This window comes from Pecten maximus, chromosome 5 (genome assembly GCF_902652985.1).
Source record: "Pecten maximus chromosome 5, xPecMax1.1, whole genome shotgun sequence".
Classification (NCBI taxonomy): Eukaryota; Metazoa; Mollusca; class Bivalvia; order Pectinida; family Pectinidae; genus Pecten; species Pecten maximus.
This window is the reverse complement of record NC_047019.1, coordinates 41286140-41430318: the sequence shown is the minus strand read 5'-3', so window position 1 is coordinate 41430318 and position 144179 is coordinate 41286140. Positions and strand designations below refer to the sequence as shown.

At 35.6% G+C, this 144179-nt stretch overlaps 6 protein-coding genes and 1 long non-coding RNA gene across 12 annotated transcripts; 2 read left to right on the top strand and 5 right to left on the bottom strand.

Annotated features, from left to right (window-relative positions):
- Window positions 1-14998: 14998 nt before the first annotated feature.
- Window positions 14999-20197, bottom strand: LOC117326677 (gamma-butyrobetaine dioxygenase-like). The gene is made up of 6 exons (XM_033883402.1): window positions 20063-20197; window positions 19773-19833; window positions 19107-19160; window positions 17069-17137; window positions 16350-16451; window positions 14999-15462 (listed from the first exon to the last, which is right to left on the bottom strand). The coding sequence occupies exons 2-6, from the start codon at window positions 19815-19817 to the stop codon at window positions 15355-15357; spliced, it is 378 nt and encodes a 125-aa protein (XP_033739293.1). The 5' UTR covers window positions 19818-19833; window positions 20063-20197; the 3' UTR covers window positions 14999-15354.
- Window positions 20198-21371: 1174 nt separating this feature from the next.
- On the bottom strand, window positions 21372-24086 carry LOC117326679. Its single transcript, XR_004532494.1, has 3 exons — window positions 24005-24086; window positions 21775-21819; window positions 21372-21490 (listed from the first exon to the last, which is right to left on the bottom strand). It is a non-coding gene; the product is annotated as an uncharacterized LOC117326679 (long non-coding RNA).
- Window positions 24087-59334: 35248 nt separating this feature from the next.
- Window positions 59335-74840, bottom strand: LOC117328462 (gamma-butyrobetaine dioxygenase-like). Its single transcript, XM_033885995.1, has 10 exons — window positions 74758-74840; window positions 70416-70530; window positions 69963-70007; window positions 67815-67954; window positions 63844-63984; window positions 62937-62997; window positions 62139-62192; window positions 61099-61167; window positions 60192-60293; window positions 59335-59980 (listed from the first exon to the last, which is right to left on the bottom strand). Exons 1-10 carry the CDS (start codon window positions 74838-74840, stop codon window positions 59873-59875), a joined length of 918 nt encoding a protein of 305 aa, XP_033741886.1. The 3' UTR covers window positions 59335-59872.
- An 8732-nt stretch (window positions 74841-83572) lies between these two features.
- Window positions 83573-100342, bottom strand: LOC117328058 (baculoviral IAP repeat-containing protein 7-B-like). Of its 2 annotated transcripts, XM_033885394.1 has the most exons (7): window positions 100271-100342; window positions 99118-99565; window positions 98739-98873; window positions 98065-98103; window positions 97485-97591; window positions 85241-85280; window positions 83573-84772 (listed from the first exon to the last, which is right to left on the bottom strand). In XM_033885394.1, the coding sequence occupies exons 2-7, from the start codon at window positions 99548-99550 to the stop codon at window positions 84549-84551; spliced, it is 978 nt and encodes a 325-aa protein (XP_033741285.1). In that variant the 5' UTR covers window positions 99551-99565; window positions 100271-100342; the 3' UTR covers window positions 83573-84548. The 2 variants fall into 2 exon arrangements, with proteins under 2 accessions (XP_033741285.1, XP_033741284.1); XM_033885393.1 differs by lacking the exon at window positions 100271-100342 and having other exon boundaries at window positions 99118-100260.
- A 109-nt stretch (window positions 100343-100451) lies between these two features.
- On the top strand, window positions 100452-120670 carry LOC117328055 (E3 ubiquitin-protein ligase XIAP-like). Of its 3 annotated transcripts, XM_033885387.1 has the most exons (7): window positions 100452-102637; window positions 102726-102901; window positions 102991-103024; window positions 103580-103696; window positions 104067-104222; window positions 104964-105025; window positions 120564-120670. In XM_033885387.1, exons 1-7 carry the CDS (start codon window positions 100699-100701, stop codon window positions 120573-120575), a joined length of 2496 nt encoding a protein of 831 aa, XP_033741278.1. In that variant the 5' UTR covers window positions 100452-100698; the 3' UTR covers window positions 120576-120670. The 3 variants fall into 3 exon arrangements, with proteins under 3 accessions (XP_033741278.1, XP_033741277.1, XP_033741279.1); XM_033885386.1 differs by lacking the exon at window positions 120564-120670 and having other exon boundaries at window positions 104964-105542; XM_033885388.1 differs by lacking the exons at window positions 104964-105025; window positions 120564-120670 and having other exon boundaries at window positions 104051-104205.
- LOC117328057 lies at window positions 120573-126877 on the top strand. Of its 2 annotated transcripts, none has more exons than XM_033885391.1 (5): window positions 120573-120683; window positions 121336-122168; window positions 123066-123322; window positions 123586-123759; window positions 124883-126877. In XM_033885391.1, the coding sequence occupies exons 2-5, from the start codon at window positions 121337-121339 to the stop codon at window positions 125024-125026; spliced, it is 1407 nt and encodes a 468-aa protein (XP_033741282.1). In that variant the 5' UTR covers window positions 120573-120683; window position 121336; the 3' UTR covers window positions 125027-126877. The 2 variants fall into 2 exon arrangements, with proteins under 2 accessions (XP_033741282.1, XP_033741283.1); XM_033885392.1 differs by lacking the exon at window positions 120573-120683 and adding an exon at window positions 120723-120841.
- Window positions 126878-128688: 1811 nt separating this feature from the next.
- Window positions 128689-141094, bottom strand: LOC117328056 (sperm motility kinase Y-like). 2 transcript variants are annotated; one of them, XM_033885389.1, is made up of 9 exons: window positions 139427-141094; window positions 136891-137093; window positions 135999-136088; window positions 135765-135820; window positions 133986-134112; window positions 133419-133543; window positions 131632-132813; window positions 131478-131495; window positions 128689-129193 (listed from the first exon to the last, which is right to left on the bottom strand). In XM_033885389.1, exons 1-9 carry the CDS (start codon window positions 139583-139585, stop codon window positions 128883-128885), a joined length of 2271 nt encoding a protein of 756 aa, XP_033741280.1. In that variant the 5' UTR covers window positions 139586-141094; the 3' UTR covers window positions 128689-128882. The 2 variants fall into 2 exon arrangements, with proteins under 2 accessions (XP_033741280.1, XP_033741281.1); XM_033885390.1 differs by lacking the exon at window positions 131478-131495 and having other exon boundaries at window positions 139427-141091.
- Window positions 141095-144179: the final 3085 nt, after the last annotated feature.

Sequence of the window (144179 nt, the reverse complement as noted above, 5' to 3'; positions counted from 1 at the left end):
ACAAAAGACAAACATTATACTGCATATTTTTTAAAGAAGCAATGGACTTTTGATGGCTCGTCCATTGTTTGATAAGACATTTCTTCATTCTCTAGATTCAGAGCTCATATAGATTATAAACCAATGGAAACTCAGTAAGAACTTGTAAATATCAGGGACGTGCAGAATGTGCAGGACTTGGACGGATTTTAAACATGCTCAAAAAAGCGCAATGAGTATGTAAATACCTAATGGGGACGAAATAGAAACGCAGCATAGACGGAAAAGACTTAATGTGTAAAAAAAAATCAACATCCTTTATATAGAGAATATTGTTAAATCATTATTGCAGTATGATGTTTTCTCACTGTTTACACCGCTTGGTAATTTTATGCCCGTTATTCTATCCAATCGACTGATGACAACTTTTTCAATGAAATTCAAATGAAATGAAAAGAATATTATTGAATACTTGGACTGTCTCAGTGTTTTTGTAGACAAAACAGAAAAATAAAAATGTTCATCACCAGGAAGACAACTATCTGATATTAGTATTCGATTTTTGTTTAATGAATGATATATTTAATATTTTAAATCCTTTCTCACACGCTATATGTCATATATCAATATTTTATCAGCAGGAAGTTATCGGGCTGTGATTACTCCTGTTATCTGACGTAATTAGATTTCACACTGATGGTTTCTATGTGTCCAATGATATTGTATTTGTCTTATTTATGATGCACGCTATCAGTGCCCTAAATCACATACAGATGATTAAAATATGATCGCTGATTAACAGTCCTTCTGTTGTTCACTAATTGCTATTTCTGTACAGGCATGGTGTCACGACAGAGGTTTTCATTTCTTGAGAACTGACAATGGAGGGTTATGAGTCGTGTTCACTAACGACGGACTACTTGCTTTGATCTGAGTTCTTCGTAGTGTTTGATAAGAGCGTTTTTGAAGATTGAAATTAACAGGTAGCTTAACAAATGAAATGTGAAAATCAAGAGTCAAGTTACTTCTGTTTAATTGCATCAGAATAGTGATTTCTTTCTGGTAAAATATCACTCGATTTAATATTTGCATGAACCTTAATACGTTAGTTACACTTCAATATGGCGGACACGGGTTTCTAAAGCAAGAACGTCTCTGCTGTGAATCCAGCCACTAACTTTAAAATGGTGATGTAGATTTTAGTTACCTCAAATGAACATACCCGAGTCTTGGTAATGGATAACAGGGCACTCTCTTCAGTAACGTTGGTGCCACGCCCAGCGTCTGGTTCACCTTGATTGTATTTGTGACTTTGTATGAGATCAATACTTTAACAGTGCCCTGAACTTTTTTTGCCGCAGAATAGTTGTAAAAATATGATCACATGATTTGACAAATTATATCAACATCGCAGACACCATCAACAACATATAAAGGCTAAGACGAATTAATAAAACTTCTGTGACACAATTTATATGAGGAATTAAAACCTCACAAGTCTCTCAAAAATGTCCCAGTAAACCCTATGGTTTACAACGGAAGAAGTGGGGGATGAATACAGATTAAGTACAAGAACTGCCTCACAGTGTATATAGGAAAAGACATGTTAACCCAAGAAGGCCGGAAACAAATTAAATCGGAACGGAAACAATCGAGTCAAAACCAATCACTTCACAATCACAGATCAAATTGTTCAACATTAGATATGCTAAAATGAGATATAGTAATCATCCACTGTGATTTTACTCCATTAAAAAATATAAAAATGGAAAAAATAAATGAATGATGATAAATAATACACGCATTAAAAATGACAACATTTGCAGTAATATAATGACTGTAGGAATAATATAATCCAATGTACTGAAATATTTACTGGAACTGAGACACTAGGGGTCTATATAACGTATTGAGATATTAACTGGGGCTTGGGGTTTATATAATGTACTGCCTAATGTCTCCCTTGACAGTGCCTCACTTTTGGCCTTTAGTTGAGCGTTCGCTGCTGTGAGGAAGGCTTTGGGTTCTGTCTCCTAGCCGAGACATACCAGAGTCTTTAAAAATTGTAGTTGCTACTCCTGCTTAGCGTTCATCATATTTGGAGTGGGACGACTGGTCCGCCGTTGTCAGTATAATGTGACCGGGTGGGGTGTGATGCTGGGTGTCTTCGGCAGTATGCTTCAGGGAGGTAGCAATATAAATCGGCAAAAGTTCCGGCCTATCACAAGAAGACTTAACACGAACATACCGCAGCCTCCCAAAACACACATACGCACTCACCACACGCATGCATGTCGCACGCACGGGAGGCCGTCCTTAAATGACCTTAGGACGTTAAACAAAACAAACCAAACCAAACCAAACCAAATACTGGGACTGAGGTACTATGTAAGGTAGTGAGATATTTACGAGGATTTTGCTACTATTAGTTTGCATAATGACATTATTTTCAAGCTGTAGTATCTACCTAACAGACAAAGTGAGAAATGTGCCCAGTAGGAATTGTCCCCGGAGATTATACATTATAACCTTCCGAACGTCTGCAAGGCGAAAGCTATCTAAAATAATAATACGTTTTCTATATTTTCTCTGTAGAACTGAAAGTATTTTGTTTCCTTCAGAGAAATAATGAAATTAGTCAATAACACGGAAACGCAGTAGGCTGTTACTGTTAATACAACAGAATGTAAAAAACTGTATACGTTCTTCTTTATTTTGTGATTTGTAAATGTATTGTTTACGCGGCAGTTATCCTTGAAACACATTTCATGGTCCCTGAAGTCATGTTCATATATATATGTACTTGTCTGATTAAACATCTAAATCCTATGTACGTGTCTGAATACATATATAAATCCTATGGACTTGTCTGATTACATATATAAATCCTATGGACTTGTCTGATTACATATATAAATCCTATGGACTTGTCTGATTACATATATAAATCCTATGTACTTGTCTGAATACATATATAAATCCTATGGACTTGTCTGATTACATATATAAATCCTATGGACTTGTCTGATTACATATATAAATCCTATGTACTTGTCTGAATACATATATAAATCCTATGGACTTGTCTGATTACATATATAAATCCTATGTACTTGTCTGAATACATATATAAATCCTATGGACTTGTCTGATTACATATATAAATCCTATGGACTTGTCTGATTACATATATAAATCCTATGTACTTGTCTGAATACATATATAGATCCTATGTACTTGTCTGATTACATATATAAATCCTATGTACTTTTCTGAGTATACATATCTATATATACATGTATTACTAAACATAAAGCTTTTGTACTTGTCTGACTACATATAGTTATAAATATTATTCTATGTAATAAAGAACTCATTTTTTAGCAAATATTTTTATGCGTAAATAATATTATGAAATGATTCAAATGGTGTTTAATAAATCTTATAGCATTTTAAAAAATTCCACTAAAATGCTATAAGTCATTGTAGATGGAGTGCTAGGATATTCCTTACGCTGTTGTCCTTAGGACAATGCCAGTTTATTTCAGAAATCAGATAGGAGTGAATCACTGCGCTCTCATTGCATGTTTAAATGTCATACCGTGGATTTTGTAATTTAAAAAAACCCCAGAAAAAGTAATTAACAAACTGCCAGATACATCTGTTCTTTCCAGTGTCAAAATATGCCAGATAAACATGTGTAAGTCCTAATTAGACAAAGTTACTAAGACTATGTAGGTAAACAAGGATTAACAGGCCGATACACATTTGTTAGCGAATAACACGACTTATACAATTACAGATACACAGGAAATAGTTAAAAATAATAATGGAATTATATTTATGTACAAAAAATGTACATGAATTTTCCCCTCGTAATCCTTTAAAATCATTACGTGACACAAATTATAGTGATAAGTAATTTAGTTACAGCATTGATAGATAGTAGTATTAAACAAAACAAAGCTGTGAATTGACAAATAAAAACAATAAAAAAAAATAAAAAGGAATCATACGTCTTGGAAAGCACAGTTGATATAGCAAATATATTCTTGATACATTGAAATATTCTTATATAATTATACCTCACACTAAGTTAAACATTTTATAGTTCATACAAATGAATTTCTAACTGATATTATAACATATTAGCATAGCTAATCATTTAACCGACTCATTTATTCTTTATTTACAGTTCACTTCCAACATTCCGCTGTCTGGCCTTAGCACAAGAAGCGCGATCTTTCCATGCCGGTCATATCATTAACCACGGCACAGCCCGTACAGCCACGTATTATTGATCTTAACCTCGTTGGAATGGACGCAAACTGGACTCTAGAAGAGCAGGCCGACTACGGCAATTCGTTGGATAACCTGTTTGATCTAGCTCATAAGCTGTACCAATATTATGTTCCGGTTGTCGCCTGCGGAGGAATCGTATGCAGCCTTTTCGTGGTCATTGTGCTTTTGAAATCCAGACTCCGGAAGAGATTTTTCTCCCACATTTTTGCCGCCATTTCAATTTGTGATATAGGGTTCCTTTTAACGATTCTGTGTATATGGATAAGGGACCAAGGCCTTGATGTGTACATGGCGCCTGGTCTTTGTCAGATGATAATTTTTGCCAGCCATTTCTTCCCGTTCCTCTCCTTTTGGTACAGTATTTGTGGGTGTATAGTGCTGGTTTTGAAAGGGCGGTGTTATGAAATGAACATTACCATGTTCAACGGCCCAGGGAAAGCGCGACTGCTAGTGATATCACTGTGTATATTTGCTATAACAATATTTGTGTATAAGACGTGGACGAACGGCGTCCTGATTGTTATGGGGACACGTATATGTACAGTACTACCGGAAAACGAAAACATTATGAGGATATTGAATGTTTTTGATATGGTGTTATTATTGGTTTTGCCATTTACTCTGTTTCTTGTGTTTGACTTATGGATACTGACACATGTGATCTTAAGATGCTTCCAAGGTGCTAACAGTATGTCTCATAGACCTGTGATTGACAGGTCTTTTAAGATCCTTTTTATCCATTCAATTTTGTTCCTCCTATTTGTTGGACCAGGCTGTGTGTCCAAACTCATAATAATCGTCAAAGTGCTAAGCAACATTCATTTTTACACATTCCAAGCCATTATAATTGAAAATGTTCTTCAATATTTTTTTTATTCATATTTTTCATTTAAATCAATTTTACACATAATTGTATCAAAGTCATTTCGTTGTCATGCATGGAAACTTGTTTCTAAATTAAGAAAATCTGCACGAATGACTAGTGTGCTTTCTCAGACGTCCAGGGACCATACGTTCGTGTGAGAAGTATGGTAAATACGTTTGTATGAGAGATATGATGATACGTTCGTGTGAGAAGTACGATAATACATTTCTGATAATAGATGGTGAGAAACATTGTCAGTGATGATAGTTTGAATGTTAAATATGCTACAGTGCCGACGGTCTTTGCTGCGTATCGCTAAAATGTACAGAATGACACCAAAGGTATAGATAATATATAATCAACACCACTATCGAAAGGCACCCACGGTATGGATAATATGTAATACACACCATCAGATAGCAACAACGGTATACAGATATCCGATAACTACAAACAAATAGCACCCACGGTATAGAAAGAATCTTATTAAGACTTTCAAATAGCACCCACAGTATAGAAAATATCAAATCAACACCATCAAATGGCAACCAAGGTAAACTTAATATCTCATCAACACCACCATCAAATGGCATCCACTCGTGGTATAGAAAATATCTAATAAAACCAACAAATGACAACCACGGTATGAAAAATATCGAATCAACACCACCATCAAATGGCAACCATGGTATAGAAAATATCTAATTTACACCATCAAATGGCAACACGGTATAGAAAATATCTAATTTACACCATCAAATGGCAACATGGTATAGAAAATATCTAATTTACACCATCAAATGGCAACCATGGTATAGAAAATATCTAATTTACACCATCAAATGGCAACCATGGTAAAGAAAATATCTAATTTACACCATCAAATGGCAACCTCGGTATAGAAAATATCTAATTTACACCATCAAATGGTAACACGGTATAGAAAATATCTAATTTACACCATCAAATGGCAACCATGGTATAGAAAATATCTAATTTACACCATCAAATGGCAACCATGGTATAGAAAATATCTAATTTACACCATCAAATGGCAACACGGTATAAACGATATCTAATTAACACCATCAAATGGCAACCATGGTATAGAAAATATCTAATTTACACCATCAAATGGCAACCATGGTATAGAAAATATCTAATTTACACCATCAAATGGCACCCACGGTATTAACGATATCTAATTAACACCATCAAATGGCAACACGGTATAAACGACATCTAATTAACACCATCAAATGGCAACACAGTATAGAAAATATCTAATTTACACCATCAAAATGGCAACATGGTATAGAAAATATCTTATTTACACCATCAAATGGCAACACGGTATAGAAAATATCTTATTTACACCATCAAATGGCGACACGGTATAGAAAATATCTTATTAACACCATCTAATGGCACCCACGGTATAAACGATATCTAATTAATACCATTGATGTGTGCATTTTTAGTAGGCCTTTGCCATATCTGTTCTTCTTCCTGTTGATTTCACCTCTTCTCTCTTTCTGCTATGCCGATTCTACATTCAATCCTTGCCGTCCTCCTCCGTGACGCTGGCAACGGGAATTACTCGACTATTGATGTGTCAGACAATGTCAAACGAGATAATCCAACGACCATTCAATTTTCTTAATATTCAAAATATGTCACTATTTTTGATAAACTTAACTAGATAATGTTTTACAAATAAGGTTATACGTTATGCTTGTTTACATTTTAACAACTGGATATATTTTTCCATGTTTCGTATTTAGGCACATTGAGTGTGTGACACATTACGATTTTGTCAATGTTTTCTCCCCAAATCACTGGTATTTTGTGAATAATTTGTAAGTATCTCGCAATATCGCAGTCACTTACTCTACAACGGATACGCGTACAATATAAACATATATAAAAAAATATAAGGGAGGATCCCGATAGAGTTTCTTCGAGTGTAAAGTGTGTAACTTTTGTTATTGTAGAAAAAATAAAGGCCAGTCTATCAGTGTTCTCTATCGATAAAAATCACCCTTTGTCGACGCTGTAGCATTTTTAATGAGACGAATTTGCGTCGTATAAAGGGCTATGTTGCTGTACAAATGGGTAAGTATTTCAGGTTGGGTTAGGACGAATTTCTGGCTTAGTTCGTCTTAAAAGTCCAGGCTGTATTTTGTTCAGAATTATACTCATTTGTTGTTAAATTCATTATTGGTAGCATTTATCTTTTATTACATGAGAACTTTTGTTTAATATAGTTGCATCATGTGAAATAGTCACGTTGTATTTGCTTTCTCTTCTTATAAGACAAAGTACAGCGACTATGAAAATCTGAGTTCTACATAAAGCACCATGGGAAATGTACCCGTGTTATTTACCACCGACTGGGAAATACGTTTTCCTTACTACAAGTTCTGACCAGGAAGCATGCCTGTGATGGGATTGATTTAGTAGCACAGCAATAATTTAAAGTATAAAAGGTGGGGTCAACGCCAGTGGAATTTAACTTGAGCGCCTGCCCTACTCCAATTTCTTTTATTTCTTCACTATATGTAGATACATGAAAATAAACCATAATCGCATAAATCAGACAAAACATGAAGATACATTACATCAGTAGATATATATAAGTAGAAACATATACGTAGATATATGTATCTATGTATATATTGCTAACTTGAAACATTTAAGTATAGCATGAAATGATAGCCTTGTCGGACATCCAATGAAAGTCTTAAATGAATGTTCCAAAGTGTGTGCCAAGATGCCATTAGTCCTTCACTTTTAAACATTCAACAAGGGGAAATTGTTAATTGGACATGTTTGACATACTAAAAAAGTAATTTACCAGTTTTAATTTTCTTTTTAAATTCTAAAGAAAGTATATATATGTGGACAGTTTGTAAAGAAGTATAAAATACAGACTGCGATTACAACTATAATAATTTAAGTTGACAAGATTGTATATATTTTGTGAAAATTGTGCATGTTATTTTAATTAAATGTATCATTTCACTTAATTCATGCATGCCAATATGACATATTTGGTATTAAAACAACAGTGAGTTTATACACTGTAAACTATTATAATTGATTTTCAAATTCCGTCAGCTTGTGAAAATTATTTACCATTGTGTAAGGGTACCCCCTTCACTCATCTTGATGTTATGCAAGGAGGTCCACCACGACTTTTAGAAGTTATAATTACTAATCATTATGTGGTAATGGTTCATTTCCATGCCTCTACAAATTGTAAAAAAAAAAAAAAAAAAAAAAAAAAAATGTTGACCCCACCTTTTCTAAATTTCAAAACGGAATGGGCAAGGCTACTCCTAACTATGCGGACACCATTGGCAACTGTTATAAAGAGCTTTAAAGCATACTGCATATAGTTGCGTTGTATATATATTGTTGTTGAGGTTAGAACCTCCGCTTGTACATTACATAACGATGATATTGTTGCTTATACAATGTATATAATATACACTACATATCCGTGTTTTATCTTTTGTATCTTTAATTGATACTTTGTATCATATTGTTTCAGAATTGTAATATAGTTTTGTACTCTTAATGTTTTCTTCAAATTGTAATAAATACCTAATTTGATAATCAGAATTATTTTCATTGGGCAGATATTTTTAGTTTTTTTATACTCTTAAAAAAAACTATTTTGTAAAACAAGATAATATCAACGTATACTACATCTACTTAATCTATGTTACGATACATTGGCTAGGTGCTCCGGAAAAAAAGTGCTTTCTTTCATGACAAAACTACCTTGTAAATATAATTTAAGTTAGGGTAATGTAACATTCCTTAGATGAGATATGTGGTTGCTAAAATACTAATGAACATCTAAGATGTCTACCTCCATAACGCCAAAGGAGAATGACTATTCTTAATTAAGATAATATCAATGACATCTATAAAAGGTAGGTAAAGCTTCCGTCAGCCAAATCTCTCTCGACCAGGTGCATCAACGCCTATCAGGGAAATGGATACCGAACCATTATCTATCAAATCATAAGCGATATTTCTTTTAGTAATTGAAATAATCATATCGGCCCATACAGGTACATCACTTAGATAGAATGTACTTGTAGGTCATGTTAGTAACTATTGAGGTTCGTTGAAGGTGTAAAAGAATCTGTATTGGTTAGCATGGTATATTATCGATCCACTTGGTACAAAATGTTGTTGTTTAAAGGCATTATCTGTAATTGAAAGGACAGCAACGTGTTTATAACATTTCGGTTTAAAGATTACAGAGGCATAAGAATGCCAGAAGAATGTCAAAATTGGCAGCTTTGGTACATGCAAATATCATACATGCCGGCAGACGCAACTACGTGGGTATTAAATAAATAATTTAGTGTAGCTTTGACATCAGGGTCAAGGAATATATATTCATTTTGGCTGGTATTCTGTATATCAAGCTGTTAATACTCTACAGAAAGATGGATCTATTAGACACGGGGAGGAGGAACAACGCCAATGTATCATGGTGTCGTTTCGATTTCGTTCACTCATCCAAAGATTCAGTAAGAATCTTATTTTTCATTTATCAGTAGTGATTGGTCGATATTATGAAACCTTCACGTGCCATTGAATTGTGGGTTACATTTATGTCACCAAGTACTAACTGTCTAGCTAGTTATATAGATATACATGTAGATTTGTATATGACAAGGGCATTCTGAAGGAGGTGATGTGCTCCGGTAATCTATTATCAACTTCTGCAGTGTTTGTCTGTAATTGACATATTATATTTAGAGCAGTTGCAGGGAATGACAAGAACATGTTTTTCTATTCGGAATTACACATGTAATTCATCAAAAGCCTTTTGTGCAATCCTTTGAGATCGCTAGACGTAGACTTTTCAGTTCCTGTGGTTTACCCTTATCTGCTCGTCACGTTTTAATTGATATGAATAGTTACATGGTTCAGAATAGACACATGTAATTAATATTCTTTTGAAATAAGATTTTGAAATTATAAAATTCATTGACTTTTTGGTCTTTGTATGGTGCAGTTTAATTCATTTGGCTCTACTGTATCCAAATCTTGATTTGTTTTGAAAGGTGCCAGCAGGTATAATCCTTTCATTTAATATCTTGTGATTACGGAAGCCATGAAGACGCTTGCTTTTGCCCCATTATCAATGGGTTTATGTCTTCAAGCTAGCTTTTAATGATCGAGGTGAAATGTAAGCCTAAACACCATGTGACGTTAGTAACATGGACAGATCGAACGAATACATGATTAACAATCAGCTAATTCTCTAGATATAGACTTACTATAACGTGCAATGACCTATTTTTGAACTTAAGGGATGCCCTTCTTCTACAAATAGGATTTGATAATCCACAATATTCTAATATTACAGAACAATGCGAGGAACTCTTTTAAAATGTCCTTCTGCTGCCGACGGGTATTAAACCGGGTTCATTGGTGCATTGGAAAAAAGAAAATAAATGATGGGGTGAATGGGGATGCTCATATTGATTCTGTCAATCGTTCACCACCGCAAAACATGTCAGTTTCGGCATTCCTAATCAACACCGTGCGATTTTGATGATAAATTACACGTCGCTTAACGATCTGGCGAAACATCAAACCTCCGATGGAATGTGAATGATATCAATGGTCAACAGATTGGAAAAACTTAAATATTCACATGATGACTGTACTAAACATTATTCGTTCTATTTCATTTTATTGACAAATTCTAATGTCTTGTTTTACGTGAGGCAGAAGTTGTGATCGATGTTTTGTTATCGATTTCGAGTGCAAGAAATTGCTTTTTAAATCTAACAATGTTCAAATGTCCACGAAAACAAAAGAAAATACAACAAAACCAGTGCAAAATACGAACAAAAAACATTGGTTTGTATGGAAACCAATAAAACTGACAATGATAATAAGAACTGGTGTTCCAGTAGAGTGAGCGTCTTCTGTTTCATTGACGGTCTGAATCTCATTTATATGAAAGTAAGGGGACAATAGGCCCAAATTATCTGTCTATAAAGACATAGTACTAATGTAGTACACACATTTAGTAGCAGTTATGTTGAACTGAGAACAATTGTTGTCCCGAAAAATAGCAACATATGGCCAGGACTATCTTGGGATAACATCTAAATTGAATTGATAGAATTAAGCAAGTTTAAAATAAATTTTTATCAACAACCATGAGTGAGCAATATTGTTATAAAATGGCAGCTGTAGCTTCCATATTAGAACTTGGACAAGTTTAAAAATTAACAATACTTGACCAGGATCATCTCAGGATCATTCCTTGTTTCTGCTTAATCCACATGTTGGAACCTGGAGAAGTTTTCAAAGGTTTTGTCCAATAAAATCACAATTGCATAATCTTATTACGGAAGGAGATCCGCAGTAGCTGTCATAGCAAAGTTTTAACGAGGCTGCAAATGTGTTTTTCAAAACGACGTTCTCGCCGGTCCCCTCGGATTTTTAAGCGACCAGAAACAAAACAACCCATTGTAAGGACCATCTTCGGATCATTCCTGGCAAGTTTCAACCACATCCCCCTTAATTACCTTTGGAAGAAAATTAATATAAAAAAGGAATTATATAACACGGTTGCGTAATCATGTTACAAAATGACCACCGTAACTGCCTTGTCAAAGTATTAACAAGGCCGAAATATAATAAAACGTTGGCGGCTTCCTTTCCTTAACATCTCCGCCAATTTTTAGCCAAAAGACACAACTAAAACTGGAGAAGATTAAAATGTGAGTCCCGAAATGGCAACCCTAGCGGCCAATTTGGATGTCGAATAATTCCGGAAACTAACAACACATTGTCATAGCCATCCCAAGGTCATTCCCGATTTGTGTCAACTAAATCCACTGGAGTAATTATAACTGGAGAGGAAATTAAAATTGTACCTTTATCAGTCATGGGGTGGCAATGTAGGAATTCTTAGTCAGGACATCCTTCGGGGAAAGTGCGAGTTAAATTAGACAGATGGAGCAAGAAAGGTTTAAAATTCCCTTTTCAAGATGAAGGTTATGGAGTCAATCTTGGATTTCGGACCTATACAAAGTAAAATACCATTTTGTCAGTACTACTTAAGGATCATTCAAGACAGGTTTAACGAGACCAGATAGCCTTAAACAAGTATACATGCTGCTTGTACGCCGTTTCCACAGTATACGGATTTTCTCACTCAGTATCCCGTTCATTTTTTATACAATGCAGGTATTAGTATTTAACAACTAAATCCCAAATTATTAGGCCACAACTTGCAGCGAATGTTTAGTATTGGTAGTAACCCATCACGTTTTTGAGTCTTGCATTGATGACAAAAAACACGGTGCAGGATAATGATAATGACAGGTTCATGAAGAATGTGTGAAAATTCAATGATTGATATCATGATATCACTAGGAAGTATGATAGTTTCCTTTGCAATTTTAGCAATGGCTGCCGAGTCCTCGTTGAAAGTTTAGGCCGACCCCCTTTCTATTTCAATGCCTCAACACCGATTTCGGTAGAATAAGTTGAAATCGTATCTGAGGTATTATACAAAACGATACCAAAAGTTAGTACAAATAGAACAGCGGTTGGAATTCATTCTATGTAAACACGACATTGAACTTGATATTGTTACAGAACTGAAGGTGGGAAATTGTAGACTTTTCCGTAAGATGCTGGAATTCAATTAATAAATTGTTTACACGGTTTACGAGACGACTACATATACAGGTAAACTGGAAAAAAAAGGTAAAAGACAAAATATTAACGAACAAAAGGTGCATTCATTGAATTACACGGCGAGAATAAATGACTATTCAAGGGGAAAGAAAACCCTTCGGGATTGGAACCCGTCAGATCATCCCATGTACCTCGGTAAAGTAGCCTTCACGACTGTTTCTTCATGTGTAAACAATCATGTACATCATTAGCAATATACTCGTCTGCATTCAATATGCTAATCTAAGTTCAACAAAACAGATCATTCTGGTCAGACTATTTCATAACTGACTTACACTTTTATCATTTTTGTTTCCGATTCCAACATGAGTTTCGCTTTTATCATCATCTACCTCTCTGCCGTTTTCACTATTCAAATTCTAGACTACCCAGAGAGTGTTTCTATTTCCATCCTTTTTTAAAAACCGGTCTCAGGAACATTCTGAATCACGAAAATCTGCGAAAGGATGTTTATATTGAAGCTTTTAACTCGTATAACGTCCAGGAATTATAGTAAATTACCAGTACCAAATCGCCAATAGATCCAACTTTCATCTCTATACTCAATTCATATACACTTTCCCAAAACGATATATACCAATATTAGAACAATATTGTAATTTTAATTTAATGACGACAAAGCGAGTGAAAAACTTGACTGAAGGAATCAGAAAAAAGTACAATGATAATACGGCAAGGTGGGAGAGTAAGACACCTCATATTAATATCGGTTTAAAGTACAAAGGGAATAAGACAAGGTGGGAGAGTAAGACACCCACATGCAAATTTAGGTAAACAGTACAATGATAATACGACAAGGTGGGAGAGTAAGACACCTCATAACAATATAGGTCAAAAGTACGAGGACAAGACAAGGTGGGAGAGTAAGACACCCTCATACAAATATAGGTCAAAAGTACAATGATAATACGACAAGGTGGGGGAGTAAGGCACCCCAATACAAATATAGGTCAAAAGTACAATGATGATAGGCCAAGGTGGGAGAGTAAGACACCTCATATAAATGAAGGTCAAAAATACAATGATAATACGACAAGGTGGGAGAGTAAGACACCCTCATACAAATATAGGTAAAAAATACGAGGAAAAGACAAGTAGGGATAGTAAGACAACCAATACAAATCTAGGTTAAATCTGGGTCACTTTCTTTTACGGTGGGGACAACGAAACCACGAGACATTCAAACACACCCCGAACACGTCTTCATACCGCAAAAGGAAATACAATTGTCCAAATGAGATCATGGTGCCTGCCTCAGCCGAAACTCTCAACACACGGCGTCGTAAGATTATCCGTAGTAAGTCAACATCTGGAATGGATATCCTGATAATGTCCACAGGACATTGGATATCGAATCGACTGGAACCTGTAACCACTGTAGGAAGCGGATCCACTATAGCATATATTGCTCTGCGTCACTTCGTAATGAATGGAAAACTGAATGACAAATGTCTGGAAAAATCGCGAAAAAATTCAAATGTTTGAAATATAAGGAAACTTTGGCTTTTCATATAGTCAACCTCGTTGATAACGAATTTCTGGGGACCGTGAAAAACACTTGGCTATATCCATATTTCATAAATCCCGAAACATATTCACTCTATTTAATTGCATTTGTCACACAGAACAAGATTTCGTTAACGTCGTCATTTTTAGAACCAAAAAGATCGCTTTGATTTCGTTTCAGATGTGTTTTACCCTCATCAAAATTTTCCAAGGTATGAGTACAGAAATGAAGGTGATCAACTCACACAGATTTATAAGCCTTGTGAAGTTTCGAAAAGTAAACGTCATCACAGGTAGTCTTGTTCTCGTCATGGGGCGAATTCGCAACGAAAACTGCTTTCCTAATACAATTTTCTATTGTTTTCGGTCGTGGTAATGTCTCCCAACTTTCACAGCTTTCAAAGATTAATATTTTTTGTCGAGAAACAGAAACAAAACCTGCACCTTTCTGTGGAAGCCATAACCTAACATAAAATGAACTCAAAACAGGTAGACCCAAAACCTTGTTGTTTTTATTGGAAAGTGTCGATGCAGAAAACCACGTTAGCAGTAAAAAATATAAATTAGAAAATGTCAGTTATTGCATTAATTTAGTGATATAATGATGAAAATCAAGACTTGAAATATTTCTTTGTTGTCGTCATACCTTCATTATTTTTGCAGTTGACTAAAAAATACACACGTATAATATATATGTGTTTGGAAACTAAAGAGAAATATATATGATATCCTCTGTATATAAAAAGTCTTACGTATGGTATCGTAAATAAAGTTAAAACATATCTCCTACAGTTGATATATGTCGATTTGTTGTGTCAATTTCACGAATCTTGACAGTGTGAGTTGCCGGGACTTTTTCCTTCAATGTTACGAAATACTTAGCAACAAGTTTGAATGAAACTATGAGTGTCATCCTTACTTCTCCGAATGTAAGTTGTTCCTCTGTTTTAAGTCCAGTCTGTATTTCCCACGTGACACACAGGTTTACCGTCATCAAGCTTCTGTGACAGATACATCAGTTTGCTCTTAAAGTCATCGGAGTTGATATAGCCTCCCTGTAACATTTTAACAGAATCGTGTTAATCAGATAGTTCAATGTTAGCATTTTCCAATCAGCACAATCTGTCAAAATCAACTGGAACTGTCGCCAGGATGGCTGACTAATACCCCGCAGTCTGCACGAGTCAATGGTAAATTGGAACTGTTAATAAGAGGCTAAATAAGTGCATGCCGATATTTTTGAAATTCAGAATGTCTGAAACATGTGTTCTTCACAATAAAGATAATTCAACGACCAGTTGCCATATCAATCATAATTTTGAAAAAAAGAAAGTAGCATGCACACACACACACACACACACACACACACACACACACACACACACACACACACACACACACACACACACACATATATTCTCTATATTTGTGTGAAGTTTCATTGAAATCGGTCCTTTGGTTTAGGAGGAGTTGTCGACCGGACAAACTTAAAGTTATGGTTCTTATAGGAAAACCCGTTTATAGTGACTAGTTGTCATATCAACCATAATTTTGTGGAAAAGAAAGTGGCACGCACATTTACACATAGTTCTCTATATTTGTGTGAAGTTTCATTGAAATCGGCCAATCGGTTTAGGAGGAGTTGTCCGGACAAAATGTATCTACAGACAGACGGACGGACAAACGGACGGAAAACGTGATTCCAGTATACCCCCCCCCCCCCCCCCCCCCCCTAATTTCGTTGCGGGGGTATAATTAGCGAAGCATTAACTTTATTTTGATTGTTCTATTGAAATAAAAATACTTGTCAAGACGCTGTTTTTCGGAATATTTGTGAAAATAAACGTGTGACGTGTGTTCAATAAATGTCAACAAAACGATCCATTAATATATTTTTGTTTCACGTTGCTGACATAAATTATCAAGGGAAACATTGTCTAACCTGCAAATGTCTTTCACCTTTTCCAGTAAATGCATTTCGGGCATGAGCAAGTCTCCTATTATTGAAGCAGATCATATCACTCTTCCGGAGACGTACGACTCTCTGGCGGATACAATAAGACATGTTTTATGTACACTAGCTGAATGTTGCAACAGCATGGTAATGATAATTCACTGTTGCCATAGAATTTAAATTCAATATAAAATCAAGGTCAAATAAGACAGTAAAAAGTTCATTGATTATTTATTTTTTTTATATCATAAATGTTTGAGTATTCTGAATAAGATATATCAGTATCTAAGATGTTTCGGTGTCATTGCCTTTGTTGTAGGAGAGTATGTTAATGTAGATGCATGGAAAGCCTTTCATTTATGGCACAAAGTCCATCGATTATTTGATAGATTTACAGGGGCTATCGTATATACCAAATGATGCAGGATATAGTGCATTTTATTTAAACCAGAGACCTATATACTAGTATATAGGTCTCTGTTTAAACAATATATCAATATAACTCCATCAAATGCTAGCATCGCTCGAAGAATAAGTGATTATTTTCATTTCCATGATCAAGACTTCAATCCACATAGATAAACAGTAAAGGTATGATTATAGAGAACTTGCACATATACCATACAAAAAGAGTCTATATGAATTACAAAAGTCCAGATTTATCCAGAACCAGACAGACGTCGGGCTATCATAACCCTGATTCCTACCCTATAGGGGAAGTCATTGATCGCCCTGGCGAAAAGCTGGTAGGCCAGATAGAACTCCTCCACGTTGTTCTGTGTATGAAAAATAACGTTATTAACAGGATTACCTCTTACCTCCAATTTGATTAGCCTGCACATCTTTTAATACTACTTAGTCAATCGTTAGCAAATAAATCTTGAATTGCCGTGGTTATCAAAGTCAAAAATGCGGAATATGTGATGCCAGATAGCATCTTTGCAATAGACATAAATTAAAGAGAACGAAATTAACTAACGTTTTATTATGCTACTCCTGGTAAATATATTCCAAGTTTTTTTCACGATGTATTCCTGAATATTAATTTCTGAAAACTCTTTAACAGAAAAAAAAAACAACAAAACAACTGAAAGTGACATTAAAGCAAATGTTTTGTTTATAAAGGGATGCCAAAGTGCGAGATGTCAAATGTTTTATATATAAAGGGATGCCAAGGTGCGAGATGTCAAATGTTTTGTTTATAAAGGGATGCCAAGGTGCGAGATGTCAAATGTTTTTTTGTATAAAGGGATGCCAAGGTGCGAGATGTCAAATGTTTTATATATAAAGGGATACCAAGGTGCGAGATGTCAAATGTTTTGTTTATAAAGGGATGCCAAGGTGCGAGATGTCAAATGTTTTTTTTATATAAAGGGATGCCAAGGTGCGAGATGTCAAATGTTTTTATATAAAGGGATGCCAAGGTGCGAGATGTCAAATGTTTTTTTATATATAGGGATGCCAAGGTGCGAGATGTCAAATGTTTTTTATATAAAGGGATGCCAAGGTGCGAGACGTCAAATGTTTGTTTATATAAAAGGATGCCAAGGTGCGAGATGTCAAATGTTTTTTTTATATAAAGGGATACCAAGGTGTGAGATGTCAAATGTTTTTTTATAAAGGGATGCCAAGGTGCGAAATGTTAAACGTTTTTTTTATAAAGGGATGCCAAGGTGCGAGATGTCAAAGCTAGAATAAGAACCATAACACCTTAAAAGAAGGCTGTCATTTTTTAAGAATCAATTATGTTTTATTTTCCCCAACACTTGATAGATGGCACGGGTTTAGGAGCCCTGGAGGAAGCTGTCAAAAACAATGGTATCAAAGTGTATAATTGATCTTTCAATGGAGTGTGTTAGTGGCCTGATTTCCCTGTGCTCTTTCAAATGTTTCCTCAGCACTCTAGAATAAGGTTAATCCTGGTGCTCAAATGCTACCCGAAAGTTTAAGCATTTGATATAAATTCTTGCGTGAATATCATTTGACTGCAAGTTTCGTTCGTAATACAATGATTATTTTATAATTAAGTATGCAGGGCATTTCAATAATCGAAATGTAGCGAATATTTAGTACAGAAAGTCTACGTCTGTGTTGACGGCACTGACTCACTAACATACCACACATGCTAAACAACCTTTCTGTCTAGAACACTGTCTCTAGACTGATTATTTTCATATTAAAGTATCCAGATTCCACGTCCGAATCCGGCATTGACTTCCGCGTCGGTTAATTATATTCACGTTACGTATCACATAGTGACATTCGTGTATGTAATAGACTTTTGATTATTTTTAAAATAAATTGACTTAAACATTTTTTTTTCTCAAAAAATGTTGTGTTCAAATGTATTAGGTTTCAGATAGAAAAGGTTCTGAATCATTGCGAATCCAATTTCATTTGATTGTACAGTGCTTTAACCAGTTTATTTACTCCACAATTTCGTCGAAAAAAAAATTAAATGGAAACATTTAAGAACACCAGGAAGATAATGTTTTGAAAGTCTTAACTTGTATTGCGTGAATAACAACACCCACACTTTATAGATAGGTAACAGACTGTGTCGAAATAAGATCCACACTAATGACAAACAAATTATCAGGCCTCACGTCTATATGACTATAGAAACTGGCATACGTTCTACATTACAAAGATTTGACAACGTGTGTGGTTTGGAACCAGTAAAATATCTATGGTTATATTTCAATCAGTTTATAGTTACACTGGTATTATCATTTTTAACCTTACCTGCTGCACCAAAGGTGGTCCAAATTGATGTTCATGCCAAGTGATATTGATTACCTGAAAGTTTCCAAATTATGATGTCAACTGCTGTTTTGACATAAACAATTATCAACATCAAACAAAAGTTTACACCAAAATAAGAACATTGTGCAATTCAAGTAATTTCTTGAAAACCACGGGATATACAAACAGTAGATATTACATAAATTTTATAGGATACAAAAAAAAAGAATTAAACCAAACATTCCCAAATAATACACGGCTTCTGCTTTCAAGGCCAATAACAAGAATCCATGGTAGTGAGAAGATCCCCATATGGTACAAAAATAGAAATAATAACATTCATACTCTCATTTCGGGCTAGAAAAACACATTTCCTAAATATGATAATTAAACTGGTAATTATACTGAAGTATAGATCGTTTGTAAAGGTAGATTGTGTCAAGGCCTAGCAGAAATGTGCCAAATGTATCAAATTTGCCGATGAAACGCATATTGATTAATATCCACAATGCCCTGCTTCCCAATATATGTTTGATTACCTGTTCCGCGACCAAACATCATGCGTATAAACGTTACAACATATGACGAAGAAAAAGGTTACATAATGGTTTATTTGTTTTATCATTCATCTCATTGTCATTGTTGTAAGACAATGGCAACATTTACCCGTTTCTCGTCGTTGAGGGATATCAGAGGTCTCCTGTAAACCATGTGGACAGGGTTGGCACTGTTTGATAAAGAATTAACCGATGAAATAAATGTAAACAATGGAGAGGACAATATAATCAAAAGTGTCACTGATAACATGCCCTTAAATACAACAACTTACTATAAATAATTGAATAAATAAATGAATCAAAGTTATCCCCCAGTATCGGTAGTTTGTGGAGGCAGTGTATTCGATGAAAGCAAACATCCACAATGATGAAAGTAAACATTCAAAATGACAATATTACCGCTCATATTGAATCCTCCTGAAAGTTACTGGAATTTTTGTCAAAATTCGAAACGCCTCTGGAAATTCAGCCCGGAAAATCTCAGCAACGTGATATAGATCGACGAACAGGGTTTCCCCACCCTCCAATGAGTCATCAAATCTTGTGAAAAAAAGAAGATAACCAATCGAAATTATCTTGTCTTTCAAAGAATGCATGTAATGCGAATCTTGAAGTGGGAAGGACACGGTACAGTAGTTGTTGGTGAGTGATTTGGTCAACACAGCTTGTTTTTTTTCTTTTTGTTTTATGATAAAATATGTAGTAATGCCAGAGAGATTGTTAGAAGGGGCTGCCCAATCGCCTGCTCTCTGGTCCTGTATCTTGTTATGATGTTGAAGTATGTTGTTGTGCATTGAATATACAGTACACATAATTATGTCTTTATTTGACCAGACTGTAAGCTAGACGAATGTCTAAATATGTAACCCTGTCGAAATTAAGTAATTTATTATTGTGATGGTATGGTAGGGTTGATAATTTATCAACTTAACTATTCGTCTCAATATTTGTTCCTTTGCAAGTTTTTAATCAGTAACCATCAAATGCATACCAATGCTAAAGAAAGTTTTCAGTCATTATGGTTAAAGTAGAGATGATCACTTCTGTCCCTGCGCTAACATCCTAAGGGATATTCATATACCAACATGCAATTGGGGACACTGAGCGACCGATCCTTCATTAAAGTCATCAGTAATACATTAAGTGACTGACTTTGATGTTGTTTTTTTTTAGTTCTTTCAAGAAGTCATCGGAACACTTCTACTGCGAGCCTCGAACAGGATTAACAAAAATAGTGCTGGTATGTGTCTTACCTACTTCCTCGACTATGCGTATGGAGTTTCTGGAGATCTGAGAATCACAATCTTAGTTAAAAGACAGGAAACATTATGTCACTGTACGGTCTGTCATATCCGACGTTTATCGTCTTAAGTTTGGCTTACGGTGGAGCTCTTCTGTCGTTATTTATCCATAGTAAAGATCGGGCACTATCCCGACATAAGGTAAAACTATCATTCAGATAACACTTCATCTATGTTGCTCCATCGACAGAAGGTCTTTGGATAAAACTATTAGATTCTATTCGATTGTTTAGAGGAACAAAGACGCATCTTCGACAATTTTCACTGCAATGAAGCAATCATGCTTACCCTGACGATACTACCCCCGATTTGCCTCGACATTGTTTAATTGGTAATATGAATTTTTGATTTCAGATCATTTTATTTCTTTTGTACTTGTATGTTCATATCGTCACGCTTACTTCAAACAATGAAGAAACTGTATACCGGGCTGTGCCTCATATATGGCTTGGTCCATGTGGAACAAAAGCGCCTGTCGTCCGTCTGTAGAATTGACCATCTTTTTCTCAACTTTGACGTCCCACAGCTGGGAATAAATTACATTATTTTGATGATAAGCTAACATACATATAAATCCTACTTCTGCTCCTACTACATGTTGACCGGCTGTATTTACCTTAAGTAAATATTTTCAACAATTAAAAAATATCTTCTTATTATGAATGGATGGTCACTCTTTACTCTTTATTCCTACGACCTTTATGTTCTTGCTGAGCGCGATATACGTATTTATACAAAATGACCGTGGAAAGACAATTTCAAATGACGTCACACGGAAGATTCTAAATATTTGAAAGCTAAATAACTGACCTCTCCGTAAAAGGTTGCCATCAGACACCCAATCTTGCTCAAGACCTGTGATGAAGAGAATACCATACATTAGACACACAAGTAGAACAAAAATTATCCGGGTTACCGTTATAAAATGTTATTTTGCCACTAACCATACTTTTTCATTCTACATCCTTGAAAATTGAACAGCGATACCGTCGAAAAACGTGATTTATTTGTTTAAAGAGTTAAGATTAATTTAGTTTGTTCTAATTTCTCAATAAAGTAGTACTGCACAGCAAATAGTCTTATTATGTAGCATGATGGTGTCCCTTCTTGAACACCTGGTTCCACATCCATTATTATATATAGACCTCCCTATCTTATCATAGATACATTTTCTGAATAAATTTGTTCTATTACGTGTAAACATGACAGGCAATGTCGAATTTTATAGATGTTGGACTAATGGTACTTGTATACACAATGTCTATGTGCCATACACTACAAACTGTCATTTATTATGGAATCACGACTCTGGAATGTTAACATGTGTTTTATTTGTAAAATTATTATTTATATATCAGTATGTACTATATGCGGGATACTTGACCTCATTGTATTGTTTAGAAATGGCTGCATTGTTAATTTGATACTGTGAGTTCACTTACGTATTAATATTTGTTAGATTAATATGTATTGTTAGATTGATATGTATTGTTAGATTGATATATAGTTAGATTGACATATATTGTTAGATTGATATGTATTGTTAAATTGATATGTATTGTTAGATTGATGTGTATTGTTAGATTGATATGTATTGTTAGATTGATATGTATTGTTAGATTGATATGTATTGTAAGATTGATATGTATTGTTTTATTGATATGTATTGTTAGATTGATATGTATATTGTTAGATTGATATGTGTTGTTAGATTGATATGTATTGTTAGATTGATATGCATTGTTAAATTGCTATATATTGTTAGATTGATATGTATTGTTATATTGATATGTATTGTTAGATTGTCATTTATTGTTAGATTGATATATATTATTAGATTGATATGTATTGTTATATTGATATGTATAGTTAGATCGATACTGTGTGATGACTTACGTATTGACCCGTATTGTTAAATTGAAATGCATTGTTAGATTGATATGTATTGTTAGATTGATATATATATATATATATATTTAATTATAACTTCCTCAATAAAATATCTTTACACGAGCACACTCCCATAGTGTGACTCGGCTTTTTCACCTGCGAAGACGCGCACATGTGTCGGTTTACTGTTGACATGTTGTCAGTGGATTGATTGTAAGGAATGAAGTATTCCTTTGTGAATTTAGAAATGGAATATTCGTTGTTAGTTTTAAATGTCACATAGAAGTGAGTGTCAAAATAATTCCACACCCTACGTTATTTAGTAATATTCAAATAGTTTTAGAAAAAATAATCAAGCCGTTGATTGTGTAAGTGATTCACCTTAAGACAGTTTTTAGTATCGCACAAATGATTACTCTATCTGGCCTTTCGGCGTAAACATGAGAACTACAGTAACTGTATCTCATCTCTGACTCGAAATCTGAAAGAATTGTGTATATTGTGCATTTGTACATCTTCATGGAAGTATATCTAATCGTTTTATAGTTCATTTCCTTTTGGGAATTTATTAGAAAATGCAAAAAAACACATGACTTTCCATATTTTTCTATCCTTTTTGTTGTTTTATAGCTCTTTTTCCCTCTGTTCTCTTGACATGTATTTTTTGGAGCATAAATTCACCGGTCATTTTTTATTTTTTTTTTTTAAATTTTTACTTATTTGGTTACATTTGATGAATTCTCATCACTCGTCTCAATAATTGCTAAAACCTACTTTACATTATAGTGTTTAAGCACTGCTGTATATACAACATTTACTTTCAGTTTTGTTCTATTGTATGTGAGATGTGTGTAAGTACTCTGATGCGTGACTGTAAACTATATTATAGCTATTTACTACCCATATTGAATTACATATAAAAGTGTGTAATTGGGTGTGCGTGTGTGTGAAAGCTGAATTAGGTTATAGTTAGAAATGTACATATCTACCGGAATAGAAGAAGACTGATATAGGCATAGCCTGTTGTCTGATTCTTTTGTAAATACTCATTTAATGACTGTAGTTAATGTACTTTGTTAAAATGTATTTACAATAAAATATTTTTGAAATTGAAAATAAAATTGATATGTATAGTTTGATCGATACTTACGTTCCTGGCGTAATGATGTTCGGCTGGTACATCTGTCAAAAGACAAATTCCCTGGTCGCTGATATTTCTGAGCCACCTTTCCAATACAGATAGATATAATGACGATTCTGATATAACATAGAAGTCAAAACGTAGGAACCTTATGAATTATACCACAATTATCGAGGTGTTGTCCACTACATCTGCGGAAATAGAAAGTTAAATATCAATAGGTATAGAAAAATAATGAAATATCAAAATTGGTTTGAAATTATTTTATTATGTCGTGTATTGAATTAAATTGAATTTCAGCATATTGTATATATCTTTGTTGATGGATGTTGGAATACAAAATTACAAATGACAGAATCAGTTAGGTTGGTATAGCCTATTTTAAAAGAAACAAGTTTCCATATCACCATCACATCTGAAGCAATTTAAGGAAATGAAGTTCATTTCTAATAACCATACCTATATAATGAATCCTCTGACGACTGCACATCTCGCCAGGAAATCCTTGGTACTGTCGTCTTAACCAAAATAGATATTACTTACGCACACAGTTTAGAAAACAATGGGTAAATAAAACTGAATTTTTAATGCTATTAAGCTACATAGTGTGTTTCAGTTTCTGTTAACACAATTAATGTGATCATGGTAAACATATTCAACGATTAGAGTTATATTGACGAAATCAATTACAAATTGTATCTGTGTGTCCACCTAGCTACGAACAACCAGCTGACGTATATTTATTAATACTATCACGTCATCTTTTCCTTTTATTATTGTGAGTTTGATAGTCATTATGATTATACTTATTGTTAAATATATTTCTTGTTTAATGCATCAATATTTTTGTAATGTGCATGCATATACTATTTATGACTGAGAGGAGAGGGCTTTTAAAGGTTATGCCTGTTGCCCTATTTTTATCTGTCTTGGATCCGTTTAAGAAAAACATACGAATTTCATAACTTTTAAGTAAGTCACGTCTTCGTAACTTATGAAAGTTCGTAACTTATTTGAAAATTTTGTGTAACTTTACTCCAAATAAACCTTTTTTTATTATGTTTTGTTAGTTTATGTAACTCTGAACTTAAACTTAAATATTAGTATAAGTATTAGTATGCAATGGCAGACTTCAGAAAAAAACAAAGATTACAACTTATCATAAGAGAATGACCTTCTAGTTGTTAGAGATTGTTTAGAGACAGAAGCCAAATTTCGGAGGTCACAGAGTGATACCGACAAAACACTCGTGATCAGGCGACTGCTTATACGTATATTGGTAGACTGCGCCAGAGAAAACTACATTGTTACTGTTTGGTTAATCGCATTGTTAAAGATTTTTTTCTTTCATTGATACAGTTGGTTAGATGACACAAACTAAAGTTTCATTGTCTGAGTACAGGAAACGGTCCAGGATCAACGTACACTTTTCAACCAAACAGGGTCGCGTTGTTTTACTTCCACGTTTATCTTTTTTACCAGGAGAACGTACGTGGTCGTAGAATAATAATGAATAATTAATACAAAAAAATAAATAAATAAAAAATTAAAAAATGACGAATACTTCTGTGAAATTTTTGTGTAACATTTTCTTAAAATTAACGAAAATTCGAATGTTAGGAAACTTTCAAATATGATTCCCTAATAAGCAATAAAATCATTTTAAGGTTGACCTTGACTTTTTATTATCTTTACTTACTTCAGAATGGAGCTGTAGTTTTGCCTCATCCCGCAAACGTCTCCGGTTTTCCTTTGAGTAAGAATGCTGTCGAAGATATTCCCTGGTGAGGATTCCTTCATGATTCTCCTCATTCCACTGGACGTGGATATCACCACCTTCTAAAACATCAATAGACAGAACAACATTCTCAAAGTTATCATGGTGAAATTACCACTCCTCTAGAATACACATGGAAAATCATAAAACTTACCCAATAAAATACGCCTAAGACAACAGTACCCTTACCTGTAGTGGTGGCGGCTTTTATGGTCAGGGTCAATGGTATTCTATGGGCAGGCCAGGTCCGATAATTCGTGTTATAATCATGGCATCCATTGCATCGGCAATTAAATCGGAGCCACTTACTATGGTAACTACAGAAAGAAACAACTTTCATGTCAGCAAGTTTTGGTAGCCTTGCATTCACAGTTCATAAAAAAAAACATTTCAGTGCGATCATTTTTTAAGCTCATTAAGCTCATTTTTTAAGAAAGTGTGATTGTGATATCAACTCAAAATCGGTAAAAACGATGTCAAAATAAGAACAAACAATCTGTATTATCATGGAGTAATAGTAAACAGAGAACAGGACTGGGTGTTCCGGTCCAGTAAGCATCTTCTTCAAACACACCCAAACGGGTTTTTCGTACTTATTACTAAATTTGTATCTCCATTTTAATTTCCAATCTCACCTAGACAAGTCTCCATCTGCCCATTTAAGAGAGAGGGTTTTTCTGTTTTCGGCGATGTTAACCCTTTCAATACCGCTCGGGTCTTGGTGAGAGTTTCGCTAAAAGACGAACATGAATCGGTTTTTGCTGTTTTTCAGCTGCTCTTACTATAAGTTGCTTTTACAATTGAAATGTAATTATGTTATCATTTGATGTTAAGGAACTGTCACTACTTGAAGTCATCTAAAGTTGAAATATATAGTAAACTAGCGAAAGACTTAACGTCGCTACATAACAAGGAAGAACTATTTTCCCACAAGAAAACCCTTAAAACCAAAAAGAGAAATTATACCTTTGAAATATAAAGTATTACCTGATTATGATATGTAGCTTGACAGGCAATAATAAAACAGGGCCACAATCATTATAAAGGAGATATTGGCAATTGTGTCCGCCAACTCATTAGTATCGTACTGATATAATTACTGACCCGTTTTCAACATACAAAAATCAGATTTCTCTTTCAATTTAGAAAGACAGTGTAGGTTAATGGAACAGATTAATTCCTAATTTTTTCAATGGCATATAGTTCTTATATAGATCTCTCTTAATGTTATCTTTCGCGAAAAAAAGGCTTGGTATGAAGTAAAGTGGCCAAACCATAATAGCCATTATTAATATTTTGTATCTTATTTTCGTGTGGTCATAAAATAGTTTAAGATAAAACCGTATTAGACTGCTCACCACAAAGATATCACTTTGGAATCGCCATCCATACTTGAAATTCAATTGCGTGTAGCATTTTAAATGGTCTACAAGTGAAAAACAAACTTTATAGTATAGATATAATAACAATGTGTAACACCATCTAATGTGATATATCATATCAAAGTAAACACTACCTTATGTTTTGATTCCTTAAATAACCTTTTCACGTTGTAAAAAGGCTACAATTGCAGAATTAGAGAAAAATGAAATGGTAATATAATAAAATCTTTACGTCATGCAATTTTTCTGTATTTTCATAATAATTTGACTATGGATACTCTTGCATACTATTTAAAAGGAAACCGGTATGGGTTTCTCAACTATGTACTTGCCTACTGAGGTATTGGGGTAGAGATCTGTAAATGATCAGTACACTGTTGATTTTAGATGTAAATATAGGAAATATAAACTGATTTTATGCGATATTTGTTATTTAGATTTAGCAATCAAATCTATATTTATATTTTGGATTTGTATACACCGCTATATGATAACAATACGCAGTCTCAAATCGGTTCACAAATTATTATCCTTGGTATTTGGGCCTTTTTCAATCAACGCCCTTTGGAACATCCTGCCGGAGCTGCCATTTCGGGGCTTACACACGATATTTTTTAATAACCCTACCACGTACTCAGCTCAGTTGACTGGACAACAATGGAGTAAGGTATCTTGTTTAAGGGTACAGCCCAGCACTTCTGCCGGGACTCGGTGTGACATATTTTCAGATATTTAATAAAGTTATATTTATGTCAATTGGCTGTCCATAGTTACAGATGTTCATGCAGGAAGCTTTATGAAGCCATGATCTGGGTGCTTGTCGAATCTGAGTAAGTTACAGAATGGCTCTTTGTGGAAATCCTTCTGTTACTTTTTCCATTGTGTAAGATCAGTCAACTATCTACCTATACGTGCTTGTTCCTGATATTATTATCATGTTTGTCTCAGATTCGTTATCCGCCAGTAATATTAACATAATGTTTGACTCTGAGTGTATGAAAAATTAGCAATCAGCTAATAATGGCATGCTGTATTTTATCCTTGGTGATGCTGAAGGATGAACATCATAGGTTTTCTGATAGGAGGGGATACCTCTGATACCGAGAGTGAAACACATTAGCCAGTTGTAAGCATTACTCCGAGTAGATTTGCCACACACTATCTGCCCGCTACTAAAGTTGTCTGCGATACTCCAGTTTTATATATTTTTATGTGAAAATTAGAGAAAAGAAAAACACACACAAAAAAAAAAAGAAAAAAAGTAAAACACAACAGTAACCAGACAACTAGTATCACCATATCCCGAATACTGATTGTGTGTCACCCCATACATGTTTGTCAATGTTTTTCATGGTTTATGCATCACTGGTATACCGTGTGGACTGTTAACGATTTTGCTGAGCAACGGATGTGTTAATGTAGGTATTATTCTGTCTATGTTATTAAAACCCAGCAACCTATCTTTATTCATTGTCACGCTACAGGACTTCAAATAGATATGGTTTACATGATCTACAAAAAGGCCTATCCAACATATGTAAAGTTACCAGTCTAAAATATAAATACATTTGTAGATGGTACATGTCATTGTGAAACAAATTGCGTCATGCTTAATGGATCGGAATCTTTGGAGGCTTGTTTATTTTCAAGGCGGTTTAAGGTGATAAATCTATTCTACTTTCCAGTTGAAAGCCATCAAGCCCCAATAAATCAACCTTAATGCAAAAGTACATTTATTCTATTTCACAACAATTCAGATATCAATTTCGTGAATTTAGACTTTTGGACCCGGATACTTGTAAATTGTCCTGCCAACTAGTCCTATGGCTGGTTAGGACGTAACGGATCATCTTTAAGACCGTCTTATTCTTTTTTTCTTCAAGATATATCTCTCTGCAAAGAATCTATGACTCATCTTAAAGAATTTTGTCATAATTACTTGCACAACACCGACAGACAGAGTTTTGAGATGACCTTTCAACTATAGCCCACATTCACAGCTCACTGTCTATCCGAAAGAAAGTGTGTCTAAAAGAGCATTCGTTTGTGACACCTACAGTTATCATATTGAATGCTTAAAGTTGACACCTCCTGGATATCTGACACAAATAACAAGGTATGGCACCCCAACTATCTTTAACTTCAGTTTAACAACTGATATATGTCAAACTACAGTGTATACTACTTACTTGCTCGGCAGCTGTAAAGTGTCCTGTCCAGAAATAGCCTTACAACACTGGGAGGTCGTAACATTTTACCTGTTCGGGCTGTGTTTTTCTTGGAGAATATTTTTTATCTAAAATAAAAAGCTTTATCGTTCATACGTAAAGTGATGTGGCTGAATTGGAAACGTTGTTACGTGACATGCTACCGCATTACGTCCCTTTGCGACGGATAGCGCTACGTGTGAGAAAAACAACAAAACCGATGACTGAATGTGTGAACTCCGTATTTTCCGTATTCGAAAAAAAATTATTTCATTACATTTTCCCAGTAAAAATTTAGGTTCTATGTTGGAAATATGAATGATATTTTCATTCGAGTAAAATAACATTGTTCGATTTTTTTCGTTTTATACCAATCAGAGCTTTTGGATTGAAAATATCGGACTTTGTTGAACAAATTATTTAAAGATTTATCTCCCTTCATTCAGCATTCTTAACATTTACATGATAACAAAAAAATCTTCCTTCTGCTATCTTTATTTTTCTTTCAAAACTGGCATATATTTATTTACTGTCACTGTCAGGAAACAACAACGAAAGCCGTTTAAATAACTAGATCTATGGCAAAACTAACATAAATTTGAATCGCGATATATCCCAAATTATGTCATCAACAAATCGTGGTCAACCATCAAGATAATCTTCACTCGCCCTACCTGTTAAAGAATCACACACAACTGCAAATAAAATTCCAGTATCTACAGCATAAGGTTTCTTCTACTTGTCACAGAATGTAATCCGATTTGTTATTGGGCAGTGGCATTCAACTTGCATGAGCAACAAGCCAGACTACAGAGCCCACCTCAAACGAGCATGTTTGTCTCTTCAGATTAATGTCCGTCTCCAGTTAGGAAGCAAAGCAAGAGCCTGCTATTTCTGGCAGTAATTAGATATAACAGAACTTGATCTTTGCAGCTAAAATATGTTAGTGCTCATCTTTAATCCACAAACGACTTCATTCGGTCGACCTACAATATCCACAGCTACAAACATGTCACTTCCGCAGATGTTGACAACTGTGTTGCCGGTGATATTTTTTATAATTCTTCGGTGAATTTTTTTCTATAAAATATTGATTCTGAAATATTTGCATACAATTGCTGGAGTATTACATGACTTGTGTACCATATGTGGACCTACGTATGTATATTAAGCAAATAGACAGAACAGCAGTTTTAAACTGACATTGGTAAAGGTGATAAAAACGAATAAAAATAATTTCGCACCCTTGGCAGCCTTCCAATTTGTTGACATGTTTTGGGGCATTAAATGTTTGTGTAAAAAAAAAAAAAATCGCACCCGTGAAAAATATCAAAACTTGTACCCAACTCGATAGAGTATGATTGTACACACCTTACGTCGTATGGCTACTTACGTTGTTTTCCTGACACGCCCTATAGTCACCGTCACTAATCTATGCAGTCATGCGCAGAGAGCGCATTTAGTGGGTATCCCATATTTCTGCTTCGCGTCTTCCGCATTCAATCGTAACTAGTATGAACAATATGGCGACCCGCGAAAGTTTAAAAGACTACCCGTGGCACATCTCAGAAGCATAGCAACGGAGAACAGCATTGATATCGATAAAAAGACTCTGTCCTTCAATTATAAATAATTCTAAAGATCCTTAATGACATGCTTCCCTTATTTCACATTTAGTCTATCTTCTAATAAAACAATTATATGTGCATGTAGTCTATATTTGTAAACAAATATAAGATGGAACCTCTATATTGCATTCACAACACCATCTATTGTTACATAAAGTTTTAAACGATTTTTTTGCACTATGAAAATATAACAGAGAATCAATTACAACATATGGACTAGATTATTACCTTATTTACATATTAGAAGCATGGTCATATTAAGAAATCATGTACCATCATTAATAAATTCTCGACATACAACCTTTTAATGAAATATTTCCAACTTAATTATGATGATACATTGTACAAATTCATATATTAAAGGTCCATTATGGAAGATTATAATCTCTTTATATTAACACATCTGGAATCATTCATATATGTACTTGACTCAAACTGACACAATCTAACATTTATAGATTTAATTCAACTTCATTCCAGGTACTGAAAAGCTCCTAAATAAATATTGTGTGCTAACTGAAGTTGATGAGTTCCAGATTCAGATTCATTTTATTCCGTATCAAAGGCCTCCAGCCCACAGTACATGTTATTACAAATATAAGTGATTGTTCCAAATGGAAAATAGCAATCATTGTTTAACAAATTATAATTTACAAATTCATAATATAAACATGAAAGAAAGTAACATAATATAATAATGATACATGTAAACACAAATCATTACTGAGATGTTTTGATCTCTCTTAATATATTGCAGAGAGTTAATTACATCCACACTACATACATGTTAATCAAATTCATACATTTTGGAGATATACACCACGAGTTTTAAATGCTCGTTTCAAAAATGTACAAAAAGGTCTACAAGACCTATATCACACATTAGAAAAGAGAACCTCTCCAACACATTTAAGTGATTCTATCTACAGGTAAATTCAGATACAACTCATTTCTGAGCTCATCATACAAAGAACAAAGACATACAAGATGTATTTCAAAATCTTCAAGTACTGGTCTGCTACAAACATTTAGACAGTAAATACAAAGTCTGTCATTTCTAGTGGTACCACTCCATCTCCCTGTTTCAATAGCAAGATGATGGTTACCACTTCTCAAACGTGCAAGTACAGTACGCATATACCTACTCATATTTTGAATAAGATAATCTTCTTGACAAAAGATAGTTTTAAACTGCCTATAAGTACATAACTTATCACTGCCATACAATGCGCCGTACCATGATTGTAAAAAGTATCTACCAATCTGGTTTTAACGTTTTGAAGAAATACAGAAATATCTCCAACACCCTGAATTAACCAAGCTTCATTGAAGCCAAGACTACCCAGTATTTGTCTCACATGAGTGGCCCAAGTGATTCTACCTGCAAGGTCTAGACTGTACAATATTTCATAACAGGCTTTTGGATACCTTAAAGCTGGCATAGCCATTATTCTCAACCAGTATTTTAATAACTTTAATGTATATGTTACATGCAGGGAATATCTCCCAAGTTCACCGTACACAACGTTTCTGCTGGTATTCGAGTTGACACCTAATACTCGTTTACAAAATTTCAAGTGTATAGATTCTATTGTATCACTCCGGGTAAAACCCCATACCTCCGCACAATAACAGAGTATTGGCGTTACCATATGGTCAAAAAGGTAAAATACTGTGTTTACATCAATGTTACTCTTATACATAAATTTCTGTATAACAAATGAAGCTTTCTCAGCTTGCTGTACAAGAGTTTTACAGCAAAGGCCCCAGTTGATGAGTTCCATTCCACAATAATGAAATGGAAAGTAATTTGAACTTTTTTTTTGTTCCAACAGGTGAATGAAGATATGCTTTATGCGAAAGTCACCTGTTTCTCCGGTATGAAAGGTGTTCATTATAAAGTATATGCATTCGTACAAGTGGTTAATGATGTTGACACTGTGGAATATGCCTACTGTCAGTGTGCTGTTGGATAATTATTTTCATTTTCTATTTTCTTTAATGATGATCCTTTTCTCCTTTGTGATATCAATTGATAACAATTTAAAGTATTTCATGACATATCCTGGAAGTGTTCATAAAGAATCTCACAGAAATCAAAACAAATATTGAATGAAATCAATTAAGTTTTTTTTACAAACGAAAGTGATAAAATAAGTTAAAATTTGATCAAAATTAGCATTATGGACCTGTACATGTATATATTTTACATTTTTGACACCTTGCTTGAGGTAAAACGACTCACATCGGATAATGATGGCTAATGATTTCTTGAATATTTTTTCAGACTTTTCCAGTCCTGTAGTCATGTGGGTGGTCTGCTCTTTGTATCAGCAAATCGCAAGAGTGAGACTTCCGCCTCCAACCTTTTATTCAGAGGTATGACTCAGCTATGGGATGTTCCTAATCCTGAACCAGATTTCCTTCATGATGATATAGATGTGCAAACTGACATACATGTTGACCAATTACAAAGGAAAATGGAGCTGACGGTTTTTGCCAAAAACAACTGTAAGTAAAATTTGACACATTTTCATATTATATTTATTTGCTAATTTGTTGCCCAACAAACACCTTATACAGTATAAGGTATGATACCTACATGATTCAGATCTGAAATAAATTGTATGTATTCGATTCAAATCCTGTTCCAATATCTACACATTTATGAAAAAATAACACTATTCTGAGAAAAATGTAATGAGTCATGATATCCTTAATCAAACTTACATGTATATGGATTTATTTTAGTACAACATCCAGTGATTGACAAACACCTGTCAAGCAATATAGAGGAGCAGAATATACAGCGGAGAGATTGTCTTCTGTGGAAGGAGCTGCACAAGGGCAGGTTGACAAGCTCCATCTTTGGAGATGTCTTGTCTGCTGGCCCACAGTCCAATAGTCTCATCAATCATGTCGTGGAAGGATCAAACCTTGACAGGTAAATGTGAAATCTTCTCAACTGTTTTGAATTAGTTCAATCATTAAATATTGTATATAATTTCATAACTAAAAGTTGAAATGATACTGGGTTTTAGCATCACAAACATAAATGTTGCCTCAAATTTTCAGATAAAGGGCAATAGCCCAAGCTGAAATCAGCTGAAACCCAAAATATCCCAAATACTGTTACAAGAATTAAAAAATGATGATAATGTATCATACTTCCTTAATAGAAGTGGTTAGCAAGTTGGGTGTACTGAACTATATTTTAGATGTCTAGGTTTGACTCCTGGTTACATTAATTTGACAAAAATACCTATGTCCAATATGCTAAGAAAAAATTAATATGGTAAATACTCACAAGTGTTACCAATGGTATGAATATCTATATTCCAGATACAACCGATTACCGGAAGCAGTACAGTGGGGAGTGGATCACGAGAATCCAGCCAGGGTCCAGTATGCAGAAATGAAGAGGGCCATCCCAATCTTTCAATGATTCCAACAGGTCGGACCTTGCTGCCAACCCACTCATTTTGAGAGCTTCAAGCGATTGACGAGTTTTTGATGGAGAGGAGGAAGGGCTGTTGGAGATTAAGTGCCCATTTTCCCCGGAGGGAACACCAGTCCATTCCTTAGAAATCCTCACTATTGTCGGGATTGACATACAATCCTTTTGTTTAGTAATGACTGGTAAAGGTGTAACATTGAAGAAAGGACAGAAGCACTTTGCACAAGTTCAGGGGGAGATGGCCATAATGGGTCTGCCATGGTGTGACTTTGTGGTATGGACAGCAGCAACAAGCAACAATGTTTTCATTGAAACGGTTATGTTTGATGAAGTATACGTGAAGGTAATGATGCCAAAGTTAATTCAGTTTTACAGGATCATGTGTACTCAAGATTTTATTGATGAATTCTTAAAAAACTTAAGTACCTTTGGTAATTTGTAGAGCTGAAAGCAAATTCATAAAATAAGTTGAGAAATGTAATCTCACATGGCAATGTCTTTACAGTTATAGTGCAATAGCATAGCTGTTGATAGATATATATACTAGAGTTTCACAAAAGTGAATGTGTTGCCTGTCCCCTCTTCATTGAAATGCGTTATTTTTTTGACATTTCATGGTCACCATAGTAAAGACATTATGATTTCTGTTACTGGATCTTAATGTATATGATTGTAGCAAAAATACTGACACTGGATTCCAACTCAAACTGCATTTATTTATAATAAAGTAGTTGTTAAAAAGATATGGAACAGTTGATTATGAGAATTTCGAATGTGCAAAGACCTTTAATTCACACTAATTTGTACTTGATTGGAAATCTTTTACGAAAACCAAACTAAACATAAGAAGACATGTCTGATAACAATCATACTCTTATTATCCACAGGAGGAGCATCCCAGTTTGTTAGCTTACAACAAGTTTGAAATATTCTGGAGGACAAAGGTGCTAAGGTTATTGGTAGAACTCCATTAAGTATATGATAGTTTTTTTTTTTATTTATTTTTTATTTTACTCTAGTAAGGTTACAATAAAGCTTTCATGAAATATATGAACATGGTTTGTCTGGTCATGCGGACTTAATAAAACATTCTTTGTTTTACCAATTTTAACTGAGCTTACACTTTCATATTTTCCTTTTCTGTGTGTTAATGAAAAAAATCCCATCCATACTTATATAGCCACAAAAATACAGCAACAGTTGGAAGGCCTGTGTAAAAGTGGGTAAGTCCATCATTGCCCTTGATCTGGTTAACTCCCCATCTGCTTCTCTCTAATTCTTTCTGCAGACTATTCACCTGTTCCCTCAACCGACGGTTGTATAATATGTTTATTACGACTTCAATTTCAATGAATTATTCACTTAAGTAGGTAAAATTCAGAGTCCATTGCCTTTATCATAAGAACTGTATCCTTCAATAGACCATTCGCTAATAATGAATAAGCTTACCAACTTTTGGGTTTATTTGGTTATGTTGGCTTATTATCACTTTTGACCACTGTCTACTTAATGAGTAACCTATGAAAAATGAGCGTTCTGTGAGGTTTTCTCACATCCCATTATTTGTTAAGTGATATCGGTCAATTATTTTTTTAAGCATTGATGTCAATTCGTTTTGCAAACAAAATTTTTTGTCATACCCCTATGAAACTAAAAAATAATTGACATCAACGCTTATAATTAATTTTTGAAAATAAATTTCTAATTCAAAACATGTTTTATGTACAATTTTACTGGTTTTATATGGGATTCTTTTTCTCAAATCAATACGCAACGTCAATATTCGTATTGTGACGTCACATTTTTCGCGCCATTCTTGGAATTTTTTTCATAGTGGTATGATAAAAAACCTCAATCAATCAGAAAGCCGCATTCTGCGTACAAATAATGGAAAATCAATTATAATTAAATGAATGCAGATTATGCAAATAAACTTGAGAAGTTACATTGCAGTCAGGTTAGTGTCCCGTGAGTTACATTTTAATGGACCAAAGGATTTCTTGTCATATCAATGATATAATCATAATAAAATGAAATATGTAGGCCCTTCCCATATTTTACTATGGATTATGATCATAGTTAATTTTGCAATTAAATCGTTTGGTAAGGCCTTGTGTAAAGTAATTTAGATGCATTTCATGTAGCTTCTGGAATTACCTGATGAAATAGCAATGGTGTGCTCTTAGGGGATTTCCCTTAGACAGTGAGCTGTTCTATTTTGAGATTTCACTGAATTATTGCACTGTAGTGATATATCTTTAACAACGTGAATACGAAGGGCTCATGAAAACCTTTGATTGCTGTCTTGCATTCCACCTCTCAAGTCTGGATAAACCTATCTGGCTGGGCGTCGGCTCCCTATAACGAAAAATAGTCGGCGCATAATTTTCGTTGTTTGGGTCGTATCTGTGCCAGCCGCCAATAAAATGTTCTGACCATATCCAGCTATGATCGGTTGGCGCCCAATTTACGCGATTCACTGCTTTTACCCACGCCCTACTCTGTCGTTTATATATCTTTGAGAAAACGGGAAAAAAAACTCACTTCGCCTCTTTTCCTGAACTCGTTGGAACACTTAAATGAAGATCAAGGTCAATGAAAAGGGATATCATTTGTAGCCATTCTTACATGCTACTGTTGTGCCAAATATCAAGTATGTATGTGTATAGGTGAAGGAGTTGAAACATTTTAAATGCATTTTTGCCCTATTTTTGAATGTTGGCGGGAAAAACTTTTTTCAAGTGCCATATCTCCGTTATTTTGTATTCGATGATCGAAAAAATTCACATTTCGTCTCAGTGGATCATGTTCTTTAATCTGCAATGTTCATGTTACTAAGTTTGAGACTTAAATCTCCACAAGCCTCCCGAAGTCGAGTGAGATTCCCTCCCACATCCGATTTCTTCATTAATTAGTTCCAGTATTGATGTTATCTATTTTTGTTCATAGTTTGAAGAGGGCTCAGGTAACACCCATTTTTAACAAAAAGGACCTGCTCGATAAATAAAACTATTAGCCAGTCAGCATTTTCCGTATCATATCCAATTTTTTAAAATGGTTTTGCATGACCAGTTAAGTGGGTACCTTGATGATTGTTTCCATCCTTTTCTGACTGCCTTCAGACGTGTCGTCGGTTGCCATGGACCTATCGAAGGCTTTCGACTATCCCCTCACAATTTACTTATAGCTAAGCTAAAGGCATACGGTTTGTGTGGGAGGGCAATTGGACTCATTTACGGATACTTTGAGAATCGTCATCAACATATTTAACTTTGTCCTAATGTAAGCTCCTCGGAGCTTAATCAAGATGTCCCTCAAGACTCAATTCCCTTTTCAATGTTATAATCAATGTTATTTTAATGGTTATTCCGAAGATTCAAGAGAAAATCATTATTGTTTAACAACAATATTGATAAACCTTGTTGAAGACGATATATAATAAATCATTACCCATCTAGTTATGAATAACCCTTTTCTGTAAGAATATACCAGATAACTGGGTATGGATTTGTGACTAAACCATTTTGGTACAATGGAGGGTTGTGTATTTTTTTTCCGAAATACCTAATAATCTGTGTCGCAATACACAATTATTAAACAGAACTAAATCATTGCAAACAAAGTGCACCATCAAAATTTGAGGAAGGCCCTCAAAAGTCAACATTTGTTTTTTGTTCGCCTGGAATATCGGCCATTTTCATTCCACCTCTACCTTGTCATCATGTTTTAGCCGAGGGACGTCCTGGTGCCAACTCAGTTCCTCTTGAGAATACTTCGTAAGTACAGTAGACAAATATTTTAATGATGGAATATCTAACTTTCCAAACATCAACTGTACCAGATGAAACCTCAGCTAAAAATCAGCTGCAAGGTGAAATAGAATATTTCCAGCTATCCTACCTTACCAAACCATTTTGTACAATCTTCAAAGAAGCAATATTAACTATCAAATCTCTCTCCTGTATAAACCAAATGATATTACACTAAATAGATGTTACAAGGAACTTTGTTGATTGTCATCAAAACAAAAGATCCACGCGTAATTAAGAGTACGAGCTCAAGAGAGTAGTGGGTATCCTAATACAGCTCATATTAGCATGTCACTCCTATCTGCCCATTTCCATGATTTTAGAGTCCGAGAACTCTTATAGTCTCCCTAGTATTTAAGAACCAATTCAGCGCTCGGTTTGAAATACGTAAACGTTATTAGTAAACTATCTTATTGACGCCGGTAATAAAAAAAGTTGCTAATCTTCTGGAAGTTACATTGAAAAAAAAACCAAACAACGATTAAACAATATCTAGTTGACAGGAAGGATTGTGTTGCTAACTTGATTTCGAAAATCGTTACCGTACACGTCATTCCCTTTCAAGCATTTTTTTCACATCATAGTCGCCTTAGCAGTCTATCTCTCGTACGATTACGGAAAAAAACACAAAGACGGCACACGTTTGTAAAACTATAAATTCGTTGAGGTGTTCTCGGTGAGCCGGAGTGGGTGAAGCCATATTGTTTACCGTTGCTTTCGACCATCGGAATACCTCGGGAACGTTACATGTACGTCGGTATTCACAAATCACACCGACAAATCCATAGGCGGCGCGCTGATTGGCTGAGCTCAAAGGTCATGCTGAGATGACCTCCTGCGCGGAGTTGTTAGATATTGTCTAGCAGTGTATCGTAGAGGGGCGGTAATTACAAGTCTTATCTTAATAAGACTGTCCAATATTGGTACCCCAAATTTGTAACGTCACAGGTTTTATTTTATTTAGACCCTAAAGATGTCACGTGAGTTTATCTATCGTGATGTATTAAACGACAAGTACCTAACACCCAGATATGATTAATTTAGCTCTGAATTCATGCAATGGAGTTATATCGTATCGACAAGGGAACACCCAGACAAAAATAAAATTCAGCGGAAACGGTGAATATTATAATTCGAAGTTAAACCATGCATGTATGTGGTCAACATTTCGGTACTACATAGACTAAGTACATTTTGTGACATTTTTATTTAAATATAAATATGTAAACATATTCACTCTTCACACAAACACACTTCAGAGTACAGTTTAGAAAAAAAAAGTTGGGTGTAGTTAACAAAATCCTTGACGACAACGTTTTACTCCTGGCTCGGCTCGCTGCACAACTCAGGCAAACGTCATAATGACCTTTACAAATGCCATTAATGACGATTTTTAAGAAACATATCTATACATATTTATTACATATTTATAAAAGATTTTCATGAATCGTAAATATCCGAATTTTTAGGTCGTCGTGTTATTTTAAAGGGAACTTCCGCAGGTTACAAAGTTTCTGACTATTCGATAGCTTTAAGAACTCTTGTCACCATCAAAATAACGAAATTGATTGGATTACCTCTGGCTTATATAAACATTCCTAGTGTCGCAATTTCATTGTTTTATTAGGCGGATTCCTGACGATTTTATAATGTACACAAGTAATTCATACTGTTATGCTTATATAATACAAACCTGTCAGGATGCAACCAGGACCGCGCGATCGTTTGTCAATCTATCTAGCTAAATCTATCAAGAATTCCCTCTAAATAAATATCGTATATTTGTAAATAACCTTTGGCGTGCGATTTCTATAAGAACATCAGCAGCAACTTTTGCACGGATACTTTAAAAAAAGTATATGATTTCCGTTACAAGTGTTTGAAATAGTACAATTGAGTTGATTGAGCAAAGCCCTGTTATTGGATTTTATCCATGTAATATGTTACAAATAGCTAATATCGAAACTGCCCACTGTAAAGCTGTTTATTTGGGATTACAACCACTCTACAATTTACTGCTGTCAGCTTCTTATCACAATGTATAACTATTTACAGAAATCGAAATTGTAATGTCAGCTATGTTGATCATAATGTATTGATGTTCTGAAACTAAGATCTATCATAGCAATTACCACATTCCTTCAAAACTTTGTCATTTCTAACTTGTGTAGTTTCGTTCAGACAAATGATCTTTTACTTAAGAATTCTAAGAGAAGCTAGATATCATATCTGTTCATATATAATATCCAATAACATCGATCTGTCAACATCTTTCCTCATTCAGTAAAGGTAGTCCATGGTCATGGGAAGTTGTATTAATACTTTGAAACAATCGATTTCTATACATAATCAATACATAGAGAGCCACTAATTGTATCCGACAGTAGTGTCATTATGTTATCAATACAGTTGTATTTAAATGCAATGATAACACATCTGGACGACTTAATTATTACAAGAGATTCCTTATTGGTCGTTGGCCCCACCATCGTATGATCCTTGTTGGGGCTAAGTAAGTTACTTTTCACGACTTTCCCCTAAATAATTTATTGATCATATTTCCTGTTTTTAAAAATATAACACCCTGCAATGTTTAATTTATGAAATGTAACCGTATATTTGTACCACGCACAACTAGGAATCAAGATATGGAAACATCCACTTAATTGTTAAGGAGATTATACCCATTACAAAGAGTTGTACAAAAGAAAATATTAGCCCCTTTTAATACCAGTTGAGAGTTAGAGACAGTAGTACCAGATATTAATAAACCTGCATCATACAGCTGTTTCGTTCTTCTATGACTCCTCAGTGAGAATAGGGACCTTAAGTGTTGATAACTAGGGTGTGACTAATGACAGTAATATCGGTCAAAAGAATGTTCAAAGTAAAACGTGACATACAGGTTTATGCATACGATATCAAACTAATGAGAACAGAAATAGCCAATTATAAAAACCATAGAAGGCAGTTTGTCAGCTTTTTAGGTTTTTTATTTGATATAACAACACTAGGGACGAGATGAAATATATCAGATGATACTGAGGAAAAGCGATAACAATTTTCAACTCCCCAGTTAAACATAATATTCTCCACTATTCTGTTATTCTGTTGATCAATCTAAAATATACACAAGTAAGGGCTAGGAGAAGATTATATATGTAAGTTCAATAAACTCCTTCCCGAATCAAACTAGCAAACGGACCAGCACCACGGACCACAGACATTAAATGTTGTATCATCTGGTGTTTTTTTGGGCTAAATAGAATTCTAAATCAATAACCGGAATAGTATCATATCAAATCGGTAATAATGGACGTGAATCTAAAACCAATTACCATTTCAACGCAAAACGACTTCTCGAAGTGAACATTATTCTCATCATATTTCATCATTATAGCATACAATGTATATCAGAAGCGGTGTTTACCCGATTTTCGTCATTCAGGGATATCAGTGGTCTTCTGAGGATCATATGGACAGGTTCACAACTGTTTGGTATAAATGTAAATACCGTGAGCGAGCCATATACGATAATTATGAATTGCCATATAGTATCATTTGACATACCTGCACATAAACTTAAAGGACAATAACTAAAGAGTATTTGGCAGCTCTCAAAGAAATGTTTTAATATTAAAATATAAAATATAAGCCGTAACATCAAAAATGTAAACCGATCAGCACAGAAGTCATCACGGTCATCATGGTGAGAATGAAATGATGCACGTCTGTCAAAAGGGGAAACTATTACAGATGTGTACGATTGATTAAGACAGTAAACCGGAACACCTATAAAAAGTTGTATATTGTTGTTTTCATTTCAAAGGGGTTTTAATGAAACTCGGCAGGAAGGTTTAATGTTTGCTTGGTCAGACTCACAATAACAACTGCTCGGACACCTAACATAGTTTGAAATAAAAACTCCCTTACTAATCATACATGACACAATACTATATAAGCATATATAGTAGTTTATTATACGATACCGACGCATCATATTTACTAATTAATGGGACTGTATATAAAAAAAGTATTGTCTTTTTAAGAAATAAGCAGCATTTCATAATCAAACGAAAGTACTATCTCTGTTAGGACAAGAGGGGTGCATATAGTATCAAACACAGTATTAAAAACAACAAAAGACCTCCACATGATAGTAATTGAAGCACCACGTATACATTTTAATAATGTGTAAAGATTGATGCATTGCAAAATAACTATCATTTTTTTTTCAAAATCGCTCATTCTAAAAATGAACATAAATATGTCAGTTTTTGTCCAAAAATCACTTTTTCTGAAACGCGAGAGAAAAATAAACTGATAAATGACGGAACTCATTCCTATCTGGCTATGGACAATTTGTTAACTAATATTGGAGAAGTAGTGAGTTGTGGTTTTATTGTCTTTGACCTATACAGTATGTATGCTTTTATATGTAAACGTTCTTTTCTGCCGTTCTATACCTTTCCGGGGAGATTATTTTGTCTTACCTCTATGATATGACAAAACGAGACCTATTACATTGTTTTACCTGTGAAATATCAAAAATGTATTCATTCTATAAAAAATTATATTTTTCACTAGAGAAAAATATCCTTTTTTTCTGATATTATTCACTATTCAAAAATATCACTTTTCTGATTTGATCTGATTTGCTTATAAACAACAATGAGGAAACTTAAAAACTGACCCGGTATATTTTGCTATAAAAATGTAATAAACAGAATATATATTAGTATCGTCTTTAATAGAAAATATGTTTCAATTATACGGCTTAATTTTAACCCAACTCGAGAAAGATATTTCGTATTACTAAATACACTGTTAGATATCCTCTATATAGATGCATGTTTTCGGCAAAACTTTATAGCCTTGGTTTTTCTTATCTTAAGGATACAATATACAATGTACCACGTATTCTACAAGACACTCACTCCACGGCTCAACAAGAATTAAAAACGAGTGGGGTTTTAATTGTTTCTTCAGTTCTTTAACATCCAATTGAATAACAATGTTAAAGGTTTATATACAAAGAAAAGTAGAATGCAAATGTTGTTTTTTCCATTGATATTGAAATTTAGGGTTAAAGAACAACAATTATTAATCATTACTGTCATAATCGAGATAGCCGAGACATATTCAACTTAATATCAGACACAGTTGATAATTTTGAGAATTAAAGTATCATTGGAGTTTTCATTCTTGTTACGCGACCAGATCAGATATAGATTATGACACATACCAGAACTTCAAGAATACTGTGGCTGGAGGGAAAGTTTTAGAGGTAATAGAAAATGTGAGATTTGTTGATATTAACAGTGATCATCACCCAAGTAATAGATTATTCACTAGGCGGAAAAAGGGGCTTCTAAAGCAAAGCAGATTATTTCAGTAAATAAAGTTTCTTCTATCTTCCAAATGAATTTTAAAAAGATAAAGGTCTTTGGAAATTTAATAAGTATGTGCTGCACGAACAAGACTCTTTCGAAACACTGAAATACTGCCTTCTAGTATACAATTACCTTTCTCTTTTCCTTATTCCTGATAGTCTATTTCAATTTGTGTTGGATGACCTTGCTGATGGAAATCAGAGGAAACACTATTTCGTATTCTCCATATATGAAAAAACAAGAGAAACTTAAGGCGGATGATCTCCAGAGAACTATTGAAACACTTGAAGATAGTGTTTGCTATACGTTTAAAAAAATCAAAGGACGTATTGTTATGGCTAACGCAAAATCGATAGAGGAGGTTAACAACATACTTAGTATTTTTTCTGTCTAGAAAATCGTAATTACACCTCAGAAGTTATTCAAACGCTTCAGAAAAAATATTTTTATTACAAACCAGGAAAATATTTTACATGAAGTATGTGAGTTTTATGAAGATTAATACATATTTAGGGAAGTCGATGATGTCAATCTTGATAACTATCTTCGGGGCTGTAAAGTGCCTAGGTCCTATCAAGTTAAAGCAAAGGGTGATATAATAGTAGGAAAAGTACGCGAGGTACTTCAGAATATTAACGATAAAAGTCCCGGATGTGATGGTCTTACTGCTGAATTTTTAAATGATTTTGTTGTTAGATCTATCAAGTTTGGTTTCTAAGTTTCCGCACAGTATATGATGTAATACATTATGCTGATGAAAATAATATTCCTGGCACCCTCAATAGATTTCGAAAAGGCATTCAACTCCGTCTCGTGCCATTTTATTGAGGAAGTTTTGAATTATTCTAATTTTGAGAGTGGTATCAAAACATTGGCTATAACGCTACATTATAAAGTGTATTGTTCTATAAATAAAGGTGGTAATATGTCCGCACCAATCAATATTTAACGTAGTTGCCGTCAAGGTGATCAATTTGCCGCGCATATTTACATATTCCGCGTAGAAGTACTTACGGCAAAAATAAGGAGTAATGTATACACATGTATAAGGTATTCAGGTGGAAAGTACACGTATTCTAAATTTATAGTGTGCTGGTTAGACTGGGTTAATTCTGGATGGTTCAGAAATGGCATTAAGCGAGTCTTTAATTGAACTAAACTAATTTTCTAAAATACCATGACTTAATATCAACAGTGATAAAACACACATGGATTGGCAGTAAAACTATAGCGAACTGTTTCCAGATTTAAATCTAAAACGGAGAAAATATGTTTTCGTTTGGGAAATCGACATTTCAGTTGACAGTTTAATTAAAATGCGTCGATTGAGGTTTGCTAGGAAAATAGTGAAACTCAAAGCTCTAAAAATCGGACTCCTGTAGGTAAAATTAATTTATTAGTTTTTGCTTAACTCTCAGCTCAATTATCTTTTCCTTATTGTGCCAAACCCCCTGAGAGATAAAGTGTTCAATTGAATTCTAAGATATTTGACATTCTTTGGAATGATAGGTCCCATAAGATAAAAAGAAAGTTGTTGTTATGCAGTACTACGAAGAATGTTTGAAAATGGTTGACGGCAAGGCTTTTATTGAATCTCTTAAACTAGGTTTAGGTAGATTATGTCATCAAGAACATGAACTCTGCTCCAAAGCTTAATGATAGACTTGGAGTAGTTGTAGAGTTGTGTTTTTTTTCTATCTGTGTGGTTCTAGCTTTTCATATAAATTCTGGAAAGATGTTTTTCGAAGGTAGGTGAACTAGATTATGGTGAGAATGAATTATTCTAGATTATTTCTGAAGAGTTTACATGATCATGATTCAATTTTGAAGGTGTCAGTCACTCTGGCATAACAAAAACATGCCAATTAGCAATAATTGCATCTTTTATCAAAATTGGTTTCATGATGTTATATGTAAAATTGAAAGCCAATAGTTCTTTAAGTCCGATGTGTACATCTTTTAATGAGCCAGAAACAATAATGCAACGCTTATGGGAATTCAGAGAAGTTAAAAACTACTAAATCACCTAAGGTCAGGCTAGTGGGTAATATAGTCATAATTCTAATTAAACACACACACACACACACACACACCCTCTCACCCACTCACACACACCTCTCTCCCACACTCACCCCCCCCCCCCCCCCCCCCCACACACACACACACACACTCTCTCTCACTCGCTGTCTGTCTGTCTGTCTGTCCGTCTGTCTCTCTCTGTCTCTCTCTGTCTGTCTGTCTGTCTGTCTTTCTCTCTTTTTCCCCCTCTCTCTGTCTCTCTCTGTCTCTGTATCTCTGTCTCTCTGTCTCTCTTTCTCTGCAATATATTCATTTCGGTTAAAAACTCTCCTTGAAATTATTAAAAGATATTGAACTTTATCCGCAATTTGGTACCATTAACGTCTCCCAACAGACTTTTAAGCTCATAATGCTAATGGTAAACTGCGTTGATGTGATGTTATTCTTTTGTACATCTTTTGGGATTGACAATTGGTGGCGGACTTTAAGTCTGCAATATTTACCTTTAACCTGCAGGGTAAGTTAACACCTTTACGAGTACATGCAATTGTGTCAATTGAGTACAATACATAGATATATGATATGTAATCTTCGAATCAAAATCACCTAGTGCATTTGATCCATTGTGTTAATAATTAGATACATACATAATAACACAAATGACGAAGGAAGGCAATCCTATCACACGTTCCCTGACCAGGTGACGAACTCACCATTTATTGCACATAAAGGCGTCGAACTCACGATCTACGACACATAATCGTCTAGTGCTCGCAACTTATATATCTTGCTTAGCCTTTTATCATATTACCTGTCCTCACTGTTTTTTGGCTCCTAACCTTGCTGAATTGCATTAGATAAACGAAACCACTGTACTTTGCATGTTTTCTAAAAATTATTTGGCAATTGCTGTATCTAACTTTATTCTTTTATTACGGTGCTATTCGCATGAATGAAAAAAAAGATCTTGTTGTACTGCTTGCAGCTTCTCTTTTTGTGTTTGGTGTCTCATCCCACAAATTAACGATAACCTTGAAGAAGCTTGAGAACTGTAACAATACGTAAGATTTCTTTATCACCTAGGCAGCGCTTGCACGTGTTCCACTGATAAATGATACACATACACATGTTGTATTTTATAATTGTATGTCGGAAATTTACAAACGCTGAAAGATGGCGAGCTTCTGGAATGGTTCAAGGTTCAATTTTAATATCAGCCATTATGTTAATTCTGTCAGTTCTCAGTTAACGAAAGCATCGACTGAGCCTAAGCAGGCATGTTGGCGATCGTCCGACGTCCATAAAGATATACTTTAGGAGACAGTGGAACGTCAATATTCCCGCTGGCCAGTTTACCGTCAACAGACGTCTGAACAATAGGCGACTTCGCTTCCGTCGACCAGTAAAACGTCATCTGTTGACTGGAAGGGACAAACACACTAGACTGCAGTGGGGACGTGATCACCGGGCATAGAATATTATGCATTTATGGCCCTGGATGCAGGGTAATATTAAGGTTTGTTTTCCCGAAGGTATCACATTTCCCGGGGGTTTGCCCGAGGGAAATATGAGAGCTGAGGGTAAACAAACCTTCATATTACCCTGCATTCAGGGCCATAAATTGTTTAGTATACCGAAAAATAGCCAGTAATGATGATACTAAAAAATAAACTGAAGATATGAAATATCGTTTTAATCACAAACCCCTGTGATCCCGGTCGCTCAATTGATACGATTTTGAGCAATCTTTGTTTGCAGAATTTTATCTATTTCTGCTTCTTCAACCACACGAAATCATTTGCGTTACTGAAAGGGAGACAACTCCTCGCAACATAATGTGGGGGTCACCATGGGGGCACTCGGTCCAGGGAGATATGATATTCGTCTCCCTGGCTCACGCGCCTTAGGGAGATATGATGTTTTGTCCTCCTTCCACGTGATGCGTTTCGGCTAATCACAGGCACTGTTATAAGCATGATGTAGAATAATAGGTCTTGGCAAAGAGTCCACTGGTCTAGTGAAAATCAATTACAATATCAGTAGGTCTACAGCTATCAATATGTCAATTAGTAGAGCGGTTTTTGAAGGAGACAATTAATATTTACATTCATGTCTTGTATTATCATTGGTCACTGTGTTACAAATTTTATTAAACAAATGTAGCCTTTCGCTTCGATCTATATCTGGATTCATCGACCCAAGAATAATATGATCTTTTCTTGGGTCGATCAATCGAGGTATTGACCTTAGTCAAAGATTAGAACTATATCATTGTGACCTGTACTATTAACGACCGCTTTTCAATTTGTTCTCGGTTTTCTTCCTCCGAGAGCCGTGTAATCAATGATTCAAAAGAAAATGCAACTCAAATGATATCATCATAAAACAGTGTATTCAGATGTAAATAAATAAATAATAAATACCCAAAATATCGAGAAAAAAAACTAACCTCTCCGTATGAGGTTGGCATCAAACATCCTATCTTGCTCAGGACCTGTAATAAATATGGTTTAATATATATATATATATATATACACGTTAGGCCTGAAAACGTTAGCGAAACACAACAGTTGTCGTGTTGAATTTATATTTTTAAACTATATATACATGTATATATATCCTAGCCTTATCAATGAACAGCCTGGCTCTGCACCATCGGAGACAAAACCAAAACCGTCCGAATTTGAAATCAAAATGCAATTTCTCCTAAATGTAAATTATTTGAAATGTCTTGTCTACATTAGGGTGCAGTTTGAGAGTTTAAAAATAACTATCAAATAATTGGTGAGTGTATTTCGGTGGATTTTGTTTAATGATATGGTGAAATAATAAATGGAAAAACTAGTTAAAATTTTCCTAGGCCAAAGTATCACAATGGTGGTAAAATTATACCACAAACATTCGGAACTTCTTATCCCATTATCAATACGTTCTTCCGAGGGTTGGTGTCAATCTGTCCTTCTTGACATACAAAAGTGTCAATTATATCTACAAGTATGGACAAAAACCAGCTGTCGAACGTCCTAGGTGTGAAACGGTGGCCAGGTAAGTGAAATCGTTCAGATAATAACAAACATAAGAAACGTAGGTCCATCACAATTCATACATTCCACACAATACGTTAAATCAAGGCCACTACAGACTCTTCAATTTCAGCCGCTTCCCTCGAAGAATGTACCCAGCATCGACAGGTTATAACTATGTTGTTTGATAAGCATAATGATTTCAATTTTCTTAATTGTTCATTTTCCATATCTAAACAGTAACATCCCTGCTTCTCCTGCATACGGAGATTTGATTTTAGATTACTAACAGAAAAAACTGACAACACCCTGTTATGAGAAATGAAAATTGATGAAGACGATGGAAACTATGTATTGTCGACCATAATGCTCTCTTTTGGAAATAATCTATTTCCTTGTGCGATATGAATTTAGTGTTCGATGATAGTTGATAGCCAACATTGTTGCTATTTATCATAAACGAACCATGGATTTCACAAGGTACAATAATTATTATCACAATTTTCAATACGAACACTTATCAATTTAATTTTACATTTCAATATATAGATTGATATGTATTGTTAGATTGATATGTATTGTTATATTGATATGTATTGTTATATTGATATGTATTGTTCTATTGATATGTATTGTTAGATTGATATGTATTGTTATATTGATATGTATTGTTCTATTGATATGTATTGTTAGATTGATATGTATTGTTAGATTGACTCCGTAAATCTGACGCTAATAATAATATATGTTCCCAATAAAGAATAACCGGAGTTCCACAGTAACATATCAGAAACAAATGAGCAATTTGGAAATAATAAATCTATAATTTGTGGTGATTTTAATCTGGTTCTAAATCCTCAGCTAGTTTATGATACAACTAACAAACATATAAATAATCCAAAATAATGATTCGATTTACAGAGAGTACCATTCGAGCCAAAAAAGATACACATGGAGAAAATTAAATCATCTTAAGCAATCCAGATTCTTCTCGATAACTGATAGTTTGTTAACATAATATGTTACCTTTTCTTCTATAGAGCCTAGCTTTAAGTCAGATCATTCCATCACGAAGCTTGTATTAAAATTTACTGAATTCAAAAGAGGAAGGGGTCTCTGGAAATTCAATAATTCTCTCCTTTATGATACAAATTATGTTACATTAATTAAGTAAGTAATCACTGATACAAAAAAAGGAATACAGTTTACCTGTATATAATAAAAATCAAATTGATAACATTGATGAGATGTTCTTACAGTTTAACATTGATGACCAACTATTTCTTGAAGCCCTTTTAATGAACATAAGAGGTGAAACCATATCCTTCTCATCTTACAAGAAAAACAACAAAATTTGGCAGAAAATTAATTGATAAAGTTCTAACATGATTTTGAAAACAGTAAAACTATCAATATTACAGATTAGAGGGGAAAGAATGAGTTAGAAGTTATTCGTCTGCATAGAATACGGGGTAGTATAATGAGATCTAGAGCTCAGTGGGAAGAAGAAGGAGAAAAACCTACCAGTTACTTTTTTAGCCTAGAAAATAGAAACTTAACCTATACAATTATCCCTAAGATTCAAAAGAATGATGGAACTATAATAGAAAGGCAAGAAGACAGTTTGGAGAATATTTAATTATTTCATGAGAACCTATATAAAGAGAACAAAAACATAAATGACATTGATCTTGAAACTTATTTAAATTTTACAGATATACCCAGACTTAAAGAGTCAGAGTCACAGTCTCTAGAAGGTGAGATCACACTCAAAGAGGCAAGTTATCTTTTAATAAAATATAAAAAAAACTATAAAAGTCCAGGATCTGATGGTTTCACTGTAGGATTGTTCATGTTTTTTTAAAGTAAAGTTGGTAAATTTGTAGTTCGTTCTTTAAATTTTGGCTTTTCGAAAACTGAATTATCAGTAACTCAGCGTCAAGTTGTATTTACAAAAGGTGATAAACCAAGATATTTTTTGAAAAATTGGCGCCGAAATTTCCCTATTGAATATAGCATATAAAATTGCTTCTGGAGTGATCTCACACGGAATAAAAGGTGTATTAAATAAACTTATAAGTCATGATTAGACAGGGTTTTTATCGGGGAAGTACATTGGGGAGAATACACGTCTACTATACGACATTATGAAATTCACTTAAGAAAATTATATCCCTGGTGTCTTGGAATTACACAAAATAACTACTAGAAATACCCCTAAAGTATTCTCTTTTCTTTCTCATTTCAATTCAGTTTCTTTATTCTGTAAGCCCTTCAGCAAGCATTATGTAGCGCGCGTTGGATGCTTACACACTTATAACAGATAATCAGTATTACGAAGAATACTTTACAATGCGTTATGCGTTAAACTCTTTGACAATGTTGACACTAAGCGGCAAAATGATAGCAAGTTTATGAAAATCGAAATCAAGTAGGCAAATAATACAGTTTCAAAAATTCGAATAAAAAAGGGTTCAAAATAAAATGAAACTCATCCTCAATATTTCGATAATCACACAGTGATAAATCTATATTGCTTTTCCTGTGTACTGTCATATTCGGTGCACGGTATTCTCACATTCAAAATAATAAATAATTTATGATTATAAATCATCGCTCATTCGACGAAACTCTTCAAATTATCGTAAATTAGACGAAACTTATCAACGAGCCGAAGCGTTTTCCGGACAAAATGCATTCGGAGATGACCCCAAAAAGTGCACCTGACGACAGACGATTATATAAGCGCATGACCTTTCAACCCCGTATGAAAATGAAGAATCTCGACAGGCTGAGGGAGCAGTTTGAAAAATGGTGTTTTGTTGGAAGAATTCGGCAATGTTTTCACGGTTTATTGTGTTTTGGATGTAACAATTCGTATTGAGTGGTGACACAGTAGGTTAAAGATAAATGTTTCTAGATGGCAGTAGCATACAGTATGTGCCGTGTCAGTTTGAATAAATGTGTGTTTTAGTCGATTGAAGTGTGGCGGTGTGTCGTTTCGCTCGTGGCGGAGTTGCCAACCTTGTGCTTAACAGATTACACAAAAAAAAATGAAAATCACATTTTCTATGCAAGCGCCTGTGCCTGGCAACTGCCCCATATAGGTTTCGAGCTCGCAACCCAGTGGTGGAGGGCTAATGATAAAGTGTCGGGACACATTAACCACTCGGCCACCGCATTGTTGTTCAAGACCATTGTAAAGGAGGTTTGAAAATGATAAATTTATATGCATTTATAAACTCTCTTAAATTGGGGTGGGTCAGAAGACTGTACAACACTGAAGCGAAATGGAAATATATCTTAAAAGTTCTAACATGATTTTGAAAACAGTAAAACTATCAATATTACAGATTAGAGGGGAAAGAATGAGTTAGAAGTTATTCGTCTGCATAGAATACGGGGTAGTATAATGAGATCTAGAGCTCAGTGGGAAGAAGAAGGAGAAAAACCTACCAGTTACTTTTTTAGCCTAGAAAATAGAAACTTAACCTATACAATTATCCCTAAGATTCAAAAGAATGATGGAACTATAATAGAAAGGCAAGAAGACAGTTTGGAGAATATTTAATTATTTCATGAGAACCTATATAAAGAGAACAAAAACATAAATGACATTGATCTTGAAACTTATTTAAATTTTACAGATATACCCAGACTTAAAGAGTCAGAGTCACAGTCTCTAGAAGGTGAGATCACACTCAAAGAGGCAAGTTATCTTTTAATAAAATATAAAAAAAACTATAAAAGTCCAGGATCTGATGGTTTCACTGTAGGATTGTTCATGTTTTTTTAAAGTAAAGTTGGTAAATTTGTAGTTCGTTCTTTAAATTTTGGCTTTTCGAAAACTGAATTATCAGTAACTCAGCGTCAAGTTGTATTTACAAAAGGTGATAAACCAAGATATTTTTTGAAAAATTGGCGCCGAAATTTCCCTATTGAATATAGCATATAAAATTGCTTCTGGAGTGATCTCACACGGAATAAAAGGTGTATTAAATAAACTTATAAGTCATGATTAGACAGGGTTTTTATCGGGGAAGTACATTGGGGAGAATACACGTCTACTATACGACATTATGAAATTCACTTAAGAAAATTATATCCCTGGTGTCTTGGAATTACACAAAATAACTACTAGAAATACCCCTAAAGTATTCTCTTTTCTTTCTCATTTCAATTCAGTTTCTTTATTCTGTAAGCCCTTCAGCAAGCATTATGTAGCGCGCGTTGGATGCTTACACACTTATAACAGATAATCAGTATTACGAAGAATACTTTACAATGCGTTATGCGTTAAACTCTTTGACAATGTTGACACTAAGCGGCAAAATGATAGCAAGTTTATGAAAATCGAAATCAAGTAGGCAAATAATACAGTTTCAAAAATTCGAATAAAAAAGGGTTCAAAATAAAATGAAACTCATCCTCAATATTTCGATAATCACACAGTGATAAATCTATATTGCTTTTCCTGTGTACTGTCATATTCGGTGCACGGTATTCTCACATTCAAAATAATAAATAATTTATGATTATAAATCATCGCTCATTCGACGAAACTCTTCAAATTATCGTAAATTAGACGAAACTTATCAACGAGCCGAAGCGTTTTCCGGACAAAATGCATTCGGAGATGACCCCAAAAAGTGCACCTGACGACAGACGATTATATAAGCGCATGACCTTTCAACCCCGTATGAAAATGAAGAATCTCGACAGGCTGAGGGAGCAGTTTGAAAAATGGTGTTTTGTTGGAAGAATTCGGCAATGTTTTCACGGTTTATTGTGTTTTGGATGTAACAATTCGTATTGAGTGGTGACACAGTAGGTTAAAGATAAATGTTTCTAGATGGCAGTAGCATACAGTATGTGCCGTGTCAGTTTGAATAAATGTGTGTTTTAGTCGATTGAAGTGTGGCGGTGTGTCGTTTCGCTCGTGGCGGAGTTGCCAACCTTGTGCTTAACAGATTACACAAAAAAAAATGAAAATCACATTTTCTATGCAAGCGCCTGTGCCTGGCAACTGCCCCATATAGGTTTCGAGCTCGCAACCCAGTGGTGGAGGGCTAATGATAAAGTGTCGGGACACATTAACCACTCGGCCACCGCATTGTTGTTCAAGACCATTGTAAAGGAGGTTTGAAAATGATAAATTTATATGCATTTATAAACTCTCTTAAATTGGGGTGGGTCAGAAGACTGTACAACACTGAAGCGAAATGGAAATATATCTTAAAAGAGAATTTTGATGTGGATTTTCTATTAAATGTCCGTGGGGAATATATATCTTACTGTAGTAAATTATGTACTAATAATTTTTGGAAGGATGTTTTTTATGTCTGGTATAAATTGATTAACTCTAAGGAAATTAAAGAACTCCAACAAAATTCATTTTTGACTAAGTGCATTTGGCATGATAAGGACATTACTGTTGCTGGTAAACCTGTGTTCTTTTCTTTCAAGTATAAGTAATTCAAAACTCTTTTATAATATTTTCAATAAAACAGACACTGGTGCTACTGGCTAATCAAAATGGAATGAACAGCTCTTATTTGATGAAGGAGAATGGAGTAAAATATTCATTCTTACAAGATACGTTTGCAGCGCGTGTTTTGATTGGTTACGGACTATGTTCTAATCTGCGATAGAAACATGATCAATCGTGTTTAGCCACGCCCCTTTTCTAGTCAAAACAATATGGCATCAAGTTCGTCTCCGCAACATTTATGATTGATGACTCATTGGGTTTGGATGAAAATGAAGAAATTGAAAAGGATGAATTAGTTGAATATATTAAACAAAAAAGTACTGAAAATATTGTTCTTGCCGTCATTTATTGGTTAAAACGTCATTCCGTCCGTGTGTAGGCAACGATATATCTACAGTAGGCCTAGCCAAGTAAAATTCGAAATAAAATGAACAAGTGCACAAAATTTCACATAACAGTCGGGCCTATATAAACACATCCACACTGATTTTGTCAAAACATACATATCACTATGTATACTGCAGAGTAAATCCAAATATGTCGTTAAATCTTCGGTAACAGGACTTTCACAACAATCCAAACATACTGTTTCGTCAACATGCAGATCGAAGTTTCGCCAGTATGGGCGTGGCCAAGTAACCGACTTTGAAAGCTTCTTTCTGACTGGTCAGTCCGTTACAGTATTACAGGTTACTATCGGAGGTCACAGGGTACTAACAGCTTACTTGTAGCGATGTAAAACAATGTTTGTACTACACGTATATTTGACAGTAAACAAACGTGTTAGAGGATAGTACGTTGTTTTTCGTGGCTATACTGGCAATTAGAACATGGAATTTGGTTTAAACTCTCGACCTATCGGTCTCGAGTTCAAACCAAATTTCATGTTCTAATCGCCATTATAACCACTCAAAACAACGTACTATCCCCTAAATATTCCACGTAAAGTAACAAAAATACTAAAATTCAATGGCTTCAATATCGCATATCTGATTATATTTTTACCACCAATTCTAATCTGTTTAAATATGGTATAGTAATTAGCCCTATGTGCACTTTCTGTAATTCTGAAAGAGAAACAATAATTCACTTAATGTTGGAATGCCAGGAAGTGCAAAGTCTATTACAAAATTTTGAATCTCTTGTAGATGCACTCTATATTCCTTTTGCAATAAATAAACAGTCTTTTCTTTTTGAACTTACAAACAATGGTTTTAATGCAACAGTTGATAATATAGTAGTTCTTATCATCAAACAATACATTTACAGAACGAGGTGTCTTAATAAATCCTTAAATGTCAACGCATTGACAAACAACATAAAAGATTACTACAATACGCAGAAATTCATTTCAAACGGTTGAAACGATTTTTTTGAAAGCAAATTTACGAATACTTAGTGTAAATGGAAAAATCATTATTCGTCTTGATAATTAATAGCCATAAATATTTCTCCCCCCCCCCCCCCCCCCCCCCCCCCCCCCCCCCCCCCCCCCGATATTCCCTTCTCTTACCTATGTTATTTTTCAGTATGAAAGTGGATATACTAGTATGTATGCATGGGTGTATGGGTGGAAATGAAACAATAAATGCATACATGAATATTGATACAATAAATAAGTTTAAAAATGTTGTATATGAGGATGTACATGTAGGAATATATATATGTACTCTATGGGTGAATGAGAATGCAGTAGTAAAAATATGAATATTGATTGGTAATACTTAAAGTTTTAATAACATATATCAAATGGATTCCATCAAGGGAAGCAACTCGTGCAGGACTAACACGGCATTGAAATCGGGAGAAGGATATCTATTTAAACACCATTTAAGTTAGACAATGTCAAATAATCTACCGCAATAGCGAAAACTACGTCTGCGGCATCGTTTACCACTTTTGTTCAGCAAAAACAAATTCACTAGATCACGTAATATTATCATGATAACATATCACGAGCATATATTGTTTATATGTATTTCCCAACATTCCTAAGCTGAAGATAGTTATCAAAGAATGATAATGCAATTATGAATGAGGTTCTTAATTAGAATTGATGTTATTAATATTTGAATGGTGTTAAAACATATACAAAACAGGTATTGAATTCAAAAGATTTGTTTGACCATTGCAACACAGGAAACGAAGAATTAAATGTTCAAAAGATGAATTATTGTACACTGTTAACGCTTCCCGTATAGCATGGAGCTTTTTTTGGAAAGTCGATATCATTTTACATCATATTATAGGCCTAGTATCAACTTTTGAGTCTGAAGGAATGTCCAGTTCCCAGTTTCCTCCAACTCTTTAGCTCTCACGTGGTTGAAGTTTTTGGCCATTGCTCGCCATCTACTTGTTAGTTTAGGACCAATTAAAAGATATTGGTAGTGGAGAAATGTTATCTTTGTTCTGTGTTCAGTATGTTATATCTGATAAATTTAACAATCCAATTTTGGGAATGAAGAATTACTTTTATCGTACTGTCTATATGGACTAGTCAAGGTGGGATCTGATCTAAAGCTCATTAACAGTTGCTTTCAAACCATATTTTCATTTGTACATAAATGTATTGATGGATCAATAGATAAAACATTATGATACATTATACATTACTTTATTGAGTGAAGATGATTTGTCCCAAAAAAATGGCACAGTGGAAACGTGAATTTACAATATCACTCGAATGCGTAAGAGTAGAAAGTTTGTATATACGTTTTTTACATATAAATACAATCCATGTACTTGTTTGATTTAATCTCATAATAAAAACCTTTTTCATGTCCTTGGAATAAACATGTTTCTTTACTGTGTGCATGTACGCGTCAAGGTAAAATCTTATATAAACCTTATTTACAGTCGCTTTTGAAATGTTACATAACATATCTTGTTCATTGTTCGAAAATATATTGATTCAAGTCTGAACATCCATCATAAAAGGCACAGTGTATATGTGAATGCGCAATAACATTCAAAGTATTATTACTTAATCACTGACAAATATACAGACAGCTTTGTGAAGAATAGTGTAGAATTTCATTGAGTCCTTGAAGATATAAAGAACTCATTAAGGTATAGATACCTATCTATTATGCATTCATGTCATAAGCGTGGGGAGTTTAATTATCTTTTGAAGAAAAAAGATATGTCATTTTTGTGGAAGCTTCGGAAATAAGGGTCAGGTTCTTTTGGAAAGGTTACAGACTTTTATTTGTAGTTTTGTAGAAATTTTCTATTGGATGTTTATCAATAAATCTTGTTTGAAGTTAAAATTGATTTAATAAAATATTTAATAATTTCGAAATTTTAAAAGGCTGGAGTTGACGGAAGCTAGGGTCAGTTAAGGTTTTTTAAATTCCTGTATTTTGTTCAATTATTTCTAATTATCTATTTATAGGTTTTTGTCTACTTGGCACTTTTTCAAAATGATGAACGTTTCGATATCATATTACCGTTAACACGCAGCAGAGTGTTTCTCGTTATCTTCCGACAGGTCAATGTTACCTTTCAATGGTAAATTCATACTTCTTAGGACTAATAACCCCTCGATGGTGTGTATATTTGTATTGGGAATTCTTACGGTTGTAAGGTTCATATAAATGGAAAATCCGGTGATATTTCAAAGTATGTAAATCTCTACTCTTACGTAACCTGGCTATCTATGGGTCTTGGTTTTGACATGTAATGTTGAATACCTTTTAATTCCGGCAAAACATGCGTAAAATGCAAGTTTCGGGAGAACAGAGTAAGTTACTGTGGATCAGTCATATTGCACAATATAAGTGCCTATAGCAGGCAGTGCGGGCGTTTGTTTGAACAGATTTGACTTTATAAAACATAAACAGCGATTATCTCATGACCTTGGAATGCAAATGGCGGCTGTGAATTATATTGCACAGATATAGCATATAGGGATCGTTTGAAGTTAGATTTGGTTAAGTAAAATTTTCCTTTAAATTTGTTTCATATTCAATTGTTTTATCGCATAATATACTATTCACTTCCCGTGCATATGATTGTTACATTATAGATACATAACAAGTTTGTGATGACACTGCAAATTCTATAGTCTGCGGCTTTGATATGATAGACTGTGTTCAACATACTCGATTAAAAATGTTACGAAATCCCCATTGGCACGTTCTTGGGGTAAACAGGTATTATCCGTGTTTGAAAAGGACATTGATCATTTAACAATTATCAAAACACAACTAGACTGAAGTAAATACATACTTTTATATCAAGTTGAACAGTGTACAAAATAAAGAAAGTGTATATCCCTAACGCTATGTTGATTTACTCCCTCTAATTCCCGAGATATTAGAAATGTACATCTGCAGGAAAGAAATATGTATTTATTATATTTGGTTGTTTTCCGATATCTCTATTATGCTATTGATGACCATCTTAAACAGATATAGCCCTATATGGATACAAAAGTAAATAGTGTTCATTGGTCTGTGGTTCAAATTTCTTGTCTGTTTTATTTACAGCGAACTAATACTAGGACTCACTCACTCACTCACTCACTCACTCACTCACTCACTCACTCACTCACTCACTCACTCACTCACTCACTCACTCACTCACTCACTCACTCACTCACTCACTCACTCACTCACTCACTCACTCACTCACTCACTCACTCACTCACTCACTCACTCACTCACTCACTCACTCACTCACTCACTCACTCACTCACTCACTCACTCACTCACTCACTCACTCACTCACTCACTCACTCACTCACTCACTCACTCACTCACTCACTCACTCACTCACTCACTCACTCACTCACTCACTCACTCACTCACTCACTCACTCACTCACTCACTCACTCACTCACTCACTCACTCACTCACTCACTCACTCACTCACTCACTCACTCACTCACTCACTCACTCACTCACTCACTCACTCACTCACGTCACTCACTCACTCACTCACTCACTCACTCACTCACTCACTCACTCACTCACTCACTCACTCACTCACTCACTCACTCACTCACTCACTCACTCACTCACTCACTCACTCACTCACTCACTCACTCACTCACTCACTCACTCACTCACTCACAAGTATGGCAATGTTAACTGCGATGGAATCGTACACTATTTGTCTATCGTGATTGTATACGTGTGATAGCCAGTATCTCCCATGTCAGTTTTATTCGCACATTGTATATTCGTACGAAACCGTGTACCTATCATTCGTACATGTAACGCTGTGAGATCCGACTACCGAAACATTTGTTTAGCATGACAAATATGTATTCTATGAGAAGAGCAATTATAAGTGATTATTTTGTTAAGCAGATATGTTTCTTTTTCCTACCGGTGTCCACCTTACCAGTTTAAAAGTGCGCCAATATAATGTTAAACACTGTTTTGGAAGAGAGACTTTGGGGTTTTGGTGTATTAATTTCCTTTTAATATTTCTTAAACTCCACAGCAAAATGTAAGATATGCTTTTGTATACTAAATGGCCAAACAATAGGAATTTCAGATGTTACAGTCTCTGTGGTATCCATCCTGCTAGATCAAAATACCAGCAGTATCAGGAGAACAATATCAGAAAAGAGGAGTGTTTTTGTGGTGCATCACCCTCTTTCAATTTTATAAAATATCTACAATATTAATGAATAAAAATATGAGAGATCCTTGAGTCTCTAATTGTAAACGGTACATTTGTTTAGGTCCAGTCTGAATTTCCCACGTGACACACTGGTCTTCCATCGTCCAACTTTTGTGAGAGATACATCAGTTTGCTCTTGAAGTCATCCGAATTGACATAACACCCCTGCAATATTAAGCCAGAATCATGTTAGTGGAATTGTTCAATATTAGCGATTCTCATTTAACACAATTCAAGATGGTTCTGTCTAATTTAATTGCTATAGTATAAACTATATCTTGTTTGTCATCTTAAAAAAAAATTAACTGAATGGTAATTTAATGTAATTCATGTGTTTCGTTGCTGGTATAATTTATCAAGGGAAATAACGTCTAACCTGCAAATGTCTTTCACCTTCTCCAGTAAATGCATTTCGAGCATGAGCAAGTCTCCTATTATTGAAGCAGATCATATCACCCTTCCGGAGACGTACGACTCTCTGGCGAATACAATAAGACATGTTTCATGTACACTTGCTGAATTAGCCAGAATATCATGTTGAAATATAAGAATCAGTTTGTTGTGTTGCATGGTATTGCGGGTTATTTCCACGTACAGTATATCCAATATAAAATCAAAATGAATAATGGAGTGTTTTTTTTGAACTTATTATGTATGTTGTCAATCCTTGAATGCACTGAATGCTTGCCTACCACAGGGTAGACTGGGGCACAGAAGGCTTATTGATATCTCATTGATGATTTGTTGAATACTTAAAAGTCCTCGATAACAGAACTAAAGCTAACGCAGGAATTTCAGTGTTAAGAATAACATTCAGTATTAATACTATTATCAACCTTTATCTGTCCTTTAAACCTATAACAACCCCGATAATTGACATTAATTAATATATTGATTGCTTTAAAACCATCATGCAAAAATAGCATTGTTTTTACTTGAACTGTGTTAACAATCACAACTAAGACGTCATTATATTAGGAACACAAATATCGTTTGCCTTTTTAAAACATTTGACTTAAGCATTGTTTTTCCTCATAGTATCAATGTAGGACCCTTCGCGGATTTCAATTAAAACATCATCCTGGTAGCATGTGTCTGACTGCATGGTAGACTTACTGGCGTGGATGTCCAACGTTATTAACGTCTATAGTAGCAAATTGGTGAGCTAGTCGTCGATATAAGTATAAGGTATGCATGTTTTTTGCAAGGCTGACAGGTTGGATGTTCAGTAAAAGTGACAAAATTGATGTTAGTGTCATAAAAAATAACGCCTTTATACTCACTCTGTAGGGGAAGTTGTTGATAGCCCTGGCGAAAAGCTGGTAAGCCCTATAAAACTCCTCCACGTTGTTCTGTGTATGACATAAACAACAGAAAATGCGATGCTATTATGAAAATGTCAATCAAAATTGATAAGACAAGGGAAAGTAACTACACAAAGATCTACATGGAGACTACGACCAGGTGTTCGGATAGGATAATCGTCTTCTGTCATTATCATGTATCCAATGTAGATCTAGGTGATGTTTTAATACATTGTATATAATTCGGTAATATATGTCCTCGTGTAATTGATTTGAAGTCAATTTAATGAAATCGTTCATTTGTCCAAATTCTTTAATGGTTTACCGTCCTCGAAACAGCCAATGTCATATGAGGACGGGTGTCAAGGTCACACCAACAGCCAAGGTCATATGAGGACGGGTGTCAAGGTCACACCAACAACCAGGGTCATATGAGGACGGGTGTCAAGGTCACACCAACAGCCAGTGTCATATGAGGACGGGTATCAAGGATACATCAACAGCCAATGTCATATGAGGACGGGTGTCAAGGAGACACCAAGAATAAGAAAACAAGGCACAGAAACACAGGAGAGTAGTGAATAGTGAAGAAAGAAAGAAGAGTATGATCAATTAGTCCCCTTTTTGAGTTTCGCACTGTCATTCTGTCAGTGTAGTAGTTGTCAGATAGTCCATTTCTAAACCGTTTGCTGTTATGTTGATACAGTTTGGATTATCAACAGCATGTTCATTACTTTTGTTCAGAGAAATCGTTAATGGTCAAAAATAAACATTTAGATACGGAACGTTTGTAAAGGTACCTTAATATAGATATGGAATATCACAAGTCGCTGTTGTTCTGAAATTATGGTTTAACAAAGCGGTTCACTGTACCGCATTTCCCTTTTGTTTCAGACTATACCTTATATTGCTAACGTGTGTTTAGTTATTAAGACAAACACGTACATATCCATTAATCCATGTAAATGATAATTAATACAGTATATCCATGGACAAAACAAACTGATCGTTGATCTTACCTCATTCACTAAAGGAGGTCCAAGTTCGTGTTCATGCCAGGTTATATTAATGATCTGAAACAGTTGATTTATATATATAAACAATAAAGGTGGGAAAGGTATCAGACATTATCATTATTATGAAATTTAACATATAAATGAAACAAAATAATCACTCTCTGTCGTCAACTTCATTATATATATCCCTGATGAATCTTGGCGGCCACCATTGTATGATCTTTTTTAGGTATAATTGTCCGTTCGTTACGTTTTGCGCCCTTCCTTGTAATGACTCATTGTTCATGTGTAATATTTTGTATACATTACTGCAACCTGCCCATATTGAACATTAACAACCAAGGAAAGGCAAATTTATTTGTGAGTTATTTGGGAATAAAACACCCATGAAATATTTTAGGACAAAATTAGTATACCAAATTTTCATTGTCAAAAATAAATAATCTTGTTTCGGTCATTTTCTTTTAACAATTCAGAAGAAAGATGAATATCAAAATGACATCGAGGATGAATGTACAAAACTTTCCGGGAAATAAGCCTCAATTACAAAAAGCAAAGAAATTACTCTTTGGGCTATATATTTTTTTCTGATTCATTTCTTTGATCTTGCACAACTAGGGATAAGCGGCCATCTCCCGACCCTCTCCCGACCCTCATCCTCACAGAAATAATAGCACAGGATCATGTTAAATATGGAGCGATTTTGATATTTATTTTTGTCTTTTGAAGTGAAGAGCTTACTTAAGCCTTAACGTTACGATTGCCATCATTCTAAGAAAATATCACAGAAGCGGTGTTTACCCGATTGTCGTCATTCAGGGATATCAGTGGTCTTCTGAGGATCATATGGACAGGTTCACAACTGTTTGGTATAAATGTAAATACCGTGAGCGAGCAATATATGATAATTATGAATTCTTTTGAAATACATAGCTCTCTCTTAAGTGACATTGCTAGGTAATGCCAGAATATTTTAACATCTCTCAAAGAAATCATTCAAAATTAATTGTAAGCCAAAACATAACAAATGTACGGTCATCTGCGTTTTGTTTCAGCATCTGCAGCACAAATACGTCATAAAAGCCATCAAGGTAAGAATATTATGATGCGTGCCTGTCATCAGCGGGAACTGTTACGAACTTATGCCGTTTTAATTTGATAACAGGGAACTACAACCATAACAGCAGTAAAAAGCGCTATACCTAAATCCTCGTAGAGTAATTTGTTCTTGCCTAGAAAACGGTTACAAAATTACTGATGATTACGGTGTTAACTGTCTCCTAATGTCAATATAAACAGGTTTACTGATTTTGTTTTATTGGCAACATTCACCTTCAATTTTTCCCATTGCTAGTTTATCGTACCTTTGAGGGGTATTATAAGGATGATGTTATCTGAAATTATGTTCAAAGACAATGCACCATCAAGTTAAACTGCACGGTTTCAGATTGTTACAGTATCCTTACAATCAAGCAGAGCCCAGGTCATATCTAAGACTGCCACATGAACGTCCTACAAACAGCTGATTCCTTCTTGAATTCCGTATATGCAAAATATATGATACGAATATCAATATTCCATAATTTGTATACCCAAATAACAAGACATTATTGGTTAAACACATTCAAGTTGATATAAAAATAGTTCGTGGCGGTTCAATGTATTCGAAGAACGTACATGTAAAAAACATCAACAATAACAATTTTACCGATCATAGTGAATCCTTGTAAACGTAAACGGAACTTCTGTCAAAAGTCGAAATTCCTTTGGAAAATCAGTCCGGAATGACTCAGCAATGTGATATAGGTCGACGAACAAGGTTTCACCGCCCTCCAATGAATCGTCAAATCTTTACACGAAATAGACAGTGTGTGAAAGACAGGCTATGTTCGATGCAGTTGAAACAACACAACACATGTTATAACAATGAAACAGAAACATTCCGACATAGACATAAAAACATCCTTATTATGTATGTATTTTTAATAAATGTAGTTGTCCCGTCGTTGAGGTGAGATATGGCAAAGTTATTTCGGATTTTCGCATTTACAAGATCGTTAAGAAGGATTATCTGCAATATTCAACAGTCTGCAGTTGTTGACTGGGGTTGAGGGCAACAGATAATCTGTTGGACCTGAAAGCAAACTGTTGCCCGAGGTCGAAGGCCGAGGGCAACAGTTTACTTGAGGGTCCAACAGGTCATCTCTTGCCCGAAATCACAGTCGATAACTGTTTTGTTATATCCTTCTCAAATATCAAATATTTTACTGAAAATAACAATTATAAAATTCATAATAATTTATTCACATAACAAGAAATTGACAATGTTTTAAAAAATTGAACTGTGTTGATTTATTGTTACATTTATTACATGTATTATCTGCTTCATGCAGACAAGATTACAATGAAACATAAGTAAATGCATTCATTAACAATGTTAAGAAATTAAGGACTTTTTAGCATAATCATCAGTTGAATAATCATTGATCAGCGTAAGGGAGAGATCGCAAGTCAACAGAAAGTCGGTCAATATGTTTTCCGCTGTTTTCACCACATTTTTCGTATTTTTGCTGTCACGGTCATCCAAAATTTGCTGTATTTCGTCTTCAGACGTTAGGGCAATCCTACACCGTCTGCACCACTCGTAGTCATTTCAGGATGTGCAAACGACAAGTGAAGGTGACTTTAATGTTTACAGTAAATCGTAATCACTTGGACGCATTCGGGTACTTCCGGAAAGGTTAGCGGTCAACAGTCAAATTTAACAGTCAACTTTAACAGTTCGTTTGGACCGGCGACCACAACCGTTAAACTTTTGGCATTTTTACTCTATATATTCATATAGTAACTGTTAAATAAAGGTATAACAACATACCATACTAGAGTTATATATAGAGGATCTGTCATTCGTTTCCCTTCATATTAGATTTATGATACGAGTTTTGAATTTTTTATTTTTGCGAGCCTCTGGCGAGCAAAAATAAAAAAAATTCTAAACGAGTATCATAAATCTAATATGAAGGGAAACGAATGACAGATTCTTTTTATCATATGACGTTTTCTTTCATCGTTCCCCATCAAAAACTGATTTTCTCTTTTGCCTTGAATCGTAACATCTCAACCAAATCACCCGAACCTTCGAAGTAGGTCAATTATACCGACGAGAGAAGAAATAGTTCTAACACAACTGACTCTTGAAAAGGATTCATTTTATTAAATACACGTCTCAAAACAAAATTTCAGCATTTTTTCATTTAATCTATAATAGATAAATTGTCCTTGGTGTTTGAAACAATGAGGAAAATATTTTAGTTTGAAAGTTCATGAGCGACTGTTTTTGATGTGACGAAGCCGTGACGTCACTTGGCGCGATAATGGAGGCTTCGTTGTACAAATTGCTTGGCGCGATAATGGAGGCTTCGTTGTACAAATGTCTATTCGCTGTCGCTGTCGTACAGAACCATTGTACGGCGCCTTTTCACTGCTTTGTGTTTATCCTCGTCCTCGCGGGAGTTTATGGAGATGTGAAATGTTCCACCGTGAATATTCCCACTGAACATTGTGTTCAGACTGCCGTGAAAAGCGACTTTGGATGCCGATTTGTTGGCAGTGTTGTTTGTTTTGACATTACACGTGTTTGTCGACGACAGTGTCAGCATGTTATTCTGAGTAACCGTTGAAGGCAAGTTGTAACAAACTACATTGCCGTTTTTCATGAGGAATTTATTAAATAATGTTATTATTTGTTTATTTGAAAAGAATCTAGACTAGATATGTCTCATCGGACAACGCAACCGCAATTTTCTATCGGAGTTGAAATATGTTAGTCTACTAGGGGTCATAAAATAGATGTTTGCCAGGCCTAATTTAACATCTTATAGTATAAAGATAATTAAAAAACTTAGGATGTTTACATCTTGGATTTTATCTTTGATTGTACAATATGCTATGTTAATAGACCAATTTGTCGTTCAGTTGATTTTTTTCAAAGTTTACAAGCACTAGTCGCCATTTTTACGAGTCGTAGTAAAAAGAAGTAGGTCGTTCCCACGCGTATGAATACAGTTCTCACGGAACCAGCCAATCAGCGTAGCGAAAGGTGTTATTACACTAGTGTCATAAAGAAAATTTATGTGATGGGTTTATGACACCGTATATAACGGTAGTCATATGATAAAAAGTAATTCGTATAGAAACAATACACATTCTTAACAAGGAAAGTAAAAAATACTGATTATCCTTACTTGTATCCATTTCACCTTTGTCATTTAAATATAACGAATGCAAATCATGTATCTAAAAGAATTACACACGCTAAATATTGTCAAGTTGACGTGTTTAATTAAGGTCCTAACTGACAAAAATATTAGTGTTGTTTACTGCCAATATAATCTCACCAGGATGTTAATTAAATTTAATCAGAACTAGTTCAGACCACTTCACTGCCTTTTTCCATGCTGAAACTAAGCCATTACGTAACATTGACCTCAAGCAGGTTTAACGCTCATTGTGATCGAGTTAATGTATTAAGGCCTAAACTTTACGTTATCGTTGTATTTTTGCGGGCGGTGATGTGAATTGGGGATATTTCATTAATGGACGAGTTTAATTCTAGCATACACTGTACATGTAGCTCTGCGTTAAAGATTAGTTTTATCAAAACGAAGGATGGGATAATTTGAGTTATTAATTAGAAAAGGGGGTTGTTCTCTCATGGACAATTTCTTATTAAAACGGGAAGGGCTAGTAGTTGAGAATTAATTAAACATGTCAGTTTATTTCAATTAATTTTCCTGTCAATGATTTACCGACTCAAACTACTCCAAATAACCTCCTTAATTTTAACGTAATTTTGAAGTGTATTGATACCTACAACATGGATTTTATTATATATACATCATATATTGAAAGAACATTATTATAATAGTTTTGATATTTTTGATATATTTGCTGATTCCGAAAGGAACATCCATCATTTTGATTTAATCTACCAAGCTCAGGTGGACAGTTTTTAGATTTCAGAATATTTTATAACAATGGGAATTAGGCATCAGGCAAGAATGATTTGGTTGTGTGTAGTAATTTCAATCCATAATACCTTAACATTGTTAGATGGACAGTTTCATCACTATTGCGGTATGTTTCAAGCCTATTCAATTCGATTGCTCAAAGTGTTCGTCTATATTAAGAGAGCCATATTATAATCAAGTACAGGAATAAACTGCCTAGTTAAGGAGACGATACGTTTGATGGCAATAAGCAAAGGGGGCATATATACAGTGTCGCAGTCTTAGGGAGATATGGACATACCACGATATGTAATGATCGGAGTGGTTCCCTCCATATATAAACATGTTGGTTAGGTCATATGACAAACTACCTTATCCTTTACAGATGGTTGTGGGCGACAGAATGACAATGAATGGTTTAGTCCAAGTAAACAGATTGAATTCCCCAGAGGTTAAGTATTATGACATAAATCCCTTCATCCCTCTCATTCCTCACAAAGGATAAGTTTAGGAGAGACGGACTTTTTCGCTTGATAAATACTGTCTGGAGTGTCTCGAAATACACCTTATCTTCCATTGTCATCTAAATCAAGCTAAGAACTTGCCTTTCATGGAACTAATACTAACAGTGATTTATTTTGATTGTCTTAATGCATGCCATCGTACTTACTTTAAACAGTGTAGAAATTGTACACCAGGCTGTGCTTCATATATAGCCAGATCAGTGTGGAACAGAAGAGCTTGTCGTCCATATGCCGAGTTGATCATCTTCTTGTGGACTTTGACGTCCCAGATCTTATAAAATATAGTCTATACGTATACGTTATACCTTATGATAGAATTTCGACAAACACATACGTCTGTCAACATTTCCCACTTCTTCTTTAACTATCCATTATGTACAGGTTTTTTTTTATTTGTACACAGAAAACAACATTTCTACATGTTTTATACAATGTCGATTGTTGATTCAGGTTTGCATTCGACACTTATAATTTTGATAAAAACCTCAGGGCACAATCAACTTGAACGCGTCGTCAAATGTTGTTTATTGAACAACGTATAAATAATATGGCACACAATCCGATTGCTGGTTAAATTTAAAAACAAACTATTAAAGCCGTTGATTACAGCCTGTTCAAGCCTTGTCATTCATATTTTACTGCTCTTGGCACAATTACGTGACATGTTGTCATGGGTGACCTACATGCATAGGTGTAAACCTCTCTTTTCTGGTCCTTGATAACCTGATATGGTTCATGCACTGTCGTGCAAAGTTACATTGTTTGAACTATTGGATATTTACTCAGACCTTCCATAGGTATATAAATCAGACAAATGCCTGGCTTTAACTATATACTGTTTAATATTTCTGTACAGAAATCTTTAAATAGACAAAACATGAAACGTGAACTGTCTACAGACTACAGATATGAATCGACCTTGATTCGAATTGGTACATGCACCTCTATTAGTTTGTCCTTAAAATAGGCATTGCAATTATACCGATTACTAAAAAGATCGAATTTAAGAACACTAACCACCGTTTGACTTACACTTTCCTGATTACCATAACGGATATGCACTCACACTTATAATGCTTATCACAGTTTAACCCCTTACCCCGTGCATCTTTCACCCGCGACGCAATCCCAGAAAGTAAAATCTAACTGTTAGGATTTCAACCCAAAAACGACATGACAACATCTATAAAATAAATAATTCACGACAAAATCCGTCCTGTTGTACACGAAAACAAACTAAATCGTAAGCTATTACAAACTATCATAAGATAAGAAATCGGCCCTTTGAGTGAATGTTTCGAAGTTGAGTTTTGAATGTGGGAGCGTGGTTAACAGTAAATATATCGTCAGTCTGAACTCGAGTATAACGTCTATCTGTACTGAGTGAGCAAAACCGTAAAATTTTTATTGTTATTGCTTTACCGCATGATAAACTAATTCTACTTGGAGTTTTACAGAATTTTAATAAAACGGTTAAGATAAATCCATTGTTTAAGGGTCAACGACCTGTGTCCGTTTTTCATTCCAACAGTGACGTCTGTTTTAAAACCACGTTAGGAAGCGGTATTTTTCATCGGTAAAGGTAAAATGTAACAGGTAGGTCGTAAAATAATTGTTTGCGTAACATTTTCCTAAACATTTAAGAACATTCCAAATTCGTATCTTGTGAAGTTTTGTCTTTGGCGTTTTATACTAATAATTACATAGGAAAGGTAGACATTTCAATATACATATTGTATGGCTCGTTTGTGTTGTGGCTGATTTTACACTTCCTTATAGTCATGTTGAATTATCAAGTAAATCGTTCGAGTTGGAAACCTTACATGATTCACATTTCAGTTCCGTTAAAAGACATTAAAGAAGTCATGTTAACCGGCGCCATTGACAAACACTACCCTTATACAGAAGTGATTTGTCCCATACCAGATAAGCAAAATATCGATCTCAGCAAATAAAGTAGAATTCTTAAATCCGCATATAAAGCAGAATACTTACATCTGAAATAAAACGAAAAAACTTCTCAATATTAAGTCGAATATTACATTGTAACCCTGTATATAAAGCAGACTACTTATCTATCTCTCCATATACAGAGAAATACGTATGTCACCATATTAAGCGGAATACTTACATGTTCATTTAAAGCGGAATATTGATCTCCCCATATAAAGCAGAATTTTAACATATTCATATGAAATTAAATACTAATCTATCAATATAAATAGGTATACGAAAGCGAAATACTCTCCATATCAAGCATAGTATTGACCTCTCCATAAATTGCTGAAACTCACCTCTCCGTATAGGGTTCCTGTCAGACTGCCAATCTTATTCAAAACCTGTGTAGAAGCAAATGAGGTCAATTTATATGACTAATAGATTTTGTCAACGTCGTATCACTTGAAAAAATTACAATTATAGGTTTGACGTAATGATATTTCAACACGTTGCTCGCTTCCGGATAACGGCGAAAATGTGTGTGTGTGTGTGTTTTAAAATGAAAAATGCTTATAACAATTCACTAAGTTGTATCATTTTTCTATATATTCTCTATATTGTTAGATTGGTATGTATTATTAGATTGATATGTATTGTTATATTGATATGTATTGTTAGATTGATATATATTGTTATATTGATATGTATTGTTAGATTGATATGTATTGTTAGATTGGTATGTATTATTAGATTGATATGTATTGTTATATTGATATGTATTGTTAGATTGATACTGTGTGATGACTTACGTTCCTGGCGTAATGGTGTTCTGTTGGTACATCTGTCAGAAGACATATTCCTTGGCTATTAATATTTCTTAGCCACCTGTACAATATAGAACGCGATAAATATGCTATGACGATTCTATCATTGTATGAATGCCCATAGCATATATACTCTTGATTATATATACTAAAAAATGTATATCATTATGTGTTATTTTAAGAAAATTAATAACCTTTGTATACTTTACTTTATATAATTGTTGATGCTATTAATATTAAATGATAGATTACATGGTATCTAAGACAAAGCCGCATCAAAATTGAAACTTGATTTGTAACTAAGTAATTGCATAAAATAACATATGTCTTTCTAAAGTAACAGAGGTTAACAATGGCATAGAAGATCGGAAAGTTTATACAAATTATCATATTTCAATATTCCATAATAGACATACCTATATAACGAGATATCTGTTGATTGAACGTCTCTCCATGATATCTCTGGTATCCTCATCTAATAAAACAATTAATTAACAAATTCACAAGGAAATATTTGTTTTGTTGATCGTATTAACGAGATGGCTAAATAAATCCTTACCACTTAATGATTACCTAATACAACGACAAGATGACAATACACAACACCTACAGCCTGTTGCAAGAAGCGGCTGACCTTACCCGTAGCTTGCATATCATCGAACAATATATTGGGTACGATATTGAAGTCGATGATTTTAAGGCATCCATGGGCCTCAGTATAGGAGAAATAATGTTTTTTCTAGATGTGTGTCACACAGGAACAGCATGAACATAATTTACATATATCTTTATATCAATGGTGGCTAAATACAGCAACACCATCGGGTATGTAAATGATTTTGAAGACGAAATAAACTGACTCAGAAACCTAGAGATTTCTACTAACTTCGGAATGGAATTGGAGCTTTGTTTCATCTCTCAAACGCCTTTGATTCTCTTTGGAATATGAATGTTGCTGAAGATGTGCCCTAGTGAGGATTCCGTCATGATCTTCCTCGTTCCACTGCACATGGACATCACCATCTTCTAAACATCAATAGATATTTTCTATCTACCGTAACCTCACACGCAGTCCGGAGACTAGGCAATGTTATCTCTGACATACAAATGTAAATGTAGTATAGTCATTCATGTAATGTGAAGAAAGAAATCCGGATTAAATTATCAACACAGAAACATTATTTACAGAACAATTAGACGACGACCATTAGGATACATTTCTTTGTAAATGACAATGACAAAAGTAACACTTAAACGTTATGTTTTGGTTGCTTTTAAATATAAAACGACTGCAGCCATGATAACAAGCACTGAAGGTAGAATTGTTTTTAAAAAAGTTGCAATATTCTCGCTAAGTATGCTATCTACTTACAGAGTATACGGTATTAGTTTGATACAACAAACATATAATGCAGTCTCATTACAGCTGTTGTATTTTTGTATGCATTTTTGTTTTGGCATATGACGAACACGGATGTGTATGAACTATAGTACATGTGTAAGTTTTACCTGTGGTGCAGGATGTTTATGAACTTAAGTACACATTTTAGTTGAACTGTAGTTGATATAGCAGATTTATCTGTGGTGGTAGGACGTTGTATGAACTTACATATATTAGTTTTATCTGTGGTGTTAGGATGCTATATGAAAATAAGTATCTGTATTAGTTTTACCTGTTGTGGTTGAATGTTGTATGGACTTTTGTACATGTATAAGATTTACCTGTGGTGGCGGAATGTTGTATTAACTTTTGTACAGTGTATTTGTATTATATTTACCTGTGGTGGTGCAATGTTGTATGAACCTCTGTACATGTTTAATATTTACCTGTGGTGGTTGAATGTTGTATGACATTTGTACATGTTTAATATTTACGTGTGGTGGTTGAAGGTTGTATGGACTTTTGTACTTGTATTAGATTTACCTGTGGTGATTGAATGTTGTATGACAGTTGTACATGTATTAGCTGTATTAATTTTACCTGTGGTGGTAACAGCCTTTATTGTTAAGGTCAATGGTACTTCGTGCGCAGGCCAGATCCAACTGCTAGATGTATAGTCATTGCACTTGTTGCACCGGCAATTGAATCTCAGCCATTTGCTATGGAAACTAGTAATGCAAAATATGTTGTATACAAGTAGATTTTCTTACATTGACCGCTAAAGTTTACCATAATAGTTGTATAGTTGTTGACTTACATGTAGACTTACTCAAACACTTACACAATTATGAATAAATGATAGGTTAGTATGTAAACATATAAATACAAGTGTAAGGTTAAGCGGCTTTTTTCTCTCCAGATATAATACTTTTATTTCCCCTGCACCATGTTTCAAATGTCCGGTTTTGGGATCCCTGGATTCACCCCTCTTACAAGCCATATATTATAATGCAAATAATATTTGTAGAGAAAGCACACGGCCAGCCATAAATAGCCGTTCTCATTGAGGATGTAATATATGATGTGCACTGTATACCAAGTAGTCCTAGCGTAAGAGGATACAAATCCAACTTTTTGTAAATATTACAATTTCGGATGTTAAATAGGTTTTCTAAAAGTTATCTTGACTTCGAGTAGAATTATGTAACAAGATGATTCATTGAGAAGGACAAAATAATATGATCTTTGAATTAATATCAGCAAGGCTTGTTTTCTCAGTTTTCGCAAAGCTATTAGGCGATTGTGAAGACAAAAATGGATGAAATGGAGGCAACAAAAAACGATACGATAATATTACCTATATATTGATTTCATTCCTTGATAAAGAAACTATTGTCTGTTTATTAAACAACTAATTTTCCGTTTACGCTTAATTCTCTGCGTTCTGTTAGCCACAATTGTTTCCTTTATCTCCATATTCTACTCATTTAAGACGGTTCAACGCAAACATTTGTTTCGTCACCTAGTACATTCCTTTCGGGGTTTTTTCACCATAATGGTCTATTGAGAACATTTTGTTAGTATAATTGACAGGCTTTTAGTATCCTGACTACTCAATATACTAAGTTAACCCTTCTTCGAGGTTTGCCAGTTGCTGTTTTCTGTACTGTACCTTTTCGGAGTATAACACTAAATACGTATTGCCCAATTGGTGGAATTCATACTTTCGCATTCTCTAGCGTAAACACAGTTTCCACAACCAATAACTGTTTTTGCCATTTTAATCTTAAATGAATAACTCTAAACCATGCTATTCCTGCGTTCATGTTAACCATCAAACAACACAGTTACGTTTTCAACATTGTAAAAAATATAATAACGCTGAGCAGAACCATTTTCAAAAACAAAGAAATCACATAGGAATGTGTATCAGGATATAATCTATAAATTTGCTCAACAATTTGCTAAAGACCTGTTTACAGATCATACCACTTGTCAAGTGTGTTACCATATCGTGGAACAATATGGGTACATAGCTATATCATGGTGGAATATAGCGGAGGGGTGTAAAGTATACTATAGTATGGTAAAATAAGACAAAATGAATCAAATGGTATTATTACATACTGCGTATGATTTTCCTTAAATATACGCATAGGCTATATTTTGAACTATTGCACGGCTAAAAGGACTATTGCATGGTCACGTGCGAACTCTTAAACTCATGTGACGTTTCGGAATTTAGTCCTACCCTTTCAAGCGTCTGGGTCACTCAGATGTCTACTCTAGGCCTACAGGAAAGTCGAGATTTCAGTGATTCTAAGTGTGTTTTAGTGATTATGTAATAAAGCAAGTATATCTATACTATATGATAGTACAATATAAAAGATGAACATCATGGTATTATATAACAGTAAAATATAAAAGATGAATGCCATTGTACTACATTTAAATAATGGTACAATTTAAAAGACGAATGTCATAGTACTACATAACAATACTGATATAAATAACGAATGACAAGGTACAAATATAAAAGTTGAATTTCGTGGTACTATAAAACGGCATAATATATAGACGATTGACGTCATGAAGTACATAATGGTTCCTTGTAGCGAATGCCATGGTACCCTAACGTAGAGCAATATGGCAGATGAATGTTATTGAACTATATCACACTTCAATATAGCGGGGGTCGTTTCACGACGAAAATGTCTTTCATCTCAGGATATTGTTCTATATATAAATTAACCGCCTAATTCCATATTTATCACTTAAACGCCACCTGTTGATTGAACTACAAGCTACATTGCGATCTATAAGTTTTGCTTGTCAGTTCTGCCTAGAGTAATGCTTGCCTTAATATTTTTGCGCAATTATTAAAAAAATGTAATATAAGATTTAACAGCAAATACTTGATCTCTTCATTATTCCCATCAATCTTACCTGGACAACTCTCCATTTTTCCATTTGAGGGAAAGGGTTTTTCTATCGTTCGCGACGATAACTGTGTCAATATCTCTAGACATGTTGCGCTAAAAGTAACATAAACATTGTTATATATTTATTCATTAAGGGAATGTTACGGGTGTCATTCTGTTTATCTTTTAGACAACATTAATATAAACAAGATAATAATTCAACTGCCGCTCAATATTTATGTTTCGTATTCGTCAGTTTTCTTTTGTGTTCATTACGTAATGTAGGCCAGCGTGACTTATAACATAGATTAGACGCTAAAATTAATCGGGGTGATTGAAGTGTCACTAAATAAATGAACTTAACATTGGAATCTTATATCGATTATGCATGTTCACACCAATATGTTTTGATATATTGATATAGATAGTAATTAAATTATGCATGATTCTACAGTAACTAAGCTGAATGTAATAATAATACTTATTTATGAGATATATATTTTTCCATATATCATTCTGTTTTTGTTGCATATACGATAGTCATATTTACATGTTAACGAAGAACAATGTTTCAAATAAAATCTATTAAACATACTCGCCAATAGAGAACCACTTTCAAACCCTGCTCTATAAACTTTACTTACCAATAGAGAACCACGTTCAAACCCTGCTCTAGAAACATTACTTATCAATAGATTACCATTTTCAAATCCTCATCTAGTTTTATTCACCAATGAAGTCCTTATCTATTAAGATTGCCCACCAACAACCCCTGTCTATACGTTTACTCACCAATAGAGAGCCATTTTTAAACCTTCGTATATACGTTTACTCACCAATAGAGAGCCATTTTTAAATATTTGTCTATATGTTTTTCATCAATAGATGACTATTTTTTTTAAATCCTCGACTATAAAGTTTACTTACGAATGAAGTCTTTGTCTATTAAGATTACTGACCAATAGAGAACGATTTTTACATCTCATCTATTTAGTTTAATCACCAAAGAAACCATTTAAAAAATACTCGTCTATTAGTATAACTCACCAACAAAGGACCATTTTTGAATCCTCGTCTTGAGTCAGAAAGTAATTGCAGACAGGTTTTCGGTGCTTCCTGCAATAATGAAAAAAGCGATGAATTAAGAAATGTCCAAAATCCATTCTCAAAACAAGCACTAGGGTGATAACACTGGGTCTACTATTCATATCTAAATCACTCGAACACATCTGACTTATCACACAGATAAGTAAAGTATTCTGAAATGAGATCGTGAGACGGACATATAAACTCCCTTGTTGTTATCAACAGCTTGCATATCTGGATACTCTGAGTCGTTAATTTTCTCGTCAGTAGCCTACTTCTGTCACGAATATCGTGAAATAAAAGAACCTGGTGTTCAAGGAGAGCAAGCTCCGTTGCTTCGTTGTTCGGTGGCAGCCTCCTTTTAAATAAAAGTAAAATCCAGATCCATGCTCTCTAGTTGAGAATAAGAATGGTGACACCTTCCTGGTATTTCATGTTTTATTAACTGCAATAGACTCGCCGTACGTATATCGTGTTATTGGGAAACCCACATAAGATATCGAATCGATTTTGCAATTTTAACAATATTGAGATTAGGCAGCATAATTATTTAAATCCTAACGCTCATCATACATATTTATAGAGAGATGTCACTGTTGAAAACGTTATCAGTAAATATCGAAGCGGCGTGATGTTATAGAGATTAAGAGAAATCTTATTTTGGAATCTGATCACATGTGTCGATGTCTATGTGAATGAGGCAAGAGTTCCTATGACAAACCCTGAAGCATGACTTCCGGTAACTGAAACTTGACTCTCGGTTCGATTGATAAGACTTCCGGTAACAGAAACATGGCTTTCGGTACGATTGATCAGACAACCGGTAACTGAAGATTGGCTCTCGGTACGATTGATAAGACTTCCGGCAAAAGCATAACAACAGACAATACAGAAACTGTTTATAGCATAATAATATAGGCAGACACGAGAGGAAGAACGGATCTCAAAACCGTGTACGCATATCTAGACTATGGAAAGCATATAAACACAATCAATTATGTTATCAAAGATGTTAACATTCTAAATATTGAGTAAGGGTTTACCATGCATGATAAACGTAATATAGCATGAAGGATCGACCATGTATGACCATATAATTGTAACCAAGACATACCTATGGCAACGTCTCTTCGTCTATTAGAATGTTTTCATGTGAATATTTTATAACGTTAACTAGATATTCTGTGAAATCTATGTCATGTTTAATAGATATCATGTTAAATGAATATCTTAATGGATATCTATCCTGATAAATTTATGTCATGTTTAATAGATAAAATATTAAACGAATATTCTAATTGATATCTATACTGTTAAATGTATGTTATGTTTAATAGACATCATCTTAAATGAATATCATTAATGTATATCTGTCTTTTTAAAAAGATAGCCTTTAAAGCATATTCTGTTACAAAGATATCATGCCAATTACAAATCTTTCTTGTATAATAAACACATTATTAAACATATATTCTGTTAAATAGATATCATTTAAGATATATATCATATTTAATAGATATCTTGTTAAATAGATCTCATGTTAAATCGATTTTATGTCAGATAGATATCATGTTATATAGATATCATGTTAAATAGATATCAATTAAGTAATGGTGTTGTTTTATTACAGATAATCGGCTGTTGGTTCGGTTTCCAAACATGTGTATTAAGTAATAGTGTAGTTTTATTACAGATAATCGGCTATTGGTTCGGTTTCCAAACATGTTTATTAAGTAATGGTGTTGTTTTATTACAGATAATCGACTGTTGGTTCGGTTTCCAAACATGTTTAAACGGCGCACGTTTGGCGTCAGTGATAATAATCCTCTTAACTGAACATAGATACCGGCTTCACAATTCTCACAGTACATGACCTGTTTTTACGGTTAGATATTTTGTTATGCGGGAAATGTCGTCCGAATCAAACAACATAACAAAGTATAGGTATATATTTATTATGGCATTACTTGTACTCGCCGAACAAAAATTGCATCGTTATGTTTCTCTGTTGACTTATAACAACGACAGTGTTTTCTACGTACACGTGTAAATTAATGTGTAGATTTTTAGTTTACATTTTGTTGTCCGTGTTAACTAAGTGTAGCTTTTTAGTTTACACTTTGTGGTCCATGTTAACTAAGCGTAGATCTGTAGATCACATTTTGTTGTCCAAGTGTAGTTTGTAGGCTATTCTTTGTTGGCCGTGTTCAATTTAATGTTTGTCAGAACATAAACAAATAAATAGGTTGTCATGATAGCAGATAATCAAGAGAAAACAAAAATAAATGACAGAATTACGTCTGCTAAATATCGAGTCATTTTCATTATGAAGTCAAACTCGTAATTTCAATTTGCAGTTCCACTAAGTAAAGCATATTAAAACATATTTTAAAAACATCATGGTTTCGGCTGCATACAATAACTATGACGTTTTGGAAGCTGTATAAACTGATTAAATGTGAAGCAATTAAACAACTGCAGTTTGATTCTACTCACCTATCTGAGGCTTGCATAATTGATGTACCCCAAACAGAATTTCTCTGACGACTCTAGAGACCCTTAAAAACCGTGACATCATACACTGTATCCAAGTTTGACTTTAACGTCTTTTTATATGATCCCTCTCTTTCTCTGAAATTCAGAGATGAAGGTCTACCGATGTCGCTCACCTGACTGTCACGAGACCTCACCAACCTGTTGGCATTTACATAAAAATAGTCTGCCTATCGTCGACCGACGTATTTACGGACATGCGCATTTAAATAGCTGAATACAACATTGCTGGTGAAATGTATTATTACATATTTGGAAATACCATATGTGTATTTTGGTAAACAAATTATTAATCACACATGAGTGACACAATGGGTACGTTACTAGCATGCATTCCGAGGTAGAATGAATGGATTTGCAGTCTTCAAATCAGTAATCATACACTGGAACCGTAGAAGAGTTAGCAACATATTTTGCAAATTAGAAAAGTAGTATTTCACATTTCCATCTACAGACCTGTGATAGAGTGAGCTTTGGGTGTGATCTATACTTTGAGGGCCATCTCAACTTATCTTTACGTTGATGTGATCTATACGTTAGGGGCCATCTCACCTTATATTTGCGTTTTACAGGTGATTACGAGGCTATGGCAGGCGATGGAAATCCGACATAAGTAACGTATGGATAGGGTAAGTATGGGTGTAATTCTATCTTATAGATGCAGGAGCCATCCTCAACTTGTGTCATCTCCATCAACTGTCGAATGTAAACAAGGATCATTTTAATAAAAAAAATTACCTTTAAAGCCGCGGTTTATGTTCTCTCTAGTAAGGATTTCATTAATCACTTCCGAAACTGACTTATGTTCAAGGATATTCTATGTTGAGGATGTGCCGGCCATGCCACATTGATATATTGAAAGCTTGTGTTCGAAATATTTTTGATTGCTAGAAATGAATTATTATGCTATGTTATCCATCTTTAACAGACACCATAAAATACCAACTAATAAAATATTAACTCGAGCAATTCAACGAGAGACTGACTCTACCAATCCGTTACAGTTTTTTAATTGCTTGAAATGAATTATACTGCTAATATACATGTGTATGTAATAAAATATCAATATACACATGTAAATGAATAATCGTCCCAACAAGTAAGCGATTGCATTATATTAACTCGAGCAAGTCGGCGAGAGTCGTTCACTGGATCTGTAGCTAGGTAAGAAATGAATGTATAATCTTCTGTACAAGAAATTCATGCCGATACCGATACTAGAAATCATACCATCACAAATCTTTCCTATTTTCTTCAAAACCCCATAAAATATTCATTAGTCTTTATATAATAAACCCGACTCTAACATCTTTTACATAAATGTGTAAATGGGTTACATCGGGCGTATATAAGGTAAATCATGTATGTTATTAAATACAACATGAAAACGAAATGCATTGATGTCTTAATAGGCTCCTGATGGAAATGTCCCACAATTGCACTGTGGACATGATAGTGTTAAGCTATAGATACTGGTTCGGCATATTTAAGGATTATGCTTTAAATCTGCTACATAAAAATATGAAGATCTTGACTTTTTTCTTTCTTTTTAAACTGGTTTACTTCCAAAGGGATTTATTTTGACACTTTATTCGACGTTCCATGCCAAAGAGCATAAATCATAAGTAATACAAATGGAAAAGCTTGCCGATATTCTTTGCTTCTTCCAATAGATTTACGAATATTTTGACAAACACAGTACGACTTTGATTTTTATATCAGATGTGCCTACATTTATGCCCTACACTAAAAACAAGGAAACAAAACAGACCGCATATGTGGATGAGAACGAAAAAACAAGAATATTGAACATGAATTCTAACACACTAGTTGCATCCTACAAACAATTTAAGCAACTGCAATATCCTTAAATGTCAGCACGCCCGCCTGACATAAAATCTAATTATTTAATGTGTCCTTGGATGGTCACATTATTCCATAAGGATGATCAGACAGGTGCCGTTGACTATTTAATATCCCTGTCAAAGGTAAAAGAACAATTATATTTTCTCATATTTTATTTTTATTTTTTGGGATGCTCTATTGGCTGTCCTTGTGATACATGAGACAGATGAGTAAAGGGAAGTAACTCTTATATTGAGTTTTTAAACTATTATAGTATTAGTATATATTATAGTAAAAGCCCATGTCTTCCGATGTAGACAAATATCATTAGGTGTGGTTATTGTACATTATAAACCATATATTAAAGGACCCAATATGTCTAGACATTTCCTTATATATGCATGGACTTTTATTCGGATATTGTATCATGCTGTTGTAATTTCCTTCTTTGTTGGCGCATTGAACTGTGTCCCTGCACTCCATGTTATTCATTTTTTCTAATCTAACTGACATGTAAGTAAATTGGAATTCTAACTAAAAAATCGAGAGGAAAGTACGACAAGAACAAAGATTTACATGGAACACCCAATGAGATCGAGGGTTCGAACATGGCTAACTATCGCACAACCAAACAAAATATCACCCAATGAGATTTTGAGATCGACCACGCTTCAGTTAATATCGCATAACCAATCAAAATATGTCCCAATTAGATCGTGAGTTTGACCACGTCTTACTTAATATCACAAGGGCAAACAAAATATCTCCCAAAGAGGTAGCGAGTTCGACCAAGTCTAACTTTGTATCGATCAAGCAGACAAAACATCTCCCAATGAGATAGTGAGATCGACCACGCTTCACTTAATATCGCATAACTGAACAAAATATCTCCCAAAGAGAAAGTGAGTTTGAACACATCTAACACGTTTATTACATGACACATTGTTTGGAGTCTGCTGGGGTTTTGCCTCCCTATGTCAATGAACATTCGGTTGATGTCGTGGAACGTAGTAGGCATGATGTCGGCTGATTCTCACCTACATGATGCATTAAACAGGGAACACGCAGATATTTGTGGAAAAGCGGAGCACTGGCTTTTGAAGAAGGTCAGCACCTGTTTTTTAGTATCCATAAAGACAGCTATCTCGGTCTTTTCTTTGCCCCAACTTGTGGATCAAAGATCTTGTAAAGGCGGTGTTGCCTTTATGTGGCACAGGAGACTCAACGATTGAGTGTCTGTTGTGAAGTCTAATGACGATTGGATCGACATAATCAAACCTGGTATGGACGGCGACTTTATTTTGATTTCAAGTTTATCTTCCCACTTCTCGATATGGGATGCATACCTTCACGGATTATGTTAAAAACCCGAATGATCTTTGCGCCACATTCCCTCTGAAGGATCCGTCATTCTTATGGGATATTGCAATGCTCGCCTGAGAGGTCCACGCATCCCTGATTATCAAATCTAGCGTGGGTCGGTTGCTCCAGAATGCATTTACCGGCATCAGTTATGCGCGCTGGCAACAGACGACATATGTTCGGAGGAATGGTTGTCGTCTCTTATAAACCACATCATCAGTTCATTTAAAGCTGACCTCGTCGAGAATTGCGCTATACTTGATCGCGACTTTCTCGATGTTTCGAACCACAGACCTTTGCTGTGTGAGCTACGAATTGATACTCCTGTTTCCATGGAAACGTATATCATACTCACGCGAGTCTCATATAAGTGGAATACCTCTGTTGATATTTACCGGGATAGTTTTGATGATTACATTAGAAACTCACCATTGTAGAAGAGCGCTGGCGCTGTTGGTGCTGAAATTAACTTTGATGGAAATGTAGTTAGAGACCATGCTCTTCGAGCCATACTTCGGGGTTAATATCTTGAAAAATTTACTCTCAGTTCTTTTTTGGTAACTTTGATGCTAACTTTGAAGACACAATCAATGCAGAGGTTTTTAAACTTTATGGCTAAAGTCAAAGAATATGTATATCATTAAGTCGCTTTTTTCTAATCTAATTTTACATAAAACTGGTTCAAAATATGCCAACGTACGCATCAAGGAGAATTACTTCTCTCTGGCTATATACAGTTTTTATAAAAGATTTACTGGGTGAAATATGTGCTTCACAGTACTCTTTATTTAAACATGATATATATGTTACTTGTCCAAGTCCAGCAGATGATATTACCCTTCTGTGTCTGTGTAAACGTGGTTTGGACTGTCTCATGGACATTTGCTTTAACTAAAGTTGTAAATGGCGAATCACTTACAACGTATCCAAGTCCAACGTGTTTTTTTTTTTTTTAAAGGAAAAGTGTCTTTTCAAAGACTACACACACATGGAAGTTCAGATCAGGCTGTCCAAGTGTCAATGAGAATGCTCACAAGCTACTAGGTCAATGTTTTGCCTTGCCTAATTGTAATTTATTGAAACAGGAATTAACCCTTTAATAAGTGCAAAATAGTATAAAACAATTGTATTGCCAGATAGTTTCTTTAGCTATGAACTCTTGTATTCACTCTCAGAGACCGAATGCATTTAAACTGTTCATCATATGAGTGCAAAGCTTATTCAAAATTTTCCACGACGCAATTGATCAGATATTGCTCTTAGTATGTTTGGCCTTACGTCGAAAATTTTAAACATTAAGTTATCGAAACTGTTTTCTGTTCTATGCAGAATAGATGCACGTTTAACAGTAAAGATATTATTCTTACTGTGTCTCTTTCATGTATACTTTGTCATTTACTGTAACGGAAAAGGCTTTTTCCTTGACAGATGTAACTTATTTCCTGGTTAAAAACTATTGGAATCATTTTACAAGCAGTATCTTATTGAGTAAATACTCCTCACAGAGAAGTGAACATCTCAATGTTTGTAATGAATTCCCTAGTTTGAAACGTATAGTGTGAGATAAGTCCTTTGCTACTATGATACCTTTTTAAACGCTTCCCTTATCTTAAAAAAAAACGTGTTTAAAAATGTCGCAAAGCCATAGGGTATTTCACTTAATTGTGAATTATCGTGTGTACAGTGCAACATCTTTGTAGAAGATGTAGTTGCTCTTTGTATACTTGATTGCTCTAGTTTCTTTGTGCTAACTTTACGTGACGTATTTTGTTAGTCAGCCACTATCCAGTCCATGTGTATGTATTACATTCGTGTCGGAAGGATCAAATTGCAACGATTCTCAGTAGTACACCTGCTGTAAGAATCATTCCGCGCTCAGAACCAACACGCGCGATTAATATAAGTTTACATAACTTTGTTTGCAGTTATACATTGATCGCTGGTTCATCATGGCAGTATATGATAAAACATTAAAAAATGAATACAAATTGATATATTTTTCTGCAATGGTTTATTCATCAATAATAACAGACATTAATTCACATGCAAACGTTATTGCATTCAACAATTCAAAAACAATTATAAATATAATCTTATAAAATAAGGAACAAACATGAAAAATATATCATGCAAAGGAAAAACCTTTTGTAAATGTTCAAACATTTGTAAATAGCAATAGTAGCTTAAGTGACAACAATGTAAAAACAAATTTCGTAAAACAAATATGTACCTTTCTTTTGTTTGAAAATGCAGAATAACTATATTCAACAGTGTCTTGAAATACACTAATTGCACAAAGACGAAGCTTAGAAGTAATTAAATATTTCCAAGAGGAACTCTTTTGTGCCATTCTGTCCTTTCAAATATTTGAAGATACTTGTTATATTAACTGTATCAAATATATCTCTTCCTTTCGTTTACTTTGATACTTCAACCAACGTAAATATCTATGAAGTATTCCAGGAAATGGTGTAGTTATTAGTTTTCCAAAATAACGTTTTACGTTAATGAGAATAACTGTCACTATCATTCAGGAACGATTTTCACATTGTGATAGTAATAAAGAGACAATGTAGTCAAATTTAGTTATCTTTATCATGTTAAGATACTTCATATCACTCGATTCTTCTTGGACTAGCATTGTATAACATTAACAACAGTCCATGGCCTTTGTGTGTTTGAAGCTGTAATATCGCACAAGCGTATTTAAACCTCTGAAGCAGAAGAGAGCCGGGCACCTGCGAGTTTTTCACATTGGCCTTATTAATTTTGAATGAAGACACGCACGCTATTCGCGTCTTTCAACAGTTTGATACAATTTAGCGAAAATAAATCAAACATAATCATACAACTTTTTTTTTTGTCCTTCCAAACCTCATCAGTGATACGAAGGATTTCTTTTTCAAATAAGCGATACTTCCTCGTGGTTTAAATCGGGTATATTTTCTCTTTATCGCAGTTGTAGCATGACTATGTTGATAAGCTCTCCAACTGGAAAAAGAACACATTGTCAATTGCTAGTTTGCACACGAGACAATGACGTGGCTTTATCTTCAGTAGGCAACCCTTACACAGACACGAGTGATGACAGGGCAGAAAGGTAGCATTCTTCTCATTTTGTTGACATATAACACAAATCAGCCTTTTATTACATGCTGCTCTTTCTAGCATTATATCTCTACTGGACGGAGGACCTGTAGTAAACAAACAGGGTATAAATGGTTACCGGCGACCATCATCGTAGTCAGTTTCTGGATTTATACTAAATAGCTTCATGTCCTAATCTCAAATCAGTTCCTAACTAAATTATATCTACAAAAAGGGACAACTAAAGACATGTCTTTGCAATTTAAGAATGGTCCCACTACAAAAATGATCGGTCACAAATTTCTTTTTTTCTCCAAACGCATGTTAGCTGTAACTCGACTTTGTTTTCGCTAAGCCAAAAAAAACCGTTTAGCTATGTATAATACTAGTTTGAAAAATACCCTATGGTTATCACTGATAGGTAGATATTATTTCACAAAAGAACCTACATTGTATCAGTATAAAAATGATATTCAATTATAAACTCGAATCGCAAAGTTTCTTAAACTGTTTCAATGATATGTTTTAATGTTTATATCACAAAGCATCTTAAGATAACTCTGTGAAAAACTTACGTATTTCAGTGTCTGCATTTTCCATAGGTCCGTCGACTTTCTGAGAAAAATAAATAATTAACGTTTACTTTTCAATTTTTACACGAATTAGACGTATTTATCTGCCATATTTATATTATCACAAGTTATATACAAGAAGAACAAAATCGACTTTTGATAACATTGTTATGAATATTAATCTTTGACCACAGAAAAAGTACTTTGTACGAATGAGACGAATAGTAAGTTCAAGTGACACCGATATATATTATTTCAAAACATTCTCGCTTTTTAATAAGATGCTATCAATGTTTAAAAGGACTCATTAGAATGTCTCCTCATACCCGATAAGGGTGTTGCACATAATATTTAAAAGTATCGGGTAATTGTAAATGAATAAATTCTATAACCAGATAATTATCAAATCACATTGCTTATGTATTGTAAAGTATGGATAACCGTCATTTAGGTCTCTGCTACATGTCAGGTCATGCACCGTTTGCATTATTTATCCCGGACTTAAGAAAGACTACTCTCACCTCCACACAATAACACTGTCTTTTAAATAAAACGTATTTTCAATTTTGGTGGTGGTTAGAAGGGGATGGCCATGGATTTAATTCGACTAATGTAGGCTATAACACACTAGATTATCAAATTTTCGTCGATTTGCCTTTTCTTACAAAAAAGCAAAAAAAAAAGATATCAATTTCAATGGGATATCACTGAGTAAAAAACAATATAAAAGATGGTTCAGTTGTATATATAGGTTTCTTTGTATCCACACATAGGCTCTGAAATATGAGGAGTTGCCATCATGACAGAGAACGGAAGAGAAATTTTAAATCTGTATCTATATCACCCTCGGAGTGGTGGTGATGGCTTTATACGTCCCTATATCACCCTCGGAGTGGTGGTGATGTCCTGTATACGTCCCTATATCACCCTCGGAGTGGTGGTGATGTCCTGTATACGTCCCTATATTACCCTCGGAGTGGTGGTGATGTCCTGTATACGTCCCTATATTACCCTCGGAGTGGTGGTGATGTCCTATATATGTCCTTATATCACCCTAGGAGTGGTGGTGATGTCCTGTATACGTCCCTATATCACCCTCGGAATGGTGGTGATGTCCTTTATACGTCCCTATATCACCCTCGGGGTGTTGGTGATGTCCTTTATAATCCCTATATCACCCTCGGAGTGGTGGTGATGTCCTTTATACGTCCCTATATCACCCTCGGAGTGGTGGTGATGTCCTATATATGTCCCTATATCACCCTCAGAGTGGTGGTGATGTCCTGTATATGTCCCTATATCACCCTCGGAGTGGTGGTGATGTCCGGTATATGTCCCTATATCACCCTCGGAGTGTTGGTGATGTCCTTTATACATCCCTATATCACCCTCGGAGTGGTGGTGATGTCCTTTATACGTCCCTATATAACCCTCGGAGTGGTGGTGATGTCCTGTATACGTCCCTATATCACCCTCGGAGTGGTGGTGATGTCCTTTACACGTCCCTATATCACCCTCCGAGTGGTGATGTCCTTTATACGTCCCTATATCACCCTCAGAGTGGTGGTGATGTCCTTTATACGTCCCTATATAACCCTCTGAGTGGTGGTGATGTCCTGTATACGTCCCTATATCAATGCCCGAGTGGTGGTGATGTCCTGTATACGTCCCTATATAACCCTCGGAGTGGTGGTGATGTCCTTTATACGTCCCTATATCACCCTCGGAGTGGTGGTGATGTCCTTTATACGTCCCTATATCACCCTCGGAGTGGTGGTGATGTCCTGTATACGTCCCTATATCACCCTTGGAATGGTGGTGATGTCCTGTATACGTCCCTATATCACCCTCGGAGTGGTGGTGATGTCCTGTATACGTCCCTATATTACCCTCGGAGTGGTGGTGATGTCCTTAATATGTCCCTATATCACCCTCGGAGTGGTGGTGATGTCCTGTATACGTCCCTATATCACCCTCCGAGTGGTGGTGATGTCCTTTATACGTCCCTATATCACCCTCGGAGTGGTGGTGATGTCCTGTATACGTCCCTATATCACCCTCCGAGTGGTGGTGATGTCCTGTATACGTCGCTATATCACCCTCGGAGTGGTGGTGATGTCCTATATATGTCCCTATATCACCCTCGGAGTGGTGGTGATGTGCTGTATACGTCCCTATATCACCCTCGGAGTGGTGGTGACGTCCTGTATAGTCCCTATATCACCCTCGGAGTGGTGCTGATGTCCTTTATACGTCCCTATATCACCCTCGGAGTGGTGGTGATGTCCTTTATACGTCCCTATAACACCCTCGGAGTGGTGGTGATGTCCTGTATACGTCCCTATATCACCCTCGGAGTAGTGGTGTTGTCATTTATACGTCCCTATATCACCCTCGGAGTGGTGGTGATGTCCTGTATATGTCCCTATATCACCCTCGGAGTGGTGGTGATGTCCTGTATACGTCCCTATATCACCCTCGGAGTGGTGGTGATGTCCTTTATTCGTCCCTATATCACCCTCAGAGTGGTGGTGATGTCCTGTATATGTCCCTATATCACCCTCGGAGTGTTGATGATGTCCTTTATAATCCCTATATCACCCTCGGAGTGGTGGTGATGTCCTTTATACATCCCTATATCACCCTCGGAGTGGTGGTGATGTCCTGTATACGTCCCTATATCACCCTCGGAGTGGTGGTGATGTCCTTTATACGTCCCTATATCACCCTCCGAGTGGTGATGTCCTTTATACGTCCCTATATCACCCTCAGAGTGGTGGTGATGTCCTTTATACGTCCCTATATAACCCTCGGAGTGGTGGTGATGTCCTTTATACGTCCCTATATAACCCTCGGAGTGGTGGTGATGCCCTGTATACGTCCCTATATCAATGTCCGAGTGGTGGTGATGTCCTGTATACGTCACTATATCACCCTCCGAGTGGTAGTGATGTCCGATATATGTCCCTATATCACCCTCGGAGTGGTGGTGATGTCCTGTATACGTCCCTATATCACCCTCGGAGTGGTGGTGATGTGCTTTATACGTCCCTATATCAATGTCCGAGTGGTGGTGATGTCCTGTATTCGTCCCTATATCACCCTCGGAGTGGTGGTTATGTCCTTTATACGTCCCTATATCACCCTCGGAGTGGTGGAGATGTCCTTTATACGTCACTATATCACCCTCGGAGTGGTGGTGATGTCCTGTATACGTCCCTATATCACCCTCGGAGTGGTGGTGATGTCCTTTATACGTCCCTATATAATCCTCGGAGTTGTGGTGATGTCCTGTATACGTCCCTATATCAATGCCCGAGTGGTGGTGATGTCCTGTATACGTCCCTATATCACCCTCGGAGTGGTGCTGATGTCCTTTATACGTCCCTATATCACCCTCGGAGTGGTGGTGATGTCCTTTATACGTCCCTATATCACCCTCGGAGTGGTGGTGATGTCCTGTATACGTCCCTATATCACCCTCGGAGTGGTTGTGTTGTCATTTATACGTCCCTATATCACCCTCGGAGTGGTGGTGATGTCCTGTATATGTCCCTATATCACCCTCGGAGTGGTGGTGATGTCCTGTATACGTCCCTATATCACCCTCGGAGTGGTGGTGATGTCCTTTATTCGTCCCTATATCACCCTCAGAGTGGTGGTGATGTCCTGTATATGTCCCTATATCACCCTCGGAGTGTTGATGATGTCCTTTATAATCCCTATATCACCCTCGGAGTGGTGGTGATGTCCTTTATACATCCCTATATCACCCTCGGAGTGGTGGTGATGTCCTGTATACGTCCCTATATCACCCTCGGAGTGGTGGTGATGTCCTTTATACGTCCCTATATCACCCTCCGAGTGGTGATGTCCTTTATACGTCCCTATATCACCCTCAGAGTGGTGGTGATGTCCTTTATACGTCCCTATATAACCCTCGGAGTGGTGAAGATGTCCTTTATACGTCCCTATATAACCCTCGGAGTGGTGGTGATGCCCTGTATACGTCCCTATATCAATGTCCGAGTGGTGGTGATGTCCTGTATACGTCACTATATCACCCTCCGAGTGGTAGTGATGTCCTATATATGTCCCTATATCACCCTCGGAGTGGTGGTGATGTCCTGTATACGTCCCTTTATCACCCTCGGAGTGGTGGTGATGTGCTTTATACGTCCCTATATCAATGTCCGAGTGGTGGAGATGTCCTGTATTCGTCCCTATATCACCCTCGGAGTGGTGGTTATGTCCTTTATACGTCCCTATATCACCCTCGGAGTGGTGGAGATGTCCTTTATACGTCCCTATATCACCCTCGGAGTGGTGGTGATGTCCTGTATACGTCCCTATATCACCCTCGGAGTGGTGGTGATGTCCTTTATACGTCCCTATATAACCCTCGGAGTTGTGGTGATGTCCTGTATACGTCCCTATATCAATGCCCGAGTGGTGGTGATGTCCTGTATACGTCCCTATATCACCCTCGGAGTGGTGGTGATGTCCTTTATACGTCCCTATATCACCCTCGGAGTGGTGGTGATGTCCTTTATACGTCCCTATATCACCCTCGGAGTGGTGGTGATGTCCTGTATACGTCCCTATATCACCCTCGGAGTGGTTGTGTTGTCATTTATACGTCCCTATATCACCCTCGGAGTGGTGGTGATGTCCTGTATATGTCCCTATATCACCCTCGGAGTGGTGGTGATGTCCTGTATACGTCCCTATATCACCCTCGGAGTGGTGGTGATGTCCTTTATTCGTCCCTATATCACCCTCAGAGTGGTGGTGATGTCCTGTATATGTCCCTATATCACCCTCGGAGTGTTGATGATGTCCTTTATAATCCCTATATCACCATCGGAGTGGTGGTGATGTCCTTCATACATCCCTATATCACCCTCGGAGTGGTGGTGATGTCCTGTATACGTCCCTATATCACCCTCGGAGTGGTGGTGATGTCCTTTATACGTCCCTATATCACCCTCCGAGTGGTGATGTCCTTTATACGTCCCTATATCACCCTCAGAGTGGTGGTGATGTCCTTTATACGTCCCTATATAACCCTCGGAGTGGTGGTGATGTCCTTTATACGTCCCTATATAACCCTCGGAGTGGTGGTGATGCCCTGTATACGTCCCTATATCAATGTCCGAGTGGTGGTGATGTCCTGTATACGTCACTATATTACCCTCGGAGTGGTGGTGATGTCCTTTATACGTCCCTATATCACCCTCAGAGTGGTGGTGATGTCCTTTATACGTCCCTATATCACCCTCGGAGTGGTGGTGATGTCCTTTATACGTCCCTATATCACCCTCAGAGTGGTGGTGATGTCCTTTATACGTCCCTATATCACCCTCGGAATGGTGATGTCCTGTATACGTCCCTATATTACCCTTGGAGTGGTGGTGATGTCCTTTATACGTCCCTATATTACCCTCGGAGTGGTGGTGATGTCCTTTATACGTCCCTATATCACCCCCGGAGTGTTGGTGATGTCCTGTATATGTCCCTATATCACCCTCGGAGTGGTGGTGATGTCCTTTATACGTCCCTATATCACCCTCGGAGTGGTGGTGATGTCCTTTATACGTCCCTATATCACCCTCGGAATGGTGATGTCCTGTATACGTCCCTATATTACCCTTGGAGTGGTGGTGATGTCCTTTATACGTCCCTATATTACCCTCGGAGTGGTGGTGATGTCCTTTATACGTCCCTATATCACCCCCGGAGTGTTGGTGATGTCCTTTATACGTCCCTATATCACCCTCGGAGTGGTGGTGATGTCCTTTATACGTCCTTATATCACCCTCGGAATGGTGATGTCCTGTATACGTCCCTATATTACCCTTGGAGTGGTGGTGATGTCCTTTATACGTCCCTATATTACCCTCGGAGTGGTGGTGATGTCCTTTATACGTCCCTATATCACCCCCGGAGTGTTGGTGATGTCCTGTATACGTCCCTATATCACCCTCGGAGTGGTGGTGATGTCCTTTATACGTCCCTATATCACCCTCAGAGTGGTGGTGATGTCCTTTATACGTCCCTATATCACCCTCGGAATGGTGATGTCCTGTATACGTCCCTATATTACCCTTGGAGTGGTGGTGATGTCCTTTATACGTCCCTATATTACCCTTGGAGTGGTGGTGATGTCCTTTATACATCCCTATATTACCCTCGGAGTGGTGGTGATGTCCTTTATACGTCCCTATATCCACCCCCGGAGTGTTGGTGATGTCCTGTATATGTCCTTATATCACCCTCGGAGTGGTGGTGATGTCCTTTATACGTCCCTATATCAGCCTCAGAGTGGTGGTGATGTCCTTTATACGTCCCTATATCACCCTCGGAATGGTGATGTCCTGTATACGTCCCTATATTACCCTTGGGGTGGTGGTGATGTCCTTTATACGTCCCTATATTACCCTCGGAGTGGTGGTGATGTCCTTTATACGTCCCTATATCACCCCCGGAGTGTTGGTGATGTCCTGTATATGTCCCTATATCACCCTCGGAGTGGTGGTGATGTCCTTTATACGTCCCTATATCACCCTCGGAGTGTTGGTGATGTCATGTATACGTCCCTATATCACCCTCGGAGTGGTGGTGATGTCCTTTATACGTCCCTATATCACCCTCAGAGTGGTGGTGATGTCCTTTATACGTCCCTATATCACCCTCGGAATGGTGATGTCCTGTATACGTCCCTATATTACCCTTGGAGTGGTGGTGATGTCCTTTATACGTCCCTATATTACCCTTGGAGTGGTGGTGATGTCCTTTATACATCCCTATATTACCCTCGGAGTGGTGGTGATGTCCTTTATACGTCCCTATATCCACCCCCGGAGTGTTGGTGATGTCCTGTATATGTCCCTATATCACCCTCGGAGTGGTGGTGATGTCCTTTATACGTCCCTATATCACCCTCAGAGTGGTGGTGATGTCCTTTATACGTCCCTATATCACCCTCGGAATGGTGATGTCCTGTATACGTCCCTATATTACCCTTGGGGTGGTGGTGATGTCCTTTATACGTCCCTATATTACCCTCGGAGTGGTGGTGATGTCCTTTATACGTCCCTATATCACCCCCGGAGTGTTGGTGATGTCCTGTATATGTCCCTATATCACCTTCGGAGTGGTGGTGATGTCCTTTATACGTCCCTATATCACCCTCGGAGTGGTGGTGATGTCCTTTATACGTCCTTATATCACCCTCGGAATGGTGATGTCCTGTATACGTCCCTATATTACCCTTGGAGTGGTGGTGATGTCCTTTATACGTCCCTATATTACCCTCGGAGTGGTGGTGATGTCCTTTATACGTCCCTATATCACCCCCGGAGTGTTGGTGATGTCCTGTATACGTCCCTATATCACCCTCGGAGTGGTGGTGATGTCCTTTATACGTCCCTATATCACCCTCAGAGTGGTGGTGATGTCCTTTATACGTCCCTATATCACCCTCGGAATGGTGATGTCCTGTATACGTCCCTATATTACCCTTGGAGTGGTGGTGATGTCCTTTATACCTCCCTATATTACCATTGGAGTGGTGGTGATGTCCTTTATACATCCCTATATTACCCTCGGAGTGGTGGTGATGTCCTTTATACGTCCCTATATCCACCCCCGGAGTGTTGGTGATGTCCTGTATACGTCCCTATATCACCCTCGGAGTGGTGGTGATGTCCTTTATACGTCCCTATATCACCCTCGGAGTGGTGGTGATGTCCTGTATAGTCCCTATATCACCCTCGGAGTGGTGGTGATGTCCTTTATACGTCCCTATATTACCCTCGGAGTGGTGGTGATGTCCTATATATGTCCCTATATCACCCTCGGAGTGTTGGTGATGTCCTGTATATGTCCCTATATCACCCTCGGAGTGGTGGTGATGTCTTTTATACGTCCCTATATCACCCTCAGAGTGGTGGTGATGTCCTTTATACGTCCCTATATCACCCTCGGAATGGTGATGTCCTGTATACGTCCCTATATTACCCTTGGAGTGGTGGTGATGTCCTTATACGTCCCTATATTACCCTCGGAGTGGTGGTGATGTCCTTTATACGTCCCTATATCACCCCCGGAGTGTTGGTGATGTCCTGTATACGTCCCTATATCACCCTCGGAGTGGTGGTGATGTCCTTTATACGTCCCTATATCACCCTCAGAGTGGTGGTGATGTCCTTTATACGTCCCTATATCACCCTCGGAATGGTGATGTCCTGTATACGTCCCTATATTACCCTTGGAGTGGTGGTGATGTCCTTTATACGTCCCTATATTACCCTTGGAGTGGTGGTGATGTCCTTTATACGTCCCTATATTACCCTCGGAGTGGTGGTGATGTCCTTTATACGTCCCTATATCCACCCCCGGAGTGTTGGTGATGTCCTGTATACGTCCCTATATCACCCTCGGAGTGGTGGTGATGTCCTTTATACGTCCCTATATCACCCTCGGAGTGGTGGTGATGTCCTGTATAGTCCCTATATCACCCTCGGAGTGGTGGTGATGTCCTTTATACGTCCCTATATTACCCTCGGAGTGGTGGTGATGTCCTATATATGTCCCTATATCACCCTCGGAGTGTTGGTGATGTCCTGTATATGTCCCTATATCACTCTCGGAGTGGTGGTGATGTCCTTTATACGTCCCTATATCACCCTCAGAGTGGTGGTGATGTCCTTTATACGTCCCTATATCACCCTCGGAATGGTGATGTCCTGTATACGTCCCTATATTACCCTTGGAGTGGTGGTGATGTCCTTTATACGTCCCTATATTACCCTCGGAGTGGTGGTGATGTCCTTTATACGTCCCTATATCACCCCCGGAGTGTTGGTGATGTCCTGTATATGTCCCTATATCACCCTCGGAGTGGTGGTGATGTCCTTTATACGTCCCTATATCACCCTCGGAGTGGTGGTGATGTCCTTTATACGTCCCTATATCACCCTCGGAATGGTGATGTCCTGTATACGTCCCTATATTACCCTTGGAGTGGTGGTGATGTCCTTTATACGTCCCTATATTACCCTCGGAGTGGTGGTGATGTCCTTTATACGTCCCTATATCACCCCCGGAGTGTTGGTGATGTCCTTTATATGTCCCTATATCACCCTCGGAGTGGTGGTGATGTCCTTTATACGTCCCTATATCACCCTCAGAGTGGTGGTGATGTCCTTTATACGTCCCTATATCACCCTCGGAATGGTGATGTCCTGTATACGTCCCTATATTACCCTTGGAGTGGTGGTGATGTCCTTTATACGTCCCTATATTACCCTCGGAGTGGTGGTGATGTCCTTTATACGTCCCTATATCACCCCCGGAGTGTTGGTGATGTCCTGTATATGTCCCTATATCACCCTCGGAGTGGTGGTGATGTCCTTTATACGTCCCTATATCACCCTCGGAGTGGTGGTGATGTCCTTTATACGTCCCTATATCACCCTCGGAATGGTGATGTCCTGTATACGTCCCTATATTACCCTTGGAGTGGTGGTGATGTCCTTTATACGTCCCTATATTACCCTCGGAGTGGTGGTGATGTCCTTTATACGTCCCTATATCACCCCCGGAGTGTTGGTGATGTCCTGTATACGTCCCTATATCACCCTCGGAGTGGTGGTGATGTCCTTTATACGTCCCTATATCACCCTCAGAGTGGTGGTGATGTCCTTTATACGTCCCTATATCACCCTCGGAATGGTGATGTCCTGTATACGTCCCTATATTACCCTTGGAGTGGTGGTGATGTCCTTTATACGTCCCTATATTACCCTCGGAGTGGTGGTGATGTCCTTTATACGTCCCTATATCACCCCCGGAGTGTTGGTGATGTCCTGTATATGTCCCTATATCCCCCTGGGAGTGGTGGTGATGTCCTTTATACGTCCCTATATCACCCTCGGAGTGGTGGTGATGTCCTTTATACGTCCCTATATCACCCTCGGAATGGTGATGTCCTGTATACGTCCCTATATTACCCTTGGAGTGGTGGTGATGTCCTGTATACGTCCCTATATTACCCTCGGAGTGGTGGTGATGTCTATATTACCCTCGGAGTGGTGGTGATGTCCTTTATACGTCCCTATATCACCCCCGGAGTGTTGGTGATGTCCTGTATACGTCCCTATATCACCCTCGGAGTGGTGGTGATGTCCTTAATATGTCCCTATATCACCCTCGGAGTGGTGGTGGTGTCCTTTATGCGTCCCTATATCACCCTCGGAGTGGTGGTGATGTCCTGTATACGTCCCTATATCACCCTCGGAGTGGTGGTGATGTCCTGTATACGTCCCTATATCACCCTCGGAGTGGTGGTGATGTCCTGTATACGTCCCTATATCACCCTCGGAGTGGTGGTGATGTCCTGTATATGTCCCTATATCACCCTCGGAGTGGTGGTGATGTCCTTTATACGTCCCTATATCACCCTCGGAATGGTGATGTCCTTTATACGTCCCTATATTACCCTCGGAGTGGTGGTGATGTCCTGTATACGTCCCTATATCACCCTCGGAGTGGTGGTGATGTCCTGTATACGTCCCTACATCACCCTCAGAGTGGTGGTGATGTCCTGTATACGTCCCTATATCACCCTCAGAGTGGTGGTGATGTCCCTTATACGTCCCTATATCACCCTGGGAATGGTGGCGATGTCCTGTATACGTCCCTATATCACCCTCGGAGTGGTGGTGATGTCCTTTATACGTCCCTATATCGCCCTCGGAGTGGTGGTGATGTCCTGTATACGTCCCTATATCACCCTCGGAGTGGTGGCAATGTCCTGTATACGTCCCTATATAACCCTCGGAGTGGTGGTGATGTCCTGTATACGTCCCTATATCACCCTGGGAATGGTGGTGATGTCCTGTATACGTCCCTATATCACCCTCGGAGTGGTGTTGATGTCCTTTATACGTCCCTATATCACCCTCAGAGTGGTGGTGATGTCCTTTATACGTCCCTATATCACCCTCGGAATGGTGATGTCCTGTATACGTCCCTATATTACCCTTGGAGTGGTGGTGATGTCCTTTATACGTCCCTATATTACCCTCGGAGTGGTGGTGATGTCCTTTATACGTCCCTATATCACCCCCGGAGTGTTGGTGATGTCCTGTATACGTCCCTATATCACCCTCGGAGTGGTGGTGATGTCCTTTATACGTCCCTATATCACCCTCGGAGTGGTGGTGATGTCCTGTATAGTCCCTATATCACCCTCGGAGTGGTGGTTATGTCCTTTATACGTCCCTATATTACCCTCGGAGTGGTGGTGATGTCCTATATATGTCCCTATATCACCCTCGGTGTGGTGGTGATGTCCTTTATACGTCCCTATATCACCCTCGTAGTGGTGGTGATGTCCTTTATACGTCCCTATATTACCCTCGGAGTGGTGGTGATGTCCTGTATATGTCCCTATATCACCCTCGGAGTGGTGTTGATGTCCTTTATACATCCCTATATTACCCTCGGAGTGGTGGTGATGTCCTATAAACGTCCTTATATCACCCTCGGAGTGGTGGTGATGTCCTTTATACATCCCTATATCACCCTCGAAGTGGTGGTGATGTCCTTTATATGTCCCTATATCACCCTTGGAGTGGTGGTGATGTCCTTTATACGTCCCTATATCACCCTCGGAATGGTGGTGATGTCCTGTATACGTCCCTATGTCACCCTCGGAGTGGTGGTGATGTCCTGTATACGTCCCTATATCACCCTCGGAGTGGTGGTGATGTCCTTTATACGTCCCTATATCACCCTCGGAGTGGTGATGTCCTGTATACGTCCCTATGTCACCCTCGGAGTGGTGGTGATGTCCTGTATACGTCCCTATATCACCCTCGGAGTGGTGGTGATGTCCTTTATACGTCCCTATATCACCCTCGGAGTGTTGGTGATGTCCTATATACGTCCCTTTATCACCCTCGGAGTGGTGGTGATGTCCTTTATACGTCCCTATATCACCCTCGGAGTGGTGGTGATGTCCTTTATACGTCCCTATATCACCCCCCGAGTGGTGGTGATGTCCTTTATACATCCCTATATGTGACAGGTTTTATCTGTTCAGATTATACATTATTGACCTTAACAAATAGAATATTGATTAATGAAATTTGAACGTTTACAGTACGGTGTAACTAGTTAAGATATCTTGTTGATAAACAATTGGGCCGAGTGTTTAAACTAAAATTAATTGACTTACCCAATCTGTTAATACATTGGTGGGGTTTTGTCGAAGGAAAGTGCAATTTGGCGACTTCCTAGCGTGTTCTCTGCACATACACAGGTGATTGTTGTGTTGGTGTACTTCTGCATACATGTTAAAAACTCATATGAATACCAACATAATGAAAATCATTTACTCCAGTTATTTGTGCATGCATCAACACAATATGCCGTAGTGTTAGTAAGATAAAATAAAATTGTAGATAAAGTTTTAATTAAATGAGCACAAGTCAAATTGTGTCGTAAGGTTTAGGCTTGTGCCAACTGACACTATTTATATATAGATTTGGTCATTTTTATTTTTAAATAAAGCCATTCGCTTTACAATTTTACTCAACAAGTAAACTACTTTTTTTTCTTGAAGTATCGTTTCAATATGGAACATTTTTCAAGTGGGTATAAGTCCACAGAATCTAACGTCATATCACTGCATTTAAAACGCCCATTCATTCGACATCTATACATTTCATTCTTGTATATACATGTTCATCAAAAAAATCAAAGAAGGGGCTGTCTAATATGGAAACACATTATTTCAGCTTTTAATGGATACTCACTTGTTCCGCAATGAAAACATCGCACTTTTTTTCTTGTTTCTGAAATAAAACATAGCAAAGGCGAAGTGCCAATTAACGCTAGTTTGCTGTCCGAAAAAAATCTCAATGAACTTACACAACAGCTGACAATTGTACAAAACACACAAGAGTTATTTCCCTTCCATTACAAATTAGTAGTTAAACAGAATAATACCGTTGTTATAAGGGGCGGCGGAGGAAACTTAAGTCAGGTCGAAAGAAATGTCAAAATCTGGGAGGTTCAATAACACAAAAGTGCAATAAATGTCATAATTATGCATTGATGTCATTTGTTTTTAATTTCATAGTGGTATGAAAACGAAAGTTGTTTGCAAACTGTTCGTATATCTCACAAAAGTTTGCAAACAAAAACATGTTATTGGTTGTATCCGGAAAATGTTTTTATAAATTTGACACTTGATTGTCTGTTTACTTCCAAATAAGACATTTTACTACTTAGTTTTCCCGATCAGACACGCCAAGTAGGCGGTTTTATGAAAAAAAGGAAAAAACAGAGCAATAGACAGTTGGACTATTGTCATGGTCTGAAGGAGTTTGAGAAGTTTTACTGCATTGAGAAAGACCTCGTGCATTTGTTTTAAAAGTACGAAACTGTATCACTCTTGATTAAATTTAAACAAACCACCAGAACATACCATCGAAGAATAATCCGTTCTTAGCTAGGTCTACTGCTGAAGAAGGAAGAATTCCTGATTTTTTCAAACTTGTCAGTCGTGTTGCCCCAATGAAAAAATTCGGAAATGCTGCATTCGACATACCAGCTCCAAGGTCTTCATATGAATAAGAGCAAAAATCCATATTCGTTTTACAATGGTAAGATTCCGTTATAAATAGTCCATAATTTATTCATTTAAATTGATACTATAAGTATAGTCACATCTAAATTTCGTTCTTATACTTGTTAAAAAAATAGCAATATCCACGTACTTGTCAGGTTCAAACAAAATATACATGTATTTATAAGGGGTCCAAGAGAGTAAAGACATATTCACTGCAAATGCAAACAATTCTTACCATTTTGTTTCCTGTTGTGATTAAATACAAATACACATCCAGGAGACCGTGTCTGGTGAATTTCACCTACGTTGTCCAGTTCTGTGAGCTCTGCCACATGTAAGTCAAGTCCACAGGAGAAACATCGTACTAAATCTTGATATAGGATGTAGTAGAATCCTGCGTTTACTAGCTTCGTCAGAAATATGGTATAATATTCATTTGGAAATTTCCTAAAACTGTACAACCTGGATAGTTGATGGGAAAAGTCATTTTCCGGGAAACACGTTTCTGCTGTCAGCGTTATAGGTAGCGATGATGTGGCCGTCAGAGTTATAGGATTCGATGATAGTGCCGTCAGAGTTAGAGGATTCGATGATGGTGTCGTCAGAGTTAGAGGATTCGATGGTGGTGCCGTCAGAGTTAGAGGATGCGATGACGAGGCCATGTTCATGTCTTTGTATCAATTCTGCAGTTATATAATGAAACAATACAGGAATCATAGGATTGATAAATTTATGAAGCAAAAAGATAGACCCACACTCGTCATCAATGAAATGAATTAACCCAGTTATACCACCTCACCCCTCAATAATTAAGTGAAATGATACAGGGTTCATTTATTTTATACACTACACCCCTCAGTATTGAAGTAAATTAACCCAGTTATACCACCTCACCCCTAATTAATTAAGTTAACTGATACAGGTTTCAGATATTTTATACCTTACACCCCTCAGCAAAAAAGTAGATTGGCCCAGTTATACCACCTCACCCCTCATCAATTTAGTGTATTGACCAAGTTATAGCCCCACAACCCTCATCACTTTAGTATATTGACCAGGTTATAGCCCACATCCCTCATCAATTAATAGAAATGACCCGGTTGTACCTTACACAAAAGATTTGTTTATGTACGTCCTTACACCTCACTGGTCCAGCATTCTATAATGACATTTTAACTATGTGTATAAATCTAACATAAAACTAGCTGCACACGTATCGTATTAAACGATAAAAACACCGAGTAAGATAAACAAGTTTGAATTGATATAATCTAACAATCTAATCATAACACTATATGAAGAATGCTTGAAATGAAGAATGTTTATTAGTGTCATATTATATAATAAACAACAGCAACTTAAATTACACATGTCAGACGCATACTCACTTGCAAATCCTGTAACTCAGACTAAAACTTCATAAATTTTTTTAACTTACATGTATATACGGCATGATATCGTTAAAAATAAACTCTGGCAAAATGCCCAGTAACATAATATTATCAACTACATATACATTTGTTGATCTCGTTTTAAAAGGAAGTATGACTGCATACACATACCAAACACACTGGAAATTTTCAGTATAATCGTATCAGTTACGTGTATATGACCTCGTACTATTGTGTTTGTGAAGTGGAGAGACACATGAAATGTGGATTATGGACTTTGTGGGAGACTTGTGTGAGTTAAACTTTTTTTAGCAGTTGTTAATACGTATTATTAATGTGATATAGTGGTCTACCATGTTGGTAGTAGGACGTTTAACAAAATAAACCAAACTTAACCAAACTACCACGCTGTGTCTTAATCAACTATGGAAATTACGACCATTTCAAACATTCTACAGAGGAGGACTTTATTTTGTTCAGCAAGGAAACTCAGACTTAAAAGCAAAACAGCAGTGTACGTACATATTCTCTTTACCTTGCTCTTACACTACACTACCACGAATGTATTGTGTAAACAACTACGAAATAAAATGGTGTGTGTATTGGAAAGACATATAGCCAAAGAAATGGAAAAAGAGACATCAGAACAAGTTTTCTTGTTTATTCTGAAATTACTGTTATTTGTAGATAGCGACAAAGTGCAAAATGGAAATATTAACATATATCAGCTATTACCTAGCCATTTAACTGTAAGAAAGAAGTGGAGTTTGAATGCTCATATCGCGTATGACAGGAACCTTTTAGCATATTTGCAAGGAAGAGAACGAAGAACTAAACAATTGCCCTTTCCAAATAGGACAATTGAGAAATTCATTCCAAGACGGAAAATGTATAAGAATATATGTTTGAGTAAAGAATCGGATATTGTGAATGGGAAGCAAATCACTTCATTACTGTGTGTTTTGTCATTATCGACAACTACAGAGGATCTCATTAGAGAAATGTGTATCGGTCATATCTACATAGACTTTGATTCCACTGGGCAGTCTTACCCTCGCCTTTCTGCCTTACACAGATATGAAACACAAATCCGCACAACATTAAAGTGTCCACGTATTGGTACAGACACCCGTGAGAATTGTAAACACAATTTTAAGGAAGTGAGAGAGAAATGTCTGAAACATGACAGGACGCTCTATCAGACAAGGTATCTGTCTAAAGTCAGTCAGACAGAGATATTATCTAAAACCATTACCGAAATATATCGGAAAGAAAACTTTTCTGTAATGCCACAAAAGAAATGGAGCTATCAATGGGATATTAAAATATTTCAAGACATTCAGATTTACCCTGTTCAGCAATATTCGTTAGAACAGGCATTTACCTTATTTGGTGAAGGACGAAGTACATTCACAAATCCAGAAGTTTTCTTTTCAAACTACCTCATGAGACTATCATCGTATCGCCAATTCCAAAGTGAACGGGCTCCCAGTGCAATCAAACTTAGCAAGGCTGGCTTTTATTCTACAGGGAATAAAGATGAAACTGCTTGCTTTCATTGTGGATGTAGATATTCCAGTTGGTGTTTGAGTGAAGATCCAATTGAAATACACAGAGAAATTTCTCCCAGATGCGAATTCATTCAGGAGATACATTCAAGCGAAAGTTGCGATCGAAAAACACCGTTGCCTTCTGTTACAAAAGGTACGCAATGTTCTGATGATAAAGACACATCATCTTGTCAGCATCTGACCGGAGATTCATTGGTTGTATATGGAAATGAACAAAACCATTTCAGAGACAACAACGCTCTAAGTCACGATGATAGTAGTCCGACTGATAGAAGGACAAGTCTTTCTGTGGCCAACTCAACAGGAGATTTCAAACAGACGAATGACGTCTTCAATTACCATAACGGTTATCGGCAGACATGCCAAGTAGAAACGAAACCAAACACTTCGTTTTGCAATGTATTTGAAAGTATTTCTGTGGACAATACTCCTTCTACTGGATCTTTAGCTGTTCCATCAAAAACAAATCCTACCTTACCATCTACAAACTGTAGTACAGAACTGACACTCTTGAATGGCAACTCGGACTGGCCCGTGAAGGAAAAAGATAGAGACACAAGCAGTACGACATTTGAACATGGACCTAGTAAACATCCAAAAGATAGTGATACATACGATACAACATCTGTTAATGGACCTAAGAAACAACCAAACGAAAACAAACTGAAATTCGTGCATCCATTGTTTCCAAAGTACCAATCCTTGCTAGTGAGAATGTCTTCTTTTGCAAAATGGCCGACAAATCTTACACAGACTGCAAAGCAAATGGCTGTCGCAGGATTCTTTTATAAAGGTTTTTATCAAATCCTGATATTTCATACTCCAATTTTACTTTGCTATTCTGTAAACAAAATATCACACACTCTATTTTTTATTCGAAGGATATGGCGATGCTGTGGTCTGTTTTTGGTGTGGAGTAAACATCGTCAGCTGGGAGGATGAGGATGAGCCGTGCTTAGAACATGTGAAATGGCAACCACTATGTCCATTTATAATACAGACCAAAGGACAAGACTTCGTCAACCTCGTACAGGAAGAGCAAAGACGATCATTCAAAGTCAGTATCCAATGTCACCACACTAAGATAACGTATTTGATAATATTTAAAAATAAATGTATCTACTTATCGTTCCTATTCTGTTTCAGGAGAACGGAGATATCAATGATTATAACGTGGCCGGTAAGTAATAATCTTCACAATGTTTAGATAGTCGTGTTATCTTTATAAAACGCATGCTTATCTATATTGCTGTAATGTCATTAATCTTACCAGTTAAATGAGTCATCAGGGAAGATAACCTGTATCATATGACCAAGGAAAAACAAAGCAAATACAATACTTACGAATACTTTGACACGAATATTATTGTCATCTACTACTATTATGCCCGTTGTTCCACCATGGCAATTCAAATATAACTAGATCACCCAACATTCATTCTGCTTTGCTAAGATCCCATATGGAGCAATTGCAATTGTCATTAGGTGACACTTGTGATAGCAGTGCTGTGATCGGAGTGAATGTCGCGTTTTGTTTTTTTAGTGTTAATCTTGCGCTTGAAATCCGGCGTTTTCTCAAAATGACTTCTTGGACGGCTTTTTCTGTTGGCGGCGATCGAATCCACCACAGTGTAAATCCCTTAAGCATATTAATGCAGTAAGTAATTAAGTAAGAAATTCACGAAAATCACTCATCAGGTGTTTACAACCGTTAATCGTTTGCCGTTGGTTTCAGAACAAACTCTCACAAGAAACGATACCACCAAAATGAGAAATTACGACAAACTGAAAGAAATGGGTTTTGAACAGGAAAAGATTCACCATGCGGCTCAAAAGATATCAAGACATATTGGTAAGATATATTACTGCATTACATGAACAATACTTAATAGTACCTTTAAATTTAGTAATGCAAATACATCTACGGGTGTGGCTAATGTTTTCCTTTACGAGTGTGCAGCGCGAGCAAAATATTGACAAAACATTTATTACACGCGTGAACAATATTTTTCTAAAGACGCAATAGAAAATTCTGTTTTTAAAAGCTTGATTCACCAAAGGTGTTTCTCAATTGAACTTTTATTATTTCCTTAATAGACATACTGGCATTCTGATGTTAAAATCGTGTATGAAACTATACAACAAAGTATTCCTTAGTTCACATAACCATGTCATAATGGCATATATGAATACATCTACAAAACAGCACACAATTTCCTTAGGAAATCCAACAGATGAAGACATTTTGGAGCAGCTGTTGAACGACGGAACACAAGGAGAAACAAATGAGACTTTACCGAACGCGGAAGTCCCACGGGATCAGGTTCTTATGTATCCTACCACCAGGTATAATTACCCTGCCACTGTCGACAACGAAGGTAAATAAACAAAATTCTACATTTTTATTTACTTCATTGAATTGACGAATTGACGTCGAGTAAACCTAAGATATTGTGAGCTGTTTTTGTTTCGATACACCCAAGCTAGTGACTTACAGGTATGGAACAGTCTATGATCCGTTAAATCAATAGTATTTAATAAACCTGTAAATGGCCATTTTCTTTTAAGCGTCAACTATATAAGAAACTATTTTTTGAATTTTGAAATTGAAAAAAATAGCCATACCTTTGCACAAAACTAGTCATGTAATAAACCAAAATGTTTGCTTGAACATGTAGTTTCTCAATATCATCAATACATTGTGGTAGATGTTGATAGTTTCTTCTGTTAATTTATCCTTTTATTTTGTGACAAGATGCAGCAGCAAACAATTATAAATCGCACAAATAACCAGTTAAACTCACGGTTAACCATGATACGTACTAACAATTGGTGAAGTTACTTCTATTAGAATTCGCCCTAGTAGTGATTTATAGGCTGTGAAATGTCACTGGGTTTGCTCCTTAGATGACCATTTACCCACACCGTGTCCCAATACATATGTACTGAAGGTGACTCCAATGTAACACTAGGATTCCTCACATTTTCCTGGCTTCAATGGTCTTATACTATTCTACTGGACTGTGTAAAATGTATAGTTATTGTACAAGGAATGAATTTGATGTCTTTTATTAAATCCAAATAGTTTCTTCATTATCAACATTTATTTCGTATTTCAGATGAAGAGGATCACCTAAGGAGACTTGAACGCTTGATGTGTAAGATCTGTATGACACAAGAGGTAAACGTCACCTTCCTGCCTTGTGGACATCTCGTATGTTGCACAGATTGTTCAAAAATGGTGTCAAAATGCCCCGTATGTCGCGCGCGGATCGAAAACAGAATCAAAAGCTTTATATCATAATTGGTATCACGGTACACTTCTTTATTGACATTCAAAAACAAATACCTATCTTCTACCGAGTATCTTCCTCTTATGCATAAAAGAAAATATAAAGGACATGTATTGTTTGCAATAATCTTACAAACATGACCTTACGTGAAATTTGCTTGTTGATGCTAAGCCGTATACAGGTAGCCTGGACAGACTGCTTAAACTTAATCCATGTCGCCTGTCATCGAAGGACTGTGACGGCGGATTCGTCGAGCGGATCCGTCGTGGACCCCGCAGCGAACTCGCCGCAAACCCGCCGTGAATTCGCTGCTAGCACCCAGCGAACACCCTGCGAACATCCCGCGGCTTTGAGCGACAGGGCTTAAACTTTTCCGCTCCCGCAGGAATTGAGTACAAAATCCCCCCCCCCCCCCCCCCCCCCCCCCCCTAGTACTGTATGTAAAACAAATTATGTACGACAACTTAACAAAGTGAATTTGGGTGAACCTTTTTGAAACACCCTGCTAACGTGTAGAGCTGATAGTTGTCTAATGAAATATTCAATCTTCTTTTGTGGTATGATGCCTACGTGTTCGTGTTAAGTTGTGATATGATTTCAAATTGTAATGATATTATTTTATTTTGCCATTATATGATTTAATGTTATCATTCTATTGAATGAAATCGTCATCATTATTTCGTCCCAGATATAAACATATCGACTTTTTCATTATGATTAGAGGTTATCATATGACAATTTAGATACCACATCCTTTTCATCAGCCCGAGGGTTGGTATCAGAACAGGGAATGATAAAGGGTGATTAAAATCGTCATATCATAACCTTTGTTTTTAACATTTTGATAAAAAATAAATTAAAAAACTCAATACAAAAAGCCTAAAATCCGGGATGAAGAACCCGTATGAGGTTGATATCAGCCCGGGTCGGTGTAAAAACTGTTTATTAACCCGGAAACTGATGTGGTAACGCCGACAATACAAGTATCTCGTAGGAAAATATATCTTATTCTATGCCAAAATGTGCTAACATTTAGTTTTAACCATCTATTGTATACTTAGTATATATTGGTGATTTTTTATAATCGTCATAATATTCGATATTATATCATAATGTCATATCTATAATAGCTGATTGTCAGCAACCGGGTCATTTTTTAAAATATCTTTATCTACCAGCAACCAAATCCATTACATATGTATGTATATTTTACATCTATAGTAGTGGATGACTAGTAACCAAGTAAGTTATTTAACTATTGCCCCGGGTGAAAATAAAATGCTTCTTTGAAAACGCAGGAGTGTATTAAAACGGTTCAAAGAAAACAGTTCAATTTACATGGTTATATTCTTATGAAATCGTTTTTGAATTAACATAATATTAATATAAGTTATCATCCGGTTACACTTGCCTGTCACCTAGACGGCCAAGGTTCGATTCCCCGATCAGACGTGGAAAGGTTAGGGGTATTGTGGGTTGTCTCAGGGTACCGTGATTTTCTCCCACACTAAGACCCCTCGCGCGCTTCCATATGGGCCAACAAGAACAGTTCGTATATTGTCAATATAACAGCAGCAATCACGTCTAACCGGAGGACCGCATAATGATTGTAGTTCCTATGTGTATTTTTGTGTAGTGCAACGGGACTATTTTTTCGGGATGATCAATATGCAGTTTGGCGTTTAGTTAAGTGGTGGGGTAATGAAGAACATGGATAGCGGGATATGCCTGGTGTTACTAGATACATTTTCTAGTCGTCATCATATTTTGTCACAAAATGTTGTTTAACAATTTGAAAAAAAAAAGAAAAGAAAAAAAAGGAAAAAAAAGAGAGTGTATGTGCATTTGCTCAAAACAAACTCAAAAATAGAACTTAGTTCATCCATGTGTAGTGAACTACTTGGACAAGTGTGCAGTGAAAACTGTTGGGTCTACATATTGATGATGAATTGACAAGGGCAAATCATGTTACAGCTATTTTATCTAAAATAAGGCAAATGTTAGGTTTACAACGACGAATTAATCCATATCTATCAACTACACTACAGGTAAGATAAAATTTTCCAATTCATGTGTTTTCCCACATTTTTTGTATTGCAGCACAGTATTGTCAGGGTTTAACTCAAATGTAATGGCCAAGCTGCTAAAGTCATTCACAGATTACCTTATGTTGCACCTTACCGTGGAATGTTAGAGCATCTTGAATGGATTTCTATAGATAGATGTTTTAGATTCATAAGACTATGAATGCTGTACAGATGTCATTACCAAAGTGTTTCTGAATATTTACAACAATGTGTCTCCTGTGTGAGATGGTCATAGCAGAAATACCAGATTCTCATGTTAAAATAATTTTCAAGCGCCAAAACCGTTTAACATTTTCTTACCTCTTGCTTTAAAGAGTGGAATATTTTACACAAAGACATGAGGAAAATTAACTGTTTTACTACAAAGTATGAAATTTGCCATGACACGCTCTTCTATGTCTTCTTATGATACAATCTTAATCATCTGATTTTGTTCTCTTTTAAACTATGCTTTATTATATTTTTATTATTTGCTATATAAGCATGCATGTACATTAGAAACGCACCTTTTAACGATTGGATACTTATGTATGAAACATATGTATTCTGTGATGATTTAGATTAAGAAAAGTGTGACGTAACTTTACTGCCGCTTATTGTGTAAATTATATATGCTATATTTATCTAACACTTGTATTTTTACTAACAAGAGGACCATGTTGGTGATCAGCCTTTGGCTAAACATATATGTATCATTAATAAACAAAGTCTATTATTTTTACCATCTTCAAATCAATCAACGAACTATGATATTTCGATATCGACGTCTTTAAATGACTCGACTTTTAACAGGACGTTAAATGACTCGGCTGTTAACAGGACGTTAAATGACTCGGCTGTTAAAGGACGTTAAATGCCTCGACTGTTAACAGGACGTTAACTGACTCGGCTGTTAACAGGAGGTTAAATGACTCGGCTGTTAACAGGACGTTAAACCACAACAAAGGTACCATCACATAGATTATTTCTACTAACTCAATATGTATAATTTTACGATACAAATATGATCAATTCAGACAGTTATTTGTAACTGTATCTATTCCATACACGTGCCGCAATGTTGTGCAGTTTAGACAATAATCCGTGTATATTAGGGTGACTATATTGTTAACCGAGTGATGATGTTTGGTTCCAATGAAGTTTTGATGAGGGTGACTTTATAACTAACCGATTTATGACGTTTGGTTGCAATGAAGTCGTGATGAAGATGACTACATGTATATAATTAACCGATTGGTGATGTTTGGTTACAATTAAGTTTTGATGAGGATGACTTTATTATCAACCGATTAATGATGGTTGCAATGAAGTTTTGATGAGGATGACTACATGTATATAATTAACCGATTGGTGATGTTTGGTTGCAATGAAGTTTTGATGAGGATAACTACATGTATATAATTAACCGATTTATGACGTTTGGTTGCAATGACGTTTTGATGAGGATGACTACATGTATATAATTAACCGATTGGTGATGTTTGGTTGCAATGAAGTTTTGATGAGGATAACTACATGTATATAATTAACCGATTTATGACGTTTGGTTGCAATGACGTTTTGATGAGGATGACTACATGTATATAATTAACCGATTGGTGATGTTTGGTTACAATTAAGTTCTGATGAGGATGACTACATTATTAACCGATTTTTTTATGTTTTCTTACACGCTGCTTTTCCATAGGCTGTGAATATATTGCTTAGGCGGCTAGTGCGTATCCCTTGCTTTAGACAAGTGCTGAATCTAGATTTACATTCACACTCGTGAAAATATCGATATTCTATCATACTCATGAAATATATGTTCTATTAAACGGGAACCCATTCAATATCCTCTCTATATATATAATACAAAAACAGGGCTGTGTATTATACATTTAAAAGCCCGTCGCTTAATATAAAACACAACACGGTATGTGTCGTTATAAAAACCCTGTGTTTTATATAAAACACCACACAATGTGTGTCGTTATAAATACCTTGTTTTATATAAAACACCACACGGTATGTGTCGTTATAAAAACCTTGTTTTATATAAAACACCACACGGTATGTGTCGTCATAAAAACCTTTTGTTTTATATAAAACACCACACGGTATGTGTCGTTATAAAAACCTTTTGTTTTATATAAAACACCACACGGTATGTGTCGTTATAAAAACCTTCTGTTTTATATAAAACACCACACAGTATGTGTCGTTATAAAAACCTTCTGTTTTATATAAAACACCACACAGTATGTGTCGTTATAAAAACCTTTTTGTTTTATATAAAACACAACACAGTATGTGTCGTTATAAAAACCTTGTTTTATATAAAACACCACACAGTATGTGTCGTTATAAAAACTTTGTTTTATATAAAACACCACACAGTATGTGTCGTTATAAAAACCTTGTTTTATATAAAACACAACACAGTATGTGTCGTTATAAAAACTTTGTTTTATATAAAACACCACACGGTATGTGTCGTTATAAAAACCTTGTTTTATATAAAACACCACACGGTATGTGTCGTTATAAAAACCGCAAGTTAGGATCATCGAAATGTAACATCAAAGTTTCCGTACTGTCGGCAAGATCCGCTGGTCATATCGGTCCAGTGTTATCAAAGATTCCGTACTGTCGGCGAGACTCCGCTGGTCATATCGGCCCAGTAATATCAAAGTTTATTCTGTACTGTCGAAATAGTGATTTGAGTAATTATTTCTGTTTTTTGCTTGTTTTTTTTTTTTTATTTTTTTTATTTTTTTAATATTTTCACCAACTGTTCTATATTACAGCTGCATGCCTCTATGTAAATTAAAAATAAAATGTGATTTTTCTGTTTGGGTCAAATACATAATGACTACTAAGACATTCCCGCAGATTGGACCTACCTGTACATGTGCAGAAATTACATAGACAGGTGCATAACAAATGCTTATGGACCATTAAATAGATTAGTTACCTATGTGTGTTGTGTAATTAATCATTAATTGTTCCCGTACTAATCAATTAGTCGATTAATCGGTTAACTGAACTCAACGAAGGACAAGACGTTGGAAATATATATATTTTTTTAATCTGGAGACTATAGACCTGTTTTAATAATACAAAATAAATATATAATCAAATGGTGTTTTTGTTTTGTTCCAATAGGCTATAACTATACCAATGGGGACAAACTGTTCATATCTATTGGCTGGCTTGTTTTGTTGGATTTTTTTCATATTTTCCCCATACGTTTTATATTAAAGAACTTACCAGAACACCGTGCAAAGACCTTCAAATTCGCCAACAGCCATATTCGATGGAACGAAAGACACTCATCCTGTCGGTACATTTGGTCTGATACCCCTTGTACCTTCTCAAGGGTCTCTGTAAATTTCAATATATATCTTTTGTCACACATTTCAATCCTTTTCATTTTGTGGCAGAATCAACGATATTGTATGCTGTTCTAGCGACTAAAGCAGGGTTGCACTACATGTTTGTATAATAAATACGTTGTTTAGAGAACTTGACCACCACGATCATCCATGATTTGTTGTATTACTGTGACAACAGAGGTGAATTAAGAGCACTCCTGCACTGTACCAGACTAGATGGCTAAATTGCGTTACCATGGGTGTCGGGTATTCAGCCAGGATTTAGACAACAATATCTCGTTATGTATTATAAGCTGACCATCCCGGTACTTTATTTGAAGTAGTTTATTTTGTAACCGTTTCAAATGGGCGTGTTGTTAAAAGCTTTTTGGAAAGTTCCCCAAAGCTGATCTGTAATCGATCGGTACACCATTGCCGTTATTACTTCATTATAACTTTCCGATCTTGTCATTTGGTTTCACAGTAGAATTTTATCATAGAACACCACTTGTGACTCTGATACTACTACATGTTCATTTGATACTTGATTTGGTTGTAATTAAGTCATACTTTTTTCTTCTTTTTTGTTGTTGTTATTTTTGTTTTTTTAATTTAATTTTATTACTTCGTTCTCATTATTTTGACTCTAGTTCTGTATCAGAAATCAGATTTATCTAAAGTCTCAGAGACAGGTACCGATATAATGAATACACACGATAGTTATAATACCGACAAGGGCTTCGTAATCAATTACGTGTTCCTTTATGATCAATCAGCTGTTACGATTTAACCCTGTTCATTGTTACAGGTGTGTTATCTTTCCTAAGGATTGGCTCGGTATTGCCTCAGGCTATATCGACATGTACAGGTCCTTTAAAGACGCCGTCCTAAAGTCGAATACAATGCTGTTTGACATTACATTTTGTAGGGTTTACATGTATATTTGATATTTAATCTTGAAATGATTGGATAATCTTGAAATAATTAGATAATCTTGAAATAAATAAAGCAATGATAGCACAGAAGATGACATTCCAGGAAAGTGGACTTGCTGCTACTATCCATCTCTTTTAAAAATATAATTACAAAAGTTGATTATTACAGTGAAAGAACGGGTAAGATTTCTCCTATCTAAACAAATGTTACATAACACAAAATATATACAAGGACTATTATTTACTCAGGATTACACAGGATTTTATGCATAGAACACTGGTGATAAAAGCCAAGTCAATCGTCAGGAATTAATCTATTCTTAATTTCATACTCATCTAGTAACTTTTATTGATGCAATATCTACCCTAGCGCAACTACTCTACAGTGTTTATGAACTATGGAATTCAACCGACTGTTTACTATATGACCTTACCAGCGGTAGGTGAGCAGTATTATCTCATAAACAGCCAACCGGCGCATTAATACTGCAATGTGTTAACTGAAGCACATCGCAGTTGCGAAAAATATTCAATAAAAAAAAATTCCTTTTGAAAAAAACTAGACGGGCAGTTTATATTTTGCCTTTACATAATTTACATTAAATATTTGTATTACATTTGTACATTGATTAATATTGTCTGGTTTTCGATTATATTACGCACTATATTTTTACGCGGAACATCTTAGTAGCAGGCTCACAGCTGAGAATGGCGGAGGAACTTGAATTGTTTTGGACTTAAGGCAAACTTTTATGTTGAGGAGTGTTTTAAGATGTGAAATCATAGTAACCGGGGTCATCCAAGATCATCCGAGGTCACCAGGTGGTCAGGACATCACATAAGCTTCTCGTAGTAACTGAAATAACGTCAGGCATCGTGCAAGACATGATATAACTATTTTGGCTCAAAGCTAAAAACGTGTTAATAGATACTTTCATAAGTCAAAACGATCCATGTTACATAGTCATAAATGACAATGTACCAGCTGAAAATTAATAACTCTCTTCTATCAATATCTGTAGAAACGACTGGACTATACCATTCCGGGCATTTGATACTTACATCAAGTCCAATACTGTATTCACTGTTGGTTACATTAGTTAAGCGAGTTTCTTTTTCTACTCAACATCCATAGAAGTGATAACAACATCTATAGAAGTTATAACAACATCCATGGAAGTTATAACAACATCCCTAAACATGATAACTGATCCATAGAAGTTATAACAACATCCATAGAAGTTATAACAACATCCATAGAAGTGATAACAACATCCCTAAAAATGATAACAACATCCATAGAAGTTATAACAACATCAATAAAAGTTATAACAACATCCCTAGAAGTTATAACAACATCCCTAGAAGTTATAACAACATCCATAGAAGTTATAACAACATCCATAGAAGTTATAACAACATCAATAGAAGTTATAACAACATCAATAGAAGTTATAACAACATCCATAGAAGTTATAACAACATCCATAGAAGTAATAACAACATCCATAGAAGTGATAGCAACATCCATAGAAGTTTTAATAACATCAATAGAAGTTATAACAACATCCATAGAAGTTATAACAACATCCATAGAAGTAATAACAACATCCATAGAAGTGATAACAACATCCATAGAAGTTATAACAACATCAATAGAAGTAATAACAACATCCATAGAAGTGATAACAACATCCATAGAAGTTATAACAACATCAATAGAAGTTATAACAACATCCATAGAAGTTATAACAACATCCATAGAAGTTATAACAACATCAATAGAAGTTATAACAACATCCATAGAAGTTATAACAACATCCATAGTAGTTATAACAACATCCCTAGAAGTGATAACAACATCCATAGAAGTTATAACAACATCAATAGAAGTTATAACAACATCCATAAAAGTTATAACAACATCAATAGAAGTTATAACAACATCCATAGAAGTTATAACAACATCCATAGAAGTTATAACAACATCCATAGAAGTTATAACAACATCAATAGAAGTTATAACAACATCAATAGAAGTAATAACAACATCCATAGAAGTGATAACAACATCCATAGAAGTTATAACAACATCCCTAGAAGTTATAACACCATCAATAGAAGTTATAACAACATCCATATAAGTTATAACAACATCAATAGAAGTTATAACAACATCCATAGAAGTTATAACAACATCCCTAGAAGTTATAACAACATCCATAGAAGTTATAGCAACATCCATAGAAGTTATAACAACATCCATAAAAGTAATAACAACATCCATAGAAGTGATAACAACATCCATAGAAGTTATAACAACATCCATAGAAGTTATAGCAACATCCATAGTAGTTATAACAACATCCCTAGAAATGATAACAACATCCATATAAGTTATAACAACATCCATATAAGTTAAAACAACATCCATAGAAGTTATAACAACATCAATAGAAGTTATAACAACATCCCTAGAAGTTATAACAACATCAATAGAAGTTATAACAACATCCATATAAGTGATAACAGCATCCATAGAAGTGATAACAACATCCATAGAAGTTATAACAACATCCATAGAAGTTATAACAACATCCCTAGCAGTTATAAAAACATCCATAGAAGTTATAACAACATCCATAGAAGTTATAACAACATCAATAGAAGTTATAACAACATCCATAAAAGTTATAACAACATCAATAGAAGTTATAACAACATCCATATAAGTGATAACAGCATCCATAGAAGTTATAACAACAGTCACAGAAATTATAACAACATCCCTAGACGTGATAACAACATCCATAGAAGTGATAACAACATCCATAGAAGTTATAACAACATCCATGGAAGTTATAACAACATCCATGGAAGTTATAACAACATCAATAGAAGTTATAACAACATCCATATAAGTTATAACAACATCCATAGAAGTGATAACAACATCCATAGAAGTTATAACAACATCCATGGAAGTTATAACAACATCCATGGAAGTTATAACAACATCCATAGAAGTGATAACAACATCCATATAAGTTATAACAACATCCATAGAAGTTATAACAACATCCATGGAAGTTATAACAACATCCCTAGAAGTTATAACAACATCCATAGAAGTGATAACAACATCCCTAGACATGATAACAACATCCATAGAAGTTATAACAACATCCATAGAAGTTATAACATCAATAGAAGTTATAACAACATCCATATAAGTTATAACAACATCCATATAAGTTATAACAACATCCATATAAGTGATAACAACATCCATAGAAGTTATAACAACATCCATAGAAGTGATAACAACATCCATATAAGTTATAACAACATCAATAGAAGTTATAACAACAGTCATAGAAATTATAACAACATCCCTAGACATGATAACAACATCCATATAAGTTATAACAACATCAATAGAAGTTATAACAACAGTCATAGAAATTATAACAACATCCCTAGACATGATAACAACATCCATAGAAGTGATAACAACATCCATAGAAGTTATAACAACATCCATAGAAGTTATAACAACATCCATAGAAGTTATAACAACATCCCTAGAAGTTATAACAACATCCATATAAGTTATAACAACATCAATAGAAGTTATAACAACAGTCATAGAAATTATAACAACAGTCATAGAAATTATAACAACATCCCTAGACATGATAACAACATCCATAGAAGTGATAACAACATCCATAGAAGTTATAACAACATCCATAGAAGTTATAACACCATCAATAGAAGTTATAACAACATCCATAGAAGTTATAACAACATCCCTAGAAGTAATAACAACATCCATAGAAGTTATAACAACATCCATAGAAGTTATAACACCATCAATAGAAGTTATAACAACATCCATAGAAGTTATAACAACATCCCTAGAAGTTATAACAACATCCCTAGAAGTTATAACAACATCCATAGAAGTAATAACAACATCCATAGAAGTTATAACAACATCCATAGAAGTTATAACAACATCCATAGAAGTAATAACAACATCCATAGAAGTAATAACAACATCCATAGAAGTTATAACAACATCCATAGAAGTTATAACAACATCCATAGAAGTAATAACAACATCCATAGAAGTAATAACAACATCCATAGAAGTGATAACAACATCAATATAAGTTATAACAACATCCATAGAAGTAATAACAACATCCATAGAAGTTATAACAACATCCCTAGAAGTGATAACAACATCCCTAGAAGTTATAACAACATCCATATAAGTGATAACAACATCCATAGACGTTATAACAACATCCATAGAAGTTATAACTCATCCTTAGAAGTAATAACAACATCCATAGAAGTGATAACAACATCCCTAGAAGTTATAACAACATCCATAGAAGTTATAACACCATCAATAGAAGTTATAACAACATCCCTAGAAGTTATAACAACATCCATAGAAGTTATAACTCATCCTTAGAAGTTATAACAACATCCCTAGAAGTTATAACAACATCCATAGAAGTTATAACACCATCAATAGAAGTTATAACAACATCCCTAGAAGTAATAACAACATCCATAGAAGTTATAACAACATCCATAGAAGTTATAACAACATCCCTAGAAGTTATAACAACATCCATAGAAGTTATAACAACATCCATCGAAGTTATAACAACATCCCTAAACATGATAACTGATCCATAGAAGTTATAACAACATCCCTAGAAGTTATAACAGTAATTGATATAAAATATCAAATAAAAATAACAAAGAAGCTCGCTGTGTGTAAGGTGACAAGAGTGGATTAGTTTGAACATTATAATTATATAGAAACGGAAATAGCAAAAACACACAAAAACAAGTTCATGTCGCCAGATAAACTTCACTAAGATGCTCCTATCTAGTAAACGCTAATTAACAACCAGATATCCTTGATATTCAACATGGACTAATCGCAGTGTTGTACTCTGAACAAAGCTAATCTCAGAAATAGAGTAGATATATGAGTTTTTAAGAAAAAGAGGAAAAGTGAAATGATTATATGTCGAATAATGACATACTTCTTACATTAACGTATTAAATAAGCAATGAATACGTCTGAAATAAAGACGGGATTTTCGAACAGACCTTTGGATAACACATTGGAATTATAAAACTAGCGGGATTAGATGAAGTCATACTCAAAAGTACATCTCACTTATATCTTGTAAAATTATTCATTTTCACTTGTAATATTTCAATCTTCAATAATCGTAAAATTATTGACCATTTCGATCGCATTTACCTTGGAAAACATGAAAGAAAGACCAATAAGGTATCTCCGATATCGTACCAAGCAGGACCTTTATGATAGTAATGATTATTATACATGGCCGTCGTGAGGGCAAGCAGGACCTTTATGATAGTAATGATTATTATACATGGCCGTCGTGAGGGCAAGCTTGTTGGACCAGATACATGCAACCATAAAGACAATGCAGAGAATAGTTAGAATTAAAATTTGCCGTATATTATGTATATCCAAGTATGACACACAACTTGATATACAAGAAAAGTATTTGGTCCTAGGTGGGGATAAAAATCGTCACCTGTTGTTCTACATAGAAGAATACAACTTATAATGATGAAGATGTTAGCCTGAACAAAAATTCACAAATAAGAAAAATTATATACGGAAGGAGGTAAGGGTGAGGTCGGATTGAACTGTAACTTCTCAAATACGTGTAATTAATTGAAAATAAGGACTTACCTGATTTAACCGTTTTCCTTTGTTTGTGTTTCTGCAGCTGATTTGCTGTGCATGCTCATAATAAATAGTCCTGACCTCTCGACCCTTTCCCCCTAATGCATCCTACAATGTCCACGAAATTTAAAATGGCACTGAACAAAATCATGAATATTAACCATGAGTAATATCCTTTACAACAAAACTCCTAGCATGTATAAAATATATTAAAATATTATTTCAATTATCTTTTATGCAGGATCGTCGTGAGGGCAAGTTTGTTTTACCACAAACATGCAACCATAAATATAAGGCAGAGACTAGTTAGAATTTGGCCGTTTGTTATATATAAACGACGCGCTTGAAAATATAGATTGCCAAGTCTGACACCCAACTTGATATACAAGAAAAACATTTGGTCCTAGGTGGGATAAAAAAAACGCCACCATGTTATTCTGCAATCCAGAACAACAAACCCCACCCGAAGGATGTCTGTGATAGTAGCATGATAACCAAGCCTGTAGTGTTAACATGTACCAGTTAAAATGAATGAAAGAAAAGTTGTTTAATTCCCACCTAATGCCATAGACTATAATTTCCTAATTCCAATTGATCATATTTACATGTATGAGAAGAAATATATGTTTGTAAGCATGTTTCCTTGTCCAGCGGACATCTTAAAGGGGCCGCGGTGGCCGAGTGGTTAAGGTGTACCGACACTTTATCACTAGCCCTCCACCACTGGGTTGCGAGTTCGACACCTACGTGGTGGCAGTTGCCAGGTACTGACCTTAGGCCGGTGGTTTTTCTCCGGGTACTCCGGCTTTCCTCCACCTCCAAAACCTGGCACGTCCTTAAATGACCCTGGCTGTTAATAGGACGTTAAACAAAAACAAACCAAACATCTTAAAGTTCATCAGCTGGTATTTATTTATGTATTCTATCAATAGACATTTCTATCTACTGACGAATTTGAGAGTGTGCTGTGAATGTGCAGTATATTTGGGGGCCATCTCAATTTGTTTCTTTGTGTTTCACAGGTAGCTTCGACCAGGATATATGGGTATAATGCTGAAATATCTAGTTTTATCTTTAACAGTTATCATATAAATATGCATAATTAGATAAATAATGGTTCTTACTGTTCACTACCATACTGACTCAAGCAATTCAGCGAGAGTCGTTCCCCGGTTCCCTGTCGCAGTAAGTAATGAATGATGCATAATGTGCTGTAAAAGAAATGCATGGTCATATTACAGCGCTGCATAAAAATAAAATAACCTATTTAAACCCATGGTAGACCGGTAATGGAAATATTATCATTATACAAACTGTCATCAACTTAAAAATCAAAGCCTCAACAATCAGCCATTGGGTCTTTCATATAAATATGACGGGAAATCTATTTAAAAAAAATGGTATGTGGGTTACACCATGCGTATAAATCTTATGTTTAGTAAACTGAAGACGAAATGCATTGATAACTTACAAATGTAACAGACTCCTGAAATACATGTCGCACAGGTATAGTGTTTACATAATGAGATTAAGGTATAGATACAGGTTCAGTACATTTGGGAATGATGTTTCATCTCTTATTTAAAAATGGCGTCATACTCTCTGGATAGGAATATTATACATTGTCGCTTTTATTTATTTGAAACTGACCAATTTTCAGATTTCTGTTTACAAAATATATACTTATACCTGGATACGGTCTCACATACCTTATTATAATACACAAGATCACTTAACTGTCACGTGATCACAATCTGGTATATTTATCGTACCAACCAGGCATATGGCTCTGTGGAACGTAAAGGCGTATCCTAAAGACAATATTGGGAAACGTCTCATCTGGGCCGGATTTCACCTGTCTAAAATATTAACGAAAATTCAAAGTTTTTTGTTTATATTTTCATGATTAGCAGCACTGTGATAAAAGGCTCGTGGCATATCAAAATTATTGAAATCGTTTAATAAATTCAATATGATATGGCCACTCATGTAAGATCCTCTATCTATACAGTATACACGTATGGAAATCTAAAAGTCATGATAATGCATGAGTTTTTTTAGCACTTAACAAACATGTACCAATTAATTTAATGTTCAATGACCTGTTCCGTATGGTTTTATGATCGATATCATGTGTTCATTGTGAAATATCCCCGATCACCTAGTTTTTTTCTGTCGAATTTGGTCTTGACTTATGAATTATTTCAATTGGTTTTACTGTACTCTTGATTTACTAAATTAAACCCCACTCGTTTACTGGTCATGTCCTCTAAAGGCAGCATACATGGCAATGATGTTTGAATCGGGATATATAGTGTTGTTATCTATCTGGAATTATTATAGCCATAATGCACTGCGCTAACATGCACTTTACTAACACGAAGTTACACGAACTACTACTCGATGTTTGTCACTGAATGTGCGTCAGAGTTATATATAGAACATTTCATTTACTTATAATGTATATATCGGCGTTCTAAACACTTTTTTCGTGGTACATTTAACTTGAATAATTCCTAAGAAAAGCGAACGACTTCATTTGAATATATTCCTTCCGTCAAATCTTCTGTGAGTGAATTGATGTTTTATGGGAATTTATATGTTTATAGTTTAATTTCTGAATAATAAGTATGCGTCTGACGATAGTGACTTTTGAACATTAAAACAATTGTACCTAATTTAGCCTATTTTATTAAATGGTTATCTTCCTTTCAGCAGATACATTTTTTGAGTAAGGAGGATTTAAGTATGATTTGCTTCTGTGTTTTCCAAATCTAGCCCTACCAACTAGAATTTTTTTAACGAGGACAGGTGTCATTGATACAAAACTATAAACTAATCTCTATCTTGCGATTTACAATCAGAGACAGATTTTCCAAGATGAAAGGCAACTTGGCAAATTTGCCAAGATGCACGTTGAAGTTAAAAAAGACAGAGGTTTGTTTCGTTACAGAGACGTATTGGGAATGTTTATTTGTCGAGGTTGTTTATGAACTGACCAACTGTAGCGAATGTTACCTTAAATAGAGTCGTGTAATGTGCTATTTATAAACATTTACCTGGTGTCCTAGTTTTATGATGATACGGTGACTCGTACGTGTTTATGCATGGATTTCCAAAAAAGGTATTTTTTTAAAAATAGGTTGGATCAGACATGTTTCAAATTGAAATCTACAAAGCTAACAGCAATTTTAAAAGCTATCAAAGAAATGCAGTATTCTTTATATACAGTCCAATAGTGTGACTTTTGCGTATGGATTATATGAATACATTATTTAAACATATTTCAGATATACACATGAGCATCCATACCACTGTATACCCTGTTATCAGAAAAGCGTATTTCGGGGAATTTCAGTGTAAAAATAGTCATATGAAATCGGATAGACGACGTTACACCATGTAGACAGGTAAGCATTCAAACACTGCGTATGATTTATAAATACAGGTAAGTGTCATACCAATGAGGAGATCTCTAGATCTGTGAATGTGTGGATACGAAAGCCGCTGTGTGGATGTGAAAACCGCTGTGTGAATGTAAACTCGAGGTTCCCTTTATACTTGAAAGGTAGGGTGTGGAGTACACTTAAGACTATCTCATAACAACTTTGCTAACACAATGTTCAACCAATAAAATATATAACAAGACTCATTATTACGAGTTAAACTTACCCGATTGATATTCACATAGTCTTTTATCAAAATGAAAATAGAGCGACGTTAAACATTTTGAAAGAAAACATGCAAAAGTGTCCGGAAATAGACAACTATATTTAATAGGGATAATCCAAAGGTATCATCAAAATGCCGTTTCTTAGAAACAATTCAATATGCTTTCATTTATTCATTTATTTATTATTTACTGTTGTCCAGTATACCCATATATATATATATATACTTTACTTTGGTTGCAGTGATTTTACTTTATTAGAAACCCTACGTTATATCATTGTTGCGATAACCATGTAGGTCAGGTTTTAGGTTATGTACATTCTGACACACTAAAGACAACGTACCGAAGTTAACAGTGATAATTTAACATTTTCTGATGCTTTATTACAGCATGGAGATGGTCCAGTGCTCGGAAGATATCGCCTTTTTGTGCCGTTTGATGCAATTGCTTCATCAGTTTGGGACACTTGCTCTGCGATCTCGGCTTGTTCATAGGTTATTTGAGACGTATATAAAGTTAAATCGAGCTACATTTACTTATTTCGCCGATGAAAGTATTGTTGTCAGTGAACACTGCTCAAGAAGACGAACTGGACACTCGACACATTTCCGTGTGCCTAAGCCTCTACCAGACGTCGACAAATGCGTCCAAAATTCAAAAGATGGTGAATCATTGCGAAGCTTTCTTGAAGAATCTTTTCTTACGGAAACGATCAATAACAACATGACAAAACTATTGGTTCTAAAGAAGAAGAAAACTATTAATCAGACACAATGGGAAGTTCTGTTCGCAAACAGTAGTGTGAATATTCACGACTTAGATATATCTCTTCTAAGTTTATTGATCTTTAATATGTTTGACTGTAAACCAACTCTTGATATGATATCAATGCCGCTGAATACCAACATTACTGAGGCTGATGATGTGTTGCGTATTAGGATGTACAGGAACAAGATAGCACATCTAACGTCTTTGGTGATTACGTCTGTAGAATTTAACAGTATGTGGAATAATATCAGCCACGCCATCACACGCTTGATTGGGTCAGCATATCAAAATGACATCGACCGTCTAAAAGAAATGAGCTTCGACCAGCCTGCCGTCACTCGGTATAAAGAGCTACGCAAGGAATGGTCCGAGACTGTAACCGATATATATCAATCACTTAGTGACATCAAGGAGGATTTAAGATCGATCAAGAAGAAACGGAGGCATCGGAAGGGTTAGTAAGGATACTGTATATGTATTCCAATGTTTATAGTGATAATGAGGTAAATAGGTTAAATATAAACTATTAAATTTGTATCCTACAACTGATTATATATTAACTTTAAATCGACCGCAATGCGTGTACTCTATATATTTTTCACGACAATACTTTGATTTTGGTGTTGTTTAAGCCGTCGTTCATTAATATCTCATATTTATATTTGCTGATTATCAGTATGCCCTTAATCATTTAATATGTAAACAGCATAACTGGAATTGGGATTGAAATACACTTATCTCCAGTGAATGGTGCGAGGAAAATATTTAACGTGGCGTGTTTGTTCATTCAAAGTTCATTCAAAGAGCTAACCTGTTTCCGATTTGTCTAAAGATATAACAATCTATAATGTCGTTCCTTTAATAGCGAAAAGTTGTAGAAAAGGAAATTTTAGTAGTAATACGGTTCATTGACATGCTGTACACTATGCTCCAAATATCATCCGTTTTCTTATGAAAGTAATGATATCGAACAACGGGAAATTGCACCGCACAGCTTATAGCAATAAGTTTACTGGGAAAAATTATTAATTTGCTTCTATAGTCATTTATACAACATGTAGTGATATTTTAAAGTTAAAGCTGAAACAAAACTGAACGTAAACACCTATTTTTATAGACAGTACTCAGCCGGAAAAAATCGTGGAAATGACCCCAGCGTGCGTTGTATTTTGAGACGTGATCGTATAACTCATACCAACGGCATGTTGACACGGTTGCCTACACAACATGTATACCAATAATGTGTGTACGTATAGTGACAGTCCTGTATTACATGATATCGTAGTGTTGATAGCGCATGCCAGTGTAGTATTGGTATTACATGCTATCGTAGTATTGCTATATTTTGTAGGTGTAGCTATTCAGCTTGTTCACAGTGACGACCTACAGAAGGCGCTAACAGTTCTAAAGAAGAAGGGGATAACTGCTAAAGTGATCTCCCTTGATGAGAGTGACAGCGACTCATTAGAATCAATAGTGAATTACTCGTCTTTGAGTAAAAGTACTGGATGTTTGAGATGGTCAGAAGACTTAGATTATGAAAATACTATTCGACCTTCTCGCAGCAGTGGTTATTTGGGACCTGGAACACTTAGATCAAAAGAAGAGGTATTAACATGCAGTGCATATTTTCTGACTAGTATGACTCAAACTTCGGAAAACAGATTTTAACTGCAGTTCACTTACATGCATAATTGATTTGACAAGTATGAGGATGACCTGTTTGCTGTAGCTTTGTAAATACACTCCTAAATCAAATAAATATATCCATTCGTCTTGAAGTTCATATGTATATTAAGTAAATCACTGAACTCAATATATAGTTATATTAGCAGTCTTATAACATATGTATTATTTTGCAATTGTTACAGGCGAAACCTTTCTATGAAATGTTTTCCGGTGATAAAGCAGCCAAAGACAACACATCAAATGTTGCTCGGCGATGGACCATGTCGGACACAGGATGTGGTTTTACAGGACAATCTCCAACGTGTGATGATTCCATGGGATACACGTCCTCGTTGGATTCAGTATTTGGTAACAAGGTGAACTATTTACACACGTGCTTCGTAAAAATATTATACAACTGCAATGCACCAGGCTTCATAATTATGCTTTCAAAAGCTTTGAGTCAGAACACAAGTACATGTGAACACATTTTGTCCGGCGTCGTGCGTCGTGCGTCGTACGTCGTAAAGAGTTGACATTTTCAGCTTCTTCTAAATTACCAACAGGCCCAGAAACTTGATATTGGGTCTGAAGCATGCTGGGATGAAGGGCTACCAAGTTTGTTCAAATGGATGACCTTAACCTTCATTCAAGGTCACAGGGGTCAAATATGCTAAAATCTTTAAACAACATCTTCTTGATAACCAAAGGACCCATATGCCCATTAGTAGGTCTGTAGTATGCTGGGATGAAGGGTTTACCAAGTTTGTTAAAATGGATGACTTTGACCTTCATTCAAGGTCACAGTGGTCAAATAAGCTAAAATCTTTAAATGACTTCTTCTTGATAATCAATAGGCCCATAGACCCAATACTAGAGCTGTAGCATACTAGGATAAAGGGCTACCAGGTTTGCTCAAATGGATGACCTTAATCTTTATTCAAGATCACAGGGGCTAAATGTGCTAAAATATATCAAAACTCAGGTGACCGTTAAGGCCCATGGGCCTCTTGTTGTATATACATTTGTACTTGCGTACACACAAACAGCACATTTTTAACTGGCATAGAAATATGGTAACTCGAAACATAGCCTTATCATAAAAATATCACGAAAAGAGCATTGCAATCCAGTTTATTATGCTAAAAGTTTTGGTTATGGTGCGAGTGAATAAATGTGGCTATAATTATGAGCATATCCTTACATACTTCTCCTTAGGGTCGTGATCTACAAGGTCTGCTCAGGTCGTCGAAAGCTACTATACTGTAACTACGCCTAGACCTTAATGACAGGTGCCTTTGTCAATATCTTAATATCCCTTTATTAGCTCAAGTATTCCATACATCTTCCTTTTCTACATATTTCATTAGAGGTTTGTTTTTTCTAATTTCAAATAAAATGTTCGCTTTGTAATCACGTCAGTTTGTTACGATGTTCATACGTATACTTTAAATGATTCATGGAAATATTGTTTATATCTCCCATGTTTGTATATTACAGGATAAAATGGAACCTTTAGAGGCAATGACAAGCCCGGCGAAGACTATGCATCTCCCTAGTGTTGAAACACAGGAAATTGACCACGCATCGTCCGCAGAACCCAAAAAGAAATCACTCTGGCGCTCATTCAAGAATTTATTTTGAAATGAAGAACAATTTCTTCAGCTTTGAAACGTAAAGTACATTCTTTCGACTAGCGGATATCTAGATCACCTTGATAAATCTAAATATAGCTTTTTGGAGCTTTAGCAGATGTCATCAAAAGGAATTGACTGATATTTCGACTGCATTTTATTTCTAGTTCAGAACAGGCTTGAAAATCATTGTTCTTCATAAATGGAACGGCCTTAACGTGCTTTATAAAAACAAAGTCGCATTCAAAATGGTTCAATTGGCTAGCATGTCAAAGATATTATCATTCAGATCAAGACAGGCATGAATCAAATGAGCTTTATAAATGAAGAGTCTTAAGGTACTTTCTCAATATTGTTTATCATGTTGTGAATGCTATACCCCTAGACTGTACTCCCTGTGTATCAGGCATAATGTGACCATTTTTTGGAAAATGGTATGGTTAGAGGTAAATTGTATACATGTACATTATCATAAGGCAATTTTTTTATCAATGTTTACCCTTATATTATACTTATCAAATTTGTTCAGAAATCAGACATGACATATGTACAATGCAATATTAAACCTGGAGAACAACCCCTTTATAACGAAAGCATTGTGAACGCAGTTTTATATCAATTTTTGTGTTGCATATTTACCTCATTGTTTAGTTGCAGCATTGCTAGTACATTTTCATATCTATTAATTTTTACATAATGCAATACAATTTATCTTACAATACATGTTTCTTAAGCGCATGACACGGTTTGGTACTGAGCATAAACCTATCTTCGTATTAGTATATGACTCACAGGAAGATGTATGAATTTATTCTTTGATGTCATTATCATACTTAAAAGCTAATGTATTCAATGACATCAGAGGTGTTGTTATCGTCATCTCCGATACTTATGGATTATGTTCTCTTCTTCTTTACACCCCTGGAATGTGTCATGGTAATATTGGAGGCTCAGTCGCCACCCTCTTTTGTATAAAATAAAAAGGGTACTTCAATGTACATCAAACAAATCTCGAGGTCGGCAGATTGTCTGGCAACGAACGTCTGGTGTCGCCTTTTTGTGATCTTCAAATTAAATGCAACAGCTAAGCGGTTGGTAAGGTTTTTCCTGATGCCAATCAAAAAGTGTAACAAGTTGTTTGTTTTCGGTTTTTGCATGACATAATCTGGCGATGCAGTGATCGAAAGTGAACATAACTCCTGGAGGAATGAAGATGTATTAATGCGGCATAAGATCTAGACATACGAGTTTGTTTACAGTTTATCTATGGATGTACACAGAGTTGGTTTATTTACTCTCAATGTCCGTTGCTTTTGGTAAGGTCAGTTTGACTGTAGGTGACTACTGTCCATATTATCATATTGTACTAAACACGTCGATATCATTTCACGATCGGACAGCATTATATCATTCGCAACCATCAAAACATCATTAACTTCTTAATTTAATCACATGACAGTATATGACTGAGTTCTTTAAAAGCGACCATACCGTTAATCTTTGTAGTCTCCCTTTGAATACATTATATTTTGTTTTAGTATTAGTTAAATGTGATATATTAAAGAAATATTTTATACATATTTTTTTTTACCAGATTGATAGTTTGTCATATATATATATATATTTACCGCAATTCTTTGACAATTGATAAGGAAATACTGTATTACGTTTAAATCACTTTGCTTTAATCATTTAGTACATTATGTAGGATGGGACTACTTTTCTGACCACGTGGAAATTAACTCGGTATTCCTGTTTCCTTTCACACTCTGCACGATTCCATCCGAGAATGATTGGTTATTAAAAGTTATTATTGTCGGTTTCAAAATTACTTATGAATAAAATCTATTTATATACATTCCTTGATATTTGTTATTATGTGATTAACGATTAAACGAGTATTTCATATGAGATTGTATGAAACAAGCCGTAGTAAACTTAAAAACTTTAAAAAGGGTTTCAAACGGAAAACTATTTCTTTGATCACACATTAGACAAAATGATTTTTTATAAGTTTTAAGGTCAAAACATGCAGGACATAATCAAGCGGAGACGAACAGTTTGTTGCGTCATTCACATTACATCGCGTCACGTCATTGTCTATACTATGACGTCACAATCGGTTTCTGAATAGCGGGGCAAATGAGAAACACTGCAGGTTATATCATTTGAATGACACATGCAAGTATATAACAAAGACGATTTACCGAATAACATAAGTGATAAAATACTATATTACATAACAGAGAGTCCACAATAAGACTACTTTTCTATGTGCTGCATATTGTTATTGTTATATTTATCACATGTGGTATTGATGTATTTATCACATGTGGTTATTGATATATTTATCACATGTGGTTATTGTTATATTTATTACATGTGATTATTGTTATATTTATGACATGTGGTTATTGATATATTTATCACATGTGGTTCTGTTATTTTTATCACACGTGGTTATTGCCATATTAACAACATGTGGTTATTGATATATGTATCGCATGTGGTTATTGATATATTTATCACATGTGGTTATTGATATATTTATCACATGTGGTTATTGTTATATTTATTACATGTGATTATTGTTATATTTATGACATGTGGTTATTGATATATTTATCACATGTGGTTCTGTTATTTTTATCACACGTGGTTATTGCCATATTAACAACATGTGGTTATTGATATATGTATCGCATGTGGTTATTGATATATGTATCGCATGTGGTTATTGATATATTTATCACATGTGGTTATTGATATATTTATCATATTTTATTTATCAATATTGATGTATCAAATCGACAGGTCTTCCTGTCTTACATATGTAAATACAAGTCGAGTCGACTACTCTGAGAAAAAATCGATTAGTCTACTATGTGCAGAAGTCAATTCTGATAAGATATTATTATAATCTGGTCATAGATGTGCTATAAGCCTAAAGGACCATTCGTCCCGGCTTATAACTGGTCCGTTGAGATGTGTCCAAATGGCTTCCTTCACCTGTTACTTAAAATAATATTCCGTCTATCAATGTTTTTTGGGATTTTCCTCGTAAATGACATGACATTGTTAAGCGGTCTAGCCCGTGATTGGTGATTTATTGACCAGGGCCTGTGATGGTTGGTTGTCTTATTCCCTAACTTCTTGGTTGTTTATGTCTTTTCTATAGTTCCCGAAAACGGATTTTAACCTCTCCTGGTCTCCTGCATCCAATCTATTAAATGTACTACTATTAAACGTCTGTAGAACATAGATACCCCGATTCAGTTGACAATTTTCTATGTAGCAAAAGGTTAGCCGAATCGGGTTGTAATCTGTTTGTCAGTTCAGTGAATAGACTGGGCGACCTGTCAATTTGATAACAACCTCATATACAAAACACCAACATTTACGCTGCTGCCGCTCAAATTATACACCGTTTTTAAATGTACCTCAGTCTTTTCACATTTATACTTACCAACCTGAGGACCATGCTTTATTGTATCAGTATTATCTGTGATTGAACTTAAACATGAACTTAAATATTATTCATCAACAGCGATTCAAAAACAAAGTTACGTTCCATGGCCAATTATGTGTATAATGCATTCAAATCATGATGGTAAAACTGGTTAAAGCACTGCATCTGTAAAAGTCAACTGTCTGTTTAAGATAAACACAAAATGGATGTTTCACAGCGATAACTGAGTTTTATTAAGACTATTGCATACAAATTGTGTTCCCTCTAAAGACTCTCATATCAGTTATATCCTCTGGAAGAATAGTATCGCAGCACATTGTTTGATACAACATTCATACAGTTGTTTAATCAATACACTGTCTACTATAATATTATTGCACATCTTTGTCAAAGTAGTTCATTGTTTCATACAACTGGTAATTCGAATTCGTATCATCGGTGCTTCATCGTCCACAATCAGTCTTTCTACGGGTGATGGAGGGCACACAGGAACATCACAGTTTGTTAAATCCACCACCTCGGGTAAATGGGGACTCTCTTCAGTCTTTGGATACATTCCTAAGTCTGATTTCGCTCTGACATTTGCGGGATTTACAACTTCCGGAAATCTGTTCTTTAATCCAGTCGCTGTCTTCGGCTTTTGATAATCAGTTACGTACGTTTGACGGTAGTGACGGGTCGATGCTGATCGTTCAACCATGATACGACCTGCAGTGATAAATGATTAAGTTAAAATCTTTCTTCTCCCTTTTCCCCTTTTTTATTTTCGCAAATGTTATTTTTGTTTGTTTTTTATTCTCTTGTTATGTTTGTGTGTGTTATATATTTTTTTGTCGGTTGTGTTTTCAAAATATCTAAAATATGTTTGAAATATGATGTATTGCATATGTTATCTTGTGCAAAATATTTAAAAAGGGAATGGAAAAAATCCTTCTTATAATAAACAGAGAATGTCATATATTGTTATATACCTCTGTTTACAATCTAATGGTGATGGAATTATATATCAAAAATAAATTATGAATACTCATAATCAACCAGGCTAAAATAAATGGTTATATAAGTGACTTAAATTATTGTTACGTAAACACTAAAAAGTTGAAATGAACTTCATGGCCTAAAACATCATAAATGATATCCAATGTATTTTAACGTGTGCAGAAAACAGATTACAGAATGTTAGTAAATACTCGTTTTCAATTTCATGATATATTGATTATCAATAATTATAAGAACTTTAATCATTTGACTTTCATTTATAGCTAACAGGTGTTTCTCGCACCATGTAAAGCGTGTGTATATGTTATACGTAGCAGGATATGATTTTTACATCAAGTCTCAGATAGACTACCAAATATAACCATATAAGATGAAGCTAGAAATGAGCAGTGATAAGAACACCTCAACCATGACCAGCGAAATAATGGGACGTGACTAAGTACAGGGAACACACATCTTTTGGACTTATCATGGAATGATGAAAACTGCCGCAGCATATTAAATTTCAATTACATTTCTTTATCTATGGATGTATTGTGATAATTGACAAGGAAGCTAAAGTTTGATTAAAAATGTATACGCCCTTGGATTAATACTGCATCCCATTCTGTTGCTCATTAGTGTATTCATGTAAGATATACATAGCAGCAGATTGATAATTCCGATAACGTCACGTTGTTTACAGGTCCCGCTTTGTGTCTGCACTGTTAGACACGAAAGCTGCATTTTGCGTTTTTCAGTATTTCATTAGTTTAAATATGTTCACATTGGTGTTTACATCGATGTTTACGATTAAACAACAGCAATCCATACACATGAATGTAAGCTTACGAAACATGGCATGTTACGCATAAAATTTTAACTTCAACTTTTTTTCCCGTGAATTCATGAACGCGGCTGGGATCAGCTGTCATGCCAACGATAAGGACGTTGTATTAATAGTATTGAATCTACCAACTTGTACTAACAACTTAAAACATTCTACACGATACACGAAATGTTTTTGGAAATTATCTGCAAATGACTGGTTTGATATATTAATATCTATTCGATCCGTGTATCAGAATTTGTTTGTTTTTATGTCGCCTTCTGTGCTTAAAACACCGAAGAGTACAAATATCAAAACATGAACATTAACACTTGACTTGCTGTATAGATCGCCCCAGTGCACCCATTGCTCAAAATCAATACTGATCATACAAATGTGAGATTAGGAAGACTTTTAGAAGAAATTAATGAAAAACCGGCGTCCAATGTGGTACAGATATCTGAATTCGTCAAGAAATGATAAAAAAAAACATGCCAAGTGAGTGCCGATTGTGCAATTATGATCTCTTTGTACACCACAGAATAGTTTCAATTTTTTTGTTTATTTACGCAATAAAACGCGGTAATGTAGTGACCCGGACAGTTTTATCGACCAAATGTTAATGTCTTCACTTGTGCTGGTCATGTGAGTACTTAGATAAGTACGAACAAGTGCAAGTATTGGTTAAGATTACCTGAGTGCAAAATTAAAATAAAAATGAAAAAATAAAAATAAAACCGATACCGCATATGAAAAACGTGTACAATTAATGGGGAAAAGATAGAATGACACGTTTATTTAAACATACAGTGATTTTGGTGGTTTTTAAATGCAAGTGCAACATTAACCCACAAGCGTAGTTAAGAAATTACAAATCTGAATGAAGATTATGTTTGATAAATCTACTTTCAAAGGATACTTCCTCAGGTATAAAAGACATAACTAAAAAAGGTTACCAAAGCATAATATTGAATTACAATTTTGAGTTCACATTATTGCTACAAATGCATGAAATCATATATAGCCTTAGCATCTACAAGTACTTGTCTAAATGACATTCTACAATAAATACGGTATGCTAAGATTCGCTAGATGAAATATATCAGTGGAATGATGAGGTTAAGAATTGACTAATAAGCTGTATAATATATGCAAGCATATCACCAAATCCCAATAATGCATTACCAGACTCTGAATTCTGTTCTGTGAAAATAAAGTATTCAGATAAAGCGTAAAACTCATCTTTACAAAACAAATCGTATAACAATGTTTCTTAAATGATCCAAATAGTATTATTGTATCACAAATCTAAAAATACATATATACAACTAATACTTACCCTTGCCAACGATTTGAGCGTCACCTAGAATCCGCTGATCCCTGGGAGTAAGAAGCTTTTGAGATGATATAGAACTGCCAAATATTGTCTTACTCCTCGAAAGTGTGAGAGTTACGCCTTTCACTAATTTAGCTTTATGTCTTTGAACAGGACCCCAGGCATCGTCTGCGCAGGGTTCGGTTAGCACTAGTGATAGACTATCGGTATCTCTGGTATTAGGTTCTGATATAGAACGCTGTGGTGATTTCTTTTTCCCATTTGGATGACTTCTCCCGGGTGGTACAATTTTACCTGTAGGAGATGGTTTTGAGGTTTTGGCGGGGAAGTTCTTGTTTGAGTCCTCTAGTATATCACTACAATCACTAATAGATTGTTGCCGTACCATTGACTTCTGAACCGTAAGATTTTTCGTCCTGTTTTTATCAGTATCCACAAGAGGCAGTATTGTCTGGTCATTTGATTTTGATTCCTTCAATGTATCGTCGTGCAGTTCAAACGACTTTCTTGTTAGGTCGTCATGCTTGCCACCTCTATCTGATCCCCATGCATACAGTTGCTCATATGTCGGGGCAGAATATGGCACGTTGTAACTATTATATTTACCATTGGAACCTTCTTTTAAGCCAATTCGGCTTTCTGGCTTTATAGAAGCTATAATTTTCTGTCTTTGAAACAAAAACGATTCATTTTGCTGTCGACTAAGCGTCCTATGTCTCGTCTCTTGTAGAAATTGCACATATCTCCTGTATGATGTCGGATTTATCATAGGGGTATTTAACTCAGCGGGTAATCTTCCCTTTTCTAGAAAACTTCCCTTGCTTGTTAAACTGTCACTTCGGGATGGACAATGTTGATCCTGCCTGGGAGACTCTACAGACAGTCCAACTAAATGAATTCCACTTTCAAACTTGCACAACAATAGGTTGTACGTGGCTGCTATGGAGTTGACCTTTCTTTCTTCGAGGGCTTCGATAACGTCCGATTCTGAAAAATTGTATGTGTTTATCATGTAGTGAACCACGGATTCCTGTGGTGGCGCCGGTATGATATGGGGAAGTGTAGGCAGGCGATGGATATGTTCATCGTACCCTACCGTCATCCAGGCGTGGTGCAGAACCTCTTCAATTCTTATCCGACGCCGATAATCTGGCTGTAGCATGCGTTTTAAGAGGTCTTTGCATTCTAAAATAACGAAATCGTATATAATTGAATCATATGAAATGTTAACACAATAAAAACAAAGGAAATAAATGAAGTTTAAGTAAAACACTGGAATATAAGTCAGATTGAGAAGACGTACACTAACGCAATGTCATTACTCATGATAAGATAACCTACATATGTTCCAATCGGGATTGATTTCGAATAGCACTGTACTTTAATTAATGTCAAAGATTAATCAGAGGGCTTATGAATAGAGACTCGAATTTTGTAGATTGTAAGCCATTGTTCTGTCATGACCAGCTGTCTGTGACCTAAGTTATTGTATGGCGTCAAATTATGTACGATCTGCGGACGATCATTCAAATTACATTGTGTCTTACAGGAGCTAGAATGAAATAGTCAAGTATTTTTTATACATAAACATGCCTGCATCATGTTATTAGGTTAGAAAAGACGTTGGTTTTAGTGTTTATCGATATTTTATGACGAAATGACAGGTGGTAAGAGCATTATAATGCATGCATTATTATACAACAGTGGATAATATTTAAACCATACATATTTTTAAAACAAATAATGTAAAAAGTGCGTTAAACGTCCCAATCATCAAAATAATAACTTACCTACAGAGAGTTCTTCTGGGATGGAACACCCTTTCAGGATTAATGCGTGGAGTTGAGCGAGGTTGTTAGCTGGTTGTGGTACGAATGGCAGTGTGCCGATCAACATTGCATGCATACACACTCCACTACAATAAAGATGATTGCTATAGCCAGTAGTAAATTATTAGTTAGACGAACACCCGGTAAAACATATCTCTAAATTGGCATATACAAGATTTAGAATATAACCGCCAATTATAAAATAGCTCGAACCGCTGTATGTGCTGGGAGTAAAACAACGCATTGTAATTGACAATAGCGGTCATTCCAATCAACACGTCTAAATGAATTGTGCCGAAGCGCTAAGCGTGAAGCGATAATCATTAGCTATAGATTGCCAACATAATGAAGATGAGCGGGAGTTATTGTAATAAGCAAACATATAATTAGCCACCTATGGTATTCCGTGATAACAACGAGAGGTAAAAAATTAACATTCTACATTAAAGTGAAGTGGTGACAACTGTAAATTATACACATATATATTTCTGAAATGACACCGAGATATGCAATATAAACAGCACTTACAGACTCCAGATATCGACGCTGGAACCGTACTTCTGGTTACTGAATATTTCGGGGGCGGCATATGCTGGCGATCCACACTGGGTACTTAGTGATGTCTCACCAATGAACATATTACTGAGTCCGAAATCTGGCGGGAAAATCATAGTAGAATCAATTCTATAACAACTTGAAGCGTGAACACCGTATTAAACAATTTGATGTCATTGATGGATCTAATAACTATTAATCTTCTTATTTTACTGCCACAGTCGGAATCGATCAGATCGGAGAACAACAGAGGTTAGGTAAATAGTAGAAGACATAATTAATGATTGGTTAACGTCAACATATCATTACATTTTATAGGTAGCCGATTGTTAATCTATAATTAAATGCCTTGTCAATATGTATACCAATGAACTCTCAATTACCATTATTACTGAGCTGGATGTGTATAACAAAAATCAATTAATGAATAGGAAGACAATGGGACCCATAAAGTCAATAAGCCATTACTTGAACACCTGATATGATCCATTTAAAGATGAAATATTTAAATAGTTAGTCCACCAGTATCCCGTGTAGATGGATGTGCTGTGAACATATATTGTATAAATGTCCTAGTCTATGACATACTTTGTTTTTGTAAGAAACCCCAGTAAAAAAAAGAATATTATATAAATCAACAGAGCAAGTGTCTATGTTTGGCTGTGTTGAGAGAATCGAGGTAACTTACCATTAAAGCGGATGCTTATTCTACATGTCACAACATGGGCGAGTATGGCATTTGTATTGCTTGTGAAATTTAACAAGTTGCACAAATATTGTTTAACCTTTCGTTTAAGTTTGTATTGTAGTTTGTTTTTGCAATTACTGGATGTTTTGTCTTTATTTAAACGTCTGAGCGCTGCTGCTCCTATCTTTTTACCTTCATTCAAGGAGACGAATCAATAATGCAATTAAACAAAAATGACATTTAAAGAAAAATTAAAACATACCTAAATGCTACTTTTAGACCAGCAAATACTTCAGGGCCTTGATAAATTAAAAAGTTAGTTTATTCTAGATTTATTTGAATTGAAGAAAACAATGATATAACCATGCATCTATTATAGAACCTATTACCCAAACGATAAATACACGTAATGCTGTATAGTAATTACTTTAATTGAGGGCAATGATATCGGCTAACGCGGCCCTGTATGGGAAGGAACAGAGCACTTATCGACTTCATATAAAACCTTGGTGGGAGTTGACGAGTCTAGGATACTTGAACGATCAAGATGTGATCGATCCATTTTACAGACACAAAAGCCGTCAGAAAGCAATTACCAGTTCGATATTCATCATGTTTTGCAATATGTATTGAAACAGAAGAATGACGAAAGTGCATTTGATAATTTAGCTCCTGGTTGTTATTAATTCATTAGTTGAGTATGGTCAAATACTGGAGTTTGTTAAGTTCTAAGCTATTGTTTTTGAGCAATAATTGAGTATATCATTCCATACATGCTTACGAAAGTGATCAAAACATGAAAAGGTTATTTGATATTCAGCAATTTAATGAAAAAGAAATTAACTGGCAATAATTTTCCAGTAGTATGGAATCAGGTTCCTGTCGCTACGCGTTCATATGGTGTTCTCAATCAAATAAAAGTGGACACAGACTCGACAATTTATCGTTAGAAAGCGAAATCAACTCAAGAACTTGAGCTAGATCACTCAAAAAATATTAAACAATCGTCAAAGAAGTGTCTCTGCATGTATGAAACTAATATGTATTTGTAGGATCGTACTTACCAATTATTTTGATATTCAAATCTTTGTCAAGTAGGAAGTTTTCAAGTTTCAAATCACTGTAATTAAAATATGGCAATAACGGTATAGTTGATAAAATGACCGATATTTATATTTGATATGTCTTCCGAGTATTGGTTTGATATCCCTTAAAGTAATTTACCGTGAGCATTGTGTTGTTAGTTTTACATAAAAAATTGAAATTCAACAAATTTTGTGAAAATAGTCACAACTTACCGATGAACGATATTCGATCTATGCATATGGTCTACCGCCGATGTCAATTGTCGGAGGAACCGTCTACTCTCGAATTCTGTCAAAAATTTCCTAGAATTAAAGGCAGAACGTTATCAAGTAGTACATATTTATTATTTCATAGATTGAAGATTGTTTTTAGGTCTATATATGTTATGGCCTGGTTCAAGTTTAACCGGAGATCATACATACATAGTTCGCTACAATAAAGTCTGAATACCATGCTGTTGTCTTACCTTAGATTTGATTATTTATTACTCTCATATTGTGTCATGTATTACTTTCATGAAGTTTGAATATAATATATGCTACCAGTAACAAGAGGAGATGTTATAGAAGACATTTTAGTAGTATATTTAGTTGCACAACTTTCAAATGTTAAGCTTTTGAATTCATTAGTGTTATTTGAATACTGTCGTAAGCATGCTTGAATCTGCATTGACTGCAACTATCGAGGCATAGAAAGTGTCAGGACTAATTTTGAAATTCGAGGAGTGAGGTATTTTTATACCTAAAGGGACCTTATGCCTCTTATACTACTTATGACCCACCCGGATGGAGTTTTAAAACGAACGTAATGAGGCTTTCTCATATAACAATATGTGGACCAATATGCTATAGGTGTGGTCATGGGTTTGTGTTTGATATACTACCTTCTTGAAATGCATGATAAATATGGAATTTTGAAGAAAATATAATCGTTGTTTCAAAGATAGTCCAAAGATAAGTTAAAGCTTCGATGTCCGCTGATTCAAAACTAAATACCTGTTCTCCTGACAAGGCTTTGGATGACATTCGTTCTAGTGTATATAAATACCATTGGACAGACAGATATTACTTTATATTTAGAAGAAATCAAAAACATCTTGCTCACTTTCCGGATAAATATTTCATGAAGTCTCCGCCGTCAGCATAATCCAGCACTATATAGTACGTATTCTCTGTTTCCATCACCTCAAACAGACGAACGATGTTAGGGTGCTGGAGTTTCTGTAGCACCACCGCCTCTCTGTGCACGTTTTTCCGTACATAATCTCTGAGTAGAATGGCCTTCTTTGATACCACCTTTACCGCTACCTGTACAAGTACATCAACAGAAAAAGAGGTAATAGTATAATGCACGAATGATAGAAAAGAAGACAAAACCCTAAAGAAAAAGTGCTGTCATTATTAATTTCTTCTCAATTTAACCTATTTTTTTCTAAGGATCTTTTTCGTATTCACAGAAAAAATAAAATCTTGTTTTTGTTACACCAACATAGTGAGTAGAACTCAATCCACAGGTACATATACATCTACTATTCTTGTTATTATATATAAAACATGATATGGAGATTGTCATTCTGATTAACGTTATACAAATATCACCAAAAGCAAATCAAGACTGGATCACTTAATAATTTCTTGAACAAGACAAGAGTGTATCTTAATCACAATATACATCTATAAGCGGATAAAGAACACGTTTTAAACACTATAAAAATCATGATCAGTCTAATTCACATGCAAATGTCGCGTATTAGGGCTTACTTAATCCTTTAGTATCGGGTTGTGTTTTTTGCGTAATTGAATATCAAACTGGTGGTGTTCGATATGCATTCTGTAATCAATAACTATTAACAAAGATTAAATGTTGATATGCCAGTCATAATTCAATGAACAAAATTCTTAATCTAAAGCAATAGCAATGATTTGAAATCAATTTAAATTATTTTAATTCAGTCAATGATAGTATCATTATTATATTTCAAACGACTGATATAGACTCCCTATATACCACTGCCTGTCACTTACACGTTTGTAGAGGCCCTGGTAGCAGTGCCAGTGTATGTGAATGGGTGCGATGTAACGGTTCGGTACTGTCATCCAAGGATAATGGATACTAATAATAGTCTTATGTGACAGATCAAACAGCGATATGTCAGCCTGTGTATGTAAACCACAAACAGATTTCTATATGTTTAGGGTCATTATACTCTTTACGCACAAACAGGACTTGATCAAGCCATTCCCTGTAGAAGATATCCTGTTACTAATTAAGGATATTTTTTCTGACTCCTCACAATAATAAGATATTTAACTATTTTAACACATACTGTTTTATTTTTTAAGTTTATGATTAAAGCAAAATACTTGAGAATGAATTCGTTTGATTAACTGTCGTTCAGCCAACAAAACTTTAAATAAGTGGGCCTGTGTACACGGAACACGGGCACTAACTTACTGGCAGACTTCGACAAAATATTGTTGGCAAGCTGATATGACAGCTTGTAAAGTAGATGTCTTTAGGTCTGACTGTCATATCTACTCACCGAGTTACAGGTTTATACAATGTTAACAAAAAATAACACTCGTATAATAGGATACACATTCGTATTCAAATTAATATTCTCAAGTAAATAATGTCAATGGCAAAATACGATTTAATCCTCATCGCAAATTCGTAATAAAGCATGATATGGTGGTATTTGTTTATGAAATGGAACGTTAAAGTTAGATGGTCATTGTGAAGCCATTTTATCAGATGAAATTTAACAATACAGAGACAGCTGTTTACTAAGTTACCATTTATATAGTTAGTTATTGCACGGGATGAGGGACGGTGGTGGGCGTTAAATACTACTATCAATATGTATAGAACTTATTTTTGAAAGAAAATACTTCAAAGTAAAGAAAGTCCGATACAAAGGTTAAAGCTGACAATGTGTAAACTTTTATTAACATAGGGTCTATGTAAACATGGTAAGTATGATACATAAGGTTAATAAAGAAATGGAGCGTGTGCAAACGGAAAGAAAAGATATGTCTGCAATCTAATAAACAAAATACGACCGTGTTACGTGTTTTGTGACACTTCAAATTCAAACACATAATGTATTCAGAAGTCGCATGGACCGCTTCATCAATGAATATGGTTTCAAAAGAACTCGACTAACGACATTTTAATGAAAAGAAAGCCTATTACATTCCGAGTAGATGACTGTAATATGATGTTATATGTTTTGACCGCTACCTAAGTAAACTGTTTATGACAGGTACAGATCTTACCTTGCTTTTGAATGTTAGGGTAGTCAAGTAGTCAACAATTTATTATTTCCCTGCGAATTTAATGGGGTTTTTTTACAATGCGACTATTTCCCATTTTATTTCAATAGCCTGATATTTATATACGTTAGTTCTATGCGTAAAGACTCATTTATATGTATATATATGTATATATATATATAAATAGAGAGAGAGAGAGAGAGAGAGAGAGTGTGTGAGTGTGTGTGTGTGGGTGTGGGTGTATGTGTGTGTGTGTGTGTGTGTGTGCATGTGTGTCATCGCATGGAAAATAAGATTCAAAATAGGGTGTTGAGATAATAATATATCAATTTGCATATGGTAACTTTAAGTGACTCTACACCTACCTTTTCTCTGGCAAGCACGTGAAAGCCCTGGCGAACCTTTGCAAATGAACCTTCTCCAATTGTTCGTCCGAGGATGTAATTTCCGACTTTCTTCTTTTTGTCAAATGGAATATAACTATCTGTAAATTCTCTCTCAAACTTCTCCATGACCTGCAGCATGCTGTGGCCGTATGATTTCGGCAGTATATTCCATGATGAGCTAATTATATAGGTTCCAAAATATTGTCTTCTTTATCTAGTCCGTTGTGGTGATTTACACTGTTTACAGTCCAGCGAGTATCATTCACAGGCTAAGTCAGCAGTGTATACAACACGTCGTCGTATTTGTGTGCTATATCCGCGCGAGTGAACATCATTGTTCTTATTTACAATATACTGTATTGACAAATTAAGACTCTTCCAAAACACTGTACTATGAATCCTGTAGGGTCATTGCGTTTTGAACATATCGTCCTCCAAATGGAGATACACCCACTGTCAAATTGTTAAAACAAATTGATACCATCGACATGAAAGTCCCAGATCCAGTAATAATGAATAAGGATATTCAACAGTTCTGTACCGGATTCAACTACAAATGTGATTCATTTCGATCTGTTCTTCTCCCGTCTCTATCGTATAATCCATGGTGCTAACTCAAAGCTTTTAACGGATACTTAAATGGATAATGAAGCTGTGCTCAAGCGTTCAGAATCTAGCAACACTTTCCGTTAATCAATAGACGGTATTGAGTGGTTATTTTGATATTCCCATCACAAACTGCAAGCGACGTTTAGATAACTGAATATATCATCAAAGACAATAATGTATTCATTATCCTAACAAGGAGGGAAAAGACGTGTCAAATTTATCACAGCATGAACCACACGTAGATTACACCGTCAGTGTATCAGGTATAAATAGCCCATTAATTCAAAAGCATGTGATTTGGTCCTAAAACCTATATACACGCTCCTATTTCCAGCAGCAATATTCAAAGTTTGATATTCAATCGTAAAATACTTGTATACAACCGGCTGATGAACCACCAGATTAGCGAAACACTGTTGTTTGATAAACCCGTCTCCGATATTCTGGAGCAATGATTCTAGTGTAAAGTTGGAATCAATGTCTATATGCCCGTATCTGGTGGAAAATCTCGACGAAATAAATACACCTGCTATACTTCACATCAAATCACTTTGTTCAATAATCGTCTTCCTCGGTCGTTATATTACATAATGTGAAATCCACCAGGTACACCCGTCTGGGAGAGAATCGATCATGTCAAAACGTCAAGCTACTCGGATCAATTACTCCTGCCGTCCGGAATCCTAGTACTCCGAAAAGGGAAATGATATAATAACTCGGTCGCAGAAAAGCTGGCTCGTAATGCATCCATCCAAACAATACGTAAAGGAGATGACAGAGCCAGGTCAAATGAAACATCAATTACAGTAGAGTAATAACTTCAATGTACGTTATAAGCGCGGTGACACCATCCTATTTGCGGTGAGGCTTACATTGACGGGTCTTCCTTTTTGCACACTTCTATGAGTAAAACTAAAAGGAGATCAAAATACGAGTATGCAATACATTTGTATATCCCTACAGTTTAGGTCTTCGGTGAATTAACACTTTATCGCAGTTCCTTCGAGGACGTATATGTTTTAATCTTAAACGGACTCACAATCATGTACATAACACGATACTAAGTCTTATCAGGCGTGTGAAGCTCAATCGCTGTATAACTACTGACCTTTAGACGAGGTGGTATTCTACTACGGCAAATAAATTAATATTAGTCTTTTCAGCAAAGTTCAATGAGGTGTATTGAATGTTTGTTAGAGGGATTGAAGACGACATATAATTAACAATGGTCATTCCGTGTCTCAAAGGGTTGACAAATTAAATACCATCCCTGCTAAAAGACTACCACATTTTTAATAAAAACAAGACCTTATTAACGGGTTCAAGTGTGGGTTTTACAAACTACATTTGCAGACTATATTATCTATGTATTGAATGTCATAATTGAAATCCGATATTCTAGAAATAGTATTATGGTTAAAGACTAGACATACAATGTCACATGTATCCACAGTGGCCAGTATTCAAGCACCACGTCTCGGTGATGACAAAACACCTATGCGATTAACCTCTGATACCACGTGACGTGTGACACTGTCTGTGTGTGATTAATTACATGCCAGTTGTATGCGATTAGTCCAATAATGCTACCCTATTATTATTGAGTTTGGCCACACGTGCGCCTTGATTTATGCATGTTTTTTTTTTTATAAGAATTACGGGTGTTATTCAATTGACTTTAGTGCCATACATCAGTCACCGAATGGTTGTTGTACGTTAAAATGTTTTAGAAGAAATTGCTTCAGTTTGAAAGATAGTTCTTGATTTCGAAATACGATTTATTGTGAAATTAAGATACATTTTGTGAATAAAACACAAGGTATTATTGTAATCAAAACAAAACTGTATAATAAACAAGAGATTCAAGAAGGATCTTGGCGCCAACCATTGAATGATCTTTATTGGTTTTATGCAAGACTTTTTCTCTCTATTTAAATGCGTTGCTAACAAAGAGAAACATACACATGAAATCTAAGAGGGATATAAGATTAATGTTTTGTGGATGATAAACAGTACCACTTAACTTGAACTATCGGTCATTTTTGTTTTTAAAATCAAATGAGCACAACTAGGGGCCAAGGGAAGCCTACCTGGAAAATTTGTGAAAAAGTCTTCCACTACCATTCAATAAATAGAGATAGGAATGATTGTTTACGGACGGACGGGCTACAGACGCGGACGTAGGCGGATTTGAACAGACTAACATCTGATAATGATGGGCTAAACTCGAACAGTATATGGAATGTTACCGAAAACAGAACTACATAATTTATAGGTGTCACATTCTGAAAAATAAGATAGATAACGTTATTGTTCTTGGATGGTTGGATGGTGAAGTAGTAACACCCGGATACCTCTGAGTGACTGTGGTTGGATTCCTCGATAGGATCACCAGCCTGATTACATTTTACATTCTTACCACAGTAAGACAACTTTCACAATTATTATAAAGTATTACGCGTGTGTTTTGGCATAAAGAAATGGTCGACCGCTGGAAGGACCACACCTAGTTTCTAACTTTGTTTTCGTAAAAAAATGCATTGCTGTGATTACAGACCAACTGTGGTGTTAAATGACTTACTCTTTTGAGTCGTGACCGTTGCTAATTAACCATCACTGCTAAGTGACCTACTATCTAACTGTTCTACTTGCCTACTTAATTAATCATTCATTAACCCTGTATTAAGTAAATTTCACTAATTTGTAACTAAGGGTACGCAAGACGTCCTAACCCATTCTACATAGTGTATGTGTGTTTTACTGATAAGCCATCTAGTTTTAACCAAGCTAGTTTCGATCTTGTACAAATAACCAGTTGAGATTAGTATTGAAGCTCATACAATGTGTTTGTCGAGTCTCTCCATAAGACAACATTTGTAACCTAATCAGCCACTAGTGTCTCCTAGTGGTCTCATAGCTCACACAAGACGGTTCAGCAATCGGCGACTGAACAATATAGCGAAAGTAGTTCTAAACAGGAAATCATATGTCACGGACGAACATGCTAACTCGAAAAAAAAATGAATACTGGCGTGGAAACGATACTGTAACTCAAAATCGAATCAACACAACATATGTGAACAAAAATTAGAAAAGAAAATGATCCTTCAGTGAAACTTTTTTCCAGAAGGTTAAGCGCCTCTGCTTCATCGAGATGTAAATCTAATCCACTAAATGATGGTATAAGACCAAACAGGTTTGTATATTCTCACAATATTAATTAAGTTACCAAAGTCCTGTTGTATAAACATAAAAAATGCAATGCTACAAAAAGTAGATGTGATATGACTGAATTGTCGACGTGACGTCATTGTATTGTTACCATCACGTGATATATGCCATTCCCTAGGGGTGATACAGAATAAAAGATAAACAGGAGACAAATCTGTGTATGATGAGAGAAATAAGCATGTTTGAATACAAACTGAGTGTAAGATACAATGGAGCCTAAAATGTAAACAAGGGTCATGACAATGGAATCATGAAATATATTTCTATGTATACGGAATCGCATGCAATCAAATTAGGCAAACTTGGTATCAGTGTTTGTGGTTCTTTGAACATAATGTATTTGCCCACATGTATACGTCTGATGTACTACGTCCCCAACTTCCGGGATTACCTCTCTTATTTGAGGTTACATAATATCATTTACTCTATTAATGTTCACATATACAGTTTTGATTAGATTATCGACACATATGTGTGCAGAGCGTTTATTCGGTGTAAGTGTGTAAATATAGGGTGAGAGGACAACATTTCTTTTTGTATGTTGTTATATGCTTAGCGCATTGTTAAAATGATATGTTTGAAAGAAGTATGGCGAATGGTAGCCTTCTTGTAGGATAACAATTGCGTATCTCTTTTCTGTTTTGGTTTTTAAAAGAAATGATTGAACCTGAAAAAAAAAATCAAACAAAATATTCATAGTTTTAAAAACAGACAAATATCAATGTAGCTAAAAATTATGTTTACAAAAATTAATTTAAAACAGAAGCAGATATCACATATAATATATTAAATTTGCTATGAAGGATGCGCCTTGTTCAATATACAGTAAAGAAATCCCAATTGATGTCCACGCATAAAACATAGCGTCTAATGTAGTGATCACGTGGAGGAC

What these genes read in the sequence shown, in the direction of transcription:
- LOC117328055 (XM_033885386.1), top strand. Translation starts at nt 100,699, where the DNA reads ATGGAAATTACGACCATTTCAAACATTCTACAGAGGAGGACTTTATTT. An exon ending in CGCAGGATTCTTTTATAAAG is followed by an intron (nt 102,638 to 102,725) that starts GTTTTTATCAAA and finishes TTTTATTCGAAG; the next exon opens with GATATGGCGATGCTGTGGTC. An exon ending in AGCAAAGACGATCATTCAAA is followed by an intron (nt 102,902 to 102,990) that starts GTCAGTATCCAA and finishes ATTCTGTTTCAG; the next exon opens with GAGAACGGAGATATCAATGA.
- LOC117328057 (XM_033885391.1), top strand. Translation starts at nt 121,337, where the DNA reads ATGGAGATGGTCCAGTGCTCGGAAGATATCGCCTTTTTGTGCCGTTTG. An exon ending in GAAACGGAGGCATCGGAAGG is followed by an intron (nt 122,169 to 123,065) that starts GTTAGTAAGGAT and finishes TATATTTTGTAG; the next exon opens with GTGTAGCTATTCAGCTTGTT. An exon ending in ATTCAGTATTTGGTAACAAG is followed by an intron (nt 123,760 to 124,882) that starts GTGAACTATTTA and finishes TGTATATTACAG; the next exon opens with GATAAAATGGAACCTTTAGA.
- LOC117328462 (XM_033885995.1), bottom strand. Translation starts at nt 74,840, where the DNA reads ATGTCTAGAGATATTGACACAGTTATCGTCGCGAACGATAGAAAAACC. An exon ending in CAATTTCTACACTGTTTAAA is followed by an intron (nt 63,985 to 67,814) that starts GTAAGTACGATG and finishes TTTCGTGTAAAG; the next exon opens with ATTTGACGATTCATTGGAGG. An exon ending in AAGGTGAAAGACATTTGCAG is followed by an intron (nt 59,981 to 60,191) that starts GTTAGACGTTAT and finishes TTAATATTGCAG; the next exon opens with GGGTGTTATGTCAATTCGGA.
- LOC117326677 (XM_033883402.1), bottom strand. Translation starts at nt 19,817, where the DNA reads ATGGTTTACAGGAGACCTCTGATATCCCTCAACGACGAGAAACGG. An exon ending in CCCTCAACGACGAGAAACGG is followed by an intron (nt 19,161 to 19,772) that starts GTAAATGTTGCC and finishes GGAAACTTTCAG; the next exon opens with GTAATCAATATCACTTGGCA. An exon ending in GACCACCTTTGGTGCAGCAG is followed by an intron (nt 17,138 to 19,106) that starts GTAAGGTTAAAA and finishes TTTCATACACAG; the next exon opens with AACAACGTGGAGGAGTTCTA.
- LOC117328058 (XM_033885394.1), bottom strand. Translation starts at nt 99,550, where the DNA reads ATGAACATGGCCTCGTCATCGCATCCTCTAACTCTGACGGCACCACCA. An exon ending in GAACGGATTATTCTTCGATG is followed by an intron (nt 98,104 to 98,738) that starts GTATGTTCTGGT and finishes GTTTTATTTCAG; the next exon opens with AAACAAGAAAAAAAGTGCGA. An exon ending in CCAATGTATTAACAGATTGG is followed by an intron (nt 85,281 to 97,484) that starts GTAAGTCAATTA and finishes TATTTTTCTCAG; the next exon opens with AAAGTCGACGGACCTATGGA.
- LOC117328056 (XM_033885389.1), bottom strand. Translation starts at nt 139,585, where the DNA reads ATGCTGCAGGTCATGGAGAAGTTTGAGAGAGAATTTACAGATAGTTAT. An exon ending in ACGTGCTTGCCAGAGAAAAG is followed by an intron (nt 137,094 to 139,426) that starts GTAGGTGTAGAG and finishes GTACTTGTACAG; the next exon opens with GTAGCGGTAAAGGTGGTATC. An exon ending in AGATCGAATATCGTTCATCG is followed by an intron (nt 135,821 to 135,998) that starts GTAAGTTGTGAC and finishes TTTTAATTACAG; the next exon opens with TGATTTGAAACTTGAAAACT.